The sequence below is a fragment of the Crotalus tigris genome, unplaced genomic scaffold, assembly GCF_016545835.1.
Source record: "Crotalus tigris isolate CLP2741 ecotype Arizona unplaced genomic scaffold, ASM1654583v1 scf7180000017666.27876245, whole genome shotgun sequence".
Taxonomy (NCBI): Eukaryota; Metazoa; Chordata; class Lepidosauria; order Squamata; family Viperidae; genus Crotalus; species Crotalus tigris.
Genome location: NW_024096551.1, coordinates 2,721,139 through 2,865,317, shown reverse-complemented (window position 1 = coordinate 2,865,317; position 144,179 = coordinate 2,721,139). Strand labels below are relative to the sequence as shown.

Here is a 144,179-nt window from a genome sequence, read left to right as displayed (position 1 = left end):
TTTCAGAACTAGTTGAGAAAATTTTTAAAAAGATTTGCTTTAAAATATGTACATACACTGGCTGAAAGAATAGACAAGTAAATTCATAGCATGTATCTAATTCTCAATGATGCCCATAGCTGAATCTTAAATCTATCTTGCTCATCTATCTGTCAACATGGCCTAATCTTCATGTTCATGACTCAGTATGGCCATGCAAAATACACACATGTACAAATGATAATATCTACTGTTGCTATGTGGTATATAACTTGTTGACCTGATTCACAATCATGTTCAGCTATCATTTGTTTAATTTAGTTTATGCAATAAGCCACAACTGGTTTAATTAATATAATATACTATGCCATAAACAATCGGCACACAACTTTTTCTTGATCAAAGATTGCATTTCTCTTTTCTGTTGAATGCTGAGAGCCATATTCCCAAAGTGAGTTGAAGCAAAAACTTTTAAAAATTCATTACAATTAAATTTAAATGTGATATTTTAATGGCCTATTTTTTTTCTCTGTCACACTAAAGTTTTACTAATGGATTTCTAAAATCTTACAGTTTTCACAAGTCCTCGCTTCTTGGTGTCTGATTGTGGGCTCCTGATATTAAATATTTTTTATAAACTATAGAGCAGTGGTTCTCAACCTGTGGGTCGGGACCCCATTTGGGGTCGAACGACCATTTCACGGGGGTCGCCAAACAATGCAGTCCGCCATTTTTTCCCCCTTTTCCTTAGCTGTGCTACTCCCTTTTATTCTATTGGCTTTTGAAAGCCAATAAAATAGACTCTCTTGAATAGAGTCTAATTCTATTGGCTTTCAAAAGCCAATAGGAATTGTCCAGGCTGTCTGTGCCCTGCTGAGCCCATCAAAAGTCCCATTCTGCAAATGGTGCTGCACCAATTGAGTAGTCCTCGACTTATGACCGGTTGAGTAGTCCTCTACTTATGACCGGTTGGGGGTCGCGGCATTAAAAAGGTTGAGAACCACTGCTATAGAGGCTGACTTTATGTTACGCTATCATGAGCCTGACTTAACTTTTTTTATAAATCCACATACTCTCTTTGGTAAAGCATGGTTTATAGGCTGTCATACTATGCAAACTTTCTTCTGTCCCCCCCCCCCATATTGTATTCATTGCCAAGCATATATGTTTTAGACCAAAACCAAAATAGCCATCTTACCTATATAAATGGTCCCAATAGGATTTTCCCTGATCAGCAGGTATGCTTCATTAATCTGTCCTAAATGCAGGTATGATCTATTTTATGTGGATGAGTCATTGACTCACAGGAATATTGCATTTGCTTTTGGGTAAAGTACCAAATGTGCGTAGTAGCTTTATACATAAGTGTCAATGTCTAAGTTCCCCTGAGCTTCTGTTGTTAACGAAGTTTTACAGCAATTTGTAATCAAATTAGACAGGTAATACATTTGCTACATCATAAAAGTTTTTATCCTGCCCTATTTGTTTCTTTTGTGAAATAAAATGTTTGGATTTTTTTTCCATACAACAGCTCGAAGGAAGTCTGGAAGAACCTCTAGTGCAGGGGTATCAAACTGCCGGCCCGCAGGCCAGATGAGTCATGGCAAAACTGCACCCACCCCACTGCCGGCAATGGAAAAAAAAGTCATGATATGTCGCAACACATCACGTGATGTTGCGAGTTTGACACCCCCGCTCTAGTGGCATCCACAGCAAACCATAATTATGCCAAAATGAGAATATGCATGCAGTGGTGTCATGGTGCAAATGCTGCTGTTAAATATTTGCATCCTGAAGTCTGACCTAAATATTCTGATGTTGTCAGAAATACTTTGGTATTTGCGTCCACTTAGTCCTTCATGGTATCCATGAGACCATTGTAATACTTGGAATTAAATCCATGAAGAACAGCACAGTCACTGAATGAATATTGTCCCTTGCTTTGGCTGTAGAAAAGCTAGAGCTTTATTTCAGTTTGAATAATTTAAAACAAACATTGTTAATGACTGTGACTGTCCAAACATTTTTGAGCTATAGTTACCATTATACCACATTATTTGCCATGCTAATTGTTTTTGGCCTTTTTAATCAGTGCAGGAATCCCCTTTCATTTTCATATGTAGAGCCTGCTTTATCATTTGCACAGCATACAGAAAGGAACAAGATGCAAGACTGTTAATTTTGTACCTTTTGGGTCATGTTCAGCAAGGCTTTTTGTCCTATGGGATTTTGAAATGAGTGGCCTATGCCCCTATTTCATGATCTTAGATGCCCATGGGCTTTCCACAGTTGCTGCAAAACTTTGATCTTGCCTATTTTTATTGATTACTATCAAATTTCATTTAATATTATTCAATATTCAAATAATATTGAATATTCATTATTCAATATTATTCAATATTCTAATCAGTTTGTTGTAGCTGTTGAGCTGTTCTGATCCCTTGCCAATTAACCCTGTCCCAGAAAATATTTCAAAAACAACTTGTTGGTATTCTTTGGTTTTAAAATAGGAATGACTGATTAATCGAAGACATGCACAGTGATACGCTGATAAATGTTAAGAAGCAGCTCTGCTGGCTCCATTGCTGTTGCCTTGCCACACTACTAGCACAAAACCGCTCTTTAAAGTACTAGATGTCTGCAACTCTTCTCTGCTTTCAACTGTCTCACCATGTTCCCAAAAATTTAACAATGGGCTCTTGCAAGCCAGTATAAACCAGCTCCAACACATCATTGGTGAGGCATGTTAAAAAATCTTTTTGATAATTCATTATACCCACCATTTTGAAGCCATTGACTCTCATTGTGGATGTCACTGCACACTAAGATAAAGCATGGTCCTTAGCTTGAGGAGATTGCCCATCCTTCTTCTAACTGGAAGAAGATTGGAAGATTCTAGACCTGCTTCCATCTTCTTCTGTGTTTGATTTTCCTGTCAATCAAATTATCAACAACAGATGGTTTTTGACTTATGACCACAATTGAGACCAGAACTGCTAAGCATGGTTGCTAAGTGAGTCACACCCTATAAACAACCTTTTACTATGGTTGTTAAGTGAATAAATATGTTAAATGGTGCACATAGTTATTAAGCACATTTGACTTTCCTAATTGACTTTGCTTGTTGGAAGCCAATTGGGAAGGTCACAAATGGTGATCATGTGACCCAGGAATGCTACAATCATCATACATCCATGCCAGTTGCAAGAACCAGAATTTTGATCATGTGACCACAGAGATTCTGCAACAATCATAAGTGTGAGGACAGGTGGTAAGTCCTTTTTTCAGCATCTTCATTTCAGATGGTCACTAACAATTGTTTGTAAATTAAGGAGTACCTGTATTAGCAGAGAGAGAAATTCTCTTGAAGTTTCTTACCTGTTCTAATTCCATTTGCTGAAATTTGCTTCAGAAATTATTTCAAATGAGACATTTGAAGTTCCTTTACTTATTTAGCTACAAAATGGCCAAAATACAGGTATATGTAAATCCCTGTCTTTTGTGCTGAAATATCTCTCTATTCTCTACAGCTTCTCTGGCTTTCCAACTTCAGTTAAATCCCCCCCCCCCAAAAAAAAACTACAATGAGGAAACTCTTCCTATGTATTGTTGACTGCTTTGGAAGTGGCATTGCTGTCATTATAATGGCCTGCCCTTCAGAACTTTTGGAAAGTTACTGGAATGGAGACTTTAAAAAAAAAAACAAACTATCCATCTAGATTTTCCGCTCACATCTGGAGAATTTCCAAAGGCCGAAATATTTTTTTTCATTCTCGCCAAAAGATAAGATTTTTTCTTATACTGGGGCAAACTTCCAGAGTCAAAATCCAGATGTCAAATGTTTATGTTAAAAACACACACACACACACACACACACACACACACAGAAAAATAGAACTTTTTCGTTTCTTCTTAGAAAGCCTATCTGATGTTCCTCAATTTACTGAAACCCAATACTGCTAAGCTGAAGCTTTTCTTCCAAGTTATTACACATAAAAATGAAAACTTCAGTGATTTTGTATTTCTTTTTTTCCTTCCTGCTACTAATGTTTCTAATGAGGAAACACTGCTTGCATGCTCCTCTTAAATTTCAATGAGTTCACAAGTATTGCCTTTATTCTTCATTAACAGGCAGACAACCTGCAGTGCAGGCATTTATAACGTTTCCAGAATGTTTATACCGAATTGCATCCTTGTTCACAGAATTACGCAGGAGAGCCATTAGTTTTTCTTCTAAATCACTCTTCTCCTTTCCAGTCATGTTTTCTTTTGAGTTTTCTTTTTTTTTTTTAAAAAAAAAAATGTAGTAGGTTCTCTTCTATATGACATTGCAAGGCACTGCCATCTGGAAACACCTTTTATTATTTAACTGGAAATGCTTTTCAAAATAGCCTCCACATTAATTATTAAAAATCATTAATTTTCCTCACCATATAATCAGATCCTGGCTGAAATGGTATAGGATCATGGTGGTGAACCTATGGCACATGTGCCACAGGTGGCATGCAGAGCCGTCTCTGTGGGCACGCACACCGTCGCCCCAATCCTAGGCCTTCAGCTGGGTTTTATAAACCTTTTTGCTTTATGCCTCTGCCGCCGTGTGCAAAAAAAAAAGGTTCAATCAATCAATTTCAACTTCTTGCGGGGGAAAAAAAAGATCTCGCAAAGTTGGAATTGATTGATTGAACTTTTTAGTCTCACTCAGTCTGCCGTTATCACTGAAACGATGCCCACCCAATGGGCCACGCCCACCCAGCACCCGATGATACATAAGTGGGTTTTGGGTTGAAGTTTGGGCACTTGGTCTCTAAAAGGTTCGCCATCACTGGTATAGAATTTCCTGCTTGAGCAGAGGGTTCTACTAGAAGACCTCCAAGATCTCTTCCAATGCTGTTATTCTGATATTCTGCTTTTAATGAGAAATAGCAGAAGTTAGACTCTTGATATATTGAGTTATTGTAAGCCTTATGTCATAACAGCAACTATAATTCAACAAAATGAATTATAACAAGATGAAGCTACAGATATTATTGAAGCCCATCATCATGCCTAGTGATTTAGGTCATTGTAGAGCAAAAGGTCTGATTAATATATCACAAACAAGTTGTATCAAATCCAGCAGAACCCCCATATTGCATTGAACAATTCTATCCAATTATAACAGAATGATAGGATTGGAAGGGATCTTGCAGGTCTTCTAGTCCAACTCCCTGCTCAAGAGGAGATCCTATACCAGTGATGGCGAACATTTAGAGACCAAGTTCCCAAACTGCAACCCAAAACCCACTTATTTATTGCTGGGTGCCGGGTGGGCGTGGCCCACTGGGTGGACGTGGCTGTGGTGGTCATGGCAGATTGGATGGGTGTGGCCAAGGTGGGTGTGATCACCTCAATGTTGCTCGTGGGGAGAGACAGCTGTGGGGGCCAGACAGGGGTGGGGCAGATCCAGGGGTCTCTGGCAGGTGGGGCGGTGGGCAGTACACTCATCCTGCAGGGTGAGGTGAGGCAGGGCAGGGGTGCCATTGTCTCAGGGCAAGGCAAGGCAGGGCTGGGGCGGCTGCTGCCTGACACCATTGGCCCCTGCACACAGAGGCCAGTGAGCTCATGGGTGCTGGGATACTTTCGGCCATGTGGGACCTTGGCAAGTTAGCGGGCAGTTGAGTGAAGAGGGATGGTTGCCATCTCCAAGGCATCGCATGCGTGCCCACAGAGAGGTCTCTGAGTGCCGCCTCTGGCACACATGCCATAGGTTCGCCACCAGTGCCCTATACCATTTCAGAAAAGTGATTGTTTTCATTGTTAGGAAATTTCTCCTTATTTCTAGGCTGATTTTCTCCTTGATTAGTTTCATCCATTACTTCTCATTCCATCTTCAGATACTTTGGAGAATAGGTTGATCCCCTGTTCTTTGTGGCAGCCCCTTAGATATTGGAATATTGCTATTGTGTCAGCCTTAGTTTTTCTTTTCATTAAACTAGACATACACAATTCTTGCAACCATTTTTAATATGTTTTAGCTTCCAGTTTCTAATCATATTTGTTGCTCTTCTCTGAGTCTCAACATCTTTTTTTATATTATGCAACCAAAACTGGATGCAGTATTCCTCTGTTAATGCAGCCTAAAACAGTGTTAGCTTTTTTGGTGGCTGCAGCATGCTGCTGGCTCCTGTTTAAGTAATCCTAGATCCCTTTCACAGTTACTGTGATTGAGACACATACTACCTATTCCATACCTGTGCATTTGGTTTTTCTTGCCTAAGTATAGAACCTTATTTTTCTCACCACTGAATTTCATTTTGTTAGATAGACTCAGTGTTCAAATCAGTCAAGATGCTTCTGTACTTTGAGCCTATCTTCTCGAGTGTTGGCTATTCTCAACAGCTTGGTGTTATCTGCAAATTTGATGAGTTCCCCTTCTATCCCCTCATTTATATTTACATCAAATGGGTAGAAAATGCAAATTAGTCTTTAAAATGCAATTCACAAATATGAACTGCAAAGATGTGAACAATCATTAAATGGCTTCAAAAAGATAGATTTTATCTCTTTGCTTTGCTGCTATCTAGTGATCATTCCATATTTTTGTAAGCCATATTTGATTAGCTTTAATTTAAAATAACTCCTGTATTCTCGATTAAAACATTACATCCTTGAGAGATACAGTATATTTTCTTGAACTTCATTTGCCCTGCATCATCATTTCCCATGCAAACTACCTGATGAAATTTTCATAGAAAGCAGGCATGCAATCACTTAAATGACTATTTAACAGCAATTGTTATGTCTTAAATCTGTAAAAATAATAAAAATGTTGGCCGTTGACTTGTTTTAAGAATGATAAATGATTGTTTGATGAATGAAATTAGTGGCCATCTTTCCTGATATTGCCTGCTCAGTTGGGTTATGATCCAATATTTCTTTTTATTCACACACACACACACACACACACACACACACACACACACGAAGAGAGAGAGAGAGAGAGAGATTTCTACTGAAATCATACAACTGGAATTCGGTGTTAAACTGCCTATTAACGGAAGCCCAATTTACCACAGACTTTCAACACTAAAGAAAATTATTATCAGATAGGCTCAACATACCTGAAAATGCAAAGAGTACCTCCATTGTGTGTGTAGTAGATGTTGTTGCTGATGTTGATATTAATGTAGAAAAGTATTTGTGTCCATAAAAATACCTGCCCCTCCACTAAGGTGATGCTGGATATTATTAAAATCAGAATCAATTGAATACAGCACCAAATATATCCAGTGAAAATTAATATTAGATAATAATGCTAATAATTTACCTGACAATCAAAAATGGTTTGGAAAGGTCACAGAATATGAGTAACAGTGATGTGACAGATGACAGTCCTTTGTCATATTATTTCTCCTTTCCTTCACACCATAAAGGAGCAACAGGAAGCTCTTTTGTGAAAGCAAGCTTTGAAATAACAGCAGCAGCACTTCTGGGGATTTTTTTTAGCCTTTTCAATAAGCTTTACAAATGTTAACAGATTTATCAAAGTAATATATAAGAGCTATGTTATCCTAGGTTTATTCACGAAACGGTGTAGGAAACCTTAGATTTTTAATCCTATAAACAAAACTAATAAACTATAAAACTAAAAGACAAAAACAGCTTTGCACAACCAGATGCTTTCCGTACACTGAGTATGCAATTAAATACTGTAATTTCAAAACACCCAGAGATCATCGGGTTTAAAGAAGCTGCTATAAAATCATGACTTCAGTAACAGAGCATATGATCAGTGTCATAAGTTGCTATTTCAATTATTAGATAATAAATCAATTTCTTAGTTTTTTTTCCTACAGCCCAAGCTGAGCATGGGTGGGGAGGCTTTCCATTTACATACAGTAACTGTAAAAGTAATGAAAAGTAATTAAAAATATAAAATAAAAAATATATGTGTGGTTGGATATTTTTAAACTAACTTATAAACCAATTCATTCACACCATTTTAAAAAGAAGCAGCTTATCAACTTCAAGTAATAAAATACTTAAAATACTTCAATTCCTTAACCCTCTAAATCAAGACTTTCTCTCAACAGATGTAATCCAATAACATTTATTGACAAATAAGTTTAAAAGGAGAGAAGGAAATTCCACAAGCTCCAAGGTCATTTATTCAAGAGCATCACTAATAAAATTCAGTCACCGCAGGATTCTAAAAATAATATTCAGATGTTTATGTATTTAATTGTAAATTGTTTGCTATTAAAAGCAATCTCATCTTTAAAAGTCAGTTTCAATAATTCTGGCTACTTTTCCACACAGATAGCGGTATATGGCTGCATATGCTTTCTACTTCTGAAAAAAGTTTTGATTTTTATATATAAAAAATGTTATTTATTCAAAATTGGAGATCAGCAAATATAGTAAGATGATGGTTTTCCAGTTCACATATTAGAAAGATGGAAATTAAAGAAAGACATATTAACATTGAACCACACAAATGTATCCCCTATCCAGAATTCTACAGGTATAGCCTTAAATTATTTATTTACTACTTAATTCAAAAACCATACTACCACCAACAACTCTAAATAAAGGAAAACTATAGGACAACTGTAGAGAACCAGATTGCTTGAGACATCAGGCTGGAAATTGGAAGAACATGTGTTCAAGTCTCACCTTAATCACAAAGCCAGCTGGGATAGACACTCTCTCTCTCAGCCATAGGAAGAAGACAAGGGCAAACAATTTCTAAAATACCTTGCCAAGAAAATTTCAAGAACTTGTCCAGATAGTTTCTGAAAATTGAATATGATTGAAAAGAAGAAAGAAAAGTAAAACAACTAACATCTCAGATTAGAAAGTAATATTCTCTGTTAGAAATGAATTCATTCCTGAGATCCAGGAACTTTAAAAATCTTTTTTTTTGAAATGTAGAGATCAATAATAATAAATCTGTAATTGATGCTTGAGATTTGAGTCTCTGTAGTAACTTACTGAAATATAAATTTATTAAATATTGCAATTATACAGATACAAACTATAAATAATAAATGACAAGGAAAAAAATAGAAAGTGCTGAAACAAACAAGGAAAAAGAAAGAATAATAATATAAAAGAAAAAACAGAGAAGAAAAAGTAAAAATATAACAAACATTATTATATTTATTCAAATATTTTCCCAACAAAATACTGAAAAAAAAATCAGTACTTCAACCAAAATTTGTGCCTCCATCCAATACCTTCATTATAAAACAATAGCTACAGTTAAAAAGTCAGTATATGGAAGGAAGGAAGAGAGGGAAGGAAAGAGGGAGAGAGGGAAGGAAGGTTTTTGACTAAAATACAAATTTCATGAATTAAGTAGAGTTGCCTCTATTTTATAGGTCCAGTATTAATTTTTTCCATCCCCATCCCATTTATTTTCTACCATCATTTTACCACTTTATTAATGCATAATCCTGCCATTTAATGCTTATGTAACTATTTTTAATAGTTCATATTACTTTCTTTGATCTTTCTGATCCAAGAAACCATACATATTTTCTGCCACTCATGTCCTTTATGATACAATAATTGTTGTCAATATTAAGCTGTCACGTTTCTCCTAGGAATTTATTAAATGAGGGTGGGCATTGAAAAACCTTGGCACCATTGGAATGAGTGTTCTTTTCTCCTCCAATTTAAAATCCAACCATAGATTGGTAGCAGGTTTGTAAAATGAAAGTGAAAGTATTGCTGACTACAAGATGTCCAGCTTCTTGGAGAATGAAGGGTCCTTGATGCTCTCTGAGCTTGCTTGTTTTCTTGCAGATATCATCAGTGCTACCCTAGTTTGGGTGATGAAACATCTGCAAGAAAGCAAGAAAGCTCAGAGAGCACCAAGGACCTCTCATTTCAACCCTGAGCTACAAAGATTCTCCTTTATTCTTGGAGAATGTCTGTAGAATTCTAAAATGCTACAGAGCCTTAGTTTAGGGCAGAAGTCATCTGGACCATGGGCAATTTCCCCCTGGAAGACTTAATAAGGGAGTTATCAAAATTATCATAAGTCCTAAGTGGGTTTTGTTAGAAAATGATCAATTGATATATCAGCAAGTTCATCCTGTTTATCAGCCCAAACCAAAAACTGGATATTTTATGCTTCCTGATTCAAATGAATAATATGAAGTCTATCTCAAAATGTTATCTAGAATTTCTATAGAATGAGCCAATGCAATATAGTACAAGGGAGTGAGGACTCTTACTCCAAACATGCTGAATTTTGTTTTGTTTCTAAACCTCAGATAGGGGGAAAAACATCTCTGGGGAAGATTTGAATGTATTTATTCTTTTAGAATGCAAGTTCTATTTACTGGTATAGAAATTACAGGATTATGAAGCCCACAAAGAGCACTGCATGCAATCCTGTAATCATTTATTTGTGCAGCCGACACCCCTTTTGTTTTGGAGCAACATTTTTGTGAGCAAGAGTACACAGCTGTACTTTGCCATTTTGCCACCCAGTCCCTTGACCTTAAGTTGAAATCAGTGTGAATTAAGTGGGTGTAACTCTCTGATCACAAGATTACAGCCCTACTAGGAACTATAGCAATTGGCAGATGCAGACAAAATGAATAAGCTCGAGCATAAAATCCGTTGAAAGAAGGTGCCAAAAGAATCACTGTAGTTAGTTAAGAATAGCAGCCTGTTTTCTAAAAAAGATGAGAAAGGATAGGTCAGCCTGAAACTGCCAGTTTATTTCACTGTCATTAATTCACTTCAGTTTGTAAACTCATGCTACATTGCAGCACTCCATTAAAACCATCATGTTTTTTTTAATCAAGTAAAATATTGAAACATTATAACTGTGAAAGTAATAATACGTAAACTGCTTTTATGAAATGTTAAAATGTTATGTCAGTAATGTCTCCATAGTCTGATGAAGAAGATCTTGCCAAAGAGATTATTATTATCCATATAATAGATTATGAACTTAGTGTTGCAGGGAAAAGTGTAAGCCTTTTTATTAGGTATTTATTTTTACAGCTGTTCTTCAGTTTTCAAACAAAATGATAACACCAATCTATTATTTATTTAAAATCAAATTATAAGAGGCTGGATGCAAATATGTGCATGAGCTATGTTGACTGGAGAAAGATCTTTTCTATGAGACTATTTTCATGAGCTGTCTTACCACTACTATCCATGCTACCATTTGGTATCTATGTTCAACCCAGAAAATATAAATATTGCTTTAACTCCAACCTGTTCTTTTCTTCTTCAGTTGTTCTGTATTATATGGGTCATGACTTTAGGATATTACTACTGTACAGCATGTGATAGAAAGTGCAACAAAATTACAGAGTATAGCATATAACTTAGCAGAAGATGCTAATGGAATAAATAATCACCACTGTGTTCTAACTGTGGTCTGATGTGATGAAACCAGTGGCAATTTTCCATTTAAATTCCATGCCTCCTTCCTATGGATGAGAAAATAGCTATTAGTTTTCATCCCTGTCTTTTGTTTTCCAAAGGGAGCCTGCAGTCTTTGCTATAAACTATGGCTTAATTGGAGCATAGCCCTAGTCTGAAGAAACTTTTAGGTCTTTAATCATTGCACGATTATGATGTCTGTCTGTTAGAGTATGAATACTGTGGCAGTTTCCTGGGGTTTATGGGAAAATATAGAAATAGATGTAACTAAGTGAGAAGTAACAGGGATTGATTCCATCTCCTCAACAGAATATTGCTATAATATAAGTTTCTGAGTAGTTATTTATTTTTGACTAGGGTCATCCTCTTGAAATCCTGCTTTCTTTGTTTCTAAGAGCTCACAAATCTTCTGCTTGATTATCTTTTTCAGGATTTTCCTAGATATTGATGTCAAACTCATTGACCTATAAATTCCTGGATCAATTTTTTCCCCTTTTCATAGATTGGAGCATCAGTTCTTTTCTGTCCTCTGATATTTCCCCTATGCCTGTGGTAGCGAACCTATGGCATGCATGCCACCGGTGGCATGCACAGCCCACTCTGTGGGCACACGCATTGTCGCCCCAGTCCTAGGCCTTTAGCTGGGTTTTATAAAACCTTTTCACTATAGGCCTCCGTTGCAAAAAAAAAAAAAGTTCAATCAATCAATTTCAACTTTTCACAGGGAAAAAAAAGATCTCGCAAAATTGGAATAGATTGATTGAACTTTTTAGTCCCACCGCAGCCACACCCACCCAATGGACCATGCCCATCCAATTGGCCGCACCCATCCAATGGGCCACACCCACCTGGCCTCCGACTATACATAAGTGGGTTTTGGGTTGCAGTTTGGGCACTCGGTCTCTAAAAGGTTCACCATCACTGCCCTATGCTTTGAAAGATTACATTCAGATTATGTTTACCAGTTCCTTCTGAACCCTGGGATATAAACCCTGGTGATTTGTACTCAGTGAGGATGGTTAGATATTCTCTTACTAATTCCTTGCCTATTTTGATTTAAATACCTGTTCTACTTCCCCTGTTGTTGCTTTTGATAGATTGAGCTATTTCTTCCTTTTGCATAAAAACAGATGCAAAGAAGGAATTAAGTTTTCTCTGTACTGCCTTTCACCTTACAGATCTTCATTAATTCTGTAAATTAACCATGAATTTTAATTCCATTAATTTGTCTGTGTTGTTTTAATATTACTACATCTTATTTACCCACAAACATGAAATGCAAGGAAATATTGCAGGATTGCATTGAAAAAAAATAGCCTTCCAATTTATGGGAAGTAAGAACTTGTTCTATAGTTTTGTTGTGTTGTTTACTTTTTTTGCTTATAAGGATTAAAAATTTGCCATTTATTTCCTTCACTGTTAATTTCCTGTATACAAAATATGGAAAATTTTACATTCAAACAGAAGTAGTTGCTTTCCTCTTTGCATATAAAAGCCCTGAGAACTTGGCTTCCAGTTCCAGATCGTGGCTCTGGCAGACATGCGGGGCAATTGCTCCCTCTGCCATCTGGTTTTCTCTCTCTGGGGGACCCTGAAAGGGGTTGTAAGTCACCTTGAGGGGGCAATGAGCAGGGAAGAGGACTTCTGACAGATTGCAGAAGGACAGGAGCCCTTCTGTTTGATCTGGAGCAGCTTTTCGGACCGATGGAGAAAAGATTGGCCATCCACATGGCCCATCACTAAGCCGCTACCTGCTGAAGCCAAAATTACAACTAAGCACTTGAAAGCACCGCGGAGGAACTGGGTGAGATCCTACCTTCTTTTTACCCCAAGCATTTTTTTCCTGCAAAAGCTCTCTGAAATTGCTTTCCCCTGTGAGGAAAGAGGGAAGGGAATGTCTTTCTCCCACCCTCTAAAATGGCAGTGGCAGCCTACATTGGGGAGATAAAACCCTGAAAAATATATTTAAGTAATTGGACTTACATGTTTCTTAGATCTGGTGACCCAAAATGTTCCTGCTTTCACAGGAAATGGCTATCTTAATTATTTGAGAAAAAAAACACACGAAAATAACCTAAACTGGATAAAAGCCTAGCCTTTCTGAAAATGATTTTAAAGGCCACTGGGGACGTCTTGTGGTAAAATCTGGTATAGCAAGTGAATATCCCTGGGAGACTTGTTTAAAACCTAGATCTGTCCTTGGAACTATCTAAAGATAAAAAGCTGCAGCTGGGAGTGGAAACTGGCTCTTAAGAATTGTGGAGGTGAACATTCACTGACTCTTGCTTAAAAAACTAGCTTCCACCAAAGGACTATCTATAAACATTTCAGAAATGGAGGGGGACCAGCAACAAACTTTCCTTGACTATGAACTTATACTTGAAAAAAATCCTTGAAGCTACTAAGATAATTAAATCCAGACTGAAAGACAAAGGCACCAGCTTGAACCTACAAACTGAAATCCAGATTCCAACTACAGAATTTACAACCCAGAAAGCAACAGAAGTGGGAGAAAACAATACTAAGACAGAGGACTTTAACGAACAACAACAATATATTGAAAATTCTGGCAACCAAATCTTGATTGCAACCAAAGAACCTACAACTCAAAAAGTAACAAAACTAGAACAAAGTAATACCAAAATAGAGAATGCTAAAGTTCAACAAGGACAACACATTGAAAACGTAGATAACCAATCAATAACTATAAAATTGGACATGACCTTTTACCTAAACCAGAAGAAACCTGAGGAAAAAGAAGACCAGACCGAATTGAAAATAAAGGCACCAGAACAAATACCGAGACTTCAACCACTAGAGCAACAACTTAATGACTATAAATGGACCAGACCTTCTAAAAAAGTGATTACTGGACGGTCTCCCTTGATTCAAGTAACATGTACCAGAATGAAAGGAGACCTGTTTGATAACTTAAAGACATGGGTATGGAAACCTGGTTGGCAGAAAAAGGAAGCTAGTGTTAGGTTTAAAAAATGGGGCCTTCTGACTTACTAAGAGAGATCCTAAAGTCTCAACTAAAGGGCTAAAGGGAGACCAGGAGATGAAGGGAAATATGACTATAGATTTAAATGTTGTTGGATTAATTGGCCTAATAATTAACGTTTAGATTTATAATAAATATTAAGAATCAGCCTTATCCCAGAAAATAGTAGATGAAGGATGGATCTGAGACAATAAAAGTTACTCTATTAGAAAGAGGAGGGAAGTAAGGAAGGTATTAGAGAGGGTGGACGCAGCCTGGGGGAATGGGCAGGCGGTACCAATGGTTATGAATTTATTCTATCTTGTAAATTGTATTTTGTATGATAAATAAATGGAAAATAAAAACTTTTTATTTAAAAAAAAATAAAGGTTACTCTGTTAGTAAGCTGTGATGTATTAGGATGAGAAATAGAAAATGTTTATGAAATAAAAATAGAATATATTTAAGTAATAATATGTGTATTTTAGACATTATAATTCTTGTGTAGTGAAATAAAGGAAATTTGGGTTATCAGAAATTTGAATAATATGGATGTTAAAGATAAAAATTGGAATACTATAATTAGAAATCAAGAATTAGGTAAAACTTAAAAACAGGATATGTATATGTATAAACAAAAGATAGATTGATAAACGTTTTGACTGAACCTGCTATGGCTAGGAATATACCAGTTTAACTATGCTACATCACATGTTAATGGGAAATAGAGAAGAAATTTTTGACAATGTAACCTGAGATATGTATTAAAGATGCTGTTACTGAACTATTGATTACCCAGTCACCACGTTGCTTTCTAAACACTTGGATGTTAAAATTGGAAAACTAATAAAATTTGATAAAAAAAAGCACTGAGAACTCAAGAGACATACCACAGATTTACAGTAATCCTTTTATTATACATCAGAGCAAATAAAAAGAAAAAAATCCGTAGAAGCAGCTGCAATACTTTCCTTGAATAGTTCTTCATGTTCCAGAGCAACTGAACCTTTGCAGAAATCCTCTCAGATAGATAGCCACTGCTTTCAGTATTGAGTATTATTTAATCTATAAAGTTTAACAGGAATCTTTGCAATTCTCTTTTTTAATTGGAAGATATAGTCTGAAACCTCTGATGTGTTAATCTTTCTGTCATATAAATTATTTCTTTCAATCTGAATTTGCATTTGTCACCGTTTACTCCGTTTTACCTCAGTGGCCTCAATTATTTTTAAAATTTGGCAGAACCATCTGTCATATTATCCTGTAGGATTGTCCCAGATGAGGACCCCACATATATCTAAATTATGCCTTCCTAACTGCATTGTATGTTTCTGGGATACACGGCAAAGGCTTGTTAGCAAGCAACAATCAGATATGCTAGAAATGCATAAGTTCCTTGGTCAAAATCTTGAAGAAGAGTTTACAATGGACAAATATTTTGTCATTGTCATGCCTTCAGAAATGTACTCTGCAGCCAGGAAAAGAAAAGGTTTTCTTTTATTGTCCTTGCCAAACTTTTGGGGATATAATGTAAATGACTGGCCTATCTTTTACTGCCAAAGAATAAGTCTGTAGCATGGTTTCTCTGCTTTCCAATTGCTGATCCGTTTCAATTCTTTCCCTGCATACCTTAGGAACTTGGTACATTGTACCTTGAACCTTGGTCTTCATGTAGCACTATTAGCCTCACTTTGCTCACCTATCTCAAACATCAGGCAGGCATTTGTGTTCAATATCAGGGACTTTTACTTATGGCAACATAGTGTTTTAATTCATCTCCAAGCACAGCAGGTTTTCACTTTTGCTATGAGCATTCAAGGTACCCACTGCTCTTTTCAAAAGCAGCATTGCACTACCATATCATATGCTCACATATTTTGGAGCATGTGAGACATCACAGCTCATGTACAGAAGGGTGGAACTTGCCTGGCACAGCATGATGCCCACATAATAGAATGATATATACATATCACACACATGGGTAGATCCTGTTGGTCTGATACTTCCTAATTTCATATATTCTCACAAATAGAATTATCCTGCAATAATGTTCCAAAATTGGTCTTCTCATTTCACAAAAGGCTTCGTTCCCTTGTTAAAAACAATATGGATTCTTTACCTTAGTTTCAATGGTCTTTTTGGACTGCTTTTAGTGGCATTTTTGGGTTTCCTTTATCATTGCAGTTCAGTAGAACAACTTTTTTTTCTTTATTAACACCCTCATCATTACTGTTTAGCCAGGTTGGCCTGTCCATACCTCCTAACGTGAAAAGGCTCTTGGAATTATTTTTTGAGCTTTAATTAATTAATTGTAGGATAAGGAACCAGAGATGCTCCAAAGCATTGCAGTGATGATGATATAATGGATAAAATTCTCAGGCATATTTTTGTAGTAAAAATAAACACACAAAAAAAATGAGTTGGAAAATATGCAGGAAAAAAACCCAGATAGTAATAGGTTCATATAACTTGTTGGGAATGCCTGGTTTACATTTTTAATTAACATAATTTAATTTAAAGATGAATTAGAAATAACATTTATCTGAATTTCTTTATCAGTTGAAGGTCATCATGATTTGCTTTAAAGCAAGGGTCCCTAACCTGTGGGTGGTGGCCCAGTACCGAGCCACAGCCTATTGGCTTCTGGGCCATGTGAATGGCTGGACGGTGCTCATATGTGCACATGCATGCAGAGCCCCACTTGCAAAGCATCATCATGAGTGTTGTGGGCATTTGCAGCCCCACTTGCGCCAATTTTCTTGACATGATTTTCAGAAATGTATGCGAGCACTGGCCAGTCTGGAGGCCAATAGGTTGGGGATCCCTGCTTTAAAGGAACAACTCATTCACTAATGGATTGTTTTTTTAAAAAAAAAAACCCACAAGTTTATATATCTTCTATACCCTGCTTTATGAGATAATGTCTAGTTACATGTGTGGGATGTGTGGGATGATTTGTATGGGTTAGTAAGAGACTTTTCTTTCTTTCCTATTTTGATCAGATCGCATCTGAAGTACTATGTTTGTTTCTTTCAGCTAGAACTTCCTATTTACAACCTTGGAGAAATGGTTAAATTTCCAGTCTGCATTGCAATGTCTCCTCATTCCAGGAGTATCTCTTTTTCTACAACTTCTTCAATACTGCAATCTTATCTAAATTTTCTTTGTAGGGGTGAGTATCAAAAATGTACTGATTTCTACATCTCAGTGGAACTTCCATCTTTATTTTTTTGCATTTCACTTTACCAGGGACATATCTTCTGGGAATTACAGAATGCCTGAATTTGGCCATTAAATACAATGAGATACAGTACTTCCATGTAAGAATCCAAATTAAAAATATTCTCAACAATTCTCAGTCCAGCCTCTGCTTGTATAAATACGGTGAAGGATAGCCAACTATCTCATTAAGTAGTCGCTTCCACTGTCAAAGCCAGAACAGGCCTGCCTGTAATTGAACTCAATAAAGCCATATTGTATACTCTAGAGCAGAGGTCCCCAACCCCTGGGCCATGGACCGGTACCGGGCCATGGCATGCTAGCAATTGGGCCACAAAAACAAGCAAAGCCCCATCTGTGGGATGTAGGCAGCACACAAAACCACGCCCCCTCTGGTCCGTGGAAAAATCTCTCTCCATGTAACTGGACCCTGGTGCCCAAAAGGTTGGGGACCTCTGCTCTAGAGCAATAGCTGGCTGTGGTCCTGGCTCTGCTAGAGTTTTAATTTCTAAATTTTCATCCAAATCCTCTGCTCTAAGATTTGCACTCTTGTCTTTTTTTATAAGATCAGTCAGTACAACTAATTGATCTTCTAAACTAGAGGCAAACCCCATTCTTTCAGAAGTAACTTGGGTTCCCAATTAATGAACCTGGGCCAATGCTACCAGAGTAACTTGTCAGTTCAAGATCAGTAGGAATTCCTTTCATGTTGAATTGTAAGGCAAAATATCCATACATCATTTAAGTTTAATAATCCTCAGATTTGTTTAGAATTACCGTTATTTAAAACAACAATAACAGTTCTTCCAAATTTAATTGCCTGTACAGTAGATTACCATTTTTATTGTGATAATTTTATGGGGTAAATGCCACTTTTTAGAAGCTTTGTTTGCATTTATTTCTGTGATCTGTAGATTGATAGTGCAATCTAAATATTTTCTAAACCTTGCCTAGTTGTCGGTGGGTTTTGATTCCTTTTTTCTATAGGGATGGATGAAGAAAAAACTTAATACAAAATTTAAAATGAATTTAGCTTACATATATATATATTTCCAGTTACATGAGAAACACAATGTACATAAATAATGAAACCTGTACTTTTCTGAGTTTTTCAATGTTACATGTAAAAAGAAAAATGCATTAAATCATATTTCAAATAAACATTCATACAAAACATTATATATTCAAGGAAAATGTATATGAAAGTAAATTCAAATAGAAATAAATGCTGTAAAAATGCACTTACCAAAAATATTTTTTGGAAAAATCTTCACAAAATTACACATTGTTATCCTGAAATGCATAAAACTAAAACACTAGCAAAATCAAATGAGATAATTTCTGCAGTTCTTCATTCTCTACCTCTTATATTTTCCTTTCTTTCTTTTCTTTCCCCCCGATCCTTTGTTCTTTCTATGTCTTAAATAAATTATTAGTCAAGAAGATACCCATAACTTATTTTATTAAGGAACTAAACAAAAAGTCATCTTTTCCACTGGTGCTTTCTCTTTTGGGAATCATGCCCTTTTTTAGGCCTAATCCATTACTCTAACTGTCAGGTGCCCTTAAATGTATTGTCACAGTCATCCTTCCAGCACCTATTCAATTTTCAGCAACAATTCATTTTTCTTTTGTTACACAGCATCTTTTTCTTCAACTTTCCGCACATAACTCAATAACCAAAATGTATCATTCTCTGCTAGCAAATATCTACGACACTCCTTTGTTTCTTTCCAATTCATTATTCTTCTGAGGTTCCCAATCACTTCATAGATCACAAAGGAAAGCCACAAAGCATTTTCCCTTCCAAAGTGCAGAAGTAATGCCAGCGCAGATATTATTTCAAACAGTGAGAAGAACCAACCATTATACGAATCTATACACCATTTCTTTCATTGATACCTTGTGTATGTGTATGTGTGCCTCCAAGTTAGGGTTGACTCCTGTTGGATGAATTAACCCCTATAGTTTTCTGGGCATGATTTTCAGAAGTGGTTTGTCGCTGCTTCCTTCCTAGGACTGAGAGAGAGTGACTGGCCCAAGGTCACCCAGCCCAATATGGGAGTAAAACCCATATACTCCTGGTTTCTAGCCTAATTCCTTAACCATTATACTAAACTAGTTCTTTTATTTCTTTCTTTTTTCATTAAGAGCCAGGAATATAGAATTGTCAAAGCTCCAAGAGCTCTCCTCAAAAGCGTCTTGCTCCAATTAGGGCTAGTACTGAATTAAAACAGTCCAGGAGTGGATTACACAATCTTTGCAATGATGATGATATCCATTCAGTCAAATCTGACTCTTGGTGATTCTATGGGTCAGCTCTCTCCATATCTTCCAATCTTTCACTACTTCTTGGAGTTTTTCTATGCTCTGTCTGGTGTCCAGTTTTGATGGTGTCCAGTCAACATGTTCTTCGGCAGCCTGGTTTCTTTTTATGGCTAACTCTTCCAAATATAATTGTGTTCTTCAATGAAATTCTTGCACTGTTGAACTTCAGTTTCCAATATTTTTCAAAACAAGCCATTCTGGATGTTTTACATCAGAGATACAAATACAGAGATAGATATTGTCCACCTCAATTTCAGTTTCTAGAAAGCAAGACAATTTTCTGGCTCCATGATATCTCTGAATCATTTGATTTAACAGCATTCTCTGTGCATTTTTTTTTTTTTTTTAGGGTTGGGTGTCTTGATTAGTTACTATGTCACAGTGATCTAAATTTCCTTCCTTCTAGTCAAATCAAAGAAGATATATTCCCTTTGCCTGACCGAAGGCTAACATAATATAGCAATATTGACAAAAACATGAATGTGATTTGGACAATAAGATATGGTCTAAATAATGTTGTCCTTTTTCACCTGCTCATGTTTCTGTCTTGTACTAATACCATTCTACTGCCAAATTTTCAGTTAGCATATTTCTAGTATTCCAGGATGCTATTGGTGGATCTATGGCATTCTGCCCTAGTGAAGCTAACTTTTCTTTGAATTCTAAAACTCAGTAATGGATTTTATTGTCTTAATATCTATTTTATTGCTGAAATTGGTGAAGATTGATTATCTAGAAGCTTTTAATTTGGCAGATAATAAATACAGAAAAACAATTTGGTGTATTGGTTAAGGAATCAGGCTAGAAAATGGGAGCCCATAAGTTCTAATCCAATCTCCTTCAACCCTAGGAAGGAGGTAATAGCAAACCATTTCTGAAAAAAGGTTCTTGGGAAAACCTCAGGGATTTTTCCAGACAATCTCTGAGAACTGGACACAACTGAATGGAAGATTTAAAACATTCTCTGATATACTCTCATTCCCTTCATCTGACTATGTCCCGTATTTGGTTGTTATCAAGGTCACTTACCTTCCTTGCATTTATGAAAGCATAGCAATAGTCAAAAGTTTTCCAATATTATTGCACCAACTTTGCTTTCTGTTTGAAAAGGTTAAGATTCTAACCTGGTTAAAAAAAATAATAAAACAATTATGCTTCGACATTTCCTAAAGAGAATGACCTTTTATTACTAACAATTTGCTAAGACACCTGATGACCATTGGCCTAATAGCATAAATTGACCTTGTTTTTTGACCTTGTTCTTTTCATTTCAGTGGAGTTTTGCCACATCTGCAATAAATTCTGGAACACATGATAAGTTTATTTAACAGAGTTTCACAAATGTTTCTCTAGTGTTTTATGAATTGTGTTTGTATATAGATCAATCCAAATCAGAAATTAGACTGAGAAGAGCAAACAGCTATAGAATCTCTTCACAGATTAAATATTTATTGTTTATTAAATGAAGAATTTTTTTCTAGATTGCTGTCTTTTGTGTCCCAATCTTAATCTTGTGATCAGAGCACATTCCTCATAGTCATTTGAATTGAGAGGAGGAGTATTATTTTGTCTAAAATCTCTTTCACTGCGAAGAACTCTCTTTAAGAATATTACCTATTTTATATAATGGACAATCAGAGTTTTCAACCCTGTTCTCAATTTTTCTTCCTCAGTCCTACTTTTTCATTTGTTAGACTTCTCTTTACTTCTCTATAGCAAATATATTCATTCTGTGTGAGTGTAATTTTAAATAAAGTATATGTGTGTATACATGTATAGGCATACTATTTATTTTAATTAGTATAAGGCATAAACTATGTTTGTGTGTGTCTATGTATGCTTATGTATATGTTATGAATTTAGATGTTCTGTCCTAATATGAACAGTTTTTTTACCCAAATTTTGTGCCAATATGAGTGACAGCCCTACACGCAGAACAAATGAATGCATCTAACATGGAGCCAAATTTTCACAACAGAGATAGAAACAGCTTCCCACACACACCTGTTGCAAGGAGGAAAAAATGGCAACGCCCTACTATGCAATCATAACCGAGAAGCAGTTTCCAAAAGTATATACAAAAGATAATTCTGGAGAGGCCCTCATGAACATTTTTTAGATGGCAAAATTCCAGTTGCCTTAATAATCCTGATGAATGCAAGTGAATATACGTGTTCCAGGATAATGATGCAGGATCCAATCTGCGTCGGTCACCGGAACCAGAGGTTAACCAAGGTAATTCAGCAACTATACAAGAACAGTTGCTAGGTTATATGAATGAGCTTTATGTTCATATCAAGCTACTGAGTTTAGCTTTTGGTTTTAATTAAATGACATTTTGCTTATTAATATCAAAGAAAACTATTGAAAAAGCATGATTTCATCATTCCTGATCCTGAAGCTGATAGAGAATAGAGTTTATAACAGACAGAATGAGTCGACTATAAACAAGATAATTTATCCATTTCGTTTCCTTCATTGTCAAAAATCTTCCAATAAAAATCTTACTTTCCTGGCTGTAGTTAAGCGTTGATAATTGCAAAATTGCAGTACTGCACAGTAGAATTCAAAAAAGGATCTATTCCTACTTTCCCTAAAATCAGTCCAAAGTGATCTGATTCAACTTTGATTCACTTAAATGTATTATAGCCCTGTACTGAATACACATCATGACAAAAAGCTTTCTGAATAAACATATAGTCAACGAATGAAGTACCTGACAAACTTTACTAGGTTCAAAAGTAGAGCATACTCAAGTAAGTAAAGTAGAGTATTGAAAGCAACATACAGCATAATTACAGCTTTCCATATGCTGATGAACTGCAACACTCTATATCCCTCACAATTGGCCTTGAGGACTGGGGTTCCAGGGAACTGTAATTCTTCAGCATATGGGGGGGTACACAAGGTTGAGGACCTTGCCCAGAGCAAAACGACTATTCACACCAAACGCCCATTTAAGTTCCTTGGTGTCATTGCATTGCTAGGCAACATAAATAGAGAGCTTCTAAATTAGATTTGTACTGAGAGTGACCTCTGCTAGAGTTTTATTTTTTTAAAAAAAAGAAAAAAGCTCTAAGAGAAAATTAACTCTTAGTGGCTCTTTGGGTGATTACCTGTATCATTATTCCAATAAGTTATTTTTGCCTTCCTTATCCCTCTCCTCTAGTTATACTTGCCTTTTATCTAATTTCTCACGTTATGCGGATTGTGCTTCATGAAAGGTACCTCAACTGTTTGATATCTGAGTCCTATTGTTAATTTTTCTATTTTCAATATTTACAAAGGAACAAGTAATCTTAAGAATAAAAGGAGGAGAAAAAGATAAGCTACAATAATAAAGAAATTTAAAACTGCATCATATAGCACATAAACGTCCTTAAAGTGGATGCTACACAAGCTACACAAGAGTGGATGTCTACAGCATGAGTGCCCTAACCAAGAAATCTCTCTATTTGGAGAAGATATTGTGAGATGGGTAATAATTTCAGATTCAGGGAAATGGATGTGAGAAAAGGCTGCCTTCCAGGTATGGCTTAGTTTTGCTGAATTGTCAGTGTAATGCTGCATACTTTATTTAAAATGAAACAGAATGGAACCGCTGTGTCATCAGAAAACGTTAACCCCAGCTACCATAGAATGGGAGAATTTACTTCGTTCCTCATTTGAAATTCACCCAAAATGTTCTTCCGTTTCTTTCTTTCATTGAACTTAAACAATATTAAGCAAAAGCAAGACTTGACCTTTTCTTATGCTTGCACAATGCCTTGGCACAATGGCATTCAAGCTTCAGCCGGAAAAACACAATGAATCTTTCATGACAGTATATTCTTTCTGCCAGATGGCAAGGAGGTTGAAAGAAGGAAAGCATGGGGCAAATTTTCACATCAAGGTCCAGTTTATCATATGTAAGTTGGAAATTGTCATTGGGATTTTGCCATTAGTATTTTTAATTAAATCTTCTTTCATATACTGTTTTGCAAGTTTATTTGTATACAATTTTTGACATGATTGCTTCCTGCAGTTTCTCACATGTGGTTTTATAAAGGCAATGATCTCTCAGTTATATTTTGCTCCTGAAATTTTCTCACTGTGCCTTTTAAATAGTGCTTTATATTATTTCCCTCAAAATGAAATGTAGCATTAGCAATGTGAGAGGTGAAGTTTCTGATGAACCACTCAACAATGTTTATATTTCTCCAAAGCTTCCTTTATTTTTATTGTATGTTTTAAAATCATTTTAATGGATCAAAAAATAAAAGAGCTGTCTATATATATAATATTTTAAACCAGTTTGCAAGCTAACTTTTGGCTCATTTGTTTAATTAAATATTTATAAGCCACCCATGATTGCAGTGCAGTTTTATACAATTCAATTATTTATCAAGCAGGATATATCTTTAAATGTATTTTTCTTAAATTACATTTGATTTTAGAAAGTTACAAACAGACAAACTGTCCAAACAAACAATTGAATTTATTTATTTATTAAATTGTATGCCACCCATTTCACTATCAAGAGCAACCTATATATTTATTATAAGAATCCCTTCCATGAGATAATGCTATTGTTTTGAATTCTTAAAAAATTATGATAGAGTGAGATTTTGAATACTAGAGGGAATTAGAAGGGAGTAAAGATTACAATTAGTGAAAAAGAACATTTAAATTTAAATTATTACTACAGAACTAAATCAAAATACTTTAACGCTGGACATTGAAAAATATTTGTGAACAGAAATTATTTTTTAAGAATGTCTGCCTTTATAGGTAGATCATGTTTAAAAGATGCTATGGGAAGAGGAACAAGTTTTATTGGATAAGACTGAGACTGACTTGAAAGCAGATTTAAAAATGACAGGCTACAAGAATGATATGGAATGGTGCTACAATGGATATACAAATATAACTGGTTGATATCCTAATAATTTAAAAAGATACACAATTAACAAACCAAAAAAAAAAAAAAAAAGACCCAAATAACTTTTCTATATTGGAGTTACAAAAGAATCTTGATAAGGTTTGAAGTATTTTTGGGAAGCAAAAAATAAAAAATGAAAATAAAGTTTTAGGATTATGGGAAAGGATTGAAAAACAAGATTTTTAAAAGTAAAAAAAAAAAGGAATATAAAGTCTGTTTTGTTGACCAAAGTTAAAAAGTTATCTCTGATATCTTTTAATAGACTTGCTGATATGATTAAGTTTTAAGAATTTATTTCTAAACAAGAGGTGAGATATGAGAAGAGAAGATCATTTGTTTTATTTTAAGAGGAGATAAGAAGCTACAAAAATTGTTTATACTTGTGATGAAGAAAGAAGCCATTTCTTTTCTCTTTTTTTACTACATTTTTTTCTCTTTTCTATTTCTCTTGCTATATTTTTATTCTTTTCTGCAATTTTTCTGTTTCTTTGTATTCTTTTAGTTTGTATTAGTTTTTATTGTTTGATAATTAAAATAATTAAATAATTAAAAATAAATAGTAAAAATTAAAAATTATTATAATTATTTTACCTCTGTTTAGACTATTTACATTTTCTTCCTTTCTATTATTGTAAGCCACCAAAAATAACTCCATGGCAAGATAGGTGGCAAATAAATTTAACAAACACATAAATAAAATTATAATATTTAATAAAGTTATTATTTAAAAATTCCTAATACTTCGTAGGATGTTAATATGCCCCAATATGCATTGTTTATTCCTTGGCTATACATATTTTAAATAAGTTTAAAAAAACCCCAAACCCCTCATGCTAGAATTGAAAATAGTCTTATGGAGTATTAGTTTCAACCATGTACGTGAAACCCAGAGTTACAGCAGCATCCCCAACAGGTTGCCCTTCATCCTCTCTGTAAAGATTTTGAGAGATTAAGATGGCACTGAAAATTCTGCTGTTACCTAAATTTTGCTAATGTTCATAACATGGAATCTTCTTATTTTAATTCAGGGAATAATATTTGAGTAGAGACAGCAGATTTCTCATTTGCTGACTCCAAGCCTATTCTTTGTATTGAAAGTGATCCATTCACACATTCCTGCTTATTTTCCCTTGAAAACTAATATTGACTACCATTTTTAGGATCTAATCGTGTCATCATGACTACTGCTGATGAAAATTACAAATAGGAATCTTTGAAGAAGATAAAACTGATGAGTGAATATAATTTTTCCCAGGAGTGAAAATTACACAGATCCTGAGACAGACATGTTTGAGTAAAAGAGGAAATCATGCTGAAATAACAGCACAACAAAGAAAGTAAAACCAGAATGGAAAGGCTGATTGTAAGTTTAACATGCTGCATTTCATTCTGTTATTTAAATAATGGTTTGATCAGTCCTCAAAATTCATTAGAGGTTTTAGACAAGAATAGCTATATTTATATGTTGTTTCAATGGTTGCTTTACAACATCATGATCTAACTTAATAATATCTAAATATTACACTAAAGAAATTGCAGATGTTACCTGTGTTCATAAGCCCTATCAGTTTAACTCCTATGCCTGTTATTAGTGATAAAGCCAAAATTGGAATATAATGGTTAGAATCCAACAGTAGAACTCACAACCAATGTTTCCTTCTTCTGTTGTTGACTACAACAGGAAAATCTACTGTGGGTTGCATGTTATTATTTATTTACTTAGCATATGGCATAGGGCCAGGGAGTCTACAATATTTACACATGGTAGATGTTCTGGCAGCCAACAATTGCTATTCCCTTTCTTGCATTGGTGCTCAACTGGGAGGAAGACTTGCTCCACAGCAACTGGCCAGCAACACTCTTGAGGAAGTCAGATTATCCAGAGCTTTCCTCTGCCAGTTTTCCACAAATTGTTTCCAGGCAGATCCAGGGCCGCTTCTGCTCCCTGAACACAAGTAGCATTTCCCATCACTGAAATGGTGATACTTATCTATCTACTTACAGATGGTATGCTTTTGAACTGCTAGGTGGGCAGGAGCTAGAGATGGTGATGGGAGCTCATTCTGTCTAGTGTCTCATTAAGCTATTGTACAATTGTGTCCCCAGGTTGTGTCAACCTGGGCTTTACAGTTCTAATAAAGGGTATCACATGATCAGAATCAATGTGCATACATGCACTAGTCAGGTTTCTACAGATAGAGGCTGCTTATCTTAGCCACCAAAGAACAAATAGCTGCAGAGATTGTGGCTGTGATATGATATCATATACAACTATGAAGACATATGGAATAATGTATTCAGGTTCATTCTTTTATTTATGAGTAATCAAATATTTTTTTCTCTCCAGTCTTTCCAAAAGTAATATTCCCTGTGCTGTGGATAGCATGACTTTAATTGGTGAATTGGATTTTATAGTGTTATGTTTTTTGAAGTTGCCTCAGATTCATTGGGGAAAAGGCCATATAGAAATCTGTCAAACAAAATGATTATATCTTGAAATTGGCATGTCTCTTGGACATTTTGGGTTTTTGCCATTTAAATTTCTTTGCTTTGAGTATTTTTTTATACTTGTTAGTGAAAGAGTTGTGTTAAGCCTATTGAAGGTTTACTGTGTCATTGAATCGAATACTTTTCTTCCAGATTTTAATATTGGAGTAAGGATTCGGGGGCCACATGCAGTTTGCATGACATGGGCAGCTTAACTCTGCCTTAAATTGATTTGGCTTTCAGAATTAAACTTACAAATCCTGTGCCATAACTGCCATGGGAATTTCATAATAGTGTATGACTCCATATAAAACCCAACATGCACAGATGCTTTAGATTGTCCTGAACCTAATAATTAATTATTGGTGATGGATTCTAAAATTATATCATCATCTGTATTGCTGGACAGGGAAAAGCAAAAAGAATACTTAGTAGCCTTTTTAATTGCTGGATTTAAGTATATTTCATTTCTTCCTGAAGTGCATCATTCCATCATGCATAGTCAATGTACATAATATAATTCAAAATACAGCCTGCATCTGTTTTTAATTAACAAACAGCTGGCTGGCATCATGATTTCAAATGATCATAAGGGAATTGGATTCACTGCATTCAATACAGCAGGCATGTCAAACTCGTGATGTCATGTGACATTGCACAACGTATCACAACTTTTTCCCCATTGCCAGCAATGGGGTGGGCATGATTTTGGCGTGACGCATCTGGCCCGCTGGCTGGCAGTTTGACATGCCTGCAGTACAGGTTTCAGAGGCTACTGTATGCTTACTTAAATATCGATTGCTTCCTTCTTAAATGGTAGAAATTTCAAATTCTCAGACCTCTTCACTTGAGGATTTCTGAAGATTTGTAGAATTTCAGCTCCCTAATCTGGTAAATAAATTTGTGCAATTCCTACTGAATTTTCATAATTAACTTTTAAGGTTTATATTGTTTTGATCATAAATTGTTTAATATTAAAATTGTTTGGTATTCCCTTTGGGGGATTTTAATGGCAATTTCCCTCTGAGATGTTCATGACTTCCCTAAAAGACACAACAACCCACTGAATAATTTTTGTTTATTTAATATTTAATATTTAATAATAATAAAGTTGGAAGGAACCTTGGAGGTCATCAAGTCGAACCCCCTGTTCAGGCAGGTAACCCTACACCATTTCGGACAAATGGCTGTCCAGTTTCTTCTTAAAAACTTCCAGTGTTGGAGCATTCACTACTTCTAGAGGCAGGTTGTTCCACTGGTTAATTGTTCTAACTGTCAGGAAGTTTCTCCTTAGTTCTAGGTTGCTTCTCTCCTTGATTAGTTTCTATCCGTTGCTTCTTGTCCTGCCTTCAGGCGCTTTGAAAAATAGCTTGACTCCTTCTCTGTGGCAGCCCCTGAGATATTGGAATACTGCTATCATGTCTCCCCTCGTCCTTCTCTTCATGAAACTAGACATACCCAATTCCATCAACCTTTCCTTATATGTTTTAACCTCCAGTCCCCTAATCATCTTTGTTGCTCTTCTCTGTACTCTTTCTAGAGTCTCAACATCTTTTTTACATCGTGGTAACCAAAACTGGATGCAGTATTCCAAGTGTGGCCTTACCAAGGCATTGAAGAGTGGTATTAATACTTCACGTGATCTTGATTCTATCCCTCTGTTAATGCAGCCTAGCACTGTGTTGGCCTTTTTGGCAGCTGCAGCACACTGCTGGCTCATATTTAAGTGATTGTCCACTAGGACTCCGAGGTCCCTCTCACAGTTACTACTATTGAGCAAGGTACCCCCTATACTATACCTATACATTTGGTTTTTCTTGCCTAAATGTAGAACCTTATTTTTTTCACCACTGAATTTCATTTTGTTAGATAGCGCCCAGTGTTCAAGTCTGTCCAGATCCTCCTGAATCCTAAGCCTGTCTTCTGGAGTGTTGGCTACTCCTGCCAACTTGGTGTCAACTGGAAATTTGATGAGTTCCCCATTTATCCCCTCATCCAAATCATTGATGAAGATGTTGAAGAGCACTGGGGCCAGAACAGAGCCCACTACACACTTCCCTCCATGTAGATGTGGTTCCATTGAGGACCACATGCTGAATACGGCCGGTCAGCCAGCTATGGATCCATCTGGTGGTGATGATCTAACCCGCATTTTGCTATCTTATCAAGTAGTAGGTTGTGATCTACTTTGTCAAATGCCTTACTGAAGTCCAAGTAAATTATATCCACAGCATTCTTCTGGTCCACTAATTTTGTCACTTGGTCAAAGAATGCAATAAGGTTTGTCTGGCATGATCTGTTTTTGACAAACCTGAGTTGGCTTTTAATAATGACTTGGTTTGCCTCTAGGTGTTTGCTGATTCATTGTTTGATTATCTTTTCAAAGATCTTCCCAGGTATTGAGGTCAGGCTGATAGGTCTGTAATTTTCTGGATCCATTTTTTCCCCTTTTTTGAAGATGGGAACTACAACAGCTCTTTTCCAGTCCTCTGGTAGTTCCCCAGTGCTCCAGGATCTTTGAAAAATATAGTTCAGTGGTTCTGAGATCACACCTGCCAGTTCCTTAAGAACCTTGGGATGTAATCCATCTGTTCCCGGTGATTTGAACTCGTCTAGGCTGGACAGATGCTCACTTACCATTTTCTTGTCTATCTTAACTTGTGTTTCTATTCTGTTTTTTATGGCACTATTTTTGATAGGTTGGTCTGCTTTTTCCCTTTGTATAAAGACAGATGCGAAAAACAAGTTAAATAGTTTTGCTTTCTCCCTGTTGCTTGTCACCTTCTTGCCACTTTCACCCATTAATGCAGTGGTTCTCAACCTGTGGGTCGGGACCCCATTTGGGGTCGAACAACCATTTCACAGGGGTCGCCAACCCACGCTGTCCGCCATTTTTTCCCTTTTCCCTAGCTGTCCTACTCCCTCTTATTGGTGGCCACACCCACTTGGGGGTCACCACAACATGGGGAACTGTATTATGGGATCACGGCATTAGAAAGGTTGAGAACCACTGCACTAATGGACCAATAATTTCCTTCACTTTGTTCTTGTTTTTTACATGTTGAAAGAAACTTTTTTTGTTATTTTTGACTTTGGTCGCAAGCTTTAGTTCATTTTGAGCCTTATCTTTCCTCACTTCATCTTTGCAGGCTCGGGCTATTTGCTGATATTTTGACTTAGTTATGTGTCCCTCTTTCCACTTTCTATACTTGTCCTTTTTATCTTTCAATTTATCAGAGAGTTTTTTGTGCAGCTATGCTGGTTTCTTTTGAGAGCTGTTATTTTCCCTCTTTGTTGGTATTGTGCTAGACTGGGCTTTTATTATCTCACTTTTCAAAATTTCCCAAGCCTCTTGAGTTGTTTTCCCCTAGAGAATTCTCATCCATGGAATCCTTCCCAAACCTTCTCTAAGTTTATTGAAATTAGCTCTCTTGAAGTCCAAGACTCTAGTTTGACTGTGTTCTAGTGCTTGTGCTTCCATAATGTTGACTTCAATATTGCATGATCACTTCTTCCCAAGGTTCCTGTGGCTTCAACACCTTCTATAATTTCATCTCTGTTAGTGAGAATTAGATCCAAAATGGTTAATCCCCTAGTTCCCTTCTCTACTTTTTGGGAGACAAAGTTGTCTGCTAGGTTTGTCAGGAATCTGTTTGATCTTCCACTTGGTGCAGAGTTTGTCTCCCAGTTAATGTCAGGGTAGTTAAAATCCCCCATAACTATTGTGATGTGCTTCCTACATATTTTGCTAGTTAGCTGACTAGCAAAAAGTTCATCTATTTCCTCTGTTTGGTTGGGTAGCCTATAGTATAGACCTATGGCAATGTCATTTCCCCCCCTTTTATATTGACCCAAATGCATTCAAGACAGTTTTCATCATTGTTGTGCTATATTTCTGTAGAGATGTAGTTATTTCTTATATAGAGAACAATTCCATCTCCTCTTTTATTTGGTCTGTTTCTTTTAAATAATTTAAATTCCTCTAGCTGTGTGTTCCATTTGTGGGTTTCATCCCACCATGTTTCCGTAATGGCAACAATATCATATCTGCCCTCTGATATGATAATACGCACAGCCATTTTATGGTCTTTTCATTTCTATACAGTGCCAATTTAATTTAATTTATTTCTGAAAGCCAGCTAAATCCAAGATATAGGACTCAAACTTGTATCTATTTGATGCACTCGGTTTTTGTTTTTTAAATTTTGGTGGTCATTGACCCAATAAATATTGTATTGGCATATTTCATTAACTATAAATACAAAAGCATACCTCACATATGACTAGGAACTCATTAAGGCTTGAAATTAGTACTAAAATTAGTACTAAAATTAGTACTAGTTTAAATCTAACAGCAACTGCAATTCTTTTGTTATATAACTTTTACTTATAAACAGAAGTTAATAATACAGTAGATGACAATAGGCCATTCCAACTGTAACATTTATGCAATATGCTACTCTTTCACTTCTGATATTGATTTTGTAATTCTGAAAATTAAAGAACAATAAACACATGGAAGACTTCCAGTTTTGCGTCATGGTGAGACAGATACAAGAAGGCAAGGCTCTGCCTTCCACACCTGATTTTGCCTTGCTGGGGGCCCTGAAAAGGGCCTAAAGTTGCCTCGAAGAGGCGATGAAGAAGGAGGGGTACCTTGTTGATCATGGATAGATGGCAGTTTCTCCATTTGATCCAAAGAAAGCCCTCTAAACCTCAGGGAAAAGACTGGCCAAATTCTGCAGCCAGCCATTAGCTGGTGACAACTGAAGAACAAAAGCCTTAATTAGCATGTCATAAACAGCATGTTTGGACTGGGTGAGAATATTGATCCTTTCTTTACTATTTTACAACTGAATTTCCTGGGAAAGGCTCCCAAGAATCCTAAAACCTCCGGATGTTTCAAATTTGCTATGGGGGACAGAAATACATAATACTGAAATGAAAGTAATACAAAACTATAGTTTTGATAAATCTGAGAACTGAGATAAATGTTAAGATTTTCTCTTGAAAAAAAATTACTGAGGTGAAATATAAGAAATATAAGAAATCAGATCATAAGAAAGGCTGAGCGCCAAAGAATTGAGGCCTTTGAACTATGGTGCTGGAGTCGCTTGGACTGCAAGGCATTCAAACCGGTCAGTCTTAGAAGAGATCAACCCCGACTGCGCTTTAGAAGGCCAAATCCTGAAGTTGAAACTCAAATACTTTGGCCACCTAATGAGAAGGAAGGACTCACTGGAGAAGAGTCTAATGCTGGGAAAGATTGAGGGCCATAGAAGAAGGGGACGATAGAGAAGGAGGTGGCTGGATGGAGTCACTGAAGCAGTAGGTGTGAACTTAAATGGACTCCAGAAGATGGTAGAGGACAGAAAGACCTGGAGGAACATTGTCCATGGGGTCGCGATGGGTCAGACACGACTTCACAACTAACAACAACAAATAAGAAATCAACCCTTTGTTTTAAGAGTGGGAAATGGACTTTGAATGACATCTAGTGGTGGATTTAAGTTCAGCACCATAATTAGCTCCTTGGCTGCTTGGTACAGCTAGCAATAAAGGAAAATATTTTGGCATATTTATCATCCTGACCTTCTTGAACTATAAATACTTACTGAGCTTGGACTTTTAATCTCAAGAGTTAGTGGGGAAAAAAGAAAAAATTGACTTTTGAATATATCTGTCTGCAGAAAGGTTGAACATTTTGAACACTTGGAACATTGTGGACTACAATCTTGCGTGACTGATAATTTTCAGGATACTTGAGACAAAGGATTATAATAAAATATTACTATTAGGACTGGGTTATAAAGACTATATATAAAGACCAGAAAACTAGAGGAAATCTTGTTCCACTCTTACTGAGACTAGTGATACCAGACAATTTCTAGGAATGATGCCTCAAGAAAAAACAAATACCTTTCAGGCTGACCAAAGCAGCAGGTGGAGTGCCAAAGGACCAGGGAGGGAGGGTGCTGAAGTAAGCGGTTGGGCCATTGGCAAGAGCAACGTATTTGAGGGGAAATCGGCCTCAAGACAATTGGGACAGGTAAGGAAAGAAATCCTTGATCCCGCCAGAAATTGCCTTTCTCTCCTTACTCCTGACTCCCAGCCCTGTGCCGCTTCTCCTTCACTATCCAGTGCTGCTGCCGCATGCAAGGAAACAAAAGAAGTTTTTGGGGAAGGAAAAGGTTAATCAATCAATTCTAACTTCTCGTGAAAGATCGCAAAGTTGGAATTGATTGATTGATTCAATCAATTTTTCCCCCTCAAAAAACCTCTTCCTTTGTTTCCTTGCATGTGGTGGCAATGGAGGATTGTGAAGGAGAAATGGCACGGGGCTGGGAGTCAGGTAAGGAAAGAAAGGCAGTTTCTGGGGGGAGTGAGGATTTCTTTCCTTACCTGCCCCACTTGTTCCAAGGCCACTTTCGACTCAGATGTGTTGCTCTTGCCAATAGCCCAACCACCCACTTCAGCGCCCTCCCTCCCCAAGCTTCCGGCATTCTACCTGATGCTTTGATGGCTGCATAGGCAGAGCTGCGAAGTTCTGACAGAGAAGAGAACTTGCAACTCTCCCTACAGAGCCACCAAAGCAGAGCCTACAGAGCCTACAGAGCCCCCAAAGCTGTAGCTCAGACATATAAAACACAAGGCCCAGCCCTGGTCCAAATTTCCCCCCCTGGGGCTGTCCCAGAAATGGCAAGGGACTGGCCTCCACTGCCCCAACCCTGGCCCACCCCAACCCAGCTGGGCACCCTCCCAGTGCACGCACAGGAAATGGCGAGCTCTCGGGGGCTGGTGTTAGCAGCAGCAGCTGCAGCTCATTTGCCTCATCCCGCCCCACCCCTCCCAGCCTCGACCATCATTCCCAGCCATTACCCGCTTTGCTGGGCCTCTCCTTGTCCAGCTCTGCTTTGCTGCACCACGCCTTTCCTCGCTTGGGCCTTGGAGTTCTGTATAAGCCTAGCACTCCAGAGCACACCTGGCCTGTGGGATGAAAGACGCATAGATGGGAGTGCGCAGTGGCACAATCTGAGCATCAGCCAGCTCCCATTCACCCTCTCCACCACATTGTAGGGCTGGAGAGGAGAATTCAGCAGTCATGCAGAGCTGCAGCCTGGAACTGCTGGTGGCCAGCAACATGTGGTGGCTGGAGAGAAACCGTGAAAAGGAGGAGAAAGCAAGAAGAGTTTCTCTTTCTCTCTCTCTCTCTCTCTCTCTCTCTCTCTCTCTCTGTGTGTGTGTGTGTGTGTGTGTGAGAGAGAGAGAGGGAGAGAGAGAGAGAGAGAGAGAGAGAGAGAGAGAGAGAGAGAGGGGAGGAAGGGAGGGAGGAGGGGAAGAGGAGGAGGAGGAAGCCGAGTTGTTACAAAAAAGGGGAGCTTCCCCCTTTCTTCCCCCTTCTCTTTTTTTAACCTCCTCCCACTCCATTCAGGTGGAGTTGGAGGAAAAATGTGAGAAGGGAGAGAAAACAGGGAGAGTTTTTGTGAGGGAGGGAGGGAGAGAGAGAGAGAGAGAGAGGGAGGGAGGGAGAGAGAGAGAGAGAGAGAGAGAGAGAGAGAGAGAGAGAGAGAGAGAGAGAGAGAGAGAGAGAGCCAGCAGGGAAGTGAAAGTGTGGGGAAAGGAAAGTGCTGCAGAGTAAGCAAACTTACAAAAAGGGGATCTCTCTTTCTGTCTCACATAGAGAAACACACATGCTGCATTGGGGAGGTGGTGTGCAGGCAGGAGAGTGAGGAAACTCACAGATTGGCTTTGTGGCCTATTCTTGCCACCTTCCCTCCCTAAAATCATAGAACTCTTTGGATTGAATGGGAACTTAAGAAGAATTGGCGTGAGTTGAAAGGCTAAGTCAACTCCCCCCTCCCAATTATTTTGTCAGAGACGTGGAAAGTTTCTTGCTTCTACTTTCTCTCATCTGCTCTTTTATAATTTAATCCAGCCTTACCCAAACTAATGTCTTTTGGGTGTCATGGGCCACAGTTACCATAATCCTGTGGCTATGCTGGCTAGAAATGCAATGCCTTATTTTCTCTGCAATATGTGCCTAGGAGACTGTAGATCTGTGGGATTTAGAGGAATTTAAACATTTGTTTCTTCTGCGTAATTTATTAAATCAACATCTAATTCGAAATTAAATGTTTCTGAGAAATCCAGGGTGGTTTATGTTGTGTCCTGAGCCTGCAGAAGCAGGCTCAGGACATTGGTATGGTCCCGGGGTTGCAGCAAGCTGCCCGGGACCAGACAGTGCGGCGCCAGCCTTGCACGCATACGCAAGGTGCGAAAACGCACCAATCAGCTGTTGTGGTTTTGTCCGGGGATCCGGGCATACTTAAGAGCCTGCGAGCCTCTTAGTGTCCATTGGGTTTTGCTGTTGAAGAGAATAAAGAACTGAGTTGTTGCAGAATGAGTCTCCAGGCCTCTGATTTCTCAAGGGACTTATCACTGGTGACGAAGGTGGGGTGATAGAAGAGCTTTAAAACAAACAAGCTTAACCACCCACAAGAAGTCCTGAAGAGGGGGAAGTCGGCATTGGAAGCAGCGTCTCAGGCCTATCAGTACAGCATCGCTGAAGGGTGAGCTCGGCTGAATAACCCTTTCCCTCCCACATTAGAAAGAGTAGAGAGAAAATGGCGAAGATTGAGCGTATTTCTGAGTTTGACATTGCTCATCCAGAAAGATGGGACTCTTATGTTGCCAGGGTGGAAAATTATTGTAGAGCAAACCAAATAAGAGAAGATGGAGCAAAGGCTGCCATGCTGTTGTGTGTTTGTGGTCAGGAGGCATTTGAAACAGCTGAGAACCTAGTGGCCCCTGCACCTCCAGAGTCAGATACGTTCACTGACTTGAAGAAATTGTTAAAGGAACATTTCCAGCCCAGATTGTCTGTGATTGCATGGAGACACACATTTGAGCAAAGAGACCAGAGGGCAAGTGAATCTGCTAAAGACTTTATTGCAGCCTTAAGGAGAGCAGCCAAGCCTTGTGAGTTCAAGCATCTGGAAGAGAGGCTGCAAGATTGCTTCATTTGTGAGTTAAGAAACAGAGATTTGCAGCAGAAACTTTTTGCCAGAGAAGATATTTCCTTCCAAGATGCTCTAAGGGAGGTGACGGCTGAAGAAGCAGCTGGAGGAGCTGTAAGGTCTCTCTGGCCTACCAGGAACATTCCTGAAACGGCAACTGTCCATCAAGAAGACATCAAAGAGGATGTCAGACACAGATCCTGAAGATGAGGTGAATAGACTTTACCTGCCATCGGGGAAGAAGCAGAAGGGGCATCTGGACAAGGCCATACAGCCATCAAATGCTTTGGATGCAGTGGAAGCCACAGGAGAGCTGAGTGCAGGTTCCGGTCCGCCGTGTGCAGAGGGTGTGGAAAGCGAGGCCACATTGCAGCCGTATGTTTGAGTCAACAGAAGATACAACCTCAGGAAGAATTCCATCTGAAAGGTACCAGGTCCCCAGCCAAAATAGGGTGGGTTTCTGTGCATTGCGCAGGAGTATTTTGAGGACAGGAACACATAAACCTTTAAAGAAAAAACTGTCTTTAAAAGTAAGGCTGCAAGGGGTTCCTATAGCTATGGAGTTGGACACAGGGTCTGCACTCTCTATTATTTCTAACAATACATTTAGGAAAATTTGCAACAGTAGTGGCATTCGAGCCAAATTAAGACCCTCAAACATAATTCTCACCGACGTTCAAAATTCTAAAGTGTGTGTTAAGGGGGAGGCCACCCTTAACGTGCAGTATAAGGATTTTGAAGGTCCTCTAGACGTGTTGGTAGTGGGGGGGAAGGCACGAGCCTTATTGGACTCGATTGGTTCGAGGCTCTGGGCATCCAAATCACTGGGCTGCACAGTTTGCAAACGCCATGCCTGGCAGAACTCTGCAAGGAGTTTGCAGATGTGTTTAGTTCACAGCTTGGATCCTTCAAAAGACCTCCAGTCTCATTGAGGTTAGACCCAACAATAACCCCCATCAGAGTTAAGCCAAGGAGGGTACCTTTTGCCTTCAAGGCCAAGATTGATGCTGAACTGGACAAGCTGATACAGCAAGGTATTTTAGAACCTGTAGATTCAAGTCCTTGGGAAACCCCTATAGTAATGCCTTTAAAGGCTAATGGGGAGTTACGTATTTGTGCAGATTACAAATGTACACTAAATAAGGCTTTACAATAGCATGTTTATCCAGTTCCAGTGGTAAGTCACATTCTGGCATCCCTTAAGGGGGACAGCATCTTTGCAAAGCTTGACCTGGCACAGGCCTACCAACAGTTGCCTGTTGATGAGGCAGCTGCAAAAGCACAAACTATAGTCACTCATAGAGGGGCATTTAAGGTCAAGAGACTGCAATTTGGGGTTAGTGTAGCCCCTGGCATATTCCAAAGCGTCATGGAAAGTACGCTGTGTGGAATTCCTGGGGTCTGCCCCTACTTTGATGATGTCCTCATTGCTGGGGAGTCATCTCAAATGCTAGCTGAGAGATTAAGGGCTGTCTTGCTTCGTTTCAGAAAAGCAGGCCTTAAACTTAAAAAGGAAAAATGTAAAATTGGAGTCCATTCTACTGAATTCTTGGAATTTAGAATAGATGCCCAGGGTATCCACCCTGCTGAAGGTAAGCTGCGAGCTATACAAGAGGCCCCTAGCCCTAAATCCAAGGGTGAATTGCAAGCTTTCCTTGGCCTCTTAAATTTTTATCATGCCTTCCTACCTCACAAGGCTGCTGTGGCAGAGCCTTTACATAGGCTCTTGGACAAACAGGCTCCTTGGCAGTGGACTAAGGTCCATGAAAAAAGTTTCAATGAGGTTAAGGCCTTGCTAACTTCCAATACTGTCTTAGCTCACTTCAACGAGCAGCTGCCTGTGTGCATTGCTTGCGATGCATCTCCTTACGGGGTAGAAGCAGTACTCAGCCATCTGAAGACTGATGGGACTCAGGTCCCTGTAGCCTATTATTCCAGGACCCTGTCTTCTGCTGAGCACAATTATGCTCAGATTGACAGAGAGGCTTTGGCCATAGTGGCTGGTATTAAGAAATTTCATGATTTCTTATATGGCCGCAAATTTACAGTCTATACTGACCATAAGCCTCTCTTGGGGTTGTTTACCACAAACAAACAGACCCCACATATTATTTCTCCTCGTATGCTGAGATGGTCCATTTTTTTGTCAGCATACGACTTTATCTTAATTCACAAACCAGGAAAGGATATGGGTCATGCTGATGGCCTGAGTAGATTGTCTTTGCAGCAATTGGAGCCTGATCCGGCTCCAGCTGTCCATATTCTGTCAATTCAGGAATTACAGAGTGTCCCCTCAATGCCAGGGATGTAGCCGCTGAAACTGCCACAAATCTCATGCTTACATGTGTGCTATCGTGGGTTTTGTCTGGATGGCCTGACAGAAGTCCAGGTACTGAGTTCCAAAGCTTCTGGCTCAAGAAGCATGAGTTATCCACTTTTAAGGGTTGCCTGTTGTGGGGCAGCAGGGTAGTTATCCCTGCCTCCTTGAGACCAAGAATCTTGGTCTCTTTTCATGAGGGTCATCCTGGCATTGCCAGAATGAAAGCGCTTGCATGCAGCCATCTTTGGTGGCCTGGTCTTGATAAGGCCCAGGTTCATGGGTGCCAAGCGTGCCAACAGTCCCGGCCCGAAATGCCTCAGGCCCCAGTACACAGGTGGGAGGAAACTCAATTCCCATGGTCCAGGGTGCATATAGATTACGCTGGGCCATTTCAGGGGCAATTCTTCCTCATTGTGGTTGACAGCCATTCCAAATGGCTAGAGGTTGTTCCTGTTTCCTCCACTACTACTGCCAGGACCATCCAGATGTTGAGAAGCATTTTTGCATCACATGGTCTTCTGGATGTGTTGGTTTCAGACAATGGTCCCCAATTTACTTCTTCTGAGTTCCAGGCTTTCCTGCAGGCCAACATGATCTGGGACGCGATGTCGGCACCTTCCACCCGTCCTCCAACGGAATGGCTGAGAGAATGGTGTGTACTACCAAAGATGCCCTCAAGAGATTGACTTATGGTAACTGACATCACAGGTTAGCAGATTTCGTTCTTACCTACCGCACCTCACCATGCACTGCTACGGGAAACAGCCCTGCTGAACTTTGCTGGGGTCACCGCCTCATAACAAAGCTGGACAGGCTGCATTCTGACCGGGTGGCTTCACAGGTGTCACAACCGTGGGCACCTAGGAGACTCCAAGTGGGTTATCTGGTCTGGGCACGCAATTATGGTCCAGATCATCTCTGGGTGACAGCTGTGGTCTGCAAGGCCTCGGGACCATTGTGGTATGAAGTGACATTGAGTGATGGCCATGTCATTTGCAGACACATAGATCAGCTGCGTTGGAGATTGGACTCTCACTCTTCTGCTCCTGGCTCTGTTCTGGGGGTGGGAGGGGGATGATAATATGCAGTATGAAGATTCAAGAGATAGGGGGTTTCCCTACTTATCCACAATCACTCCAGACAGGGAGACATACCAGGGGTGTCCACATTACTCATCTTCAACAGATAGCACTCCAGACAGAGAGTTTGACTGGGGGTATCCTCAAATTTCACAAAGGAACAGTGACCTGGAATTCCAGCAAGGGCGAGGGTACGTCCCGACAACTACCTCACAAAGGAGGTCAACAGGAAGAGGGATAGCCAGGGAGGTGGTTCCTGATTCTGGCACCTCAGGCACAGGGGGGAAAACTCCTGAGCACAGGGGTGGCCACGATGCCCAGAACCCAGCATTGGCTGGCCACGGGGCCGAGGGACAGTGCTCCCATGGAAGGTCCATTGTGGACCTGGGGACTACCACCCCTCCAAGGTATGCTGGTTTGTACAGAGAAGGTCCAGCCAGCCAGCTGGGAGGTAGGTCAACCAGGTATGCGGAGCAACAAAGTCCTGGCCTGCTGAGCCTGGTGGGCAAGCAGGCAGGTCAGGCAACAGCTCCAAGGGTGTTTGAAAATGTAGAGCAGCAACCGTTGGGCTCACCTAACATAGCCAGAGAACATGTGAGCCCTGCACCCTCGCCAGGTCCGAGAAGGTCACAAAGGACCAGACACCCACCAAAATACCTGAGGGAATATGTTAACCTGCAGACCAGTTTAGAAAGGGGCTGCTGAAGGAAGATTCCACAGGTAAAGGGGCTGTCTTGTGTTAAGGGGTCCTTTTAATTTCAGATTTATTTATTTCCAAAAGGATGGGCCATGTGCCCAAAAATTAAAATAATCAATTACACATTCCATGCATGTGGCAGGACGAGGGTGTTCCCCAGGTCCTCAGAGGTCGCAACTTATCCATCACACACCCAAAGATCCTATGGACTCTATACAAGGGTGTGATGAATTTGGAACACATACAGTCAGTGAGGTCACATGTGTGTGCAGTATTGTTTCATCCGGGGGAGAGGGGTGTTGTGTTCTGAGCCTGCAGAAGCAGGCTTGGGACGTTACTATGGTCCCGGGGTTGCAGCAAGCTGCCCAGGACCAGACAGTGAGGCACCAGCCTCGCACACATGCGCGAGGCACGAAAATGCACCAATCAGCTGTTGTGGTTTTGCCCAGGGATCCGGGCATACTTAAGAGGCCTGCGAGCCTCTTAGCATCTGTTGGGTTTTGCTGTTGAAGAGAACAAAGAAATGAGTTGTTGCAGAATGAGTCTCCAGGCCTCTGATTTCGCAAGGGACTTAACAGTTTACAAAAACACTCTCAAAGACAGCTATTGTAAAGCACCACCAGCACTGCTTAAAACAATATTAAAAGTGTGTATTTTAAGAGAGAAAAATAGTAGTAATTTACTTTTGACCATAAAATGGTCAAAATTTAGGTTTGACCATAAAATGTGGTGTTCTACATATATTGGCTGAACAGTGTTTAGAGTTGCCCCTAAATGGGTGAGGGATGCACTGTTCATATTTTCCTCAGAAGAAAGTTTTATAATGGGGGTGCTGTCTCTGAGAAGGCTCTGCTTGTAGCCACTGTTCTATAAACCAAACCAGGGGGAGCATCTGGTCTAAATGGATGGTAAACATAGATGATTAGGGGGCTGGAGGCTAAAACATATGACAAATGTTTTTGGGAATTGGGTGTGTCTAGCTTAGTGAAAAGAACTAGGGGTAGTGACATGATAGCAATGTTCTAATATTTGAAGGCTGCCACAGGGAAGACATGGTCAACTTATTTTCCAAAGCATCAGAAGACAATAATAGATGGAAACTAATCAAGAAGAAAACCAGCCTAAAACTAAGGACTTGTGAAAACAACTAACCAGTGAAAAGGCTTCCCTTCAGAAGTTGTGGATGCTCCATCACTGGAGGCTTTTAAGTAGAGATTGAATATTCCATTGTCTGGAATGATATACGTCACCTGCTTGAGCAGGGGCTTGGACTAAAGATCTCAAAGGTCTCTTCCAACTCTCTTACTCTTTGAGAGAAGTGCTGCCAACCTCTCCCCCTCCCCTCGTCCCTTCCTGGGCACAGAGAGAGGGAGGGAAGGAAGGAGGGAAGGGAAACAGGAAGAAAGAAAGGGAAGGAAAGGAGGAAGGAGATGGGGATGAAAAGGAAGGAGGGAGGGAGGGAAGGAGGAAGGAAGGAAGGAAGGAAGGAAGGAAGGAAGGAAGGAAGGAAGGAAGGAAGGAAGGAAGGAAGGAAGGAGATTGGAATAAGAGGGAGGGAAGGTCTGAAGGAAGTCCTGCCTTAGCACTTGGCCACCAGCAGCTCTGTTGCCCTTTCACCATCCCCTGGTGGTATCCCATCCTATTGCTGAGAATGCTTTGGTTATAAAGCCAGGTCTCTTTATATGGCCCACGCACTTTGCCTGCCTGCACCCACCATGAGCAACCTGGCCAAGGAGAGCGAGCACAGAAGCAGTAGCCTTCAGGAGATATAAGTAGCTGGGCACGCCCTCGGGGAAGTACAGCTAGGCTAGGCAGGGCTGTGGGGTCCTGGTGCCATGGGAGCTCAAGGGCCGGGCTCGGCACTTGACCTCTACTGCCCAGGGCTCCAGGCAGTCTGTGCCACCATCCAGAGGCCCCCTGCATGGCCTGAGACTCAATGAAACTCCTCCAGTGGACCATGCCCTAGTGCTCGCCCCTGTCCCAGCCCCCTTCTGCCGGAGACCCTCAGATCCACCCCAGTCCTACCCAGGCTTGCACAAGTGCCCTTGACATGAGTGATGTCGAGCTGGCCATGCCTACCCAGTAGGTCACACCCATGCCAGCCATGCCCTCCCAGTAGGCCATGCCCACCCAGTGGGCCACGCTCACCCAGTGGACCATGCCCATCCGGCACCCAACGATAAATAAATGGGGTTTGGGTTGCAGTTTGGGCACTCGGTCTCTAAAAGGTTCGCCATCACTGACCTAGATGATATAAAGGAACAAATCTCCAAACTGAAGATACAACAGGAAAGCTCACAGACAACAACTACAAAGTATAAACAAATAAACCAGAAATCAGAAGATGAAGCAGAAGAAATGGATCTAGGGATGGTGGAAATAGAAGGGAAATATGGACTGCCCTGTACAAATAAAATACTCCAAGACCTACCTATAACAATGAAAATACAAAAGTTCCCTTACTTCCTTCTCCAAAATACACCTGAGAACAAAGAAGAAGATTTCAGAGAACAGAACACAGAGTGGGCAGAGAAAATGTCTAAGGAATGTGGATGGGCAGAGTTCCCCCTAAAAAATATTCTACCTAAATTGCTTTCTTGTGCCAAGCAGCTTGCACAAAAATAGAAAGAAATTTTGGGGCGATTTAATTTCCTTGGCATGGAAAGCTACTTGGCAAAGAAAGTGAGAATTAGACTTAAAAAACATAAAATTTGATTTATCAGAGGGGGCACTGTTTAATATACCTGTTTGAATATAATTAAAAGAACGGATAACGCTTAGATATAACTAGATTTTTATAATGGAACATATGATTTAGAATTAAAATCGCATTTTGTTTTTCTTCTTTTGAAATGGGAAATTTGAAAAAAAGAGGATTGGTATGAATAAAATATTTTTAGCTATATTAAACATAATTAATATTGAGAAAATCATAACTGATAAAGATACTGTAAATATTTATGGAAAATCAAACATGAATAAGAGCATGAAAAACAAGCTATTGGTTTAAAAATTGATATTATTATCTCTCTATATTAATAAAATATGATGAAGATGTCTATATTTAATTTTGTATACATCAATAGTATTAAGAATTGTAATTGTTCAACAAGGAAAAAGGGAAAAATATGGGGAAGAAATGAAGATCAAGGAAAAAAAATACTGAAGTGTACAGTACTGAACAGATCTATACTGAATAAGTTAATGTTAAATATGTAAACCCAGACATGGTGTTTACTAAACTCTAAAAATTGTAATTTTTAAAAATTAATAAAATTTATAAAAAAGAACAATAAACACACACACACACACACACACACACACACCCCAACAACAACAATTCTAGATTCACCAAGTCTGCTGAATTATAAAGCACCACATTTTCTTGTTCATCCTTGTAAATACATTGCTTATCATATCTCAAAAATTGCTGTTAAGAGTGCCACCAAGTGGCCATTGAGTGAACTTTGGGAGTATTTTCCCTTTATTACTACATTTTTATTTAGTATGTTTTAAGTTAGGTTTTCAATATTGTGTTTCATAAACATTCTTATGCACATAGGTTTCCTTTTGTAATTATTCCAAGAGTCTATCTAGTTAAGCAGAAAACAAAAGTAATTCCACTTCACAGTTCAGTCTTTCAAAAACTACCTGGGGGAGGGAGTAGCAAAATACATTTGATATTATACTTAGAAATGCCCCCTTCTACCTGGAAAAGGTAAAGATAGCGCCCATAATCTACATGTACTGAGGTCAGAAATCCAAACTAGAGCACTCACTAGTCTAGGAGAAAATATGCAAGAGGTTTATTAAAGGACCAAGTTTAACAGAATAACAAAGTAACAGACTTGAAAGGGACCTTGGAGGTTTTCTAGTCCAATCCCCTGGTCAAGATATTGGAACACCACTGTCATGACACTCCTAGTCTTTCTCTGTGTTAGATTAGACATAAGCAGTTCTACAACCATTCTTGTATGTTTTAGCTTCCAGTCCCCTTTGTTGTTCTTCTCTACACTCTTTCTAGAGTCTCAAGATCTTCTTTGTGTAATGATGACCAAAAGTGGTGCAGTATACCAAGAGTGATCTTATCAAAGCATTATAAAGCTATACTAACACTTCACATGATCTTGATTTTGTCTCTCCGCTGATGCATGTTGATTTTCTTGATTCATTGTTATCACCGACCAGGGCTTTTTTTCTCACAGAACGCCCAGAACAGAGTTCCGGCACCTTTTTTGGATGGAACCTTATAGGGTAGGCAAGGCGGTTGTATGACATGTGTGAGTTCCGGCACCTTTTTTAAAAAAAAAAAAAAAAAAAGCACTGTCACCGACCATGTATTGGTCTTGCAAGGGCTTTACACATTTACATCCAAGCACATTTTGTTGCATCATGTTTTACAGCATGTTTATACATTCCATTGCTATGTAAAGCTTTTTCACTGTGTAACAAGAGTACAGGAGAAATAAACAATATCGCCAAATGCTCTGTTGTCTGTACAACTCAGAGCATCCAGAGCCACCTCTGCTCTTTGCTGGCCAGATATATGTGAGGTAACAACTCCATTAATTCCTACAATTTTACAATGATAAAAGTTTAAGTTGGTGCTTTAAATTTAAAACCCATATTTTCTAAACTATTGAAGGTTCAGTGTATAGTACAGACTAGAAACTGGAAGACTGGGAGCTTACTCCAACTTTAGGCATGAAACCACCTTGGGACCAGTCACTCTTACTTTGCTCTAGAAAGAAGGCAATGGCAAATCACTTCTGAAAAACCTTGCCAAGAAAACTGCAAAGACTAACTTGGGCAGTTTCCAGAATTCAACTGACTTAAAAGCACAATTAATAATAATTAAAAGCTTATTAATTAAAGCCCCTTTCCATTTTTCACTAAATAATCAGCTCTGGCTGGTTTATCATATTGGGTTAAGTCCCTATACTGTGTAGGTTGATTTACACTACACAGTATATTTTAATTGATAAATTGAATACTAAATAGCCCTTCAATAAAAGGACAATTATAGAAGTAGGCTTTTTTAAAAATATAAAGTCATGGTGTATTATTTTAGAATAGTAATAATAATAATAATAATCCCCCAGTGAGGCACTACCTTGACGTGGTTGTGGGGCTTGTGTACTCTGAGGAAGATGAGAGCTATGCCAGAGGTTCAACCATACTGGACAGGTCTCATAGGGGAGTCAGACAAAGAGTGTCTCTCCCATAAAAAATATGGTGAGACATAAATTTCAGAATGCCATATCGGCTTGGATGTCACCCGGGTTAACAAGGTCCGCACTAGATATTGAAGTTCCTTGATATCTGGTGAAAAATGGGTTACAGGACTCAGGACTGTTGGCTGAGCAACCAGGGCCAGCAGCTGCAGAACTACTGGAAGAAAAGGTGTTTACCCGTCGCAGATACACAGTGATGGAAAACAAAGAAATAATGATCTGTTACTACAGATCAAGTCCAACAAGAAGAAGATATCTAAAACGAATGCACCAGTTCTGGAAAGAACAACATCCAGAATCAGAAATAACAGAACAGAGACTAGCAGATCAATGCCAATTTATAATACAAAATAAAGTATTCACAGAAACAGAATTGGACGAACTGCAAAGGTTTACCCAGGGCAAAGAAATCAAAGCCTTACCAGAAGTAATTCAGAATGTAGAGGCAAACCAGGGGGAGTTGGCAGTGAAGGAATCCAGCAGAGATATACAACTGTTCTCATTTGGAAACCAGGCACCTCTTCCTCAGGAAGAACAAAACCCTCTAACTAAAGAAATAAAAGAATTGAAACAAAGAATAACTGAGCATCTAGAACAGCACAAAAACAACAGAATAAGGCTGCCTGCATTGAAGCTTGTTCCAAAGAAACAGCTAGCACAAGCATTAAAAGATGCAAATATTGCAATATCAAGTATAAGCACCAATTCACTGCAAGAAACAAACCAACTAATGTACAGCACAGCTGCAGTTATAACAGAATACCTGGGATGCAAAATCAACAAAGAAGAAAAACAAACAAACAGTGCACCAGAAAAATGGAAGTTTAGACTAGAAAATAAGATCAGCAAGTTAAGATCACATGCAAGCAAGCTAGAACAGATGAAAGAAAAGAAGCTGAAGAACAAGAAGACCAAAGAATACCTAATCAAGAAATACCACTTAGAAACAAGGAAGATCAAGGAAGCACTGGAAATAATAAAGCAACAAATAACAGCTATAGCCAGAAAAATCAGTAGATATGAAGCTCGAATTGCAAACTATAGGCAGAACCTCCAATTTCAATCCAATCAGAAACGTTTCTACCAATCCATCAATGGAGAAACTGCAATGAATCAGTCAGTACCTGACAAGGAAGAAACAGTGCAGTTCTGGAAGCAGATATGGGATAACCCAAAGAAATACAACAAGGATGCGGCTTGGTTAAAAGAGGTGGATGCAAATAAAACAGAAGTTGAAATGAAAGAACTAGTAATAACAACAAAAATGGTAGAAAAAAGAGCAAGGAAAATCAAAAATTGGTCAGCACCAGGTGAAGATGAACTGCATGGATTTTGGCTGAAACATCTATGTTATACACCCACTCATTGCCAAGCAGTTCAACAATATACTACAAGGAGGAGAAATTGAAAAGTGGCTAACAACTGGGAAAACCTACCTAATAATGAAAAATCCAGCAAAAGGGGCAACACCAGGTAACTACAGGCCAATTACCTGCTTACCAACAACTTTCAAATTACTAACTGGTGTGGTAGCTGATGCAGTACAACAGCATCTAGTTGAAAACAATCTCTTTCCACCTGAGCAGAAAGGAAACTGCCCCAATAGCAGAGGAACAAAAGATCAACTCCTAATAGACAAAATGATCTTGGAAAACTGCAAGAGAAGGAAGACCAACCTGAATGTGGCATGGATTGACTACAAAAAGGCATTTGACTCTCTGCCACATGACTGGATAATCAAGTGCCTAGAAATAACAGGAGTCAGTAGAAACATCAGAAAATTTGTGCAAAGATCGATGGCACAATGGAAGACACAGTTGCAGATCAATGGTGAGAGGCTGGGAGAGGTTAATATCAAGAGAGGAATATTTCAAGGAGATTCATTGTCACCATTACTATTTGTTATTGCACTGTTTCCTCTGTCAACAATACTGAATAACTCAGGACATGGCTATCAAACATCAAAAACATCTGCCAGACTATCCCACCTCCTTTACATGGATGATCTGAAGCTGTATGGAAAAACATCATCTGAAATAGAATCGCTGCTCAACACTGTCCGTATATATAGCCAAGATATTGTTATGGAGTTTGGCTTGGACAAATGTGCCACACTTACTATCAAACAAGGAAAAGTAGTGAAAACTGAAGGAATCAAGATGCCCCACGAAAATAACATTAAGAGTCTGGATGAGGAAGAGTACTACAAATACTTGGGTATCCTTCAAGCTGACAACATCAAGCACACTGAAGTCAAGAAAAAGATTAGAAGTGAATACATCAAGAGAGTGAAGAAGATCTTAAAGTCCAAACTCAATGGAGGAAATACCATAAAGGCAATCAACACCTGGGCAATTTCAGTCATTAGGTACACAGCTGGAATAGTGGACTGGACTCAAGCAGAACTAAAAGCAATGGATAGGAAGACCAGAAAAATAATGACAATGAATCATGCCCTTCATCCACGCAGTGACATTGACAGACTTTATCTACCAAGGCAAATAGGTGGGCGTGGAATGCTACAAGTACATCAGATGGTTGAAGAAGAAAAAATGGCTTTGGAAGAATATCTGAAGAACAATGATGAAGATGCACTGAAATTAGTATATCAGGAAGGCTTACTAACTACTGGAGAGACCAAACTGGCCTACAAGAAAGACCAAATGAAGAACAGAATAGAGGCATGGGAAGACAAAGCACTACATGGCCAATACATTAAAAAAATAGCTGGGAAAGCAGATAATAACAAACCTGGCAATGGCTAAGAGCAGGAAAATTGAAGAAAGAGACCGAGGGACTAATTCTGGCTGCACAAGACCAAGCCTTAAGGACAAATGCATACAAAGTCAAAATTGAGAAGACAGCAACAGACAGTAAGTGCCGCCTATGCAAAGAAGCTGAAGAAACAGTGGACCACTTGGTAAGCTGTTGCAAGAAGATTGCACAGACTGACTACAAGCAGCGGCATGACAAAGTAGCAACAATGGTGCATTGGAAGATCTGCAAAAAATATCATTTGCCTGTAAGCAAAAACTGGTGGGATCATAAAATAGAGAAAGTCATAGAAAATGATAAAATTAAACTGCTCTGGGACTTCAGAATTCAAACAGACAAGCACCTGCAACATAACACCCCAGACTTAACAATTGTCGATAAGAAAGACAAAAAAGTCTGGATAGTGGACGTGGCAGTGCCTGGAGACAGCAGAATAGAAGAGAAAGAACTGGAGAAGATAACAAAATACAAAGACCTACAAATAGAAATAGAAAGACTGTGGCAAAAGCAAGCAAGGGTAGTACCAATAGTCATAGGCTCCTTGGGTGCAATCCCAAAACAACTGGAGCACCACTTGAACACCATTGGCATTGACAAATTCGCTATTAGTCAATTGCAAAAGGCGGCCTTATTAGGAACTGCTTCCATCCTGCGACGATACCTGTAATACCATCAAACATCCACATCTGCCTATCCCAGGTCCTGGGTAAGGACTCGATAGGTAGACAAAATGCCAAATCCAGTCTGAACATCTGGCTGACTGTGCGATGATCCATAATAATAATAATAATAAAGTTGGAAGGGACATTGGAGGTCATCTAGTCCAACCCCCTGCTCAGACAGGAAACCCTATACCATTTTGGACAAATGGCTGTCCAGTCTCTTCTTAAAAACATCCAGTGTTGGAGCATTCACCGCTTCTGGAGACAGGTTGTTCCACTAGTTAATTGTTCTAACTGTCAGGAAGTTTCTCCTTAGTTCTAGATTGCTTCTCTCCTTGATTAGTTTCCATTTGTTGCTTCTTGTCCTGCCTTCAGGCACTTTGGAAAACAGCTTGACTCCCTCTTCTTTGTGGCAGCCCCTGAGATATTGGAACACTGCTATTATGTTGCCCCTCATCCTTCTCTTCAGTAAACTAGACATACCCAATTCCAGCAACCATTCCTTAATTTCAATGTTTTTTTTTTAAAAAAAACACAAATATATTCATACTATATGAATGTTTTATAAAATAAACAACAAAATCCAAAGATTCTTGAAGCAGCCTCTGTTTGAAAGCACTGTCCTTCAAGATGAAACTGAGGCATGATCACAGCACAGGGACACCTGCTTCTAAACTCTTCCTAAGTATCCTTAGTCTGCTAGCAAGCATTTACTGGAGACATAGAAGTAAGAAGAAGGGGAGTTTTGATGGTATTGTTTTGATTCACACAGCAGTAAGCATCTGTCCCTGGTGGCCTACTAGCTGCCATTGTTGGGCAGAACTTTGTACAAAGGAAAAATGAGAAAGATCATTAATGAACATTCATGCCTTCCTTTCTTTCTTGCACATCTTTCAGGGCTCTGTTTTTGCTTCTGCTGTAGCATAATCCATTTGCCTTTTACATTGTGGATGTTCAACAGGGGAAGAACCAGAAGTATTAAAGGAATAAGATAAGAACAGACTAATAAAAGGAATATCATCTACCATATGGACATACACATTAGGAAACTACATAAAGAAAAGTATTTATCACCTGGGCTAAGAAGGTGAGAAGAGAAAGCAGAAAAGTATCAAAAGGTGCTAAAAAAATACTTCAACTCTCATTTCTACATAATGAGGTCTAGTATTCTGAACAGGAGAGAAAGTTTTTCTCAACTGGAACTTGATTGGTAATAAAATAGTTACTTATTTGAAGAGATTATGAAACAAGATCAAAATGGTCTTTGAATACTTTCGGTTAAAATATATTATTTGTTAGAATTGAGGAGCTAAATTTCCACTTCAAAATACATATCTAGTTGACTAAAGAGAAAAACTGAAAGATGCAGGGTATTAAAATCTACGTAGGAAATAGTAAGATAGCTGACTCTTGATATGATGCCTGGCAACAGAAAAAGAGAGGACTGAAGAGGCCAAGGACAGAGTTACTACTGAGAGAAAAGAGGGTGAGGGGACTGGGGTGACTGTGAATTGTATTACCTTGTGAGGGAACTAGCTTTGCTTTCTTGATCCCTTCAATCACACTTTGTTAGAGAAGAGTTATCTTAGGCAATGGCAGCTCCTCTTCAGACAATCCCATTTTATTAAAAGACATGAACTTTGGTGAGCCACAACATACTTCATTGAATATAGAATTCAGAACTGGAATTCTAAAGAACAATACTATGAAGATCTACTAAGATTTTTTAATAGTAGAGTCTGTGAAACAATGGCTTATTCAGGTTGCATTGAAACTCCATGAGTGAAGTGTTATGAGGGAAAGTCTGCACAAAATATGAGATTTTATTAAGAAATAAATAGTACAAAAATATACAAACCTCTCGTCTTAATAGGCCATTGAGAAATATTGGAAATATAACCCAATTCCTCAATGAAATTATGTTTTCAGTGATTGAAAGCTAGAGGGATAGCAATGATAGTGCTTACTCAAATCTAGATTGTTTCCCTCATTTAGAATTCCAGTCAAATAAATCTTAATTTATTTAACAATACAGGTCATATTATTCAAACTCTTAGAAAAGTTTATCTTGCATTTGTTACTACAGAGCCTTCACACTAGAATTTTCTTTGGAATCAGACTTGGGTTTCTCTTTGTCATTGATTAGCATATCATCTCTTTAGGATGGGTAATGTTTTGCTTATAGTATATGACCTTTGGTTTATTAGTCATGGAGTCTTCCAGAATTCTGCTTTGAATTAAAAACAAATGTTTGTTCAGTATTCACTAATAATATTATCCTCTATGCTGTTCTTTTCATATCTAAAAACTTCCAACAAGTAGATTTAAGTTTTTAAACAAACATAAAGTCTTATTTTTCTTTTAAAATATAGTATGTATAGTTTACAGTGAATGTTTTATTTTTGATCATAATTATGGAAACAAAGAAGCTAAAACAACTGCTACAATTTTTTTTCCAAAGGAGCAAGAGCCATCAGTGGCATCAAGAAACTATTAGGAGATCCCTGCAAGAACAGGCCAAAGCAGCCAACCAAACACTTCCAGAAAGACTACAAAAATGGCCCGGTTGAAATAGTATTTATTCATTTATGGGAATTATAGTTTTATTTTTTCATTATGGATCTTTGGAGATGAGAACCACCTTTACTCACATCATTATGACAATTCAAAGCACATTTTTCAGCTGGGAATTGTAACTGAAAGTGATCCAGAGCTGCATCTGGGATTAAAATCTATTATCATTTTATTGTCTCTCCAAACCACAAAGTAAAACTTTGTATAAATTTGTACGAATTTTCAAAGCTTTTTATCCTTACTTATTAAGTCAAACAAAAGAAAGAAAGAAAAGAAAAGATTATATTGCTTTGGTTGCATTGTTTTGAGAAAAAAAGTATATTAAGTTACTTGGTGAATTATACTGAACCTGTAATCATTTAAAGAAAAATAATGGCGGAAATAAGAGGGCAATTTGGAAATAAACCTCCATTTGGTTATCAATGACAGGCACTCACAGATACAGAACTTTTATTATACACATGAGAAAACTACAACATTACATTACTTTTTGACATAATGGCCATTCAAATTGAGGCACTTGTTATAACATCTTACAAGGTTTGAAATTCCTTAGTAGTAGTCACTCAGTACCAAATCTGGCTATGGGAGGGTAGTGAACCCAAGGGAACTGCTTCAAAAGTTCTTGGGTACATTTAGCGGTGTGCGGGCGAGCATTATCATCAACCAACACCACATGGGAAGTCAGCATGCCCTGATGCTTGATATGGATGGCTCGTCTGAGTTTTCGTAATGTTTCACAGTAGACTTCTGAATTGATGGTCAAACTACATTCTATGAACTTCACCAGCAGTACTCCTTTGGCATCTTCACATTTGGTGGGATTTTCTATGGCACCACTTCTGGTGTGGTGTTGGTTCATGATAATGCTCACCTGCACACCGCCAGATGCAACCAAGAACTTTTGAAGCAGTTCTGTTGGGATGTTTTTGATCATCCCCTCCATAGCCCAAACTTGGTGCCAAGCGATTACTACTAAAGAATTTCAAATCTTGTAGGATGTTATGACAAATACCTCAATTTGAATGGGGACTATGTCAAAAAGTAATGTAATGTTGTAGTTTTCTAATGTGTATAATTGTAACTGCGAGTGTCTATCATTGATAACCAAACAGAGATTAATTTCCGAATTGCCCTTGTATTAGCAACTTATCGCAATATTAATATATTTATGGTTCATAATGTTCTGGCAGGATAGACCAATACAAAATTCATCTTCTCCTGTCAAACCACAAGTGATTAGCAAAACCCCTCTATGAGTGATTTCTCCCAAGCCAGCTGTATTGAATTTCATAAGGTTTCCTTCAAAGGAACTCCAGGACAAGACACTCCATTGTTTAAGGTGAAGGAGGAACCCAGTGCCCAATATTATAATGTGTTGTACTGTATCTAATATTTTGTTACTCTTGACAGAAAATTCCACAATGCTGTGTTCAAACATAGGCTTTTGGGATGCAGTCTTCTTCTAGCATAGGAGACCACAAGCTCTGGGCTGCAGCCCACTGGTGTTTGCAACCAGGGGGAGTGGAAACAGCACGTGATTATGCATGCATCCTCACTTGCACAAGCAATGGGTGAGTGAATGCATGCACGCTCCATTTGTGTGAGTGGCAGCTTTCATGCATGCCACTCATGCACTGACACACTTGCTGGCTGCTTGTGTGGAACCATCCCCTCCCCCCCGCTGCAGCTCCACAAAGCGGGAAAAATTGGGGAACTCTGTTCTATCTAGCACATAGATGAAACCAGTAATACTTTGATGGTTCCATTGCAATGAGCCTCTTTAAATAACTATTACAATTATTCTGACACTCATTGTAAATTAAGGTATTATATTCCTAATGTAACAGAGATAATGATAAAGCTCTGGGTTACTTCTGTGATTCCCTTCAACAGCTGAAAGGAACAAAAGTTTTCCATTTCTTTGACTGTTTCTTTTCTCTCTCATGTTTCGGTTAAATTATACCTTTCTATTAGATTTCTATATTTTTTTTTTGTCTTTATGCAGAGATATGCATTTAGCAGCATTTGTAGAACAACCCCTATGTAAATTGCAAGTAAGAGTAGCCAAGGCTGCAACTGGAAGCACAAGACTAGGGACTAGAACTGCAGCCCGGCTTTTTTTGCATCTGAAATATGAACAGTTTAATTAAGGATCTGGCAAATTAATTTGTACCATCCCAAAAGATACGTGGAGGATATTTACACTGCACACAGAAAAGGCAAGAAGTTGAGATAATTCATAGCTGCTATTCAAAAGAATAATTTTTCATTGGTGGGAGAAACTGACACAGCATAAGGAACCGTCTTCATTTAACCGCCTTGAGGAGTGACTTTTCTTCCATAGCATGTGACACAATTTTCATTTTAGAGTTCTCAGGGTCAAAGAAATAGAAGATCTTGTAAGATAAAGAACTGTTTTTCCCGTTTTTCTTCCCCATTCACAAGTGACTGGATTTGTACCAGATGGTGGACTAAATGAAGTGTGCTGCCCATATTTGGCTCAGTTCCATTAATCATGTTGAGTTAATAATCATATCTTACAAACATAGCTATTAGCTATACAAACTATAGGCTATTAAACAGACTTATGCATTTAAAAAATCTACAAATGAATGTAATTTGATAAATCCTCATGAATTAGTTAACCTCTAAAGAATTTAATTTGTTCAGTTCATTGAGACAAAGGCCAGGAGTTCAGGAGGCAGCATCTCCAATGAGATGAAGTAGAAGTTCAGCATGAGGCAGGAAAAAGGGATGGTGTTTCAAGAAGTTATTCAATTTATGCAGTACAGACAGAAGAAAAAATAGGTTCGTGCCATGATACAAAAATTAATTTACTGATGCTTCCTGGCCCAGCAAAGATATAACATTCTCACACCCATGTACTGAGGCACCGCTTTCGCACATTTCCTCCTTGTCCTCCTGGAAGGCAGATGGTAGCAGTGGGAAGTACTAAGCTGCTAACCCAAAGCAGAAGACAGGGTCAGGGTGAGAAGACACCCCAGTTTCTAGAAGAAGGCATTGACATCTCCAATCTTTGCCACATGGATTAAATCATTCCACTAACAAATCATATTGGTGGGAAGAGGAGTGTTTGTCATATTAAACAGCCCAGGGATGAACTTTCCAAACTTTCTTTGCCTAGGTTGTTTGAACATTATTTTTATTCCTTGTTGCTATTCAAGATACCTCACTTCTGCCTGTGCATAAGCTCCAGTCTTACTTAGAAAGGAATTCTTCCTTGCAATCACATTTTTTCCTGTTGGTTTGACCACAGTATTTTAGTAGCACAAACTTTGAAACAGGTTGGGGATATAATTTGTAGAATGACAGTCACATATGATGGTCATTTAGTTCAATGAAATGGAAAGCATTATTTGAGAATTTTGTATTCATCTTTCCTCCATTGCTCAAAGTAGGATAACAACTGCTTCCTCGTCCAATTTCCTCTGCTGCAATAACTCTGTGAGATAGGCTGGACTGGGGAAATAGATCAATCTGAAATCACCCAATGACCTTCCACACCTAATAGTAAATTTGATTGTGAGGGGAATTCCATGCTGAAGCCTAACCTATTTGTCTATTTGTATGCTGCCCCTATTTGTTTCTTAAACCAAGCTGTAAAGATTTGTATTGGGGCTCAGCTCATATCTGTCTGGACGATTTAAAGATGTGAAAAATGAAGGGAACCAAAGTTTCACTGCACTATGGGTAGGGGTTGAATGGAGCATGAGCTTCCATTAGCCTAGGGCAGTGGTGGCGAACCTATGGCACAGGTGCCAGAGGCAGCACTGAGAGCCCTCTCTGTGGGCATGCGCACTGTAGGCCCAGTCCTAGGCCTTCAGCTGGGTTTTATAAAACCTTTTCTCTTTAGGCCTCCACTGCTGTGTGCAAAAAAAAAAAAGGTTCAATCAATCAATTTCAACTTCTCGCGGGGAAAAAAGGGTCTTGCAAAATTGGAATTGATTGATTAAACTTTTTAGTCCCACCCAGTCTGCCGTTACCACCACAGCCATGCCCTTCCAATGGGCCATACCCACCCAATTGGACACACCCAGCCAATGGGCCACACCCACCCGGCACCCAACGATGCATAAGTGGGTTTTGGGTTGCAGTTTGGGCACTCAGTCTCTAAAAGGTTCACCATCACTGGCCTAGGGTTAAAAATAATGCATTGACTTAACAGGCCATGGTTGGATCAACCACATGACTATTATAAAAAAAGAGGCAAGCAATTGTCAATAGCAGAGAACAGCTTCCTTAAAACAGCCCAGGATGGAGCTGAAGGGACATGCAAGCAGTCAGAGCTGGGGCTACCACTAGAACAGAACCAAATGCTGGAGACCAATTATTCTTAGGGGCTTAAGGCAGCTTAAGTCAGAAAACTGTAGTTTTTGAGTTGAAGCAGTAAAACATGGATGTGGGGGTTCATATACAATAAGCTGGGAGTTGGATATCAGTGTAATATATTCTTGAACTAAAGCAGTAGTCAGTATCTGACATGCTGATGATGGCAGAAAGTGCAAATTTAACTCTAATCCTACATCTTCCTATTTATAACCCTTTCCTTCTCCTTACACTTAACTTTTGATCAATATATACACTGGATTGTAAATAAACTGTTTGGTTTTCTGTGGCTTAACTGTGAATAAGCAACCTGAAGTTTAAGGGGCCAAAGTTGATAAGGCAGGTCACAGGAAACCTGGAAACAAAGAAGATGGTTCAGGTATCAATATGAGAAATAGGCAGCACGACTTCCGGTTCTGGTTCATGGCGACTCTGGTCAGGTGAAGAGACTCGTCTCTCTACCGGCTGTTTTTTCTTCACCGGTAGACCCCGTAGTGAGTTGAAAGTCGCCCTGGAGGGGCGACCACTGATGAGGAGGCTTGTTGGTGACTGCGGGAGGGTGGCAGCTTCTTCTGCAGCTCCAGCTAACTCCTTAGGGCCAACGGAGCAAAGATTGTCCTACAAGATGGCCGATCATCTAGCTGCACCAGCCAAAAATCACAGGAACATCTAAGCATGAAAGACCCACCACGGATGATCCGGGTGAGACCCTCTCTTCTCCTCTATTCACCCTATTTTTCTCTCTGCCTGTAAAAGCCTTTTTGGAATCATTTCCCTATCTTGAGAGAGCGGCGTTTGCTTGCATGGGAAGAAATGCGCTGAACAAAAGGACAGAATAATTAATTTTAATGACTATACCTTACTTTTATTTACCTTGGGGTACAGACGAAACTTTTTTATAGAGCTTTATTTTCACCTTACACTTGAAGAATATTTCTTTTTCCACTTCTTTTTTTTTTAAGAAAAGAGAGAGAAAAAGAAAAAAATGGTGCTTGGGAAAGATTTTGTAACCTACTGAGGACATCTTGTGGTGAAACTTTAATATGACAACTGCCTGTTTTTGTCTGGAGATGAGGTTGACTTGACCTTCAAACTATTACAGAAGGGAAAAGATAAAGAAGCTGATGCAGCAGTTAGAAATTGTGGAGGTGGACATTGTTTAATTTCTGGTAAATATAGCCCCCGCTAAAAGATAAACAGGACTATCTTCAATTATTATTGAAATGGAGAAACCTTACTTACAATTAAATTGTAAATTTATATTGGAAAAAAATTACAAAGCCACTGAGCAAGTATGCGCTAAAATAAAAGAGATTACTACAGAAATAAGAGCCAGAAACCTTACTCCAAACCTTCAAACTGATTCCCAGACTTCAACTGACTGTTCTATAAACCAAAATATACCAGAAAAGGAACTAACCGAGATTAAAAAGGAATTTATATTGCCTTATAAGCATCCCACTCACATCCTTGAGGATCAAAAGAATCAAAGATTGAGACTTGAACGTTTAAAGCAATGAGGATCTAACAACAAAGGAGCCAAGCCCCTAACACAGAGGATGGGAGTTCTTCTACTGATCCAAATGACATCACAAGCAATAAAGGGAGATCTATCTGCTGAAATAGAGGCTTTGTTATGGAAACCAGCCTGGCACAAAAAGAAAGCCAGAATAAGACTAAAAAGAGAAACTTAAAACCATATCTAATGTATTAAAAAGGCCTTGTGGAAATATGGATTGACTTAAGGTTTAAGATTTAGAGTTAGAAGTGAGAGAAAAATTGGTGATTACTAGAATATATACGTTAAATAGAGTAAGAATGTATTTTTTGGAATAATATGTTTATTTGTATGAAAATTATTTTGTAATGGAATGAAAATAAGAAAATGAAAGAGGTTTTAGAGATTTGGATTGATTTAACAATTAATTGAGCATGTTAAGTTAGTAAAATGATGCTTTGTGTAATAATAAGCATGTTTTTAGACATGATATATATCTGGATGAGATTTGAATTCTTCCTAATGGACTGAAATGATTTAATGTTTTGTATTATTTTGCTTCCTATAAAGATAGATTGAATGATGAATTGTACATGTATAGGGTAGAGTAATATTTTATTTTAATCAGGATAACTATTTTGTAGTGGAAGAAGAAATAAGAGAGATTTTTGATCAAATTAATGACACATTAGATTAAGAACTAGAATACATTTGAAAGGAATACCCGAAGTGATAGTATGCTTATTTAAGATTAAATTGGACTATGGTAACTAAATTAACAAAGTTTGAAAACAGGATTAGGATTTATAGAAATCTAATGTAGAAATGGATTATTTTAAATATATTATACTATTTGAGGGAAATAGAGAGGGAATATTTAATATATTTACTTGAGTTATTCATATATGATTTCGTTTTTGGATGTTTGACTATCCCATCACTATGGTGTGTCTCGAGCACTTTTGTTGTAAAAGTTAAAAAAATCAATAAAATTGTTTATGAAACAAAACACATTTTGTAATGCTAACAAGCCAGGGAGATGGTTGGCTTATCAGTTGAGAAAGAAACAGAGACAGAGAACAATAGATAAAATAAATTACAAGGGTAAATTAGTTTCTCAGAAGGAATTGATTAAGAAATCTTTTTTGGATTATTATCAAAAATTATATAAATCTACTAATGTGCAAATTTTAGAGATAAATAAATACTTAAGTGAGGTTAGTTTCCCTAAATTGACAGAGGATCAGAAACATGAAGTTAATGGTTTAATTACTAAGGAGGAAATTTCGCTAGCAATTCAACAATTGAAACCAGGGAAAGCACCGGGTACGGATGGGTTAACAGCTGTTTATTATAAAGCCTTACTGGAGGAGATGACTCAACCATTAGGTGATCTTTTTAATGGCATTTTACAGGGTCAAGAGATTCCTCCCTCATGGCGTACTGCTTTTATATCATTGATTCCAAAGGAAGATCAAGATCTTAATTTACCTAAGAATTATAGGCCTATATCTCTCTTAAATGTGGATTACAAGATATTTGTAAAAATCTTAGTAAATAGGCTTATGAGGGTTGTGCACCACCTTGTGCATAAAGATCAATCTGGGTTCATAACTGGAAGGTACATGAAAAATAATGTCAGACAAATTATTAATTTATTAGAATATTTAGATAAAAACAACCAAGTTCCTGCAGGGCTGATATTTTTAGATGCTGAAAAAGCTTTTGATCAATTGAATTGGCATTTTATGTTAAGAGTAATGGAAGAGATGAATTTTGGTGAAAAGATATTGCAAGCTCTTATGGTAATATATCAAAAACAAACGGCACAACTTATCGTTAATGGAGGTTTGTCAGAGGTTTTTACAATAGAGAAAGGTACTAGACAGGGCTGCCCATTATCACCGTTGCTGTTTGTCTTAACACTGGAAATACTGTTGATCAAAATTCGAGAGTCGCAGGAAATTAAAGGAATAGAAGTTAATAAAAAAGAGTATAAGTTAAGAGCTTTTGCGGATGACTTGGTTATCACTTTGTCGCAACCTACTTATTCTGTAGTAAAATTATTACAGCTGATTCATAATTATGGTTTGGTTTCGGGTTTTAAGATTAATGTTAATAAGACAAAAATTTTACCTAAAAATATGACTAGTCGGGAGAAGCAGACTTTGGTTAACTTGACGGGTTTTGAAATTGTTAATAAGGTAAAATATTTGGGGGTGATGCTATCTGTTTCTAATGCAAAATTATTTAAAAATAATTATGAAAGGTTGTGGGTTAGGGTACAGAGAGACTTGAAGAATTGGGAAAAGTTGCAATTATCCCTCATGGGAAGAATTGCAGTGATAAAAATGAATATTCTACCCAAGTTTCTCTTTTTGTTCCAAATGATACCGATTTTGAAGAATGAGATCAATTTAACTGAGTGGCAGAAAGGCCTTAATAAATTTATTTAGGCAGGGAAAAAGCCAAGGGTTAAATTTAAAATTATGCAAGATTTCCGTGAGAGGGGAGGACTCAAGGTGCCGAATTTGAAATTATATTATGATGCAGTGGTTTTAACATTAGTTAGTGACTGGGTAAATTTGACAAATTCTGATATACTTCACTTAGAGGGATGGAATTTACTTTTTGGCTGGCATGCCTATTTAATATTTAATAAAAAAATGGATTGGGCTTTTAAATCTCATATCTTAAGAATTTCTTTACTTAGGGTTTGGAGAAAATATTACAAAAGTGATTTTAAAGTACCATTATGGGCCGTACCTTGGCATGCAATAGAAGGAATAAAAAGAGGGGTTAAAATGGATATGGTGTCCTATAGACAGTTACTTAAATGGGATGGACAAAACTGGCAGTTAAAATTACGGGAAGAGTTAGCACAAGAAAATATTATTTATTCTTGGTTCCAATATAGGCAATTATTAGATAGATGGAAGATGGACTGTAAGGTGGGTTTTTACAGAGAAGATGAAAATCTTATTAAGCAAGTGAAGGATCAAAGACAAACCCACATTAAGAGGATCTATGGGGTTTTAGTTGAATTGGATTCAGAAACGGAACTAATTAAAGATTGTATGATTAGATGGGCGCAGAATTTTGGTGAGCCAGTTCCATTGGACACCTGGGAAATTATTTGGGTGAGAAATGTCAAATTTACACAAGCACAGAACTTAAGGGAGAATTTTTATAAAATGTTTTATAGATGGCACCTTGATCCACAAAAAATGTCTTTTATGTACCCTGACTTACAACCTAAATGTTGGAGATGTGGTTGTATGGATGCTACTTATTATCATATTTGGTGGTCGTGCAGAGAGATAAAAGCATTCTGGATTAAGATATGGTGGAATATCCAGAGAATTTTTAAAAGGAGGGTAAAATTTACTCCACAATTATTTTTGTTAGGTATAGTTACTGATTGTGACACAAAGGAGGTTATATTGATGTTAAACTTGATAACAGCTGCGAGGCTGTTAGTAGGACAATATTGGAAGAAGGAATCTTTGCCTACATTGCAGGAATGGTTTCTTAAAGTGTCTCATTTGGCGGAAATGGCAAAGATTTCGGCTTTCTTAAAGGGACAAACGCAAGAGAAATTTCTTGCTGTTTGGGATAAATGGATAAAATTCATACAATTTAAATTTGATATAAAAATATTATATAGTTTTTTCATAATTTTTAACTTTATATATATATATATATTCTATTTTATATTCTTTTTTTATAAATTTTTTTAACTTTTTCTTTAATTAAGCCTATATTCTGCTCTGGGAGGTCCTGGGGGGGGAAAGGGGGGGTTTGGGTAGGGGCGGGGGAAGGGGGGTTTTGTTGGGTAATGTTTGTTTTTTATTTGTATATGTTGTTTTTTGTTTTTGTATTGTTTTTTATTTTTTGTAAAATTTATAAAACTCTTTAATAAAAAAAAAAATCAATAAAATTTGTTTTTTGTAAAAAAAGAAATAGGCAGCATGCCGTTCATCACAGCAAAAGGATGAGAGAAAGAAACTTAGGATATAAAGTTTCAACATATGTGGGTTTATAAATCCCTGAATTCTAGGTATTGTTTAGTATATAGTATGTAATCCCTGAAATTGAAATATCTATGTTCATCATCATATTTTTTATTTACACTTCTCTTTTGGGATTGCTTATGTGAGATCAGAGTTTCAGGATGAGACCTGTTTACCATTGTCAGTAAACAAGGATAAAGTAGCATCCTGACCAGCTGGTGAGTGATGAACATGAAACTATGGTGGACCTTTTGGTGAAAATTTGCATACCCTCAATGGTCAGTGGAGCACAGTGTGAGAATCAGTGACTTAAAAGGACACTTTATTATGCATTGGTATTGATGCAGTGTTGTTTTTCAAATTCTTGTACCTTTATTCCTGTTCTCTGCTCAAGCCCTGATTCCATAGAGTATTTTTTTTTAAAATTAAATATATTTTATATTTATTAATAAAATTTGTGACTGGGAAGTGTACAGCTATCAAATATAAAAACAAGAGATATAAAAATATTTTTAAAATCTACATTAAGAAATAAATACTATAAAATATACAAATATCTCAATAATAGGCCAATGGAAAATAAGGGAAATATATATTTATAATTCAGAATGGCAAGATGGCCTAGTGGTGAAGTCGCTGGCTTCCCACTTGAAAGGTTGAGAGTTTGATCCTAGATAATGGCAGATGTTTCTCTCTCAGGGCGCAAAGAGAAAATATCTGCTGTGACCTCCTTATAAATGTCAGGAAGGGCATCCAGCCAGTAAATGCTCAACTCCAACCCCACCACAAATCAAGGGATTACAGGTTCATAAAAAGAAAACAAATTATAACCTAATTCCACAATGAAATTATGTTTTCAATGGTTGAAAACCAGGGAGATAATAATGGTAGTGCTACTCTCATTGCTTAAATTGGATTAAAAGAGAGAGAAAAATCTAGCCTTTTGTTTCATAAATATGAAAATTTGGCTGCAACTCTAGAAGAGGCTCAAATGCATTAAAGAGCTCTGCTAAAATTTGGAAGGACATTTTTAGAGGTGACAAGCAAAAGGATAAAGTTTGCTTATGGATACAACACACGTATGTTAACGTTCTGAAAAATGTTTGCTTTGAAACACAAATGAGCAGCAAATTACCTCTGGGACTTTTTTTGAAGGAGGTAAAGAACATGTTTTTTTAAAAATAGGGAAGGTTTATAAGATTGGCTTGTTTTATCAGAATTAAAAGTAGAAGATAGTTAAATCTTTGGCAAAGATTGATTGAGTATTAGGGACTATGTTTTTCTTATAAGAGATGAACTATGGGAAGTTATATTCTGTTGTACCTCACAACAGTTTACTTTACAGGGTTAAGCGTTGACATGAATGAGCAATCACATTTGTAGAGGTGAGGAAAATGGAGTTCACTTTTTTATTAGCCCATAATAATCAAGGATGTTAAAAATAATTACACGGCATTCAAGTTAATTTTGTAAGGAAGTATAACTACAGCAGAGAATGAGAAGGAAGATAGATAATCTAACTACATGAAATGAAGCCTCCCTAAGAGATGAGGAGAACCAAAAACCATCTCAATAGTGTGGTGGAAAGTCTCACCAAATAAAGCCAACAATCATTTTATTGAAGATTTAAAATTATTACAGTAAATCACTGTATTCTCCAGCGAGATAAACAATGAAAAACAAAAATCACAGGGTATCTATAGATGAATTCTACCCCCTCTATGCAGACACTGGAAACAACAGAATAGAATTTAACTGACAAGGAAGAATTTCAGGGTTTTATCACATCCTGGGGAGACACTTAATTTCTTAACTTTAAAGTACTGTAGAGGAATGTGGTAGATTTTTTATAATCATCTTGATAGTTCAGTCCCAGTGCATTTCTTATATTCTTGAGAAACGTCTTTCAAAAAACTATTGCAAAGGAAGAAAAGTTGCAATGCCATTTGTAGCTACACATCTGAGGAAAGTTAGAAATACCATATAAATCATAATCAGATGTTTTTATTGATTGATTACATTTTCAGGGCATATTTTACATAGTTGTTTAACCTATTTTCTTTGAATAGATTCTGCTTCAGTTGAACTTCCCTCCTCAGCTCCAGCAGAGCTGTTCATGACTGTTATTTTTTTAGGTGTATGTCTATGTCATTGTGTGTCTGTGCCTCTGTGTATATTTGTGTTTCTCTGTGTCTCTATGTGTGTGTGTGTATGTGTGATGTGTGTGTGTGTGAGAGAGAGAGAGAGAGAGAAAGAGAGAGAGAGAGAGAGAGTTATGATGGTTTAAAAATTGAACTGAATAAATTGGCTGGTTTGATCATCCTTTGTTTAGAAATATAGAACTGATGGTTTGTTTCCTATCACACAAAGAAGCCACAGCACTGAAAAATATTTCTCTGCTGGTTTCCATATGCCATTGATACTAAATATGTCTTTTTAGAGGTAGCTAGCAGTGAAGTACTTTAACATTTGTCTATTATAGCACATTGTGTTTAAAAGTCTTTGAAATGATCTTTATAATGCATCAGCTAGTTTGGCATCCATTTTGCTGTTTTACATAACTAGGATACTATATTCATACAATGCTTTACTTTTTTTCACCTTTTGATAATTCTACTATATCTCTGAACCCATCCAGTTTACAAGTGTCAGGCTTGCAATATACACATTATTTCAATGGCAAAGTTAGAACACTGCTTTTTGCTTTACATCATAAAAGTTCAGAGAAAGATAAGGTAAAGCTGTGTCTGCAAGTACATCATAAAATACTGCTCACAGGAAATTAAAATTTCAGTGTGATTATCTGTGACAGATGCTATTTTCTTCTTCAAGTAATAAGAAAGAGAAAAGGTCTGAAACTCTTGTAGTCAATGCATTATTTGGAAGGAGCATTATACAAAACCAGTCTGAAAACTATTATTCAAGAGAGAGGCATGTAATGCCTACTTTTAAAAAATACTAAACTTGGTAAATTTCATAGACCACTGTCAGAAGATGACTGGAGGAAAAGTACAAAAGACCAAAAGAAAAACATACATAATTATTTTTATCCATTTTTTATGGAAAGTAACATGATAGCTGCAGAAGACTCCAATATTGAAAAGTCTTCTTAACATGCAACATAAAATATAATTTTAATTATATTTAAATAATAATTTAAATTTATAAATGTTATAGTAAGACTATGTACAATATTTCATGCAAATATATATGTCATTGAAAAGCACTACAAGTTTGATGTTAGCATGATGTATTTATTTATATTCCACCTTTTTATTTTTATAAATAACTGAAGGCAGCAGATATACCTAATACTCCTTTCTCTCCTATTTTTGCCACAACAACCTTCTGAAGTAGGTTGCTTTGAGAGAGGACTAGCCCAAACCTACCTAGCTGATTTTCATGTCTAAAGCAGGACTGGAACTCATGATTCTGGTTTCTAACCTGGTGCTTTAACCATTAGACCAAACTGGTTTTGATATTAGCTTTCTAGGATTCCTTTAAATATTTGCATCATTTAAAATGCATTCCTTCCAAATTAAAATATGGGAATCTTTAATGATTGGACATCCCAAACAATATTTGTTGAACGCAGAAGAATCAATATGTTTTACTCATTAGAAGACATGAAGTCTGTTGTAAGTGACTGTGATTGACAATGTGAAAATTTCTTTGAAAGCCAGTTAATCTAATTTAATTTTTAAATGGTTTTTGAAATCTTATAGTCAGTACATTTACTACTTAATGTAAAAGGAAAAAAATAAAGAAAAAGAAAAAATAACAATATTAATTGTGCAGAAATAAGGAGATTAAAGTATTGTCGTTTCTCAAATAACAGTGCATCTGAAAAGTGTGTTTGTATATTTGTGAATGAGTGTATAGATGTGTAGGAGAACTGAACATCTTCTGCTTAATCATACCCGCCATTTTTATATTATTGTTCTCCACCCATATTCCCACAAATACATTCATCATTATTCTTCAGAAATGTATCAAATTAGCATGCCGATTGCTCATTGCCATGGCATGGACAATAACATTATTTTGGAGGGGTATAATACTGCTACTACTAAGTATTATTATTATGATTGCTTGGACACTCAGCTAAATGTTTAGACCTGATTTGACAATTTTATCTACTTTTCCAAGGATCTGGGATATGCAGATGATTTTGTTTGATGGATGATTAAAGGTTTAGGTTGATAAGGACTTGAATGGAATTATTAAGTTTCCACCAACTGTAGATTACTCAGACATAATAATAACTCAAATTCCTTCATTTAAATTGTTTTGTTCTGTGTTACTTGAAAAAGAGTGCACATCTCTCAATAGCTTTCTAAACTGAACAGATAGTGAAAAGCTACTGCCATTTGTGGCTTGAATTATATGCCACTTGCCTTATATACAGTATAATTACAGACGGTCAAAGACTGCTGTTTGAAAAAAATATGTGGATTTACACAAACTGAAATGCTTGCATAGTTCTCATAATCCCCAGTATTAATATCAAAATATGTCCAACATATTGTGTATCATATACATATATATCAGCAGCTTTTCAGCAGTATAAATAACAGAAGAAAGCAATGGCAGCATTTTACTCTGCTCTTATTTGTGCTGATACAATACCTAACAATTTGCTGACTTCATTCATAGCACTTACATCCTCTACTGACTTGGCAGTTTATTCAGCTGCTATGGCTATTGCATAAGAATAGTCAATTAAGAGCTATAAGTACAAAAGTATTTTTACTAGCTAAATCATCAAAAGAAGAAGAGTTACACCAATATTGAAATAATTAAGTTATATAATTTCTCTTCTTTCACGGTTTCTAAAATACTCTCACAAAATGAACAGGAGAAAGTAATATGAGGCAGCAATATGGAGATTAAGATTAATGTACAATTCTATTTGTGATTGTACATTTGTTCAATGTATTGTTCATTGGATAAGATTAGCTGCACTCACTCCATTCTCCACATCTACTATTACCATGTCAATTTAACTGAAAGTAATTGTTATAAAATGAAAATCTCTTTGACACATATATGGACACAGCTCACCCCAAACTCAAAAATGCTACAGGAATGTGAAAGTAAAAATATTATGCCAAAATATGCAGTTCAAGAGATCATATTGGTTTGCATAGAAAATCATAGGTTCAAATACTTCTCTCTTCAAATGAAAATGCTCAGGAAGCAAGTAATAGAAAAGGCTTTGCTAGACTATGACAGTTAAAAAAAATGCAATAGATACAAACCACCTTCTTTTGCTTTTCATTTCAAAATCTAATACTTATTCAAGCAAGTCTCACTGGATTCAATTCAATATTAATTAATATTCCATTTTAGCCAATTTTTCATTAAAAGAAATCCCACAATAATCAGTAGTCTCAGGACAATTCCAGATGTTGCTTCAAGTTGCTTCATATTCACTTAGAAAAAAAATGGAGTCCCTTATGAGCAGAGACATATTATGGGATATCACTTCTGGCTTCTTTGTGATGCAATGGCAAGCTTTCATGCTAGTAGGAATTCCCAAGCAACATAGTCAACTGATCAACACGAGTCTTAAGCTGTATGCTGTGTGAGCAGATCTGGAGCCATATCAGATAGTGTTGCCAATTAAGTTGTATAGCAGGATAATCAACATCTTTTTTCCCATCTATTTTGTAATATAGATCTTACAAGCCATATTGTCCAAGCATGATGACAACTGAAACTCAGAAATGAGTTACCCTAAACTATAGGATTACAGACAGGTCACAAGAGTTACCCTCATTTCTTCCATTCAGAAGACTCCTAGGAAATCATGATGCATCCCACAAAATGTTTCCTGGAATAAAGGAGTACTGTGTCGTGGACAAGATGTATGTAAAGAGGTCAGGTGAATGTATACAAAACCTGCTTATTAATTGTGAGAATGTATAAACTGATGCATTTCCAGAGACTCTAGAATTATTTTTCTTAAGCCAATTATAAGGACTCTGCTGGTTTGAGCTATGATGGCTTTAAGGAGGTGAGAGGCCTGATCCATCAGACTATGAGCCTTAGGAGAAAGCAAATACTTGAGGCTGAATCAATTAAAAAAAATCATCAGGAAGACTCAAGTGATATGGGGCATTGTAGCCAGTTCTGGGAGGCACCAACAGCTTCAGAGAGCCAACCAAATTTGATCTACTCAGCTCTTGACAAGCAAAAGTGCAACTCTTGTAGCTGAACCATACTTGGCATCTAGGCTACTTAATATCAGCTAGCAGAAGCTGATTTGGTAGTGGTGGTGAGGGAACATTTATTCGGCCTTGGATGTGTGTTCTTGTGTCCTTGCAATTCCAGTTAGCTGACAAATGTCTTGACTTTTGTTCCTCTGGATTTGTGCTCCATCTGAATTAAATTTTCCATGTGCCTGGTTATAAGAGAAAGTCTCCCCTCCCTGCATTTTCCAGAACATTACATGCGCTTGCGTAGCCTGTTTTCTGCTCACCTTGGTAACTTTCTCAGGAATGTACTACTTGTCAGCAAGCTGCTTGTTTATCAGGCTATTGCACATCATTCTTACTGTCTTTTTTGTGTTTATTTATTTTCAAACCAAGGATAAACCATTAATCAGTAAGGGAACATGGTATTCAAAGTCTGAGATCACAACGGTAAAACATGACAGCAGATAAAGGCATTGAGATGAAGGCAAATACTGTATACAGTTCCCTGGATAATGTTGCAGGATCCAATCTGGGTCAGTCACCAGGACCAGAGGTTTATTCTTCTGAGCCTATCCTCAGGGAACCTCTCTGTAGCAGAGTGTGTGACTTCTACAAACTTGAATATTTGGATAAGTTGCCCTTTTATGTGCTATTACACTTGCCTTACAAATGGGTTTTGTGTGTTTTGTATAGCAATAAATGTTACAGGATTTCATTCAACAGTTTTGAGGCTGCTGCAAGCATAATTTCCAACTCTGATCGGGTTGCTGGAACGTGCTACATTCCACCAGCTGCTGCTTAAACTGTAAGTTTTGGGAGAATCCACCAGGAAAGTAGCGAGGCCCTGATTGGATCTCCATTATATTTATAGGGTATTATACTCTATTTAAACCCCATTCCAACTCTGATCGGGAACGTGCTACATTACACCAGCTGCTGCTTAAACTGTAAGTTTTGGGAGAATCCACCAGGAAAGTAGTGAGGCCCTGATTGGATCTCCATTATATTTATAGGGTATTATACTCTATTTAAACCCCATTCCAACTCTGATCGGGTTGCTGGAACGTGCAACATTACACCAGCTGCTGCTTAAACTGTAAGTTTTGGGAGAATCCACCAGGAAAGTAGCGAGGCCCTGATTGGATCTCCATTATATTTATAGGGTATTATACTCTATTTAAACCCCATTCCAACTCTGATCGGGTTGCTGGAACGTGCTACATTACACCAGCTGCTGCTTAAACTGTAAGTTTTGGGAGAATCCACCAGGAAAGTAGCGGCCCGCGCGCCTAAGGGCGCGCGAATTATATAACTATATAACTAAAAATCACAAACAGTAGCAGTACATTCAGGGCAAGTGTGTCTAACATCCCCTGTATCTAAGATGTCCGGCTTAGTTCAGTGCAACACCTGCTTTGCAACAGTCTTTCGCAGTACCCTTTTCAAACTTGGAAACTGTCCTATCTGTAAACAAATCACTAGCTTACAAGGACAGATCATTTACCTAGGGTCTGTAATCCGTGCTCTTCGGGCAGAAATTAAGTGTCCAGCTCAGCCCCTCTACTCTAGTAAGCCTCCCTGCTATCAGCCCCCTTTACCACAAAGATCCTGCAGGAAAAGGGCAGTGTGGACAACCGTGGGATCTGGCAGGGTGAGAGCTGTGAACCATAAACACAAAGCTTTCTCTGTGTCCCTGCACAACAGCTACAGTGCCCTTGCTGACCTTAATAGGGACATTAAGGAGACTGGTAAAGGTATTTGTGAAGATAACTCAAATAAACAGGGGATTGTGGTCCGAGATGAAAAACTAGATTTTGACAGGGAGAAATATGAATCAGGTATTGCACATCAGTCATGCAAGAATAGAAAGGCTCCCAAAAAGAGAAGCTACCTTCTGGTAGGTGATTCAATTATAAGGGATGTAAATTTAGGAAAGGACACAGAGGCTTTGAAAGAGGTCAGGTGTCTTCCAGGTGCTACTGCCAGTAGGGACAAGAAGCGTATTTCTAAAATAATCAAGAATGGCAGCAAGGACTGTGATGTGGAGGCTATTGTACATCTTGGCACTAATGATCTGTCCCAAAAAGATGTACTCTCTGTGCAGAATGATTTCCAGAGCTTGGGGAAGGAACTTAGCAGAATAAGCTGTAGGCTTACTTTCTCAGAGGTTTTACCAGTGTATAAGGAGCAAAACGGAAAAGGCCAGCGCATAGCACAATTCAATATGTGGCTAAAGGAGTGGTGTAAAGGGGAAGGCTTTGGATATATTAGTCACGATGTCAGTAGCTGGTCCAATCAAAAGATGTACAAAAGAGATGGTTTGCATCCATCAAAAAAAGGGACTGAGTTACTCGGCTATAAATTCACAGATTTTCTGGAGGGAAATTTAAACTAAACAGCGGGGACAGGGAGTTAATTGATACGGAACAACCCTGTCCCCAGCAATTTAAAAACTATAGGGCTATCAGTGCATGTAGCCTAGATGTGTGTGTGGACAAGAATACCAACCTTGCTATCAATCAAAATGAAGCCTCTAATAGCGAGTGCCACATAAAGTGCACTAACCAAATAGGTGGTAAGACAATAGGGGAACTCAGGCACCACACAGGTTATGTAGAAAGGAAACACAGGGCCACCCACAAAGGACTCAAATGTTTATACACCAATGCACAGAGTATGAACAGCAAACAGGGTGAACTAGAAATTCAGGTTAATGAGGGCAGATACGATATTGTTGCCATTACGGAAACATGGTGGGATGAAACTCACACATGGAACACACAGCTAGAGGGATTTAAATTATTTAAAAGAAACAGACCAAATAAAAGAGGAGGTGGAGTTGCTCTCTATATAAGAAATAACTACATCTCCACAGAAATAGAGTACAACAATGATAAAAACTGTCTTGAATGCATTTGGGTCAATATAAAAGGGGGGGAAAATGACATTGCCATAGGTGTATACTACAGACCACCCAACCAAACAGAGGAAATAGATGAACTTTTTGCCAGTCAGCTAACTAAGGTATGTAGGAAGCACATGACAATAGTAATGGGGGACTTTAACTACTCTGACATCAACTGGGAGACAAACTCTGCACCAAGTGGAAGATCAAACAGGTTCCTGGCAAACCTAGCAGACAACTTTGTCTCCCAAAAAGTAGAGAAGGGAACTAGGGGATTAGCCATCTTGGATCTAATTCTCACTAACAGAGATGAAATGATAGACGGTGTTGAAGCCATAGGAACCCTGGGAGGAAGTGATCATGCAATATTAGAATTCAACATTATAGAAGCACAACCAATAGAACACAGTCAAACTAGAGTCTTGGACTTCAAGAGAGCTAATTTCAATAAACTTAGAGAGGGCTTGGGAAGGATTCCATGGATGAGAATCCTCAAGGGGAAAACAACTCAAGAAGCTTGGGAAATTTTGAAAAATGAGATAATAAAAGCACAGTCTAGCACAATACCAACAAAGAGGAAAAATAACAGCTCTCAAAAGAAACCAGCATGGCTGCATAAAGAACTCTCTGACAAATTGAAAGATAAAAAGGACAAGTATAGAAAGTGGAAAGAGGGGAACATAACTAAGTCAGAATATCAGCAAATAGCCCGAGCCTGCAAAGATGAAGTGAAGAAAGCCAAGGCTCAAAATGAACTAAGGCTTGCGACCAAAGTCAAAAATAACAAAAAAAGCTTCTTTCAACATGTAAAAAACAAGAAAAAAGTGAAGGAAATGATTGGTCCATTAGTGGGTGAAGTGGCAAGAAGGTGACAAGCAACAGGGAGAAAGCAGAACTATTTAACTCGTTTTTGCATCTGTCTTTACACAAAGGGAAAAAACAGACCAACCTATCAAAAATAGTGCCATAAAAAACAAAACAGAAACACAAGTTAAGATAGGCAAGAAAATGGTTAGGGAGCACCTGTCCAGCCTAGATGAGTTCAAATCGCCAGGACCAGATGGATTACACCCCAGAGTTCTCAAGGAACTGGCAGATGTGATATCGGAGCCACTGAACTATATTTTTCAAAGATCCTGGAACACAGGGGAACTACCAGAGGACTGGAAAAGAGCTGATGTAGTTCCCATCCTCAAAAAAGGAAAAAAAATGGATCCAGGAAATTACAGACCTATCAGCCTGACCTCAATACCTGGGAAGATCCTGGAAAAGATAATCAAACAACGAATCAACGAACACCTAGAGGCAAACAAAGTCATTACTAAAAGCCAACATGGGTTTGTCAAAAATAGATCATGCCAGACAAATCTTATTGCATTCTTTGACCAAGTGACAAAATTAGTGGATCAGAGGAATGCTGTGGACATAATTTACTTGGACTTCAGTAAGGCATTTGATAAAGTAGATCACAACCTACTACTTGACAAGATAGAAAAATGTGGGGTAGACAGAACCACCACCAGATGGATCCGTAGCTGGCTGACCGGCCGTACTCAGCGAGTGGTCCTCAATGGAACTGCATCTATATGGAGGGAAGTGTGTAGTGGGGTGCCCCAGGGCTCTGTTCTGGGCCCAGTACTCTTCAACATCTTCATCAATGACTTGGATGAAGGGATAGATGGGGAACTCATCAAATTTGCAGACGACACCAAGCTGGCAGGAATAGCCAACACTCCAGAAGACAGGCTTCAGATACAGAAGGATCTGGACAGACTTGAACACTGGGCACTAACTAACAAAATGAAATTCAATGGTGAAAAAAGCAAGGTTCTACATTTAGGCAAGAAAAACCAAATGCACAAGTACAGCATAGGTGGCACCATGCTCAATAGTAGTAACTGTGAGAGGGACCTCGGAGTCCTAGTAGACAATCACTTAAATATGAGCCAGCAGTGTGCTGCAGCTGCCAAAAAGGCCAACACAGTGCTAGGCTGCATTAACAGAGGGATAGAATCAAGATCACGTGAAGTATTAATACCACTCTTCAATGCCTTGGTAAGGCCACACTTGGAATACTGCATCCAGTTTTGGTCACCACGATGTAAAAAAGATGTTGAGACTCTAGAAAGAGTACAGAGAAGAGCAACAAAGATGATTAGGGGACTGGAGGCTAAAACATATAAGGAACGGTTGCTAGAATTGGGTATGTCTAGTTTAACGAAGAGAAGGACAAGGGGGGACATGATAGCAGTATTCCAATATCTCAGGGGCTGCCATAAAGAAGAGGGAATTAAGCTATTTTCCAAAGCACCTGAAGGCAGGACAAGAAGCAACGGGTGGAAACTAATCAAGGAGAGAAGCAACCTAGAACTAAGGAGAAACTTCCTGACAGTTAGAACAATTAATCAGTAGAACAGCTTGTCTCCAGAAGCAGTAAATGCTCCAACACTGGAAGTTTTTAAGAAGAGACTGGACAGCCATTTGTCCAAAATGGTGTAGGGTTTCCTGCCCGAGCAGGGGGTTGGACTGGATGACCTCCAAGGTCCCTTCCAACTTTACTATTATTATTATTATTATTATAATTGATTGTCGAGAATAGTAAAACAAAAGTTCGTCCCTTGACTTCAGGACAAAATAAAAAGAATAGCTTCAAAAGAAGTAATGGGAAATGTTATGTCCTGGGCCTGTGATTGACAGAGCAGATGCAGGAAGCTGCAGAGAGACACAGGCAGACCACGTGGCTACCTGGGCCAGACAGGCTGTCTCCAGCCTATTGCGCATGCACAAGGTGGGAAAATACATTGCATTTATTGGCTGACACTGTCCCCTGCAAAAGGTATAAAAGGGATCCGCGCCTTTTTGTGTTGGTTCTGTTGAAGCTTAAATAAAGTAGTAACTGTTGTTACACCTGCCTCATCTCAATGCCTTACCAATGCACAGAACAGAACATTGGCAACGAAGGTGGGATTGTGCTGCAAGGAAATAACAACAAAAAAAAATACTAGGCTGACTCACCCCAGGAGGCCAAAGTGCTTGGAAGTTCGGCGTTCCGACTTGTGCAACTCTGCCTGCCAGTACAAAAATGCTGGAGGAGAGCTTGGCAAGATTCGCCCTGGAACTCCTTCGCAAGCCTGAACAGCACAAAGCGTTGACGAGGCCGCCAAGGAGGAACAATGGCTAAGATAGGACGTTTGTCCGAATTCGATACAATGCACCCCGAACATTGGAGTTCATACATTGCCAGAGTAGAAAACTACTTTCGGGTAAACCAAGTTCAGGAGGACGGACTCAAAGCCGCAATGTTACTTTGTGTCTGTGGGCAAGAGACATTCAATATTGCTGAAAATCTGGTTGCCCCAGCACCTTTGGAATCCATCCCTTATACAGAGCCGAAGAAAATGTTAAAGGAACATTTTGAACCGAAGCTATCGGTGATTGCATGGCGTCATGCATTTGAGCAGTGGGACCAACGTCCAGGAGAGTCTGCTGTGAACTTTATTGCCACTCTGCAGCAAGCTGCGAGGCCTTGTGAGTTCAAAGACTTAGAAAAACGGCTGAGTGATCAGCTAGTTTGTGGCTTGAGGAGCTGAGAGCTGCAGCAAAGATCTTTGCAAGGGAAGACGTTTCCTTCCAGGATGTGCTAAGGGAGATCACGGCCAAAGAAGCAGCGGGAGGAGCTGTTAGGGGTTGTACAAGAGGCCTCCAATTGCTTTACAGGTAGATCCCTCCATTGCACTGATTAGGATTAAACCTCATTGAGTGCCTTTTGCGCTTAAGCAAAAGATTAATGCCGAACTGGATAAACTGCTAGAGCAAGGTATTTTGGAACCTGTGGATAGCAGTCCATGGGAAACACCCATAGTCACAGCACTCAAGGCCAATGGGGAAGTCTGCATTTGTGCTGACTATAAATGCATGCTAAACAAAGTGTTACAGCAGCACTCTTATCCAGTGCCTGTGGTGAGCCACATTTTGGCCTCACTTAAAGGGAGCTGAGTTTTCGCCAAACTCGATTTAGCTCAGGCCTATCAACAGCTACCAGTTGATAATGCAACGGCAGAGGCCCAGATGATCATAACATACCGGGGAGCTTTCAAAGTCAGAAGACTGCAGTTCGGGGTTAATGTAGCCCCTAGCAGTTTCCAAAGCATGATGGAGCGAATGCTCTGTAACATTCACAGTGGAATCACTTGAAAACCTGGCTGAAAGGCTTCGGTCCATTTTGCTGCATTTCCGTGAGGCGGGGCTAAAGCTTAAGCAGGAAAAATGCAAAATTGGAGTAACTTCCACTGAATTCCTGGGGTTTCACATAGATGCCGAAGGCATCCATCCTGTTGAATCTAAGCTCAAAGCAATTCAGCAGGCCCCAAGTCCCAAGTCGAAGAGCGAGCTTCAAGCCTTCCTTGGACTTCTAAATTTTTACCATTCCTTCCTTCCTCACAAGGCTGCAGTGGCAGAGCCATTACACCAGCTCTTGGACAAACAAGCTCCATGGAAGTGGACACAAGTCTATGAAAGAAGTTTTGCTGAGGTCAAGGCATTGTTGTCTTCAAATGCTGTTCTCGCTCATTTCAGTGAGTAGCTGCTGGTGTATATAGTCTCAAGGCTGATGGGACACAAGTTCCTGTAGCCTACTATTCAAGGACTCTGTCTTCTGCTGAGCGTAATTATGCATAGATAGACAGAGAAGCCTTGGCCAAAGTGGCTGGCATAAAAAAGTTCCATGATTTTTTGTATGGTTGCCACTTCACGGTCTTTACAGACCATAAGCCACTGCTGGGGTTGTTCACAACGAACAAGCAAACCCCACACATAATTTCTCCTAGAATGTTGAGGTGGTCAATTTTCCTTTCTGCGTATGACTACTCCCTGGTTCACAAACCAGGCAAAGAATTGGGCCATGCTGATGGCCTTAGTAGGTTGCCTATATAGCTTGTAGAATCAGATCCTGCTCCAGCTAATCCTGGCTATCCAGGATTTGCCTGAGTCTTCCCTCAATGCAGGGGATGTGGCTGCACAAACAGCCACTGATCACACGCTAACACCCGTTTTGAACTGGGTGCTGTCAAGATGGCCAAGGAACTCTAGTCTGGGCTTACTGGAAAGAGCCAGCCGAAGTCAAATGGACAAAGGGTTGGGCTTACCAGACCAGGCCAGTCAGCAAGATGCGGGTTCACCTGTATCAATTGGGCCTCAAAGTCCCGGTCTGCCGAGCCTGGCAAGCGAGCTTGCAGACCGGGCACTTGCAGCAGTTCCAAGATGGTCGGAGCGGGCCAGAGGCCGTCCAAAGTTCTTACAAGATTATGTAAGATTTCTGTCTGTAAGTGGGCAGGCCTAGTATTTCTCTAGAAATAAGAACACGCTTAAAAGGGTAACTTTGGAGTAGTTAAAAAAATAGTAGTGTATGTTTTTTTGAACTAAAAGGGGAGGGGTGTTATGTCCTGAGCCTGTGATTGACAGAGCAGGTGCAGGAAGCTGCAGAGAGATCCGGGCAGACCATGTGGCTGCCTGGCCAGACAGGCTGTCTCCAGCCTATTGCGCACACGCAAGGCGGGAACATGCATTACATTTATTGGCTGACACTGTTCCCTGCAAAAGGTATAAAAGTGATCTGTGCCTTTTTGTGTTGGTTCTATTGAAGCTTAAATAAAGTAATAACTGTTGTTACACCTGCCTCATCTCAATGCCTTACCAACGCACAGAAAGAACAGGAAATGTTTCCTTGGCTTATTTAACATATTGCATCATCTTTATTAGCAATGAGTTTGAAGCTGAAGCATCACTTCTTATTTAGATGTGCTGTTTTATCTATACATGAATAATTCAGAATTTAAGATAAATATTTATGGCTTGAAAAGGGATGATCAGATAGAAATATAAAAGCACATACCACCTCCCATGGGTTCACCCTATTAGGGAGGGAGGGAGGGAGGGAGAGAGAGAGAGAGAGAGAGGCCAAGAATGATTAATATGACTGAACTTCTTTCTCCTTTTTGGGTATGAAAAGAGTTGCTTCTGGGATTTTCAATGTCAGGTGCTAAACCAGCTGATTTGGAATATAATGAACCATGGCTTGTAAACAGAGCAGTGGAGAAGTCAGGATGTCTTGATCTTAGTTAAACCCCTATACTTGTCTTGCAAGGCCATGCCTGAAGCCGGGAAAGGATACTGTTATAATTAATGCTGCAATGCTTTTGTACTGCATCTGTGATGGCAGCAGATTATTCTGGAAGGGAGAAGGCCGCATTATTTCCAGAGGTATTACTATAGTTTAATGCTAGCAACATTGAAAATGAATGAAAATGAACCAGATCGTTGTGAGCATCCAGCTCCTATATGTTGCCTGGAGTCACCCACCTACTTTATTTTCATATATAACTGGCTATTTTACATATACACAAATACTCTCCATTCACAGACTTGTATTCTAAATTCATTCAAACATGCATCCTATCCCACTTTCACATACTTATATATGCACATCTATTGCACCCCAAAAAGAAAAATCCATGTCCCCACTACCTAACTCACCCTTTCTTTCCTATTTGCAATACTAGGAAATAATTCTTAGGCTAATGTTAATGTCGGGTCACAGCCAAATGGTCAGATTAAAGGGCAGCCCACCAGTGTGAGAGGTGAGACAAAAGATATGGGCATAAAATTTTGTGACAACTGATGAGCTCCATGATGTCTCCGTAATGAGGTGGGTGAGCAGCACTGTCACAGTTTTTAGTGGGGCAAGTTATGGAGAATGGGAAATTGCTTTGGCACCATTTCTTCTAGCCTGAAACATCACCCACCAATATGACAAGCTATTATCTATTGTTAAACCTAACATGGCATGAGGATGAGCCTGAGAGGAGATGACTTTAAAAATGATTAATCATCTGTTGAAACCTGGTGCCATCATAGATGATCCTTGGGGTGGATGAAATCAGCAGTAGAAATTCTCCTTCTTCCTGGACAGCCCTTTCCCACTCTGTAGATCAGAAACTGGGATTATAGCCGACCCAAGAGATGGGGGAAGCTGCTTAGTAAAACAGGAAAAGGTGGCAGGAAAACTTCTGTTTGTCTGTCAAACCTTCAATCTCACAGACAGAGGATTGGTGGGCAAGGAGTAGCTTCTTCCAGTTCTCCTATCACTCCTCTCAGTTCTGCTTGTATCTCTCATACATGTGTAGTGAGGTGGTGGCGGTTCTGAGATGAAGGAACTCCTTTACTGCAGCAGGCAAGCCTCCTGCTGCTGTCAAACTATACTCTTATTCTCTGATTTAGCACTATTTAAAAGTAGCCTGGATAAGGATATGGTGCTTTTTCAGAAGAGTGCTAAACCAAATAGGTGACAAGTGTTGGAAGGATATGAGGTGAGGTGCTATCCCTTGCCGCAGTTTTTAAGCCTGGCTGCCACTTTTGCACCACCCATGTTTCCCTGAGAGGCTGTCACACGGAGATGGAGGAGTGGTAGGATAAGCAGGCCTTTACCCACCAGGTATCAGATAGCATGGATCAGAGCCTTCCCTCATCTCTGTTCATCCTCTTGCCCAAGGTGGCAGATAAAACAGATAAAAATGGCTTCTTATTAGTGGATAGCTAACTTATGCCAGATCTCTGAATCCAAAGAGTTGATCCTGGCAAATAAGCAGCCCCCTCTCTCGTTTCCCTGCAATCAAAAGCCTAAGCAGGTTATCATTTAACATCACAGCTACTGAGTGTTGTGTCTTGAAATAACAGAGAGAGCAAGGGCTCTTGTTTGAGCTCTCTCACTTACAACTAGATCTGCATTTGGACTGCCACATAGCCTAGAGGTTTTTTTCAGAATGAATGTGTTCTTGCAAGAGGGACAGAACATTTTTTTTTTGTTATTTACTCTCCTGCTCATTTTCTGTGTCATTCTCCCTTACCTTCTCTTCCTTCCCAATCTGCAGCTCACCTGAATTGATCACTTTAGGGTGATTGTGAAATTCACCAGATCACCTGTAACCCAATAACAATGTTGCGTCACCTGAAGCCTCCAGACCACATGCAACCCACTTCAACTTTTTCCAGATAGCCATCAGCTACTGCTGCCAAATGGTGACTTTGGATGATAGAAAGGGCTAAATATTAAATTCATGAGCAGTATAATCATGTAAAATCAATCATCTTTAATTGGTTGAATTCAATTTTAAACTATTCAGAATGGGATGGGTACAGCTCATCACAGTGGAAGTCCCCATATTAAAAAAAAAAGATCCACTTTCACTTTAAGACTATAGCTTTCCATATCAGCTGCATGTGGCTAAAGACATTTTTCTAAGCTTTGCCATAGATCTTTCCTTCCAAGGATGTTTTGTTTTAGGACCATGAGGGAGTCATCACTACACTCTGAAAAATATCTTTAAAATATTTGTCTTACCACATGTTTAGCTTTTACATATACCAGCAATTTCTGCTTTAACTGTCATGATTTTAAAATTCACTGACAGCTGTTGCCATAACTAAAGTGAAACTTTCAGATCAGTAAACATTGACTATATCCATTTCCAAAGCAAATCATTTTTCTACTCTTGCCTTGTTAACAACATTAATTTATTCACAGAATGTTTTAAAACAGCTGGATGCATAAACACTTATACAGCTATAATTAAATTCTCCTTTTAACCAGAGATAAGAAATACCTCCTGAAAAGTATTATAAAACACCCACAAAAGATACCGATTAATGTATGCCATAAACTCAATGTTGACTTTTAATGACTATGTGAATAAGCTTTTTCCAGAAAGATCTGTAGTTATACTTATTCCACAGGAAGATTGTCAAGAAAAATGGAATAGTAGTGTAAACCTCTTTCCCTCAGGTACGTGGTACTTAATATCTATATTGTTTCATTTTTTTCATTTATTGGTTCAATATTCTAGAGCAGAATTAAGCATTTATTTTAGACACTGAAGGGTCAAAGTTGGGTTATACTTTGTTCTGGCTTGTCCTTGGTAAAACACCTGTGTAGAATAATATTATCTTTCTCATAATCAGTCCAATTAACCTTGAAAAACATATTCTCTTTAACTCTGAGGCAGTATCATTGCCACCTGGTACAAACCTTGTAGGATTTATTCTTGACAGGTCTTCTCAACCTTGAACTTTCATAGTTTCATTCCTGGCAGGAAAGCAAATCTTTCCATATAAAATATGATTAACAATCCTTGTCCTTAGTAAAACCCAGTGAAAGGAGTCCTTTGGAAAGCAGATTTTAAAATAGGGGTTGAAGCCTATATAAGCTAGTCAGAAACCTCCATAGAATGGAACTTTGATGCAGACCTTAATGGGGGGGGAAGGTTACTGCATATTTGCTAGCTTTGAAAGGGTCCATCTGTTAAGTCCTCAGCAAATGGCAAATAACGCATGAAGCAGTTGGTAGTTCTCAGGAGTTCTCTTTATTGGTATACAGCATGCTGGTTACAACGCCGACAACGCCCAAGTTCCTCTGCTCCTTTTAAAGGCAATCCCCGGGCCAAATGGCAACATTTGGCGCGCTTGCACTTCGCGCATGTGCACGAGTGCTGGCAACAGCCAGTCTGGTCCCGGGCAGCTTGCAACTGCCCGGGACCATTGCAATGTCCCAAGCCTGCCTTCACAGGCTCAGGACACAACACCCCTTCCCCCCCGGCTAAAACTACAACCACATAAATAGTGACACGCGACCTCAACACGAGCGTGGGAGCCTCACTAGCTCCATGTACCAAGTTATCAATTTTGGCTTCCATCCCCCGGTGTTCATTATTCCCAACTTGTACAGGAATACCCTCTTATTAATTCTGCTTTGCTAGCAGAGTTACAAAATCTTCTAGATATTTAGGAGATCTTCTAGCTCTCTGTGACCTCCGAATTTCCTGGTACCCTCCAAGTACCCTTGCCCGGGGGGTGCTATATGTTTGTCCCCTTTGTTTGACCCTGATGGTCCCCATGGACTGTGCTCCAATGCCTGGCCTGCTTGCTTGCCCACCGGGCTCGTCAGGCCAGGACTTTGTTCTCTACTTAACCTGGTTGTCCTGCCTAGTTGCAGGCTCTCTGGCCCTTCTAAAGAGCTGCCACTGTTGGGCAACTCTGTAGAGCCTCCCAGTCTGCCCTAGACCTATCATGAGGCTATCTTCCCCCACGTTCCAGTTCCATAGTTGGGCTCTCTGGGTTCTCGGTGCTGCCCCAAAACTCAGTTGCCCCCTGAGTGATCCCAGAGGTGTTGTAATCAGGATTCGGTTCCTCGACCACCTCCCTATGTGCTTGCCCCTTTCTAGGAACAGTGGCAGCATTGGGCCAACTAGACCAGTGGTTCTCAACCTTTTTAATGCCGCGACCCCATAATACAGTTCCCCATGTTGTGGTGACCCCCAACCACTTATACATCACCAGGTGTCAGGGGCATGGCCAAAGAAAAGGGGGAAAAAATGGCGGACAACCTTGTTTGGCAACCCCCGTGAAATGGTCATTCGACCTCAAATTGGGTCCCGACCCATAGGTTGAGAACCACTGAACTAGACGGAATGTGTGCCAGCTCTCTTGTAGGGTGTGAGTCGTTTGGATGCTCCCGGTTATTCTCCCTGACTGGAGTACTGAATGGTGCTGGCGTGTAGTGATTATGCCCCCGGGGTAACTCCCTGGCTGGAGTAGGCACTGGTGCCTGTGTTCTAGTTAGTCCCCACAAATTCCTGTTTGGAGCACTCATGGAATCTTGGGATGGGCCATCTGTGACTTCCCCGTTGGTTACAGGCTGCAGCCCACACCCTTCCCCTTGCCCATAGAGGTCCCCTCCCCCCTGGAAAAGATCCAGGAGTCTCAGTAGGAGAGTCCCATCTTGTGCGTAGCTGGTCGATGTGTCATCACAGGACACGACCGTCATCCAGGGAAACCTCATAGGACAAAGGACCTGTGACCTTGGATACTCTGGCAGGGACCCACAAGTGACCAGGCCCGTAATTACGGGTCCAAACTGGGGCACCCACTAGCAATTGCCTAGGTGCCCTGGGTTGTGTGAATTTAGAAGGCAGTCTGTCCGGGTGCAACCGGTCAAGCTTAGTAGTCAGTTTGTGCCCCCAACGAAGTTCAGCTGGGCTCCTCCCAGTAGAAGTGGAAGGTGTAGTGCGGTAGGAAAGGAAGAAGTCAGCCAACCTATGATGCCAGTCTCCATATGTCAGTCTCTTTAAAGCATCCTTGGTGATGCGTACCATGAGTTCAGCCATACCGTTGGTGGAAGGGTGGAAGGGTGCAGAGGTGGCATGACGAATCATGTTGGCCTGTAAGAAAGCTTGGAATTTGGAGGAAGTGAATTGAGGGCCATTGTCAGACACTAAAACATCAGGAAGCCCATGTGCAGCAAAAATCCCCCTCGGTACTTGAATAGTCTTTGCAGTGGTGGTGGAAGAGACAGGTACAACCTCAAGCCATTTCGAATGGTTATCAACCAGGACCAAGAAGAATTGACCCTGAAAGGGCCCAGCGTAATCAATGTGCACCCTAGACCATGGAGACTGTGTTTCCTCCCATCTATGCACAAGAGCCTGGGGCATTTCTGGGCGTGAGCATTGACAAAGGTGGCATGCATGCACCTTAGCTTCAATGTCCTTGTCTAACCCTAGCCACCACAAATGGCTGCGCGCAAGCACCTTCATACGTACAATGCCAGGATGACCCTCGTGGAGGGAACCTAAGACCCTAGTCCTCATTGAGGCAGGAATGACAACTCTGCTGCCCCACAGCAGACAACCCTGGAAAGTGGATAACTCGTTCCTTTTAAGCCAGAAACTCTGAAACTCAGCACCTGGACAGCTCTCTGGCCACCCAGATAAAACCCAAGACAGGACACGAGAGAGTGTGAGATCTGTGGCTGATTCAGCAGCCACATCCCTGGCATCTAAAGGAGACTCAGGCAAGGCCTGAATTGAAAGGATGTCGATTGTTGGTGCAGGATCAGCCTCTACTACTGGCAGGGGTAATCTACTGAAGCCATCAGCGTGGCCCATTTCTTTCCCAGGTTTGTGAATTAAAGAAAAATCATAGGCTGACAGAAAGATTGACCATCTCAGCATTCTGGGGGAGATGATTTGGGGGGTTAGTTTATGTGTGGTAAACAGCCCCAACAAAGGCTTATGGTCAGTGAAGACCGTGAAATGTCTGCCATACAAGAAAACATGGAACTTTTTGATTCCAGCAACAACAGCTAAAGCCTCCCTGTCTATTTGAGCATAATTTCGCTCTGCAGAAGACAAGGTTCTGGAGTAATATGCAACAGGAACCTGAGTTCCATCCGGTATGAGGTGGCTTAGTACTGCTCCCACCCCATAAGGAGAAGCATCACAAGCAATGCACACAGGAAGGGACTCATTGAAATGTGCAAGCACACTGTTAGAAGTGAGTAAGGCCTTAACCTCTTTGAAACTTGCTTCATGTTTTTGTGACTGCCTATTTGTCCAGGAGCCCATGAAGTGGTTAGGCTACATTAGCCTTGTTTGGAAGGAAGGAGTTGTAGAAGTTCAAAAGGCCCAGAAAGGCCTTTAGTTCGGCCTTGGACTTTGGCCTAGGAGCATGCACTATAGCTTTTAATTTGGACTCAGCAGGGTGAATCCCAGTAGCATCGATTTTGAATCCCAGAAAATCTGTAGAAGGCACTCCAATTTTACATTTGTCCTTCTTGAGTTTGAGGCCCGTTTTCCGGAACCTCAGCAGAACAGCCCTTAATCTCTCAGCTAAGTTGTGTGTAGAGTCTCCAGCAATTAAGACATCATCAAAATAGGGGCAAACCCCTGGTATACCCCGTAGTGTGTTTTCCATTATGCTTTGGAAAATTCCAGGAGCCACATTTACTCCAAATTGTAGCCTCTTTACCTTGAATGCCCCCCTGTGGGTTACAATGGTTTGAGCTACAGCAGCAGCATCGTCAACAGGCAACTGTTGATACACCTGAGCTAAGTCAAGCTTTGCAAAAACACGCCCCCCCTTGAGGGAGGCCAGAATATAACTGACCACAGGTACAGGATAGGCATGTTGCTGCAATGCCTTATTCAGAGTGCATTTGTAATCTGCACAGATGCGAATGTCCCCATTAGCCTTAAGAGGCGTGACAATGGGGGTCTCCCAAGGACTGGAGTCAACAGGTTCTAAGACTCCTTGCTGAATCAATTTGTCCAATTCAGTGTCAATTTTCCCTTTTAGAGCAAAAGGGACCCTTCTTGCTTTTATTCTAATAGGAGTGACAGTGGGGTCTAGTTTTAAAGACACAGGGGGTCCTTTGTATGTGCCCAGCTGTGGGCTGAAGACATCTGCAAATTCTTTGCAGACTTCCTGTAGGTCTACTGTTTGCAAGCTATTGAGCCCTGTGACATGTATTCCCAAGGCCTCAAACCAATCGAGTCCTATGAGACTCGTTCGCTCACCCCCTACTACCAATACAAAATCCTTATACTGTACGTTAAGGGTGGCCTCCCCCTTAACACACACTCTGGAGTTTTGAAAGTCTGTTAACACAATGTCAGAAGGCCTAAGCTTGGCCTGAAATCCACTGCCAGAACAAATCTTTCTGAATGTATGTATGGAAATGATTGAAAGTGCAGACCCAGTGTCCAGTTCCATGACCAATGGAACCCCTTGTAACTTCACCTTAAGTGACAGCTTTTTCTTAATGGGCTTGTGTGTGCCTGTCCTATAGATGCTTCTTCGTGAAGCACAGAAACCCACCCTGTTTTGGCTGGGGACCCTGGTACCTTTCAGGTGCAATTCTTCTTGGGGTTGTACCTTCTGACGGCCCAGACACACAGCTGCAATGTGGCCTTGCTTTCCGCATGCTCTACAGATAGCAGAGCGAAATCTGCAGTCGGTCCTCTTGTGACGACCTCCACATCCGAAGCTCTTGGGGATAGCTGAAGAACTTCCCTTGCCTTCCTTCTGCTTCCCTTCTTTTGTTGGGTAGAGACGGTCTACTTCTTCATCAGGATCCTCTTCTGAGCTCCCTTGGACTCCTTCCTGGTGCACGGACACAGCTTCTGGAGTACTTTTGATCGGCCTCATGTTCTTGATTGCGCCACCTGCTGCCTCTTCTGCAGTAACCTCTCTCAAGGCATCTTGGAATGATAAGTCTTCTTTAGCGAAAAGTCTCTGCTGCAATTCTCTATGTCTCAGTCCACATACAAATCTGTCTCTCAGCCTTTCTTCTAAATCTTTAAACTCACAGGTTTTAGCGGCTTTTCTCAATGCAGCAATGTACTCTTTAGCTGATTCGCCGGGCCGTTGGTCCCTCTGTTCAAAAGTGTGGCACCAAGCGATGACAGACAACTTGGGCTGGAAGTGTTCCTTTAGCAATTTCTTCAAGTCTGTGTAGGTAACAGATTCTAGAGGTGCAGGTGCTGCTAGGTTTTCAGCAATCTCAAATGCATCTTGACTGCAAACGCACAGCAGGGTGGTGGCTTTTAAGCCATCTTCTCTCACTTGATTGACCTTAAGATAGTTTTCTACTCTGGCCTCATAAGATTCCCATCTTTCCGGATGTGTGACATCGAATTCGGAAATTCTACCTATTTTTCCATCTTTCAGTAGTACAGGAAGGGCCTATCAGCCAGCTTACCCCCAACACTTGCTGAATTGGCAGGCAGCTGCTGAGTTTAACGCCGTTTCCTGCTGCTCAGGACTCCAGGGTAAGCTTACAACTTGTCTGCAATCGTTGTAAGGCATCCCACCCTCGTCGCCAGTATTAAGTCCTCAGCAAATGGAAAATAATTCATGAAGCAGTTGGTAGTTCTCAGGAGCCTCTTTATTGATATACAGCATGCTGGTTACAACGCCGACAACGCCCAAGTTCCTCTGCTCCTTTTAAAGGCGATCCCCGGGCCAAATGGCAACATTTGGCACGCTTGCACTTCGCGCATGTGCGCGAGTGCTGGCAACAGCCAGTCTGGTCCCGGGCAGCTTGCAACTGCCCGGGACCATTGCAACGTCCCGAGCCTGCCTTCACAGGCTCAGGACACAACACCATCCATCATCATCTCTTTGGAGTTCCTTGACTGGCACAAGGGATGAAAGGTCTTTCTTTCTTTGCCTTACTGTATTCTTCAATATTCTTTTTTTCTGTCTTGTATTATGTTGTATTCTTTGGTATTCTTATATTCTTCTTCTTTACTTCCTCTTTTATCACTTCTGATGTAGAGGAAAATACAAACTTCTGGTTCTTGCTCTTCTTGCTCATGCTTTGCTGGGACAGAGCAATACATGTTAGAAGAGGAAAAAGTAGCTCAAAGAGTGGAAGAAAACAGCTCTTTTCAATACTTTGATGTACCACTGTAGGTTCTTTAGGGAAAAAACATCACAGTTTGAGGAAAAACATTGGTGCCTCTTAATAGCTTATAAATATTATGATATGGGTGGGTGTGCAGTTTCCTACCACTTTTTTGTGGCATTAGACCCTCTTTTTAACCACAATGATGGCGTAAAATTAGTAATTTATTCTGATAAAGCTCAAAGGAGGGAAGGAAGGAGGGAGGGAGGGAGGGAGGAAGGAAGGAAGGAAGGAAGGTAGGTAGGTAGGTTTTCATTTTGAAGGTAAACTAGTTAATATGCATTGTATGCCTGTTACTGATTACTTTTGAGATCAAAGAGAATTTTAGCTCAAACATTGCCATGAACATTCCAGTCAGGATGTTGTGCCAAGCCACTACTGCAAAATTGTGTTTTATTATCCAAATGGAAAAAGGACACAACATTAGAGAAAAGATAACATTCTAAAGCCTTTTAAGCCGATCAGCATAACGATGTAAAAGTTGTAAAACCCACAATTCTGGAATTATTATTTTTTAAATCTCCAAACATATTCTGAATATAACACAAACTCAAGTGGACCAGAGGAATCATAAATGACCCCATCAATAAAAAAGAATGGAAAACCATCCATTCTGTTTACCCTTTCACCAAAGCTCTCAATGTTTTCTTCAATATTGAAGGCTCTCGATTTTTTCTTCAGTATTAAATGAGCATGTTATGCTACTGAAAAAACATTTATTCTTTATTTACCACCTCTTTCTCCTCCTCCTCCTCCTCCTCCTCCTCCTCCTCCTCCTCCTCCTCCTTCTCCTCCCCTCCCCCTCCTCCTTCTTCCTCAACCTCTTCTTCCTCTATTATACCCACATTACTTTAGTTTCTTTAATTTTTTTTATAGTCATACTTCTTCAATCTTGGTGTATCCTGAGCCTGTTGATCTCTCTATGCTGCTGTTTTGAGTACTTGAAGACTAATATTTGAAGAATGAATCATATCTCATACATACCAACTGTGGTGGAAGAATAATAAAATACGAATGCAAAGTCTTCTCCAAACTCCCATTCCCCTCTTTTCTGCCCACCCCCCCCCCGCTTTCTTGTCCTAGCTCACCCTATACACACTTGTGTATGTAAACTAGACAGGCCCAAGCTAATGTATAATTCAAACATGGCTATGTTTCCACTTCCAAAACAGCCTTTTAATCCTATCACAAAGGAAATAATGAAAACCCCACACCTAAAAAAATCATCCAAGGAACAGCAGATGAGAAACCACAAATATCCCATCCTAATCAAGTGTGCATGCTTGATTGTCTCAACATTCCATCCTTTTAGCAACTTTGGTCAACAAATATATTTTCCTTTGTTTAAACACCTATCTTATTTGTTCAAAATGTATCCACCAATCAACTTGTTCATATTTCCTATCTCTTAACCCCAAAATCTATGGTGTTCTTTGTCTTTCCGTTGTTCAGGGTCCATTTTTCTTGTAAAGCAGGCACGCATTGATCACTGAATAAAATTTGCCATTTCTCCTCCACGCTGTGCTCCTTTCTTTGGCAAAAATTCTACAACACAATCTTGTTTAACTTTTACCTTCCAGATATATTGAAGATGCTTGCCAGCCACTTGGAAGGTTGAGAGTTCATTCCTAAATAGTAGCAAAATTATCTGCTGTGAATTCTATGTGGCATCAGGAAGGGCATCTGGCCAGCAAACGCTCAGCTCTATCTCACCACCCCAACTCAACCCAGAATTAAGGGATTACAAGTTCATAAAAAAGGAGTTATATGTTGAAGTTCTTTGGTCAGATGAACTACAGATGATGGAAGCCATATGCCCATGTAACAGGAAACACTAAGCTAAGAAAAGGTAGTGTATAACACAAAGAAACAAAAAGAAGGAAATCCTTCCATGGTAATACAATTAAAATTAATAATAAATAAGATTTTATTTCTCCATACAAAATTAAGTTGTAATTGTTATGTAATCCTTGAACAATTTTTTATCCCAGTGAGACGAATTATAATAGAGAGGGGCATTGTATGTTTGAGATAATTTTTTATTAACTCCAAGATTCATATATTGCATTCATATATTACTATTCTTGGCAGTCCATGATATAACAAGATTTTAATGAAACAATAATATCAACATTACTTCAGGAGAGGTTACATGCCTACACAATAAACATATTGTTGGAAGAATCCAGAGAAAGAAATATTTTGGGAAATATTAAAAAGGCAGAATATATTTCCCCAAAGGATTTTAAAGGCAGAAACCAACCTCCGCCCCCAAGTCTCTCTGCCCCAAACAGAAACCAGGTCTGCAGAAATGCAGATGTGATAATCTTGTCAGAAAGATTGGAGCCAAGAAGCTTGGATTAGAAAGACAAAGATCCCTAGAATCAACAATCCCTCACACCAAAAAATCCAACAGTCATCAGCCACAGCCCCAGGGAAGCAGGATATGACCTTTGGGACATAATAGGGTTAACCCACCACCATCAGAATACCAGAAAGGCACACTCAGACAAAGTTCATGCCACAGGAACAACTCCAAACAAAAGCTCAAGAAGGTATAAAAATCCACCACTCCCTACTATATGTAGTCAGCTTTCCCAGAGCCACGCTTCTGTCTAGCTCTGCTCTTCAATAAACTGCAACATTCTTTCTAAAGCAGTCTCCATTTTGTTTATTCCCAGCTTGGACTGGACCTTGATGAAAATTTTTCTTTCAATAATATAAAATGTCTAAATGATTATTACATTGCATTTGCAATATCTTTTTACAGCAGAAAGGAATATCCTATTGGTATTATTAATGTCTTATTCATTTAATATAAACACTTTAAACATGAGCTCTTATACATGTAATGTAGGTAAGGTGTAAAAAATTGCCATACTGCCACCATTTAGTATTTTATGTATTAAATTTATATGTCATCCCTATCAATAAGGGGTCTCCATTAATGTGAGAACTATGAAACTACATGAGAAGAAAATCAGGGCCAAGTATTTTCTACAGACCATTATAGCCATAAGGGAATCTGACTCTTTCTCTTTTTTTCTTTACATAAGTTACTTTTGTTTTTCTTTTGTTTTTCTTTGTTTTTTTATTTTTTTGTGCCTACAAATCAGAAGGTTGACTCCTAATGACTGCCTGGGCAAGTCCCAGCAGTTTTCCTGGCAAAATTTGGAAATGGTTTGCCATTGCCTGCTTCTCGTGGGTGAAAAAGAGTGACTGGCCTAAAATGGCTTTGTGCCTAAGATAGGACTAGGACTCATGGTTTCCTAATTTATAATCTAAGGATTATAACTACTATAGCAAACTGGCTCTACTTTACATACATACGTGCATACATGCATACATGCATGCATACATACATACATACATACATACATACATACATACATACATACTTCCTTCCCATGTTGTTGTTGTTAGTTCCGAAGTTGTGTCCAACACATCACGACCCCATGGACAATGTTCCTACAGGCCTTCCTGTCCTCTACCATCTTCTGGAGCCCATTTAAGCTCACGCCTACTCCCCATAGGCAAACACTATCATTAAGACAGTTAATATCACAGTTAACTAACTGAAAGTGAAAAGGCCAGTGCAAGAAAGAGAAGTTAGCTTATTTCCTAATAGTGGAAATGCTTGAACTCTGTCTGTTATTCACTGCCTTGCACTTAAGTACAGGTAGTCCTCTACTTACAACAGTTCATTTAGTGACTGTTCGAAGTTACAGTATAACAGCACTAAAAAAGGTGACTTATGACAGTTCTTCACATTTACGGCTATTGCAGCATCTCCATGGTCATGTGATCAAAATTCAGATGTTTGGCAACTGACTCATATTTATGACGGTTCCAATGCCCCAGGCTCATGTGATCACTTTTTGTGACCTTCTGACAAGTAAAGTCAATGGGGAAACCAGATTCACTTAACAACCATGTTACTAACTTAACAACTACTGTGATTCACTTAACAACTGTGGCTAGAAAGGTCATAAAATGAAACAAAACTCAACAACTGTTTCTCTCAGCAACAGAATTTTTGGGTTCAATTGTGATAGTAAGTCGAGGACTACCGGTATCACTTTAATGTTGGCTCAAAGGTAGATGAAGTTAGTTAACTTCAGCTGTAGGCTGAGAGGGTGACACTATCTAAAATACAAGCATACAAATGTCATTACAGTCAAAAGAGATGGGAAAGACACAAGGACAAAAGAAAGGAGAAGGATTCCTACCCAAACAAGTGCCGAAATCTTTTAACACAAAAGGATATTTTTTTTTAAATCACAATTGTGTCTCCCTTTCCAATAAATAAAAGCACAAGAGGAACTTTAAATTTCTCATGGGAGAAGTACTTCCATAGGCTCATCTGTAAATGAAAACCAGAGTTTCTTGAGGTTGGTAGAAAGGGAATTAAAACAGGAAAGGAATAGCCACTAGAGGCCAGTGTTTTCCATAATCTGAGCTCTTATTAATATAAACTACCAAAGAGATTTTAGATTGTATTCTAATTATATCTGAATTTAACTTTTTGAATGTGTGTCTTTCGATCTGTTGGTTGATCTACTAGTTGTTTCTCTGTGAGTTAAATAGTTTTAAGTCGACTTTTTATTTGTCTAGGGACAATTTGAGCTCTCAGTTTCTGTACACTGTTAGTGAATGTGACTAAGTAGCTTAGAATCTTTGTAGCTGATATGTATTAAATTCTCTGTGCTGCACTCAGAGCATGCTCTATCTTGGCCCTTTCCCACTGGCTATGCTAACCTGTGCTTCTCTGAGCTGCAGCTGAAAGTTGGCCTAGCTGCCTCAGCATTCTCAGCTCACATGTATCTAGGTCAGTACTTCCAAACTCTGTGTAGATTACCCTAAACTGGGTCAAATTTGGGTAATGACACGCAAACCCAATAAAGGACTATTTAGATCTACCTAAAGTAGGTTACCTACACTGGGTAAAAAGGATTTTTTTAATAAGCAGTTTTGGATAATGAAGGAAAATATTTGGGAAGCACTAAATAATGCCTCCTCTGTCCATAGTTCTAGATGACATGGCTGAGCTATTTCCACAGCTATTTACTGTGGGGGAAAATGCTGCTTGGAGGAATAGTGAGAAAAAGAAAAGAAAAGAATAATAATAATAGTTGGAGTTGGCAGTCTGAAATGTCACACTGATACATTTTCCTGCTTATTTGAAAGTCCCAGTATTGTTGCTATCTTATTCAACCAAAGTGAAAGCCTGACAGGGTATTAACCCAAACCATCAAATGTAGACATGTATTTTAGAATACAGTGAAATGCAAGAATTTCCTATGGCAGGAAAAGCTATACATGTTTTAAATAAAGAACAGGTTTAGCTGCTGAGTTAAATGAAGTTTGTTCATTCTGTCCATTATGAATCATAGTTGAAAGAGCAACAACACTGCTTTACAAAAGATAGAAATACTTTTACTTCCATATGCCTAGGTGAATTATATGGTGACTGCACTTCAGATTTTCTGCTTGTTACGCTCATTACTTGCTTATGTCATAATAAAATAATTATGGAATAACCCAGAACAATTTAAGTTGCTATCATGTTAAGTGGATAAAAGGATAAATCCTACTGATTCTAACATAATATTTTATCACAAACCTATAGAGAAAAAACAAGCACCCAAGGTTTCCTAGACATTAAGAAAAATATAGCAAATCAGATTACTAAGAACTATCAAGAAAGAGAAATAGAAGTCAAGACTTCTAGCAGAACTAAACATTTTGCCAAAACCCCTCCCCCAATATCGAAACCTTTGTTTCTGAAGTTAAATTTTTCAAGGAAAATTATTCAAAAGCTTGTAATGATGTGACCTGGTAAGTATTAATAAAATCATGGGAGCCCAAAGGATGTGTGCCTTAACCCTCATGAACTTTTGCTACAAATGATTATGGTATCCTTTTGCAGTGGCTCATGTTTACTAGTAATAACAAGACCTGGGAATGGCCAAGAGCAGGAAAATTGAAGAAAGAGACCGAGGGACTAATTCTGGCTGCACAAGACCAAGCCTTAAGGACAAATGCATATAAAGTCAAAATTGAGAAGACAGCAACAGACAGTAAGTGCTGCCTATGCAAAGAAGCTGAAGAAACAGTGGACCACCTGGTAAGCTGTTGCAAGAAGATTGCACAGACTGACTACAAGCAGCGGCATGACAAAGTACCAACAATAGTGTATTGGAAGATCTGCAAAAAATATCATTTGCCTGTAAGCAAAAACTGGTGGGATCATAAAATAGAGAAAGTCATAGAAAATGATAAAATTAAACTGCTCTGGGACTTCAGAATTCAAACAGACAAGCACCTGCAACATAACACCCCAGACTTAACAATTGTCGATAAGAAAGACAAAAAAGTCTGGATAGTGGAAGTGGCAGTGCCTGGAGACAGCAGAATAGACGAGAAAGAACTGGAGAAGATAACAAAATACAAAGACTAACAAATAGAAATAGAAAGACTGTGGCAAAAGCAAGCAAGGGTAGTACCAATAGTGATAGGCTCCTTGGGTACAATCCCAAAACAACTGGAGCACCACTTGAACACCATTGGCATTGACAAATTCTCTATTAGTCAATTGCAAAAGGCGGCCTTACTAAGAACTGCTTCCATCCTGCGACGATATCTCTAATACCATCAAACATCCACATCTGCCTATCCCAGGTCCCGGGTAAGGACTCGATAGGTAGACAAAATGCCAAATCCAGTCTGAACATCTGGTTGACTGTGCAAATGATCCATAATAATAATAATAATAATAATAATAATAATAATAATAATAAGGTAGAAGGGACCTTGGAGGTCATCAAGTCCAACCCCTTCTCAGGCAGGAAATCCTACACCATTTCAGACAAATGGCTGGCCAGTCTCTTCTTAAAAACTTCCAGTATTGGAGAATTCACCACTTCTGGAGGCAGGTTGTTCCATTGGTTAATTGTTCTAACTGTCTGGAAGTTTCTCCTTAGTTCTAGATTGCTTCTCTCCTTGATTAGTTTCTAATTGCTTCTTGTCCTGCCTTCAGGCGCTTTGGAGAATAGCTTGACTCCCTTTTCTTTGTGGCAGCCCCTGAGATATTGGAACACTGCTATCATGTTGCCCCTCATCCTTCTCTTCAGTAAACTAGACATACCCAATTCCAGCAACCGTTCCTTATATGTTTTAGCCTCCAGTCCCCTAATCATCTTTGTTGCTCTTCTGTGTACTCTTTATAGAATCTCAGCATCTTTTTTACATCTTGGTGACCAAAACTGGATGCAGTATTCCAAGTGTGGCCTTACCAAGGCATTGTAAAGTGGTATTAATACTTCACGTGATCGTGATTCTATTCCTCTGTTAATGCAGCCCAATACTGTGTTGGCTTTTCTGGCAGCTGCAGCACACTGCTGGCTATGAATCCATCTGGTGGTGATGCTGTCTGACCCACATTTTTCTATCTTATCAAGTAGTAGGTTGTGATCTACTTTATCAAATGCCTTATTGAAGTCCAAGTAAATTATACCCACAGCATTCCTCTGATCCACTAATTTTGTCACTTGGTCAAAGAATGGAATAAGGTTTGTCTGGCATGATCTGTTTTTGACAAACCCATGTTGGCTTTTAGTAGTGATTTTGTTTGCCTCCAGGTGTTTGCTGATTTGTTGTTTGATTATCTTTTCCAGAATCTTCCCAGGTATTGAGGTCAGGCTGATAGGTCTGTAATTTCCTGGATCCATTTTTTTTTCCTTTTTTGAAGATGGGAACTACATCTCTTTTCCAGTCCTCTGGTAGTTCCCCAGTGCTCCAAGATCTTTGAAAAATATAGTTCAGTGGTTCTGAGATCACATCTGCCAGTTCCTTGAGAACCTTGGGGTGTAATCCATCTGGTCCTGGTGATTTGAACTTGTCTAGGCTAGACAGGTACTCACTTATCATTTTCTTGCCTATCTTAATTTGTGTTTCTATACTGTTTTTTATGGCATTATTTTTGATAGGTTGGTCTGTTTTTTCCCTTTGTGTAAAGACAGATGCAAAAAACATGTTAAATAGTTCTGCTTTCTCCCTATTGCTTGTCACCTTCTTGCCACTTTCACCCACTAATGGACCAATCATTTTCTTCACTTTTTTCTAGTTTTTTACAAGAAGCTTGACTTTGGTTGCAAGCCTTAGTTCATTTTGAGCCTTAGCTTTCCTCACTTCATCTTTGCAGGCTCGGGCTATTTGTTAATATTCTGATTTAGTTATGTGCCCTTCTTTCCACTTTTCCTTATTAAGAATCACTTTTATTTCTTTTCTCTCATAATTCAACAACACCACCCTTAGAGGGAAAAATAAAAATACTTGGATCTGATAAAGTTGGTATGCTTTGATCCGTCTATTAAACAAAGCCTTTTGATGAGACCCAGGAAGAGTTTGATGTTCAGATAGTCTTCATTTAGTAACTCATTTAGCAACCACTCATAGTTAACAATGATGGAAAAATAACAGCCAAACCTCACATTTATAACCTACACTGGTCTGTAAAATAAAGGAAAGCTGAATTAATACCACAAATACAACACAGCTTCACTTAGCAATTGTATCATTTAATGACCAAATTGCAATTCCCAGTAGTGAACACTAAATGAGTTATTGAATTATTTATTAATGAATTTTATTCATTAAATAAATCATTCTCTCTCTTAGCACTAGAAAATTGGCAATGGCTAATGAACGTCTGAAAAACCTTGCCAAGAAAACTGCAAGGACTTTCCAGGGAGTTCCACATGGACCTGAAAATGCATACATACACAGGAAGAAAACCGGTTGTATCATGGTCTGGACTCTGTTGGCCTTTCAAAAGACACAGAAGACCTGACTGCTTCCATGGTCCCTGGGTGAAATATTAAGTGATTTCAACTCTGAAAGTTGTTTGAAGAGTTGTTTTATGAAGATTGTCTTTGTTTTGTTTTTGAAATGTCATGGTTTTGTGTTGATTTTTAAATTGCTGTAAACTACCCAGAGTCATTTCAAATTTAGTATCCATAAACTGAAGAAACAAACCGAAAAAAACAAACAAATCTCAAACCCTGCAAAAATTGGGCTCAAAACCATCTTAATAATACAATCCTGTTTCTTTCTACTCAGATGTAGATTTCACAAAGTTTAGTAGGCATGGTCCCTGTTTCCAGATTAGTGGTTGTACGATTATTTTTTTAAATCTTGAAACCAACCTTTTGGATTAATTGAATACAGAAATAAAGAAATAATATTACCTTCTCATTATTCCCATCCCAGTACTATAACAATTCTGGATTTCCTTGTATGGTGGGGGTGCTATAATTTACATAATCTTAATCATCATTCTGCTTTGCAATATTTATTCAAGATTAATGAACTATAAACCCTTCCTCTTATTAGAGATATAAAACCATACTCACAAGATGAATTTCTGAATGTGAATGTGGGATTGTCCTGATAAACATATTGTAAATGATTTATTTATCTAGTCTTTGTTGATAATCACCAATTGGTTGGATAAACTGAATCATAATTCAGAAGTAAGCAGCCTATAGCCCTTGCATTGTTGTACTTTAGTAGGTTGAACAGTCAGGCAATTTTCAATAAAGTTGTGCATGTGACCATTTTGTTGGAAGGTGTTGTATAGTGGTCTGTTTCCTTTTTCTAGTGTTCTGTGTTGCTGCAGTAGGTTTGCATTAGTATAAATAGTGTTCTTATCCAGCTTCTCTTGTGGGAGGTTATATTGTTACTTTGGTAGTGAAGCACTTGGTTAGTGTGGGTGGTTTTACAATAAACTTCTGTTTCTAATTTTCAACCATTGCCTGTGCTGATGAGTATATCCAGGAAAAGTAGTGTGTTATGATTTTCCTCTTCCCTTATGAATTTTATTCCTTTGAAAATATTACTGATAGTTTCATATGTTTTTTCTAGTTGTTCCTTTTTTTATTACAACAAAGATAATGCTGGGTTCATACTTGGGTTGTATGAGTGGGAGTGTTATAGTTTCTAGGAGTTGCCATATTGTCTCTGCTATGAGTCCTGAAAGTGATGATCCCTTGGGTGTTCCTCTGATTTGTTGGTATATTTGCCTCACCACTCAATCCACTACAGCACAACAAAGATAAGCTGTGAAAAACATCTCAAAAATCTCAAAAACATCTCAGAAACCATCAACAAACTGTTACAACCCCATGGCATCACACAATACACAAACACACTAAAGCCCTCCAAAACGCCCTAAGTAAACCAAAAGAGAAGCAGTCCCAGAAGAAAAAACAAGAGTTATCTACAACACACAGTATAAAAACTGTAGCAGCCACTATGTAGGACAGAAAGGCAAAAGGCTAGCAGAACACATCTATGAACACTAACCAGCAGTCAGAAGCTGATGAAAGCTCCTTACTTTTACCTCACATGGACAGACTTAATCATGGTTTTAACTGGGAAACTGTGAGCATTCTAAACCAAGCTAAGTGCAAAAATACTAGAGAATTCCTGTTAACCTGGCACTCAATCAGCCACCAACAGGCACACAGAGATAAATATCTACATACCATTCCAAAGAGACAAAAGAAAATAAAAAGATTAAGACACCTCCTCATCAGCTATCAATACTCAGATGAACTAAGATTAACACCAAGATTAACACTAGTCTAACAATAAAAAATAAACAATATTCCAAATCGAGGAACTACCAACTCAGATAAACAAGCTAATAATAAACAACAGCCTTATCAAGGAACCACCAAGAACATTCCCACCAAGCAAGATGAGCCACCAATATATAAACAGAGAACAAACCCCATTCCCTTCTAACACTGATGGTGTTGGGTAATGAAACATCTGCAGGAGAACAACCAAGGTCAGATAGCACCAAGGACCCCAAAGCCCTGAAATAAACACATGTCCAGAAAAAGAAAGAAGAAAAATCCAAAATTTCTCTGCCTAAAATTGTAGGTTTAATGCAATCCCGCTCACTCTGCAACCAGCTGCACACATACGTCGTATCTTAAATATATCTTAATTATAGGTAAAATTATATATGTAGATCAATCTGGATGTATTCCAGTTACAGGTTGTAGGTGTCCAGTTTACCGCAGCTAACTTCACAGAACACATTAAAGCTAAATAAACTGTACTATGGCCTACATGGTGAATAATTCTTGCCACTATATATTCCAGCCTGGTGGGCATTAGGTAAATTTTCACATCCCCAAAGGCTTTACTATGTTAATAAACATATTCAGGAAAGAAGTTTATCACTCTTTTTCATTTTATTGATGTAGATAATGCAGTGAAGATGAGATGATATAGATAAATATCTCACAATGTAGCTCAAAATGCTTTCTTGCTCAGATGCTGATGGGTCCAAATTAACTTGGACTTAGCATGTCATGTTGATCTGTTATGTATGACGTATAGGAAACTTAAATGAGAACCAGATGAAGGCACTTGCAACTCAAGAGGCAATGAGGACATGAAAAGCAAAGATGTCATGAAGATACTGATAAAGGCTCATATACTAGCATTGTGAACTTATATGCTGTACCATGTAATAAATATAGCCTTGCAAAACATAACTAAAAGTTAGTCACTAATCTCTTCTCTTAAAAAATAGAAGAAAACTAAAGTGAACAAAGGTGAATATACATATCCCAGGATAGTATTACAGGATCCAATCTGGGTCAGTCACTGGGACCAGAGGTTTGTCTTCATGCTGGAGCCCAGCTTGAGGTAACTTCTCTCTAGCGTAGAGAGACCTCTGATTCTGGTGACCGACTCATATTGGATTCTGAAAACTAAAGTGTTCAAAGAAAAATAAAGAGAAAAGTTAACTGAGAATGATTCAAGAGTATTAACTAAAGTCACATTGATTCAAGGCAAGGTAATACAGGTTGTCCTCACTTACCAACTGCTTGTTCAGTGACTGTTTGAAGTTAGAACAGCACTGGAAAAGGAAATGTATCACTGATTCTTGAACTCATTGCTGCCATAACATCCCCATATTCATGTGCTTACAATTTGGTTGCTTGGCAATTAACAGAGATTTTCAGTAGTCACAGTATCTCTCGGTGGATTTCAATACTATGATATATTTCTGGAACAGCCCTGGGAGTGATGGGTACTATGTGGTCCTGGTTCACTTCCTTCCTCCAAGGCCATTCTCAGCTGGTATTGATTGAGGATGAAAAGTCTGACGCTTGGCCCTTGCTTTGCAGGATCCCTTGAGGGTTGCTACTCTGTTTAACAAATACAGGAAACTGCTGGAAGACACCAGCCATCACCATAGCCTGAGATATGTGCAGTATGCTGATGATATTCAGCTGTATATCTCTGTCCATGAAGAGTTAAGCAATATTGTGACCTCCCTTTCTTGGTGCATAGAGATTGTTGAGGTCAGGATGGGGAAAAACAGGCTAGGTAAATCCTGGCAAAATTGAATGGTTTTGGATTAGAGGCTTTTTGGTTCTTGGACAATTATCATTTGTGGTCATGGATAGGGCTGCACTGTCTCAGACAGATTTTGGGCATGATCTGAGGGTTCTCCTGGACTTGTGACAACTGCTTGAGGAACAAGTGGCAGTTGCGGCCAAGAGAGCCTTTGCACAATTTCAGATTGTGATATTTGTGGCCATTCCTGAACTAACATGCACTTGGACAGTCAACCACACCCTGATCACTTCCCACCTGGAATGTTGTTTAATATTTGCTTATAGTTCCAATCATATTTGGAACTAATGTTATTAAGTCAGGCATAGTTACATGGTGTTTCACTTTAGAAATGGAATTTTATTAATGAATAGCACTTTGCTCACAAAGTGAGCACTGGGGACCACTTATTTATTTGGTCATTGATTATTTTTTCCCTCTTCTACCTATCTCCAAAGGCTTGGCAGTGATTCAGTATCAAGGCAGGAGTTCACTAAAAGGAAAGGGAATATTCCTCTAAGAAAATATGAATTATCTTTTCTATTTCAGGATCTCTCAAATGATTATTTATTGGTCTAAGTCATGGAGTTAACAGACTTGTGTCTGAAGAATTGTTGCCTGGTCAGGTTGAATATATTTATGTTGCAGGGATGAGCATAAGATGGTATCAAACTGTTAAGACTTTGTTGTTGTTGTTTTAGTTTATGTATTTTAAAATATTTAAAGAATTTTAAAAATGACTATTTAAAAGAAGAAATTAAAAAAGAATATAATGGAAGAAAAGCAAAATATCAGTAAAGAAACAGAATTTATAATTATCATAAAATTTAAAATTCATTATTTATTTGTTTAAATAATTAATTGAATATATAAAACTAAGCTCATTATATCATTCTGAGAAATAATTGTAAATCACTACAAAACTATAAGCATTAATATTTACATTCACATCTCAAATAATAATCAAATTTTTTAAAAGAAAAATAAATACTACTAAAAGTATTCAGTAAAACTATATTAAGTTCTAAACTTCTTCCCATTATATTAACTAATGAATACATCACATTATTTATAAAAAAAATGCTTCTGGTTCTAGCTTTACATCAAATATTTGTCTATTAAAATCCATACTCTTAAGTATCTGAGTTTGTTGTATGACACCTGATATTTAGGGAAGCCATTCTTCCTTAAATTTAGTCATACTTCTGTTCTGAATGCACACTCTTAAATTTTGTCTTTGTTGTATGTTCTCCATGTTTGATTTTAAAGTCTAATATTGTCTGCAAAGTGTCTTTTTGCAATATTATATTTTTCTGTCTTACTTTCCTGCCATCTGGTGATCATCTGGATTTGTGCAGTGCAAAAAAGGTAGCTATGCAGTCCAATTTTGGTTTAAAAGCAGAATTAGTTGAAAGCACCATTCCTCACAGCTCACAATGTAATTACTAGCAAAGTAATTACTAGCAAAGTAAACCCAGGTCTATTAGTTTCAAGTAATTTAAGAAGGCCAATCCAAAAGTGATTACATTTCCAGGTTTCTTTCAATTCAGTAACCCTGAGAGGTTTCACCCAGCATAGCTATACAGCTTAGTTTTTATTCCAAAAATATGCTTCAGAGTTTGAATGCAGCATCAGTTGCTGACTTACTAAAACAGTTGTGTGATCTGAAAAAAAGAAGCACTGGGTATATCTGGAACATTGCCAAGCCTCTAGTTCATTTTGATAACTCTGAATGGTTACCAGTATTTTAGTTCTCTCCCTCTCCCTCTCCCTCTCTCTCTCTCTCTCTCTCCCCTCTCTCTCTCTCTCTCCTCTCTTTTTCCTTCAATTGTGTCCGATTTCCAGGGACAGCCAGGACAAGTCCTTGTATTTTTCTGGGCAATTTTTTCAGAAATGGTTTGCAGTTGCCTCCATCCTAGGAAAGAAAGAAAGAAAGAAAGAAAGAAAGAAAGAAAGAAAGAAAGAAAGAAAGAAAGAAAGAAAGAAAGAAAGACAGACAGAAAGAAAGAAAGACAGACAGACAGACAGACAGAAAGAAAGAAAGAAAGAAAGAAAGAAAGAAAGAAAGAAAGAAAGAAAGAAAGAAAGAAAGAAAGCGACTGACCCAAGATCACCCAGTTGGCTTTTTGTGCCTAACGTAGAACGAGAATTCACAATCTCCCAATTTTTAGCCTGATGCTTTAACCATTACACCAAACCAGTTCTGATTTCTCTTTTACCTTCACATTAATCCATGATTATTGACAGGAGCAGATTATTAATCAGAAATTTCTAATGAATCTAAAGGTCTGTAGGAGAAGCCACCTGAAAGTCATAAACTCAGGCAAGTTAACTATATACAAATAAGAAAAGCAGAAGTTGCTGGCTAACTGAAACTGCAAGTAGAGGAAACACAAAAACTGAAGTTAGAGTTTAGAGCTTAAGCTAGCAAAAGTATAACCGCAAATAAATATAAAAATAATTATAAGAATTGAGCTTTGTTAACAGAAGACTAGATGGTGATAGATAAGACGTGCACAAAGGGGGCTTCCTGGAACATGAGGAGGGGGGAATGGTTTAGGCGCTTCGAGTTAGTTTATCTAATGTTCAGACAATGGGTGTTGAGAGTGATGGGGGGAATCTACGTCGGGGGTAGGATATAAAAATGTGTCAAACAGCTCTTTAAGGTGTGGCTGGATTCCTACGTGTGCTTCAGCTCACCAAGCCTTTGCAAATGCTTCTTTTCAAATAAAGTTTTGTTTCTGGAATTCCAAGTAAGTTTGTTTGTTTTGGGATCTTGAGCCATGTTCCAAACAATTATAATATATATTTTACCTACATTATGCACCTTGTAATTTATTCACTATGATTTCACATATTTTTAATAACTTTTTAAAAACATTTTATGATTTTTCTGTTCTTTACGAATATTTAAAGAGCATGAATGTAGTTCTTTGACTTCTCCTTTTAAACTCCAGCTATATTAGTCCTGGATCTTCTTTTCATGCTTTGCAAGCTGTCAAGCACATTTGTTTATTGATAGATAATCAATATTGATCCCAAATCACATGAAAAGCAGAAATTGTATCGAATACCCTACTTTTAAAAATATCTTAAAAGATGTTTTATTGAAATGCTTGGGCTAAACAAGGAGCCCACCCTTTAAATTGGTTGATTTCTAATGTTTTAAAGATTTTAAGATAGCATGTGTTGAATATTAGATTCATAATATCAGCTTGGAAATATTGAAATTGTATTAATTAAATGTATTAATTAAACAGTAACTATTTCCATTCTCTAGCGGTCTGCGATGTATCTGCTATTTTAGATTCTTTGACAGATGCAGCACTTAAATAGAAATCAACAATTCAATTCCCTTAGGAAAATAAAATCTAGTGCAATTATAATCTTGTTTTGATTTCAAAGCATTGCATATGTCAGACCAATTTTGGGAGAAAATCTTCTAGTTAAGGATCTCAATTTGATGTCAAAACATATATCTAAAAATAGAATTTGTCATATCATGAAGAGCACTGACCGTACTGATTCTGGTACATGGCAAAGAGGATACATTTATACAACTGGAAAGAAATTTACTTTCTTGACTTTAAGGAATGGATCCAAGATGGGAATTCATTATCATTTAAAAAAAAAAATCATGTAATGAGAATCAGAAGAAAATGTACTATATTGCAATATGGTCTAGATCAGTGATGGCGAACCTATGGCACGCATGCCTGAGGCGGCACTCACAGCACTCTCTGTGGGCACATGTGCAGTCACCCCAATCCCGCCTCCCCCCACAGCCCCATCCTCACCAGCAGCCTCCCCAGAGGACAGTCATCCCCGGCCGCGGCCCATGTGAAGCAGCGCAGCCAAGGACATGGCAGCTGGACAGCAAGGACAAGAATCCATCCTCGCACCCCCTCACGTGCAGAAGGCATGGCTGTCATGGTGCTGTAGGGCCGCCTGGGCGATCTACTGCAATGGGCTGTGTAGGTGGTGGTGGCCCTACGGGCAGGTGGGGTGGGGTGCAATGGGCAGGGGGCAGAGTGGTTTTTGGGCATTCGGTCTCTAAAAGGTTCGCCACCACTGGTCTAGATTTAATGGCAAACTTCTGAATGAAATTAGCTTTAAACTATTATAGATGGAACTGTTCCTGTTAATTGTTGGGTTTTTTGGTCATGCTTAGTTTATTTTTATATTCTAGTTTTCATTCTTCACTGTGTAATTACTATTTGCTTTTTGTCTCTATGTCAATGTTGTGAGTTGTTTTGCATTTCACCATTAATTTTTTTAAATTATTTAATGTGTTATAGAAACGTGTGTTGCCTCAGCCAATTTTGCTCCAAAGTATTTCATTCCAGACAGATTACTGGTTTAATTTATGTTAATATGAATTGGGATGGTTGATAGTAGTAAAATGTGCAATGGGCACACTCGATCTGGATTCAATGTCTCAGCCTTGTGAAGGTCAAAGCGGAAATAAGTTACTCAATCTCTTTACCTTACGTAAAGTGGGAAGCTTGACAACCTATGAGAAGGTTGAGAAGTAGTAAGGTTCCTGATATTCTCAAAAGGAATATTTCATGTTTTTAAATGGTAGGAAGTCAGCACCCCACCCCACCCCACCACTAGACAATGAAATATCTGGGAGAATATTAAAAAGGCAGAATATTTCCCCTAAAAGAGAAAGGGAGAAGCTGAGGAGGCCAGCTTTTAGAAATACATATTTGGTAATCCATAATCCATTCAGGAAGAATGGGGCCAGGAAAGATGGAGCTGATGGGATTAGAAAAACAAAGATTCCTAAAATCTTAATTCCCCCACCCAAATTCTAAGGACAGGACATGATCTTTAGGACATAATAGGATTAACCCACCATCATTAGAATACCAAAAAGGCATACTCAGGTCAAAGTGCATTGCACAGGAACAGGCACCTCAAACACAAAGCCCGCTGACCCAGAACCACATACTGTTGCAAATTCTGCTAATCAATAAACAGGAATCTTCTTTCTTAAGCAGCCTCCAGCTTTATTTCCAGTCTTAGCTTCCATTTTATTTACTCACAGCTTGGAACTAGACCTGATTTTTTTTCTTTCAACAAAACTTGCTCAAATAATCATTAAAGACCCCTAATAGAATATCAGTGGAGAACCTAGTTCACACATTGTTCTAAGCTACGGTTTGCATAATCACAGATGAAAAGACTTTGTTTATAAAACATACTAAACCTCATAATTTACAAATTTACATTAGCAATACATAATGAACACATTATGTATTGCAATGTGTAAATATGTCCACCTCTCTGCGTTATATAGAAGCTGAATCTGTTTTGGAAAGAAATCTGATTTCACCAATCACATATCTTTTGATTTTCCCGGGCTAAAGTTGCTCAAAAAAATCCTAAATTAAGAAATAGATCAATATCTGTAATTGTCACTTCCTCTGTTAATTACCTGTTAGTCATCCACCCTTTAGAGTTCCTTAAAAAGCATGTGTGGTGACAGAGCATTTACATATCTGCTTGCAGAATGGAAGGAACAAGTCTAGCAAGAAGCTCCAAGAATCTACACTTTCTTCTGCTGGCCATTGTTTCTCTTCTCCAATCGACATTAGGACGGGAGTTGAAATTTGCGATTTTAGTAAGTAAGGGAAAGAGAATGGGTTCATAAATGTACATGATTTAATTTAAAATGAGCCTGGCATGATTAATCTATGATCCTGGACATATCAAAGTACAATTTTATTTCCTTTGTAAGGCTATGAAATAGGTGCAGTTTGTTCAAGGCTCATGTTTTAACAATGTGGCTAAGTTTTGTGTAAATATTCAAGCAGATATAATGAAATCCAGTGTATTGGTTTTCCAAATGCAATTTAATGGGCTGGTTATCACTTTAAAAGCTCTATATGGCACAGGGGTAAGTTATTTGTGATATCCTGAGGGTATATGCCCATCCTACTAGGTAAAGTGGGCACACTCCATGTTCCTTCCCTTAAATGGGGTCACCTGATGGGACCTTGATGGTCATACTAGCCTAGAATAGCCAACCAGCTATGTTCCAAGGGATTACTATCCTTGTCTTTTTAGGGATTAAATTTGGATCTGGAAGGCTATGAAGACCTGGCTCTTTCCCCAAGTAGTGGCTGGGGGGGGGGTGAGTTGGGAGATAGTTTGGTCTGGACTTTCCTGAAGGGAAAATGTTTTATCTCTGTGGTTATGGATTATTGTGAACTATTTACAATCTTTATATGGGTTAGACAGCCACATAAGTCCTCTAATAAATAAATAATACTGGTAGCTGGATAGATATCTGTTAGGAATTGTGCTTAGCCTTTGCTTCTGCATCACAAATTTAATGCCCAAGATGACTTCTTCCATCCTGGATTTGGCTTAGCTTTGTGTATAACTCCAGTTACTGGGTTTCTAAACCAAGGTATGTGATTTTTGTTGTATGTGGTGATTATAGCTTATCAATCAAACCAAGGTTCAAACAATTGCTGTGTATGAAATATGAGCCAGCTACTGATGCATGCATGCAATAATGAAATGTTGTCTACAAATCAGCATTAACGTAAATCTAAAAAAACCTCCACCTCTCAATTTCCATATCATCCCTGAAAGCCTGCTTTTATTTCTATCCTTCTTCATTGATGGATGAAATTTGCATCCCAGTGGATTCATCCTGTGTTTGTATGTGTTTCCCCAACAGAAAGCTCTTTGTCATATCTTCTACCTAGATCATATTTTACTTAAGCAAGGTATGAGGAAAGCCCTTGAATTTAATTCTATAACTGTAGTTCACTATGGTCACAGGATTTGCTGCCATGCAACATTCTTAGTGATTGCTGGAATGCCATCTGCAGACCAAGATTTGACTCTTAGTGGACAGAAAACTTTTGAATCTTCATAGCTGATTTGTTAATAGTTTTTGTTTGTTTGTTTGTTTTAAAAGACCTTGCAAATACTCACTAGCAGCCTGATGGAAGCGAAGTTTTGGAAAAGAGAATTACACAAATGCATAGATTGTGTGTAGAGGAAAAGACCTAGAAAGGAAAGCACAGGGAAAAGCTGCTATTTAACCTACAGTAGCTGTAAATGCTCTGTGGGAAATTGGCCTGTTTGCAATAGAAAAAATTAGTACCGACAAGGTAATCTTCAGAATGCAGTGATGATTCAAGATGCTTCCTGTGGCAACTCAGCTAACATCAAACTGAAACATCAATCTGATTTATACATGATGAAAACAATATGGAGAAATTGGATTTAAAGTTCTTGGAAATAATTAGTTAGCTGAAAGACTGGTGGTGTGACATACCTCAGTTTTATGGAATCTCATCAATAGGTGGGAGTGGGTGGGTAGTCATATACAGAGAGCCCTCATCTTGCAACAGTTCATTTAGTGACCCTTCAAAGTTACAACAGCACTGAAAAATGTGATTTATGACTGTTTTTCACAGTTATGACCTTTGCAGCTTCCCCATGGTCATGTAATTTATATTCAGATGCTTGGCAACTGGTTCATATTTATGACTGTTGCTGTGTCCCAAGGTCATGTGATCAACATTTGCAGACTTTCTGACAAGCAAAGTCAATGGGGAAGCCAGATTCACTTAACAACCATGTTACTAATTTATCAGTTGCAGTGATTCACTTAATAACTAAGGCAAAATGTCTCACTTAGCAACAGAAATTTCGGGCTCAGTTGTGGTCATACATCGAGAACTACCTGTATATCCTGGGCTAGAAAAATCTTTACAAACATACCCAAATGAAAAACATCAAGACTAATAGGCAAAAAGCACTGTATTCATATGCTTCTTATTATAAATAAATTGGTGTATTCTTGCAGACATTTATGCTACTTATAAATAGGGATGACTCATAACGATGGCCAAACATCAACCTGTGGTTCATTTACTGGCATGAGGGCCAATCAGTAATGCAGGATTGAGGAACGTAGAAATTTGTCACTTTATCTGATCAGAAGCAAAGGAGCTCTCCGTTAGCAAACAAAAGAGCTGGGAGGAATCCTGACCAAGCCTGACATTCTATTTTCATTTTTTTATGATACAGGAAATTCAAGACAGCAAATTGGTTACATATTTCTTATCATCATTAAAATAGCATGTGTACAAGTAATGTTGTTCAGCTTAGGACAACGTGTGTACTATACTGAAAAACAGAGGTTTCTGTAAAATGAGTGCTTTTAAAGATGAAGTTTGAAGCCCCAAAGATGAATTTGAGGTCCCAGGCCTTTAATAACTCAGTGCTATGAAAAAAAAAATTTGTTACTCTTCCATAGCAGTAATTATTGCAAATTAGTAGTTCAATTTTCTATTAAATGTTATGAGACTTACTCAAAGGCATGTCTATAAAACTGTAGTCTAATTCCTTTCTGGCGTTTTTTGTTTTTTTTTTTTAGCCTAGAAATTTATATCTCATTCTTCTAGTGCCAGAACATCAGTTAGTGTTGTTCAGCACCATTTAAAATTACAACACCGTATAGACATTAAAAAGATAATATACTCCTGTAAAGACAAAGACACACATATATCATCTTTATATTAACACTTTCTGTATATTAAAGTTCTAATAATAATCTAATCAAATAAATATAATAGAAGGGGACCCCTAGTTTCTGCTGTAAGATTTGCTGAAAGCTCTCTTGTCCTTATCTGAAGATAAATCTAAATATATAATGATTGACCAGCTAAAATGATATCACTATTTCAATCATCTTTAAATTGTTCTACCTACCAGTGATCTTAGAAACTCAATGGTAGTACAATGGAAGGACTAAAAGTTAACAAAGTCTTTTTATTCTCATCTTAAAACAATCAGTTAACTGTTCTACTTTCTTTAACATAATAACATCCAGCTTAACATTACATCAGAAAATGCTGAATGCAAAAAACACAATAATTCTTATTGTGAAATTTTGTTACCATGACTATAGTGGCACATACTTTAGTAATACTTTAGTAATACAGGAAAGACAGGATGATAGAGTGGGCAGAAGCTCCTTACAAACTTAAGGAGCTATTTATGTTGATAGCCAGCCTCCTTGCATCTTTAATTAAACATACCGGTATATGTATCAACTTCCTTACTGAGATGTTAGCATAAACTAAAGCAGAGAGTAGCTGCAGTTTACCAGATAGCACTACTATTTGAACAAGTGGAAATGGGCAAAAACCTAAGACATGGAACAAAATGGTTCTTTGTTCTTGATTAATGGTTAATGACATTGCAGAAATTCATTTATCAGGGAAATAGTTTTTTGACGAGCTCTATATATAAAAGAAAAAAATGAGAAAAAATATACCGATTTTTATAATTGCTGGTCAGCATCCAGCTGATTACAACTGCATATTATGATTTATAGTATTAAAATAGTCTAATAAAAGAACAGAATAAAATCTATTAATTAATATAGATTTTTTTATCCAGACATGGTAACCCTTAATGAACTTTTGCTGACATTAGGACTGAAATGACCAAGCTTTATTAATTTGTTTATAAAAGTGGAATATGGGAAAAAGAGATCATGTGTTGTATTTTAAGAAGCAATAATGAGTTCTAAAGTTGTTTATATTTGTCATATAGGTGGAATATGATGTAGGTGAAATGATGTCTTCTTTATATACCTTTTTAACATATATGAAGTGTAGTTTATATCTTTAAAATATCTTTTTATTTATATTTCTATTTTTTCTGCAATTTCTGTTCTATATGGCTCAAAACTGCTCCTATCCCATACGATGAAGCGTCACATGCAATACTGATGCAATACTGATAGGCAGTTTTTCATTGAAGAGTGTTAACCCAAAGTCTGAAGACAGCAGTGATTTGACTGCTATGAAATTTTTTTTGTGGATACTAGTCCACTGCCATGGTGCCCTTTTATCCAAGAGCCTATGCAGAGGCTCTGCTAATGCTGCCTTATGAGGAAGGAAGGCATGGTACAAATTTAGTAACCCTAAAAATGTTTGCAGCTCCGCTTTTGACTTAGGTTGGGAGCTTGGAGAATAGCCATAAGCTTTGAATAAGCAGGGTGTATTCCAGCAGCATCAATCCGGAAACCAAGGAATTCTGTGCACTCCTATTTGACATTTGTTTCTTTTGAACTTCAGCCCTGCTTCACGGAAGCGCTGAAGAACAGCTTTTAGACATTCTGCTAATATTTCTGCTAACTCCCCAGCAATTAGAACATCGTCAAAATAAGGACACACACCTGGAATAATTTTGAGTGTGCGTTCCATCATGCTCTGAAAGAGCCCTGGGGCTACGCTGACCCCAAACTGCAGGCGATGAACCTTGAATGCCCCTCTATGGATAACTATTGTTTGTGCCTCAGCAGTGGCATCATTCACAGGCAGTTGCTGGTATACCTGTGCCAGGTCCAGCTTTGCAAATAAACAACCTCCCTGCAATGATGCCAGGATGTGGCTAACTACAGGTACTGGATACACATGCTGCTGAAGTGCCTTATTAATAGTGCACTTATAATCAGCGCAAATGTGCACCTCTCCATTAGGCTTAACCAGTGTGACTATGGGGGTTTCCCACACACTGCTGTCAACAGGTTGCAACACTCCCTGTTGAATGAGCTTGTCTAACTCTGCATCTATCTTGGGTTTAAGGGCAAAAGGCACTCTATGAGGCTTTACCCTGATTGGGGTTACGGTTGGATCAAGATGGAGAGCAACTGGTGCTCCTTTGTATTTTCTTAAGCTGGGGCTGAATACATCAGCAAATTCCTGGAAGACAGCTGCCAAAGCCACTGTTTGGGTTCTGTTGATGCCAGTCACATGGATGCCCAGGGCATCGAACCAGTCTAGGCCAATCAGGCTTGTGCGCTGGCCTTCGACTATCACAATGTTGAGGGGACTCTCAAACTCTTTGAACTTTACTTTTAACATAGGTTCGCCTTTAACCGCTACACGGGAATTTTGAAAAACTGTAAACACTAGATTTGACAGCTTGAGTCTGACTCATTTCCCGCCATGTCTGCAGACGTAATTAAAAGTTTTGTAGGAAATTATAGACACAGCTGACCCAGTGTCCAGTTCCATTGAATATGGAACTCCTTGGAGCCTGACCGTGAGTCTAATCTTTTCTTTGAGGGGGCGATGGGCTTCTGTTCTGCTTCTCCTTCCAGAGCAATATCCTACTCTGTTTTGCTCTGGGGCCCCATTACCTCTCCTGGGAAAGTCTTTGGGTGGAGATTCCCTCTGGTGACCTTTACAGATGATAGCGATGTGGCCCTGTTTGCCACATGCTCGGCACCCAGCTGTATGAAACCTGCATTCTGAGCACTGGTGCCATTCTCTGCAACCCGGACAGCTAGGGAAGAAGGCTGCCTTGTCAAGTGGCTGCTGCCTTCTTCCTGGAAGCTTCTGCACCCGGTCGATCTCAATATCCTCGTCTGGGTCATCTGGTCTCTCTGAGTCTTCGTGATGCACGGCTATCTGGCTGGAGGAATTCTTTGAGGGTCATAAAGCCTTGATTGCTCCCCCTGTGGCCTCTTCTGCCATCGCTTCTTTCAAGGCGTCCTGGAACGTCAAGGTCTCCTTTGCAAACAGCATCTGCTGTAAGTCTCTGTTTCTCAGGCCACATACCAGTCGGTCTCTGAGCTGATCTTCTAAATTTGGAAATTTGCAGAGTCTGAATGCCTGTTGCATGGCAGCCACAAATTCAGCAGCAGACTCCCCAGGCTGCTGTTCTCTCTGCTCGAACGCATGTCTCCATGCAATGATGGACAGTCTTTGTTCAAAGTGTTCTTTAAGTCTTCTTTTCAAGTCAGCGAAGGTAACTGACTCCAAAGTAACAGGAGAGACTAGATTCTCTGCTATGTCAAAAATTGCTTGACTGCATACACACAGCAAGGTGGGAGCTTTAAGACCATCTTCCCTGACCTGGTTCACTCTCAGGTAGTTTTTGACCCTGGAGACATAAGAACTCCATTGTTCTGGGTGCGATACATTGAATTCAGATAGCTTGCCAACTTTGGCCATAGTTGGCTGTTACTGCATCTCTCAATGCCTTATGCTGCTAAGGGCTTCTGTGCGAATCCTAGGGACAGATCCCTTAGGATAGTGATGCTTCCAGTATAGCTTGCAGACAGGCACAAGTGGGGAATGCTGTTCCTACCATGGTGCTGATGCCTTGTTTTACCCCTTAGTGACTCTTAGCTCTTAGTCCTCTAGCTCTTTCTTCCTTAGCAGCATAATCCCATCCTTGTCGCCACTGTTGTAAACTGGGAAGGGTGAGGCAATGAAGACACAGGAGTGAAAATAACAGCTTGTTCATTCAATCCACACAGAAGTGGCTCTAGCAGCCACTTGACTCATATTTATATGGACTGACACTAGGTGGCAGCCAATGAGTTTAAAGCAGCGGTTCTCAACCTGTGGGTTGCAATCCCTTTGGGGGTCGAATGACCCTTTCACAGGGGTCGCCTAAGACCATCGGAAAAGACAAATTTCCAATGGTCTTAGTAACCAAGACACTGCTTCTCTATCCGTCTCCAGGTGGGTCTGTCCATGCTGGTGCCGAAGCCAGGGTCCGGCAGGGTTGGGCAGAGAGGCTGGGTGCTGGCGGAGGAGGAGGGGTGGACCGCATGGAGCGAGGCGCAGGGCAAGAGAGTGGCAAGGAGGCGGGCGCTGCGGTTCCTGCTGTTGCTGCTGCTGCTGCTGCTGAGGCGGCTGATCACGACACAGAAGCGCCGCGGCAGGGAGCGGCACGGGCAGGGGCGGGCGGGCAGGCAGGCCGAGGGGGAGGTGCAGTCCTCTGCATGATGAAATCGCAGGCAGCACCACCTCGCCAGCTTCGCCTCGGCCGGCGCAAGGAGGGCGCCATGCATGCACGGCACTCACGGGCCAAGGCGGTTGCTGGATGACGGCCCGCATGCACCCTCAGCCTGCCTGGCAGTACTCCAGCCACAAGAGAGAAGGCAGAGTGTGCACGACAGAGAGAGAAAAAGAAAAAGTGTGTGTGTGTGTGTGTGTGTGAGAGAGAGAGAGAGAGAGAGAGAGAGAGGGAGAGAGAGAGAGAGAGAGAGAGAGAGAGAGAGAGAAAACCCCGCTCCTCCTCCTGCCCCTGCCCGCAGAGGTCATGGCATTAGGAAGGTTGAGAACCACTGGTTTAAAGCATACATTCCAGGCTAAAACACAGGCTTGCAATACATACAATAGACAGTTAAGGATTTGAATTGAACATTTTAGTTAACTATTTTATAACAGTACTTACGAAATTGGGTTAATACACAATTATTATTAGTTAAAAATAAAAGCAGTTAAAAATTCCTACTGTAAGAAAGGATATATAGATTATAGATTCCATAGTGAAGGATTCTAAAATTATTTTGATATTTGTCAGGCATTTGGCTATCTTTTTCTTACGTATACATTGTGTTGAAATTATTTATGAATGATATTTAATAAGTTTCACATGCATGCTTGTTTAAATGTTTCTTCATTTTTTTTATCATTTGTATTCATCATCATCCAGGGTTAGGCAACCTTGGCTCTTTTATGACTTGGATCTTTTATGGCTGGCTCGGGAATTCTGGGAGTTGAAGTCCACGAGTCATAAAAGAGCCAAGGTTGCCTACCCCTATCCTAGCCATTGCCTATTCACTGCAGGATGAAGGCCTCTTCTGCATGTTTCCAACCAATATGGTCTTGAGCCTTCCTTTGCCATTTGGGCCCACAATACTTGCTAATGTTTATGCTTATTTATAATAGGTTAATGTAACATAAAATAACATTTACATTATGTTAATCTAAAACAAGGTGGAGAAAGTCTACAGAGCGTGGCTTCTGGAAATTTTTTCGACCCTTAATAGGGTTAATCTCTCTCTCTCTCTCTCTCTCTCTCTCTCTCTCTCTCTGTGTGTGTGTGTGTGTGTATGTGTGTGTGTGTGTGTGTGTGTGTGTGTGTGTGTGAGAGAGAGAGAGAGAGAGAGAGAGAGAGAGTTAAAAATATATCAAAAGGCTTATAATGAAAAAAAGGTGATACAGTCTTATAATCTTTCTTCCTAGATTTATCGACATGGAGACAGAAGTCCCATTGAAAACTATCCCAATGGCTTACACCATGAAAGTGAATGGCCACAGGGATTTGGGCAACTGACTAAGGTTTGTTGGTTTTCTATAATAGCAAAAACAGTAAACAATACATGTAATAAAGGTATATGACTTATAATGAACTTTTATTTATTGACATGTAATAGCACAAAACCTTGTCCAGTACTGTATTTTTACATGGTGTAACTCTTATAATCCCTGCTCAGCCTTATAATCCCTCCTTGTTCTGTTACAGTTTGTTCAAAGTGAAAAGAACTAGTACATAATTCAGAGGGGTTTTTTTAGAACATAAATTCATATTTTCAAAATTTAATCTCAGGTTAATGAAAAGTATGTTGTAAAGAACTAGCCCAAAATTAATTAATCCTGAGACTAACAGAAATCTAACCTTTTTAATCATCCAAGAGAAAAGAATTAGGATTCTGGGCCTAGACAATACAGCCTAATTCCATAAAAAAGTAATCTGTCTGTTTGTAGAATTCCTTGAAAGAAATTCAGAGACGAGGTTCGGAGTAGCAGAATAAAGTTTCTTTTATTATCAAAAATCAAGTTTAGTAAAAGAAAACGGTTTGCAAAGCGTGGTGGAACTCAACCATGCACTCACAAGAGTTACAGGGAAAAGCCACACCTCCTACAGAAGCGTAACAGCAGTTATACCCCTCCCTAACTCCTCCTACACCTACGTCAGCTATTCCTGACGTGGCAGGTCACAAACCTATCAGACGACACAATTATCCTACCTTACCTCCTACCTTACCATATATGGGTATTCTTTTGTTCTCTACATGTGGACATTCTCTACTTAGTTTCAGGCACGTACTCATGTTTTCTTGCACATGCTCAGTGAGCCTGTTGCTGAATAGAAAATTTTAAACTTTTCTAAAACCTTCCCATTCAATTCCCCCATTTCTTATTTGGTCACTAGTTTAATATTTTCTTTTATTTCATTTAACCTACTAGTTTCTTCCTTGGTAGTTTTCATTTGATGCAAAGTATTCATACTCTCTAACAACTGGATTTGATCCCCAATTTCTTTTAATACCATTATGGACTTAGCATTTTGTTGGGCTTGTAATATACCGTGGACTGAACTGTTCACTAGGTTCTTTATAACTGGAATCAGACAAGGTAACATCATCATCCCAATGAATATAATACATACCATAAACAGAGCCTGTTTCCAATTTCTGAATATTCCTCCTAGGAACCCTTCATCATCCAATATCCCTGTCCAAGTTTGTACAGGTACATGTGCAATCCTAACCATGTCTTTCGTTATCTGATTAATTACCATGCCTGAATCATCAATTTGTATACAGCAATTTGTTAAATTAAATTTTCCACAGACACCTCCTTCCTTAGCCAACAAATAATCTAAAGCCAAGCGATTCTGCATAATATATGTTCTGGACAAAACACTTTCTTTAGCCAACTTAGTTAAAGCCTCAGCTGTTCTATTGGTTATAATTTCTACTACTGCTTGTAATCGGATAATTCTGTTTAACATATAAATTGGGGTCCTATACCCCCAACTTCCATCTTGGGCCCAAGTAGCTGGATCATAATAAGCAATTATTCGTTCGGGTGGCCATTCATCATCTTTCCAATTCCCAATTTTTAACCCTTCTCCCACTTTAGCCACAGACCGCCTTACCAGGTTTCCCACATGTTCATAGGCAGGGACACCCAATAATTGTCTTCTTTGTAATGGCAAGAGGAAGAAAGAGGGTTGTATAGCACCCAGAATACAAGACCCAAACCATCCAGCAGGGAGAATATTATATGCAAACGCTCCGCAGATCCAATATAACCCATCAGGAGTGGTCCAGAGGAGGGTATCGTTTTCAGGATCTTTTAGGAAGGCAAGCTCGGGAATTAAAGATAAAGAGTTGTTAGGGACACTTTGATTCGTTTGTGATATCCAAGTATTGTTTTCCCAGGTATTCAAACAGCGCATGAACCCCATAGGTTTAGTTCTCCCACTATGGTTACTCCTCGAGTAACATATATTGCCCACCAGGTTAATGGACATCCTCCAAGTTTCATTATAGGTGTTCTGGTAAGTGAAATTTCCTTTCCATTTTTCAATTTCAGTATAATTAGCCTCTCTAGCATGCCATGGCCATTCATCTCCCATATTGGTTCCCCCACACACAAAGCAATTTTTCAGCATTAACTTCTGAGCAACCTCTTGGGCTAAAGCGATAAACATATTTTTAGCCTTTGGTGGAACAGGGAGACTATTAAATTTTGCAATCTCTTCCTGATATTCCCAATATACTTTTACTGGTTCTGAAGTTAACTTTGTTGAGCTCACTTTTACTATAATAAACCCATATGGATCTCTTCCTCTTCCACTTATTCCAATACCAAAATAATAAAAATTAGTAGAGGGGGTTTCAGATGCCTTGATTTGTAAGCAAATCCGTGTACACTGTTCTGGCTTACAATCTGTTGATACTGAGGCCATAGACAAGTTGAACCCCTGGGGTCCTTTCCTCCATTCCCAAGGGGTCTTAGTGGTATACCAATAAGTGTGACTTGGAGCAAAAGCCACCTGGCCTGTATTCGCAGCGGGCATAGCAACTTGGAATAAATATTTTTCTTCCCTCATATAATCTTTTTCCCACTTAAAGTTACCACACTTCATTCCATGTCTATTATCATGTCCTTGTCCTATCCTTATAGCTTTACAAGTGTCAAAATACACAGACAGCTTGGTATTTCCTCTTGTGGTATTGTGGGCAACGTATCCTCCCTTAGTTTGGGCTATAGCAAATAACCCTTCTGTTCCAGTAACTCCCCCTTTATATCCATATACATAAATGTTAGCAGTAATTGGACCTACTGCTTTTGGTTCATAGCACTGCATCCCTTGGGCTGTATAACACCTAAAATATTGAGTTTGATTACACACACAAGGTTGCACTTTAGTAGCATTACACTCTGGTCTTAGAGTGTGATATAATAAGGTACTAGTAACTATATTCCCTTGCTTAGTCTTTTTAATACATTCTGTGCACTCTTGGCAGGGTCCGAACTTCGTTGTGGTCTGTTTTGTAGTAACAGTAGTTCTCATCTTTCTAACAGGAGGGATAAGGAATGGACAGGCTGATGAGTCTGAACAAGTTCTTCCCATAATACTTCACACAGCCCTTCCCATTCAGGTTGTAAATACTGACTCCTAGTATTGTTACATAGAAAGTAGAGATAATCAGTGCTTTCCCCTTCTGTGCCACAACCACTGTACCACAAGGCCTTCCCTATCCAATGGCACCTTGGGTCTCCCCTGGTTGCATTTTCACACATCTGGGTAATTCCACTCATCCACTCTCTACTTTGATTTTTACAAGTCCAAGCTGGATCTCTCTGGGTTTGCCTTGGTGTTACTTCCAGAGTCAGATTACATCCATATTGAGTAGTTTTCCAGTATTGGAACTCTCCCTTTTGATGTCCCCCACCTTTTAGACAGATAATAGTACTAGTTGCTCTCTTTTCTCTCCGCAGAAAGTGTCTCCTCATAGCCGAAGCTGTCCATATCCACAAGGGAATAGGAGGAAATTCAAACGAGTCTGGAGAAGCCACTAAAGAGTGACTAGTCAAATATGTTTTCCCTTCCCACATGGTACAGGTATATTTACCTATAGTCTCCCTGGTTACTTGTAAATATAGAGTATTTTGACACTTACCCCCTTTATTTTGCGTTACCCAGCTTTTCTCCTGACCTACTTGCTGCCAGTTTGGTTGCAACTTAGATTCACACCACCAAATTTTGGGTTCAAAGATCCAATTCATGGGACAGTGTTCACTCTCTTTGTCATTATAACACCGAATTCGTGTCCAAGTTCCATTAGGTTCAAAGATTCTAGGCGGCTCAATCCATAATTCTCCCCCAATCGCCACTATTGTTATATTCAAAAGGATATAAGTCATTGTCTTTTTAACACCAGTTTCAATGGTTCTTTTTGAAATGCTTTCCATGTCTCCGACTCCTCAAGATTAGCCTTCTTTACTCGGGTATAATGAGTCCAACCCTTTTCTTGTGTCCGAATGGCAGTATCTGTGGTCAATAACACCAAGAACGGTCCATCCCACTTCGGTTTGAGGGAATCATCTTTCCACGTCTTTATCCACACTTGGTCTCCGACTTCTATGGAGTGGACTTTGAAGCTTAGAGGAGGAGTTTGTATCAAATAGCCAGTTTTTCTGAAAGAATCAAAAGTCTGGGACAGTATTTGCAAGTATTGAATCAGTCCCTTATCTTTACTAGGTAGATTCCCCATTTGTATACCAGCATTTCTTAGTGGCATGCCAAATAACATCTCATAAGGTGAAATCCCAACATCCCTCCTAGGTTGTGTTCTTATTCTAAACAGGGCTATAGGCAAAGTTTTCATCCAATTCATTCCTGTTTCCAAATATAATTTCGTTAACATAGTTTTAATCTTTCCATTCATTTTCAGGTCTCTGTCTTGCTCCTGTTTTAGCTAGACCTACATATATACTAAAATTGAAATATGTTGGCATTGATGGATCATAACATTGTATCTTCTTGTCTTCTCCCTTACAAACTGAATATTGTGTGTTATTTAATTGACACATAGATTGAAATATACATCCCCTAGGTGCTGGGGTATAATATACCAAGGTTTTAATTACTGCGTTTCCTTTGGTGGCATTCGTAATGCAGGCTTCACATCCTTCTGTTTTTGTTGCTCTCCTATATCGTTCTCCAGTCATAGATCTGGTTTGGACATTCGATTACTGTCGCTTTAAAGGTTCTGGATTTGGAACACAGGTCCACTGTTCTTTTGGTTCAGCTACTGGTCCCTTCACTCGTGTGTAGTGGGTCCACCCTTTTTCTTTCGTCCAGACTGCGGTTTCAGAGGTCAGCAACACTGGAATGGTCCTTCCCACTTAGGTTGCAGTTTTTCCTCCTTTCACGTTCGGATCAGGATCCACTGTCCCACCTCAAACTTGTGGACAGGAAATTTCAAAGGGGGTGTTTAGATCAGCAAGCCTTGTTTCCTGAGATAAGACAAAGCAGAAAACAGCCCCAGTATCTAATTCTTTATAAACATGTCATTAGTTTTCATATTGTGGAATTTCCTACTTGAGATAATTTAAAATCAACTTGAATGCATTGAAATAGCCTCACCATTAGATGTTATAGAGCATTTTATGTATTTGTCTACATATCATATAACCAACCATATATTAACCATAGAAAAGTATCAATTATCCCTCCCCTAGCCATTTCTTTTATCCGTATTTACAAACACATTGCTTAGTAAAGAGCCAACAAAGGAGCGCTCACCAACTCTGCTTGAGTTTGTTTGCATACAAATCTTTATTCAAAACATAGCTCATTTATAATCCCAAAATTTTCTCAACTCCTTCGTTTTAAACAAGGGTTGAATTACCATTCCTTCAGGTCTCCTAGATATTATGTTTTTATCAGTGTGTCCTGCACACAGACATAAAAACATAAAAATAAAACTACAGTATAGGTGTATTCAAGTTCTTCTCATATTTCATTACTATAAGAATGGGTATTAAATTTCACATCCACCCCACCTTCCTCCCCAAGCAGAATTCCAAGCGGAAAAAAAAAAATTAAAATGAGCAGCCCCCCCCCCTTTTCTTTCTGTCTCTCACTCTTAAAGCAACACAGCCAGCTGAAAACGAAGGGGGGGAATAGCTTTCTCTCCTTCACATGAATTTGCCATACATTCTCTCACACATTCTCCATGGAACTCTTCTCATGCAAACACTTGCTAAAACAATAAAACCTGCAGTTTAGATGGGGGAGAAACTCACTCACACAGAGAGAGAGAGAGAGAGAGAGAGAGACAGGATCAGCATATCCATACATTCACTTCCATTCAAACTGCTTGTATAAACACTTTCACATAGGGATATTTTATTTCATACTTTCTCTTGACAAATCAATAACTATTATTATAATTTCAAGGAGCTGTTCAAAAGCCAATGAGCTCCTTTCCCTCCCCTAGTAAAAACTATCCTCTTCTTCCCACACTGAGTAAACTTGCTGTTCTCTCGCGCGTTTAGGGCAATTTTTTTTTTTTTTTAAAGTGGCCCTTCATTCCACATCCAAAGCACGTTGTCTCCTTATTCTGGTATCCACCTTGAAATCCTCCAAATTCCCTTCCTCTACTCCCATTAACATACTGGTTCCTTTCATCCCCCCTATATCTTGTCTCAAAGGGACTCTTCTTATCCCCAAACTCTCTTCTAGGAGGTTTTTCCTGCTTCATCACTTGCTGTACTGTTGCTACCATCATTTTACTTTCTGCCTTACTTTCTCTGAATATACACTTTCCTCCTTCTCTGGCTGTTGTTGGGGCCAGGTTCCAATTCCTCCCACCAAATAAAACAACATAAATTGACCATATCTTCTTTGTTCAACCCCAACCTCAAAATCTCCCGGTTATAGGGCGGGGATCCCCATCCAGCCAATATTTTGCCCAAAGGGCCATTCGGGTCGATTTTGAGTTTGGGGTTCTTACGGATCCTTTTAACACACTTTTTCCCCGAATTGGTCGACCTTGTATTTCCCCCCATTTCTTTTATGGGTGCTCAGCCTATCTTGAGTATGTGCGCCTGTGTCCCTCCCAGCAACTCCTTCCAGTTCCACACGTCACCGTCTCCGGATATTCAATAATATCCCCTTCACTCACTCCGTCCTGCAGACCTCCCCGAGGTCCCTCAAAAGGACTTCCACCCGGCCCCGTTGCCAGTTCTCACATCCACACACTCTATCCCGACCGCCCTGGACTCTTGTGTTCTGGTGTTTTCAAACCAGTACTCACCAGGGTCTGCGCGCAGATGTTACCCGGTCTGTCTTCAGGCTGTTCCGCACTTTATTCACCCTTCTCCTAATACTCGTCTTTATTGAAATTTTACGGGTTTTCCAAGAGCTCCGCAGTCCTCTGGGTGGTTCCCCTCCTTTCAAAAGGAAAGGGGTGCACCTAAGGAGGACCCCTCAGAGTCCCAGCGCAGATTGGATCCCGGTCGAGCCCCCAATTTGTTTGTAGAATTCCTTGAAAGAAATTCAGAGACGAGGTTCGGAGTAGCAGAATAAAGTTTCTTTTATTATCAAAAATCAAGTTTAGTAAAAGAAAACAGTTTGCAAAGCGTGGTGGAACTCAACCATGCACTCACAAGAGTTACAGGGAAAAGCCACACCTCCTACAGAAGCGTAACAGCAGTTATACCCCTCCCTAACTCCTCCTACACCTACGTCAGCTATTCCTGACGTGGCAGGTCACAAACCTATCAGACGACACAATTATCCTACCTTACCTCCTACCTTACCATATATGGGTATTCTTTTGTTCTCTACATGTGGACATTCTCTACTTAGTTTCAGGCACGTACTCATGTTTTCTTGCACATGCTCAGTGAGCCTGTTGCTGAATAGAAAATTTTAAACTTTTCTAAAACCTTCCCATTCATGTCCTTCGTCTGTCCACCCATTTATCAATTCTCTTTCCATCCATCTTTCTGTCGTCTCATCTGCCCAGTTAAAACAAGCAGGCTTCTATGTGATCTAGGATAGGGGTTCTCAACCTTGGCAACTTTAAGACTTGTGGACTTCAACTCCCAGCTTTGCTGGCTGAGGAATTCTGGGAGTTGAAGTCCACAAGTCTTAAAGTTGCCAAAGTTGAGGATCCCTGACTAGGAAGATGTCAGAGGCAGATATCACTTTGGTTAAGGAGAAGGCAATGTTAAATGATTCCTGTATTTTTACCAAGAAAACTACATGGATAAAATATAAAATGATTGATGATATAGTGCCAGATAATGAACCACACAGGTCAGATGATACTCAAAATATTACAAAGGAATTGGTGAGCATCTTGAAAAGTATTACCATATTTTCCGGCGTATAGGACGACTGTCTAAACCATGCAAATTTTCTCCGAAGTCGGGTGTCTTATACGCCGAGTCGTCTTATACGCTGGAAAATCCGGTAATTATGTTTTAAGACATGGCTAGATCAACATTTTCCAAACGTTTTTGATCATGGAGTCTCTTAAAAGGCATTCCTCCCCCCACTTCCCTGTGGAATTCCTAATTCTATTCCTGAGTTTTAATAAGCATTGTAAAGCACAATTTTTCCCTTCTTTCATCTACTCCTATTGCTTGAGTGTTTTGCATAGTACAGTAGGTTTGGAAATAAAGAGAAAGCACTTTAAATATAACTGCAAACCTCTATTTTGTTACAAGAAAACATTGGATATAACCACAAACATTTATTCTGGTGCAAGAAAATATTGGATTTACACCCAATATGATGAATGAAAAAGTTTCATTTTTATACTTTAGTTTTGAAATTAGGTTTTATGTCTAACAGCTAAATATGTAAATGTGGGGCAGCATACAATTTATGCCTAAATTTGTTTTTTAGTGTAAGCATAAGCTAGATGGTGACTATGGACCAGTTGAGGCGGAGGAGGAGGAGGAGGAGGAGGAGGAGGAGGAGGAGGAGGAGGAGGAGGAGGAGGAGGAGGAGGAGGAGGAGGAGGAGGAGGAGAAGGAGAAGGAGAAGGAGAAGGAGAAGGAGTCCTATGGATAAAAATTTATGTTGGAAATATGGTCACCATGATTGGTCATTCATCACACCTAGTGTTCAGTAAAAATGTTAGAACAAGTTCAAATACATATAATGACCCATTATATGTATTTTAAAATAATTTTAAATAAACAGTTTTCTTGCTGGGATTAATGGACAGTCAATTAGAAAAAAGCCATGGAAGATTATATTTATAAGTGATTACTGATGCAAAACAATTATTGTGCAAAAATTGGGAAGATTCAGAAATATCCACAATGGAGAAATGGTTTGAAGATGACAGAATAAGCAGAGATTACAATATTAACTTGTTTGATTAGAGAAAGATCAAAGATACATTTAACTGACTAAAAACTCAATCTAAGAATTTCTTGCTGAAAATATAGAACAATGAATTTCTAATTTATGGGCTTGGGGATTAGAAAGGATAGTGTATGGAAAGAAAAAAGTTATGATATAAACTGAGACACAGAAGGTAAAATTTTCATTGTTTTTTTATTAAAATGTCTTCAATAAAATTATATTTTTATAAAAAATTGCTTTGAAGTCTTGAACTTCATTGATAAAGAACTAGAGGAATTATAGAATGAACTTAAAGAAAATTGTTAAGAATAAATGTGAAAAGAGAATAAGAGAGAGAGAGAGAGAGAGAGAGAGATGACAAAACAAGTAGTATAAATTGCCAACAAGCAAAAACCAAGAAAAAAAATCTCAGAAAAGAATTTAACAGTTTCAGACAGCTGTTAGAAGGGATAAGAATCATTTGTAAAGACAGAATAGAATAGAATAGAATAGAATAGAATAGAATAGAATAGAATAGAATAGAATAGAATAGAATAGAATAGAATAGCTGGTGCTTTGGATAATAGTTTAATGCCCTCTTCTTTGTGGTAGCCCCTCAAATACTGGAATACTGCTGTCATGTCACCCCTGTTTCTTCTTTTTTTAGACTAGCCAAACCTAGTCCATTCTTATGCCCTTCTTCATATGTTTTAATCTCCAGGTCTTTGATCATTTTAATTGCTCTTCTCTGAACTTTTTCCAAAATCTCAACATCTTTTTTGTAGTATGGTTGCAGTATTCCAGGTGTGGTCTTACTAGGGTTTTATAAAATGGTACTAATACTTTGTGTGATCCTGATTCTATGCCTCTGTATATACAACCTAGGATTATATTTGCTTTTTTGGCTGCTGCTGCACACTGCTGGTTCATAGTCAGGTGATCGTCCACTAGGACTCCAAGGTCCCTCTCACCGTTACTTTTTTTTGAGCCAGGTCTCACCTAATCGGTACTTACATCTTTGATTTTTCCTGCCTAAATGTAAAACTTTGCTTTTCTCCACATTAAAATTCATATTGTAGATGGAAACAGGCATGGTAAAACAAGAGAAGTTATTCAAAAGATCAAAGATCCAGTCTTGAAAGCTTGGTATGCTAAAAGATGTTAATCAAAAGATCACAACCAATTCAAAACAGAACAAAGGAAGATGGAAGGAATATGCTGAAATATTATACAGTAGACATGTAAACATGTAAGATGCCTTAAAAGATATTCAAGAACTACTAGTGCTATAAAATCATACTCCAGTTATTAGAAAGACAGAAAGGTACAACAATTCATGGAATACCCATTGAAATATGAGAAGCAACAGAACCTGAATCAGTCAAGTTTCTAACCAATTTATGCTAGCAAAACTGGAGAATAACACAGTAGCCAACCAATTGCAAGAGATCAATTTACATTCCAATACCAAAAAAGAAGATTTAACTTCACACACTAGCAAAATAATACACAGGATCATCCAATGCAGACAGTGATGGGATTCAGATATGTGAACAACCAGTTCTTTGTGTGGATGCCACTTCTGGAAGTCCATTCTGGGCCTCAGTAACAAAAAATTAGCTATTGGTTTTGCCAAAGTGGTGTGAACCAGCTGAATCCCACCACTGAACGTAGATTAGCTCCTATGTAGAAAAAGAGATGTCAGATGTTCAAGTTGACTTTAGAAAAGGGCAAGGAACATGAGATATTATTGCTGATTCATAGTGGATAATTGAGAAAGCCAAAGAACACACACAAAAAAGAAGTCATTATGTGCTTCATCGATTATAGAAAAGCTTTAGATTATGTCAACCACATTAAGCTATGTAAAGAGCTCAGGAAAATGATAATCCCCAAAATGATAATCTCACTGTCCTCATAAGAAATGTACATATGGTTCAGGAAGCTATAGTAGGGACAGAACATCAAGACATAGGCTGGTTCCAGGCTGACAAAGAAATGTAACAAGACTGCATATTCTTCCCTCATTTATTTAACATTTATACTGAATATGTGTTAAGAGAAGCTAGATTGGAAAAATGTAGGTGTTGTTTTAAAACTGGAAAAAGAAACATGCTGATTATACTACCCTGATAGCTAAATAGGTAAAGATACTTCAAGCTCTAGTACTGAAAATAAAAGAGAACTGTGAAAAATGGGGTCAATAAATAAATATAAATCAAAATAATTATAATAGATAGAACAACCAGCCTGAGAATTGACAATGAAGATTTAGAATCATCCATCAAAGTAGGACTGGGTAGAGCAGCCACGAAAGAAAAGATATTCACATGCCATGATGTAATATTAGAATTATGTAAGCCATGGCAGTCCTGTGACACTCCATGGATGCAAAAATGAGACTTTAAGAAGGAATAGGAAAATGGGAGGATAGGAAGAGCATTAACTTTAATGTTGGAGAAAACTCATGAGAATTCTAAGAAAAGAAACTGATGGATCATTGAGCAAATCAGCCTAGAATTCTCACAAATGACCAGCCTCAAATTAATCTACTCCAGACACATTAGCAAAATCCCAGCTCTCTGGAAGAGATTGTAAAGCTGGAAAAGGTAAAGAAAAAGAAGAGGAAGTCCAGCAGCAATGTGGATGGACTCAGTTACAGTGAGAATGAATACCCCATTAGGAGACTTGAAATAACAGGGTAAGTCCTAAGTTATAATGGAAGAAGATCTATCTTTGTGATTGCTTGGAGTTGAAAACAATTTGATGGGACATAACCAACCAAAACAGGACCAGTTCCAAACCACCGTTATATGTGGAAGGGGACATATAAAGAACCTACTTTCCATAGAGTAGAAGACTTTTGTTTGGAATACTATGGTCCAAAATAAAATCTGAAAACTGAAATACATCACTCTGGGGAAATTATGACTATGTGACCAGACTAGCTTTAAATAATCATTGGTAGATTCCTGGAGGAGGTACTGTCAGATAAAGAATAGTAATACATATCATTGATTTTTTATCAGATTGTAAAAAATCCAAAGTAGTCACAACTTTAATAAATTATCCAGAGATGTACTAAGGATCATATTACTATCTCGGTAAACTGTTTTGTTACAAGGCTGACTTGCTTTAAAGAGCTCTATAAATTACAACATTTTCTTTAGTGGCTGTTTGAAATTACTATGGCAATAAAAAAGTGACTTATGACTATTTTTCACACTTAGGACCATTGCAGCACCCCCCAAGTCATGTGATCAAATAGGATGGTTGTATTGGGATCACCTTTGTGATCTTTTGACAAGCAAAGTCAATGGAGAAGCTAGATTCATTTAACAACCGTGTTACTAATTTATCAGTTACAGTGATTTACTTAACAACTGTGGCAAGAAAAGTCGTAAAATGGGGCAAAACTCACTTAACAACTGTTTCACTTAACAAAATAAATTCTGGCCTCAGTTGCAGTCATAAATCAAGGATTACCAGTAAAAACTTAAAATATGGCTATTACTTAGTTCTTCATGCAAACTGGAAAATGCATTATGATTGGATTTTTCATGGTACGTAACTCATCGCTATATTGCTTTTCCATAGATTGGAATGCAGCAGCAATATGAACTTGGGCAATATATAAAGAAGAGATATTCAGATTTTCTGAGTGCTAGTTACAAAACAGAGGAGGTGAGTACAAAAACATAAAAAAAGTTTTATCCAATTTTAGTCATATATAGCTCAAAACATCAAAAATTCAGAATTTTGATGCCCACAGATAAATTATACATGTTCCCTATATAATGTTTATCACACCTACAGACATAGCTTCAGAGAGCCAGCAATTTACAGGAACTGTAGATGGATAAATGTAATTTTCTGGATATTTTATCTATTTAATATACTTGTCTGCTTGTTTGCCAGATTTCTGTCGCCAGGAGAGATTAAGACATCATCCAATTTTTCCCTCAACAGCAACATGTTAGGAAAAGTTGGGCAAAATCATTCGTACACTTCTATGGTTGAGGGTAGATTTGAATCTGGGTTTCCTCAGTCTTCATTCAAAATTTTAAGAAATATCACATTAATATTTAGACATTTTTAACGGAGGTTTCAACTCGCTTCATCTTTCATGGAAGCTTCAAGAACAGATTGCTTAAAGTAGAGTTCTTTTTTCTGTTCTGGGACATATTTGAACTGTTAAGTTCTCATCATATAATTTTTCAGAAAACGCTGCCAAAAAGGGCACACCTATTCACAAAAGTATAGTCGTTGTACATATAAACAAGTATACTCAGTGAAAGAAATAAATTAGTAATACCAAGTGCCTCTCATTAAGGTATACATATTAAAACTAAAGAAGCAGACTAGCTAAAAAGAAAACACTATTTTCTACCACATCTACTCTACCACATCTCTGTTTCCACAGGTTGTTCTCCACTTCAGTACACTATACTATACTCAGGCTGAACTTTCTTTTCTCTAGCTGGGCAGGCAAAATTCAGAAAAAAAATACTAAGTTGCTGTGACATAATGGTCTTTTATTTCTCTTAGATCTTAATCCAAAGCACTGAAATTGATCGAACCATCATGAGCGCCCAAGCAAATCTTGCTGGTCTGTTCCCTCCTACTCATGATCAAATTTGGAATCCTGAACTCCTGTGGCAACCAGTCCCAGTACATGTCGTCCCAAAGGCAAGCAGTCCAGTGAGTATCAGTAATATAAACTGTTCTTCCTGGTTTTTTAGGCATTTTTTCTGTCATGCAGACATTTTCAATTTAACACACCTATCTCTCCAAACAAATGAGGTTTATAATCAACTCAAAGTTTTCCTAGTAAACAGTAGACAGTTACAAGCCCTCTTTCCAAGTTTATCTACACAGTCTACAACACTCTAGCTATTGGTTTCATTATTGGACTTGAACAGTAGGAGTTAGATTTCAAGCTCCTTATGCCAAGACAAAAGGACAAGTTGTCTACTACCAATAGCACAGGAATTCCCCTGCCTGGTCATATTATTTGATCTGCTAAATATTTAAATATCTGAATGTAAAATAACCAGATCTTGGGCATGTCTCCATTCATAAATATATTCTGTTCCATTCCTGCATTATATCAAAATATTTAAATATGCATTGACATTTTAAATAAAATCCTATGCATTTTAACATAGAAAAACATTAATAAATATTTGAAATATCAAAGTATTTATTTCTAAATACATTTACTATTCAACGTGCATTTTTATATTTCTTACAGTATGCTTCGAGTATGGAACTGGAATTTTAAATTTTAAATTTGGGTATTAACTGCAGAGGGGAAAATTAGCCTATGTCCTTAAATCTCCAAAATCATTGGTGTGTAAGAATTTTTATTTGCATGTTGTTCTTAACTACTGTAGTCTGCTTCTTGTTACTGAACATTTTAGTTTTTGGTTAAAAGCAACTCAGAAAATTATAATTGCCTAATCATGCTCTATCGTTGTTTGAACTATAACTTGATATTTTTATGTAATATAGCCAGCAATGCAGTGCAATCCATTTAAAGTATCTACAGTTATATTCTCATGCACTAGAAACATGCATTGAACTATTATACTGATTATAGTAGTCATTTAGTGACTGCCTCTTTATTTTCAATAAAGCAATGGTAAAGAAGCAAGGTCTGAACCCAGTGTAAGGAATTATCAAAAAAAAAACCTTAAAGATGAAGAAAAAATTAGTAACAGCATATTACAGTCTCATTGTTTTATTTCAGAAACTACGCTATCCAATTTTTCAATGTCCACGCTACATAGAGCTTTTGAAGAAAACCGTAGCATCAAATGAATTCCAGGAAAAAATTAAACCATATGAGGTAATAAAAACATAGTTACAAGGATAAAGGTTGTCTTAAAATATTACTTGTTGAAGTATTATTTACAACTAAAAGAAGAATGTTACAATGCAAGTTAGGTTGCTTAACCTCTTCCAATAGGGCATCTATCAAGTATGTTTGCCATACAGAATGGGTATCCTGGGCACTATTGGAAGGCATTGTGTGGAGGAAAGATACTTAAGTAGCTTTTCTATATTTTGTTCCCACCTAAAGTGACTCGTCATTCTCACACCTGGTAGGATCAAACAAAAAGGTCTTGGTGCTTATAGTAAGCAAGCAAAAATAATTATCATTACTGTGTGGGATAACTGTACTGAAAGAGGATTGTCTCTTCCAATGCCATCTGTGGATGAAGTGCTTTCTTAATTGTCAGAGATGTGTGAAATTTACGGAGCATGTATTGTATAGAAGAGGACCAATAATGATTGTGCTAGTTCAATAGTATGCATGCGCACACATGCACACATGGAAAAAATGCTCCATTGTAATGCTGCATCCTGTTACTCCATCAGAAAAGAGACTTAAGACTTAAGTTTAAGAGAGAGAAAAAAATAATTTCCTGACATTGACCTACTGAAGTGTCGGAAGAAGAGTTTTCATCATGATTCATCCAAGCCGGGGATAAACAACATGGCGACTGTTTTAGAAAGAAAGTTGCAGTTTATTGAAGAGCCAGACAGAAAGATGGTTCTGGCAGGAAAAAGGAGAGAAAAAGGGCTAAGCACATGTGGGGAGTGTATTTTTATACCCTCTGAAGCCTTTTGTTTGGAGTTCCTGTGACATGAACTTTGAGGCTATTTCCTGTGTCATGTATTCTGACCTGAGTTTGGGTGTGCCCTTTGGCCTTTGTGAGTTAATCCTACCATGTCCTGTCTCAGGTGGGGTATGCAGATTCTAGGTCTTTGTCTTCCTAAGCTTCTAGCCGGGCCCTCCTATATCTGCATTTGTACAGAGCTTGGGGGAGGGAGAGCTGGGGCTATTAAGCAAACTGGGCATGCTTTTCTATCTCTTGGAGGAAATATATTTTTCTGCCCTTTTAATATTTTCTTCTCTGGGGGCTGACTTCTCACAGAAGGATGACCAGCATTTTGAGTCCCAAGAAGCTGAAAATCTGCTATAAAGCAGGGATGCACACTATTGGTACTTTCTATGTATTTTCTTGGGGTTGTCTGGTAGTTGCATATTCCCAGGAAAATAAGCATTGAGTCAAGGTAGTGCCAGTGCCTGCTCCAAAGTACCCTTTTGTCTTTGGATCTGAAACAGTGCATCTCCTTAACGTATTATATTTTACTTTATATTTTAAAGTATAAATCAAATGCAATGCATCCAACTATTTGATTGGCCAGAAAGGGGTTATCATTGGATAGATATTTTCATTAGTTTTCCAATAGGTCACTAAAAATGACTAATAGGAAATATTTTATTGGAAATTTATATATGCTATACCAATCTTTGCTTTCATGCCCAAAATTCAAAAGTATCAATTGTGAAGTGTCAATCCGTTTTGATTTGTCTGAAACAGAAAATTACAGTTGATAGATTCAGAACTGGTTAGGTTCTTAAACAATGCTTTAAACTTTGCTTAGAAAAGAGGACAGGAAGAGGAATGCAATGATTATTCATATCTCAACTTTTAACAATTAACCTAGGCAATAATGTTGGACTACAGCAGGTTTTTCCAACCTAATGCCACCCAGATACCTTAGCCTTGCAGTCACATAATTCCAAATTTGACTTGCTTTTAGCTAAGTATTATGGGAGTTGAGGTTCAGTTCAGCTCAGCTGAAAGGCATTCTGTTGGAAAAGACTGTTTTAGATAATATACAATTTCAGCCCTGCAAGTGATTAGCTTATTTAGTTCCAAGGACTATAACCTGATCTGAATATACTTGTATACAATCCTGTTGTAGTCCTGTATATCATATCAACAACCTGCACGAGCATGTATCTTAGTGTGCTGCTTTACCTTTTAAGGATGCTGTTCTTATCTCTTTTCAGAAATTCATCAAAACAATGGCTTACTATTCAGGTTATAATGCTTCAGTTCTCAAGAATCCCATGAATTTTAAAATCTGGCATGTACAAGATACACTATTTTGTGAGGTATATTTTTTAATAAATTAATATTGCAACTACTTAGGCTGTTTCAAAAGATAGAATTTTTTTTCAATTATTGAATAATGTCTAAATGTATATAGGAAGCAGTGGTAAGATCAAGCATAGTGGATTAGGAAATCATGGCATATTCTGATGAAATATAAGGGCATAACAATTACTTCATTTGAGAAAATAGATTGGAAAGGTAGGTATTAACTGTAGTTCATTACCCTGTTTGCCTGAATGGATCAGTAGGATGAAAGATAAAGTTAAGCAATGCAGCCAAGCAGAGTTTTGATATTGATTCAAGTGAATTGAACAATTATAACACTATTAAACTGAATTACTTACTTGTTTTAGCATATCAAATTGAATCAAGTGCCTTCAAATCTATTTGGCAATTCAACAGACTTTTGGAAATGTAGTCATAAATTGTACACATTTTACCTATGTAAAATTTTGAATCAATTAAACAAATTAAATAGATTTAGGAGAGATTTAGGTTTAGTAAGATAGATCTTTTATAATGGTAAAACATAAGCCAAAGTTTATAAACCATAATGTCTCCTTTCATCATTATCTTATTATTACATTTTCTATATTATTCTTGCATTATTATATCATTCATGAAATATGATCACTATGATATGAACACAGGGAAGAAGTACTGATTAAATATCAAATCATGGCTTAACATTATAAGAATTAGTACTGATGGGCTCATAGAGTCCTTTAACTCCTGTCATGTCACTAGGAGTAATGAAAGTTCCTTGCTTAATATAAAACTCAGATTTGCAATCCTAGTGTTCAGCAAAAGTACCATGAGTCATAGTTGTTTATTCTGCATTAAGATCATAATTTTATAATTGTGACAAGAAAGAAGCAGAGATTCTCAAATGCTCACTCATACAATTAATCATACAATAGTATTACAACTCAAAAAAAAGTTACATCAATTATACTAGTGTAGCCTGAATAGAATGAGAAATGTTTCACTGAATATCAAAGGATTTTCAAATTACTTTTCTGGTTCCTCCGTTTAATCTGACTCTGTTGTGCATGAAACTTCTGTATTTTGCCTATTTTTTGCAATGATGTTTATTGCCTATAATTTCTATTGCCTGAAAATTAACATTACCAAAGATAGGATATTTATTAATAATTTAATTTGCAAAAGCTACAGTTTGTTTAGTGAGTAAAGATATTGAATGAAACAAAGTCTAGGATTTCCTATCGGGGCTGCTGGCATTCTGTCAAAAACAGAAAACAAATTCCAGAGCTAGGGAGACAGGAGAAATTTAAAAGATGATCAGATGACAATGTTATCTGTCAAAACCAGGCAACTATGTTTTTTGGCTAAATAAAAGAGCATTTCAGATTTTAGAAACATCCTGTTCTGTTTTAGACTCCAGAATATAGATAATCTTCAAATTACAATTACAACTGAGCCCAAAATTTTTGATGATAAGTGAGACAGTTATTAAGTGAGTATTGCCCCCTTTATGACCTTTCTTGTCACAATTGTTAATTGAATCACTGCAGTTGTTAAATTAGTAACATGATTGTTAAGTGAATCTGGCTTTGCTTATCAGAATATTGATTATCTTCTGAAAAGGTGATCACATGACTCTGGGACATTGTAACTGTCATAAATTTGAATCAGTTGCCAAGAATCTGAATTTTGATCCTGTGACCATGGGGATGCTGCAACAGTCGTGTGAAAAATGATTATAACTCATTTTCAATACCATTGCAAATTCAAACAGTCACTAAATGAACTGTTGTAAATCAATTTACTATCTGTAAATAACTGAGGTTCCTTCTAAACATGAGATTGATCCTGATCCTGATCTATTAACACATTACACTAAAGTGTGGTTTGGTTTGTTTGACAAAGTTTTGCAGTGCAATATCCAGCAATTGTTTTTTTAAACTATAGTCTATAACTTAACATGCTATTATACGAGCCAAGCCATTTGTAGTTTGTTAAACCATGATTAACTAAATCATAGTTTTGTGTGATGTGCAAACCTATCCATGTTTGATACATGTTTGAACAACTGCTAAAGATTAAGGTGAAGAGAAACAAACCAAACATCCAAAGTGTTTAACGGACAAAGGACTTAATATGATACTTTTTAAAATTGCAGTCTATTCACAATTATACATTACCTGAATGGGCAACTGAAGATGTAATGACAAAGTTGACAGAGCTTACTGAATTATCCCTATCATCATTTTTTGATATTTACAAGAGAAAAGAAAAAGCACGGCTTCAAGGAGGTAACAAATGCATATTTTTATATCATGTGTTCTTGTTGAAATGAGCCACAGAATGCTTGGATTGATGTTCCCTTAATTAACAGCTGATGGTTTAATCAATAGAGGGCAGTCATCAATGAAGGATTTTAATTGATAGAATTACGAATCAAGTTTGTTTTCACAGTTATTTGAGCTCTGGTAGTTCATTGTAGTGGATATTGGAGCTATCCCTTACCATTCACTATTATGGATGAACGATACAAGTTCTTGAAGCTTCTAAGGTGCAAAACACCACACTATGCTTTCCAAATATCTCTTGGAAGTAGCTAAATAGACAAAAACATTTCCAACTATAGGCATGTGGTTCAAATGTAAGATCTGTTATAAGCCATGATGATGTCAAAATGATATGAGCATCATGACAACACAAGTCACAAAAGTACAAATAATACATTTCCATGTTATGCTACGACTTCTGTACATAAATGCAAGTACATAAATTTACATCATTTGTGTGATGGCATTATGATATGTGTTAAGCACCTTCTCTTGCCCCCATTGTTTCAAGAATTTTGTTCAAACAATAGAATATTTTAAATTTGATGAAAAGATTGATTACTTTTAAGTAGCTTTATTCTACCTCCTGCCTCTTTTCTTATGCTGCAAAAAGTAGGTGCTTGCTTTATCCTTTCAGTAATAAAAAGCTTTTAAATTATAGAAAATTTTGCTTGGGTCTTGTCAACTGACATTTAACCTTAGTGCATTTAACTCTAGTTAGTTAATAAGATTAAATGGGCTGATTTACTTTTAATGCCAAATCATAAACCATGGTTATAAATCATATTCATAATTCAGTTTGTTTAACCATGGTTTAATAAATTTTGACAATATCACATTCAGCTGTAAGCCATGGTTTACAAACCATAACTCATTGGGGTTTTGTTTATGGCACTTAAGTGTAGTATCATTTTATGGATTAGCACACTTGTTAACCCAGTTAACAAGAAGCCCTGTTCCAAACCAGACCTTTTGAATCCTGACAATGGCCTGCAGAGTCTCTTCTAGAGAAGGCAAATCATTTCAGAGTCATTCTGAACCAGAGGTTCACAACCACCTAAACCTTAGTGACTTCCCATTTGGATTCTCGCAACGTGGTCTACATGGGGCTGTCCTTGAAAACCATGTGGGAGCTTCAATAGATCTAGAATGCAATAGCATGCCCTGTTTGGGTAACCCACAGGTCATCCAAGTCACATTACTGCTATGTGAGCTTCACTGGCTTCCAGTTGCATTCTGGGTGCAATTGGTTATATCCTTTAAAGTCCTACATGGCACAGAGCCAAGTTACCTGCAGGACTATCTCTCCCTATCTGTTCTACTAGGTTAGATAGGAAGGTGCCTTCCTGTTCCCCTCACTTAAATGTTGCCATTTAGCAAGCAGTGGGACCTCAGAAGCATGCTTTCTTTTAGCCAGAAGGCCACGAAGACTTGACTTTTCCCCCTGCGAGGATGATTGGTTTGGTTGCTGAGGGAAACTTTTAACTGGTTTTTTTTTTTTTTGTACATTGTTCTGAACCCCTTGAAATCCTCATATAAACTAGGCAGCTAAATAACTCCTGTAAATTAATTAATATTGCAAACAACGTATCAGACAGATGCAATGTGAGACCAGTAAGACAAATAGGACTACTATTCTTGTTGATTTTTAAAAATTTGCTTTCCTATTATATTATTTGCTATCAGTTGTAATAAAATAAAAAAATTGAAAGAAAAGGAAGTCAGACACCTTTGTAATTGCCAAATGACAGCCTCCCTCCCTCCCTCCCTCCCTTCCTTCCTTCCTCTCATTTCAAGACTGACTCCGGGTGCTGTAATATAAAGGGAAAAACAACAAAAGTAAACATAAAAGGGGAAAACAGCTAGATTGTCAGATTGCCAGGTGCTGTACCATAAAAGACTTTCTAGGATATCATCAGCACCTTGAATTTGCTGAAGGTCCCAGAAGCACCCAGTTCACTGGTAGCCAGTGCAGATCACATAACAAAAGTCCTATATGGCCATTTCAGGGTATGCTTGCAACTATTCATGCCATTGTATTCTAGACCAGCTGAAGTTCCAAGTAGTCTTTAAGAGAAGTTCCATGTAATGCCTTGCAATATAATCTGCATCCAAAGTGACCAGGCACAACTAATCATGAGAAAGAACTTCTAGTCCAGAAAGCAGCACAACTGGAACACTAGATGAGTTTCTGCAAAGAACTTCCTGGACACAGCTGCTATCTATGATTCATGCAGGAATTAGAACCAGGAGAAATCCAAATTCTGTATTACTTCTGTGTGGGAAAATGTTACTTCATCCAAAATCGAAGACAAAATAATACTGAAGAAAATGCACCCATAGCTATTCAATAAACTTCAGTTTAAGCCTGCCTATCCAGACTAACAGCTGAGATAAGACTCAGCAGCATTTATGATCAAGCAGGGATTGAGATATAAAGCTAAATATCATCAGTGTACTAATTATGCCTGATTTCATGTCAACAGATGATCTTACCTAGTGTACTGATTCATGTAGGTGTTGAAAGGGATGGGTGAGATGAAAAGCATTCAGAGATTTCACAAAACAGGAGCTTCAGGGTGAACCTCTCTATGTTTGTCAACACTGACTAGAAATAGTTGTGGAGAAATGAGAATGTCTGTGGCTCCCACTTCCAACCTCAGAGCCATCCAGAAGGCTACAATAATTGATAGTATCAAAAATTTCTGGAAAATCAAGGAAAAGCTAGCAATACCATCCACATTCCAGTTCTTCCAAAGGATATCAGCAGAAGCAATCAATGCTGTCTCTGTATATAACTTGGATTGAAATTCAACTTAATTGGACCTCAGATAGTCTACTTCTCTCAGGGCCCTGTGGAACTATAATCTCTGACTTCTGAACTATACCCAGAAATGGAAGTTTGGAGATTTGGACCCTTGCATTAAAGTATGTAAAAATGGACAATTATTCAGTGTTAATATATGCCATATTCTCTTTAATGAAATGGGCCAGAAGGCAATGGTTTGTTAGTTTAAAGGATGAGATTTACAGGATTTGAAATTAATCCATTTTTTTTATTCCACCTAAATCTTTGCTAAAATCATCTACACTGTGACAGCTAAATCAGTGGAGAAGTGTCATTACTCCAGATTCATTTTTGTTGCACTTCACTGGCGTACTTATATAGCTATTCTGGTATATTTAACCACATATTAGCTGTCTCATACCTGTATTTAGAGCTTTCATTATACTCCACAGTACAATAAACATGAACAAAGTATAAGTTGCTATCTAAATCTTTTCCATTGAAGTCCTAGAGTGTTAAAATCTTTACTTTGACTGTATCATTCCTTATATTTTTAATTTTGTCCTCACAAGTTACATTATTGATGCTTGCATCATTACATTTATAATGAATGTGTTTATAAGTACCTAATTCGCAGATGTATGTAATGGCAAATTATTATGAATCTAGCAGAATAATAATATCGAATTATTGAAATTATTAAATTAGAAGTCATAAGAAATCTTTTTTTTTATTAAAAAGTTTTATAAATTTTACAAAAAATAAAAGACAATACAAAAACAAAAAACAACATATACAGATAAAAAACAAACATTACCCAACAAAACCCCCCTTCCCCCACCCCTACCCAAACCCCCCCTTCCCCCCCCAGGGCCTCCCAGAGCAGAATATAGGCTTAATTAAAAAAAGTTAAAAAAATTTATATTTATAAAAAAAAGAGAATATAAGATAGAAAAAAAATATATATATAAAGTTAAAAATTATGAAAAAGCTATATAGTATTTTTTATATCAAATTTAAATTGTATGAATTTTATCCATTTATCCCAAACAGCAAGAAATTTCTCTTGCGTTTGCCCCTTTAAGAAAGCCGAAATCTTTGCCATTTCCGCCAAATGAGACACTTTAAGAAACCATTCCTGCAATGTAAGCAAAGATTCCTTCTTCCAATATTGTCCTACTAACAGCCTCGTAGCTGTAATCAAATTTAACATCAATATAACCTCCTTTGTATCACAATCAATAACTATACCTAACAAAAATAATTGTGGAGTAAATTTTACCCTCCTTTTAAAGATTCTCTGGATATTCCACCATATCTTAATCCAGAATGCTTTTATCATAAGAAATCTTGAAATGTATTTCTTATGGACAATATGCTTTATTTATATCTATAACAGGACAGCTGCTTAAGCTTGTTAATTTGCATGTTTATGCTTCATTTTGGTTTAATTGCTGGAACTAGCATACTTATATATTATCATTCATTAGTTTCTTTAATAGATTCTTTTTATAATCAGGATCTAAATTCTACCTGCCTTCCTACTTAAGCATTAGGAATATTTATTAATAACACTTATGTTTCATTAAGGCCTCCTTGTGAAAGATATTCTACAAAAGTTCTCAGAAGCTCAATTTCCACAGAAAAGAAAGATGGTAGTCTATTCTGCAGTAAGTATCTTTAAAATTCAGCCAGCAGCCAACCAACCAACTATAGGATGCAGACACTGATAACAATTCTGCTGCTGAGCCACAATTTAGGAGGATCACAGTCTTTATTAAAGTGATTTTGAACCTTTTGGGCACGAGGGACCGGTTACATGGAGAGAGGGTTTTTGCATGCACCAGAGGGAGCGTGATTTTGTATGCTGCCTGCATCCCACACATGGGGCTTTGCTTGTTTGTGCAGACTGATTGCTGGCATGCCGTGGTCCAGTACCGTTCCACGGACCAGGGGTTGGGGACCCCTGGTCTAGTCTCTTAATTTGGATGATAGAGAATTATGATAGAATAATAAAATTGATTGAGAGACTGACTGGTTAATTAATTAATTGTATTCCATCAAGTTACTATCAATTCTTAGCAACCATATCAATACATTTTCTCCAAGACAACTTAGTTCCAACTTAGTCTTTTTTGAATACAGGCACTATCAATCATCAGACTTCATTATGGCTTGTTCTGACTACCTCATTATCTCTAATTTTTTTCATTCGTTTCTTCTCTAATAACTAGAGCGATGTTTTTCCAATCTGGGAGCTTCATTATTTGACCTCAAATTTGTCTTAATGTTTTACTTATTCAGTTTTCCTGGCAACATTAGTCTTTTGCCTTCTTCTGGGTTTGAGCTGATATTTCCTTTTCTAGGTTTCTCTCATGACTACCAAAATCACCTGCTTTTGTCTCCATTATGAATTACTTTAATCAATCTCCTTCCTTCCCCTTCTGACCTACAGAAAACACCATATGTTCCTGCCAGCATCCTTTCAATATTCCTGAAAATATTGAGCCCTCATTTTACATTACGGTGGTAATTCCCTGGCCTTGTTTTAAAGATACTAGAGTCCTACTTGTAAAATGCATAAGATAACCTCTAATTAATGCATATATCTGTGTGCATGTGGAGCAAAGAAAGACAACATTTGTTATTTACTATAGAAAAAAATAATTAAAGGAAGAGGTATTCTCAGTTTAACAATATTAGACATATACATATCAGCATGTAATTCTATTCACAATAATATTAACAAATACCTTTCTCTCTCACTTTACAGCATGACACTACTTTAGGTGCTCTGCAGATGGCACTCAATATATACAATTATAAACTGCCACCTTATGCCTCTTGCCAGATTTTTGAACAATATGAAGAAGAAAATGGGCAAGTACAGTATTTAACATAGGGAAGGGAATACTTGTGAAATCAATTCAATTTTTCCTAGCACCTGGATATCCCCCCAAAATGCAGCTTTGGTGGGCAAATATACAAAAACATTAGAAACAGGTTATTTGTGAATGCATATTCATTCCAAGATTGGGTGATCAGTATCAGGTTCACAGATTTTTCAACACACACACACACACACACACACACACACACATTCCACTACCTGTCCAAAACTTTATTTTTCCACAACCTAATGTGGAATGGCTTTGTAATTATTGCTTCTACTAAAGAAACAAGGAATCAAAATCCTGCAGCTCACCCAGAAATACACTAGTAGATCCTGAGCTACCTTATTTCTATACATACTGTGATCTTCAGCTACGACTGACAAATCTGAACTGCAAAAATAAAAAAGAAGTTTTCAGCATCTATATCACAGGGATGTGGAGTTTTGCAGTTGATCTGGTAGCTTTATCCTTAACAATCAATAGATTTTTGTTATCAGATGATAGCATCCATGCATTTTCGCTAAGAGTAGGCAAATATTTTGCATTGATGGCCACATTTTGAATGTTGAGTGCAAGCTAGGGCTTGAGATGAAATAGTACTATATTACAGAGGAAGAATTTCCCTATTCACAAAATAGAGGATGTCACAAACATCAATTTATTAATAGGTGAACAGGAGAGATTTATTTCTGCTTTTCCGTCCAGGGTGCACCCTGTTATGGCATCATCCCATAGGGATACTTTGCAGCAGCAGCTTCCTATGGCTTTCCTTCAAACAGAAAAGCAAGAGAAAACTAGAACTTAATCTTCAAATATCCATGAGCTAATCTTTCTATGCTAAAGTAGTAGCTTTCTGGGGCAGTTCTCTTCTGGAGCAGTTTAGAACAGTCTCATGAAATGATACTCCTCTGTATATCGGAAAGCTTAAGAATCAGGTAGCCATACTGTAGTTCCATATGACTGAATTATATTTCTCATTTCTAGAATGAATTTTTAGATCTGTACTGCATTTCTGAAAAAGATCCTTCAACATGTCATTTCCCCCCCCCCCCATCTTTTCCCCTGGCTTCTGTAAATCAGAGTTCACACTATTGAAATGTATTTTCGAAATGACACTTCAAAAGAACCTTATCCCATTACTCTGCCTGGCTGCTCATGTGCATGTCCACTACAACAGTTTACAAAACTAGTTTCTCCCATCTTGGTAGACAACTGGGAAAAAGAGTGTGAGAAGATAGACATTGATGAAGGTAATCTTACTATTATGTTATTAAACATTATTATTGCTGTTGTTCAATCTTAGCAAACCATGTAAGATGCTGCAAACAGAAGTGATTGTATAATATTATAAATAATATAATTTGACCTACAATTGGAAACCAGCTGTGACTTTTAGATTGTTATTAAAGCACATCCTACATCTAAAGAAAATGCATATGCAGTTTCATATCCTATGACATTAAGCTTTCCTTCTCATCAGTTATTGACATAAACAACTTCCCCATTGGAGGGAGATTAAATCAGACTATTGGCTAGTAGTTATGGACTTAAATGTTTTGTTCAAGTTCTAGAAGATCTCAGAGAAGCAATTTCTTGTTCTGAACTGGATTCATTGTGGGATCACTCAAGAAAAGTAGATTTGGTCTTCTCACCAAGATCATAAACAAAGATTTGGATGACAAAATTTCCCAAATTTTGGACATGTTTGTTTCTTTCATCACCTCCTAAGTGGAGATTATAGCTACAGACTAAACTATCAGTATCATCAAAACAGAGTACTATTTGCATGACTGACTTGTATTTTTTGGTATAGTAGTTGAGTTGAAAAACAAAAATGAATCCTACTTTTGTCTTTTCAACTAAAGTCTATCATATGAGTTAATATTGCTGATGTTATGTTCTATTGTGTTATGGTACTGCTTTAGAAAAAAAATAGCTCCTGTAGCACATCTCCATTTTTTCCAGTTAATATATATTTTAAGATAATCATAAGGAATTTTGACACCCAAAATTCCTGTAAATACAGAATTCCTGCCCCATAGCTAAACAGTCTTCAGCAGTCAATTTAAAGACTACTTCTGGCAAAACAATTCATTCAAAATGAGGGAATAATATATATATATCATCTTCACTCAAAAATGGAGTTGTTTTCCATGAATGATGTTATACAGCCAAGCAGGATTAGCTGTGTTTGATTATGTTGAACTTTTTTTGACATTAATTATATCTGATGATTGCTTGGAAAGAAACATAACAAACAGAAACAAGAAAAAGGCAAGTGAATTAAAAAATAACAGTGATAGCAGCACAAGGGACTTAAAAAACAGTTGTGTACATGAAAGCAATAAAACAATATGTACTAATTTTCTTTAGTTATACTATTCTATCACCCTGGAAACAAAACTATGCAAAGCAAAATATGATAATGTTTGATCAATCTTCTGTGTAGCCTGTATATTTTATCAGGCTGGAGTATACTTGGCACCAGCATTTGGTGGATTCACCCTACAAGATTTCCTGATTCATCCCCAGGTTCATATAAAAAAATAGGATATGGTTTTCCAGTTCATATTTGTCCTTTTATGACTATATACTGAGGTGTTTTTACAATTAGCAATGTGAATAGTAGCTAGTCAAGAAGGCAAATGAACTATTTGTCACTATTTTCACATGGATTCTTGATAGCAGGAGGACAAAGTGGTGTGTTCATGCAATTTCTTTTCAAGCAAGGTAAGTTTTATTGTAGCTTACTTCTGGCATATGATTTCACAGTTTATCAAGTCTAGAGCTATCTCACACATGCTTATCTGCCTACCCACTTGGTAGCTTGCCTTCCTTGACTGGGGAATAATAAATTAACATACCATACCTTGCATTCTAGATCCTTTCAAAAATACATAAGATTCAGCAGCATCTTGTCAATGTTTAGATTATATAATTCATCCATTAATGGATACATTAGTTATTTTGATATTCTAAATTGACTCATAATTATTCCAACAGGAAAAATTCCCCAACCTGCTGATGATCCAGTAGTGTCAACAGAGAAGATGCAAGGTCTAAAAGCCACGGCTGAGATCACGAGGCTTGAATTTTCAGAGAGTGCAATCCCTGAGCGTAGGACAGAGAACAAGCCCATGCAAGAACGCAAGAAGCGCACCTGGCATCAGCTTTTAGGGACAGTAAGAAAGGCTAAAGTCTCCAGTTGAAGCTTCCAAGTTGTCAAGCAAGCAGAACTGGAGGCTTTGATGACAGTTCAAGCTTTGATATTATCTAAGACCTGTTGCAATCTTACTCCAAAGGCATCTCCTCAGTACCAGAACACAAGTAAAATAAAGTACAGAAATGCCTGTCTGGATGGAAGCCAGTTAATAAACAAAAGCAACATGTTGAAGTTATGCTATTTCGTGTTAAAAAAAAACTTTAACAGCAAAAAAAAAATATTTAAAATGTTCTATTTCTGTACAGAATAGATAAACTCAAGAGAGTGAAACAAATCTATCATTTCTTTAGTTAAAGCATACTTTAACTGAAAAGCATTGTTTAATACACATAGATGAGGTTAGTAATACAAATCAGTGAATAGAATGAATAGATGTAATCAGTTTTTCTCTCCTGTAATCATCACTGTAGTAGTGTGCATTTTCTGTAATTGTTTTAAAGCTTACTTTGCAATTAATTCAACAGGTTGTTTGATTAAGATACATTTTTAATGCTCATGGTTACCAATTAATATTCCACTATGTTGTGTACTGTAAATGCAGCTTTCACTTCTCTATATATATAGCTGCTTTTTAAAGTTCTTCTCTAAGCCAGCTTGAAGTATTGGTATGTAAACAGTTTTGAGAAGAACCAATATCGATCATATAAATCTCCTACATTTAATTTCCATCTCAGAGTATAGCTATGAACATTTGTTATAATAAAAGTATTTATTTTCAAGATGATATGTGTCTTTGCCATCTCAGTTTTTGCTGCCATACATTGTATGCATTCCCATCTCATGATTATGAATAAAACTGTAACTAAGAAAGCAATTCAATATAATTACTGTGGCAGAATATCCCATTATATGTCATTAATTAGATTACAGATAGAAAAATAATTGGCAAGGATTGTCAAAAAAGAACTAGCACTGGCATGTGTTATAAATATAATAATGCCAAAATGCTGAAACATGTGTAGATATGTCATGATGCAAGCTCTGTACTTTTGTACTTGCATTGCAACATCACACACAAATATATAAGAAACAGAATTTGCCTCTTAGCATTTCATCCTTTGCTCCATCCTGGATGTTTAGTAGAACAAGCAGCAAGCCAAGTATTAAACTTTAAGAAACTGTATTGCTGATGAACTAACAATAGTCTTCTGTTGCTTCAGTAGTTTGTAAATGAGATTAAAGAAATAGAAGTATTTGATAAGCCAAAATTAAGGGTTAGTATGTGTTTATTGAGGAAATGTATTAAATGGTCATTAAGAGTCAGCAATGACTTGATGGTACACAATTACTTTTATCTATAACCTAAACAATTCTCAATTCCATGCCAGGATCAAAACACAATTAGCCCTGATATACAGGATTGTTTTTGAACAACTTATCTTGCTGGGTTCTCCATATTTTGATTATAGGCTAACATTAACATCTCTGGTGCCATAACAAAAGAGAATAACCTAAAGAAATCTACAAAATGGGGCTGCTCTAAAAACACCATTTTGTTTTTAAGCTTCCCCCTTGCAGTAAAGATGGTGTAAGTCATGAAGCATAAATGGTTCTACAACAACTTGCTGCAACCAACTTGTCATGGCCATCTTACCATGGCCAACTCACTCACTGCAGGACTACTCACTATAGACAAATCCATGTGGGATAAATCAACACAATAAATGTTATCAATGTGATAAATGTTATCTGTCACTATTTCTTTGACATTATTTCTATTGACAAAAATGGAAATAATATTAAAGAAACAGTGGCAGAACAACATTCATTGTGTTGAGTTATCCCATGTAGAATTGTCTGTGGTGAGCTAGCCATTGCAAATTGTCCCACTGCAATTTGTCCATGGCAAGATGACCTTAACCATTCTGAACATAAATAGGGTAGAAATAGTAAAGACACCACTACTCCATTCTTAGTAACTCTAATACTAATTGGGCAGAGTCTAGCTTATAATACAAGCTAGTGTATTTATGGTGACTATATTTTGGGGGAAAAAATAAAGGATAAACCTAAGAAAGAGGCAAATCTAGAAAAAAGCTCACAAAGATTAAAAAATGTTTATGTTTATAACTTTGATTTACAAAGAAAGCTTTTTACCTCAGTAATTGGATTCTGTTAGGGCCAATTGTTTAATATATTGCAACATTCCCAAACTGCTCTCCATGTAAGGATAGGAGTGCTTGAATAACAGGATGATTTTACCTCATCTCCTGAATTCTTTCAGTGTTAACTAACATTCTGGTTTGTCTCTTTGTGGACTTTAAGTAAGTTATTTTTTCTTTTTTATTAACATCCTAAGTTCTATCCCCACAAGACTCTGGAAGCTCATTTAAATGAACATGCTTAATATTATGGTGTGTAAATATATAACATGTTTAATTTCATGTATCTGATTTTCTAAACAAAAATTCAGGAAGTTTTTGTCCTATCCAATCAATTTTTCTTTTATACTTTCCTTTAACTATAAAAGAAAATGCAAGTTGATGCTTAGATTCCCTCTTTGCATGAGAGGATCCCTTTTTATCAGAACATTCTGAATAAATCATAATTAAATCATCTTCCTGTTCCAGTTTGGTTAAATGAAGAAGGAGCTTAGAGATAGATTTGGCCATCAAATTCTATCTTGTCAAACTTGCCAAGTTAGTTTTGTTCTCAGTGGCCAAGGTATTTATTTACTGGTGTGTTTCTTTTGCATTTCGCAAAAGAAATACCTGCCTTAGAAAAAAGTGATGGGGAAAAAGTTAAAATTCTTCAAGAATTTATTGCAATACTTAGGGCAGTGTGTTCTGAACTTCGGTTGAGAGATTCTGGGAATTGAAGTCCAGACATCTTGAAGTTGTCAAGGTTCAGAAATAATGACTCAGGAAGCATTAGAAATATGAATAATTATGCACGTCTCAAAACTGCATAGAAAATTATGTTAAAATTATGTTACCATAACTTCAAGGTGTTTCACTGAGGTATTTTAATCCATGGTTTAACGTAATTATGGTTTATTCATTTTTTTTTCTAGGCTTCTATGGCACAAAACATAAAGAAGCATAAAAGAAGCACAAATTAACCTCAGCAACTGGCTGACAGCAAGCTAAGCTAAAATGTACTTTGTTACTTTGGGCTCAGGATGTTATACAAATGCAATGATGAACACTGATATTTCATTTACTGAATAGCATGAGATTATGAAAAACAATAGAAATGGAAGCTCACTCTTTCCTGTTAGGGAAAATTACAGTCTTCTATTTTTATTTAAATGAGATAAGCAGAGTTATAAAAAAAGCATGTTTGCAATAAGGCTCCTAATAGTTTGTCTTAGAAATTTACACTCTCATCTTTTACATACTTTTTTGGAAAATAGATCCTACGGAATTTTTGAATGCAACCTTTCTCCTTCAAGTGCAGGGGCCCAAATGAAACTCACTTTATAAAAATATCCTTACATTTGGGAAGGAATGAAAATTGGCCTTCTACAATGAGGCTGAAATGTTGTACATGAAGCAGACAATTAGTGAATAGAACCACCTTTTTGGTTTTGCAGTCTTATAACATTAACCATGGTGAGAAATGGGATACTAGACTATATGTCTGAGCTAGCTGAGTTTTTCTCACAATAACCTTGTAAGAGTATATGCTTCAAAGAGCAGTCAAATCTACTCTTCCTCTACATCTTAACT

General features: G+C 38.2%; 1 protein-coding gene and 1 long non-coding RNA gene across 8 annotated transcripts; both read left to right on the top strand.

Moving 5' to 3' along the window:
* Positions 1 to 23,697: 23,697 nt before the first annotated feature.
* LOC120304986 (prostatic acid phosphatase-like) lies at positions 23,698 to 141,178 on the top strand. Of its 7 annotated transcripts, none has more exons than XM_039336209.1 (12): positions 23,718 to 23,814; positions 26,083 to 26,190; positions 112,390 to 112,485; positions 124,913 to 124,999; positions 125,864 to 126,016; positions 127,068 to 127,166; positions 129,186 to 129,290; positions 131,435 to 131,567; positions 135,982 to 136,061; positions 137,165 to 137,271; positions 138,366 to 138,535; positions 140,289 to 141,178. In XM_039336209.1, exons 2-12 carry the CDS (start codon positions 26,176 to 26,178, stop codon positions 140,492 to 140,494), a joined length of 1,251 nt encoding a protein of 416 aa, XP_039192143.1. In that variant the 5' UTR covers positions 23,718 to 23,814; positions 26,083 to 26,175; the 3' UTR covers positions 140,495 to 141,178. The 7 variants fall into 7 exon arrangements, with proteins under 7 accessions (XP_039192141.1, XP_039192143.1, XP_039192140.1 ...); XM_039336206.1 differs by lacking the exon at positions 26,083 to 26,190 and adding an exon at positions 103,874 to 103,985 and having other exon boundaries at positions 23,727 to 23,814; XM_039336205.1 differs by lacking the exon at positions 23,718 to 23,814 and adding an exon at positions 103,874 to 103,985 and having other exon boundaries at positions 26,112 to 26,190.
* LOC120304987 lies at positions 116,142 to 123,757 on the top strand. Its single transcript, XR_005555887.1, has 3 exons — positions 116,142 to 116,278; positions 116,615 to 116,616; positions 123,745 to 123,757. It is a non-coding gene; the product is annotated as an uncharacterized LOC120304987 (long non-coding RNA).
* Positions 141,179 to 144,179: the final 3,001 nt, after the last annotated feature.

Coding starts and splice junctions, on each gene's coding strand:
- LOC120304986 (XM_039336206.1), top strand. CDS start 103,875: ATGGAAGGAACAAGTCTAGCAAGAAGCTCCAAGAATCTACACTTTCTT. Junction 125,000..125,863: donor CTAGTTACAAAACAGAGGAG/GTGAGTACAAAA, acceptor TATTTCTCTTAG/ATCTTAATCCAAAGCACTGA. Junction 138,536..140,288: donor GAAGATAGACATTGATGAAG/GTAATCTTACTA, acceptor TTATTCCAACAG/GAAAAATTCCCCAACCTGCT.